General features: G+C 46.8%; 1 protein-coding gene and 1 pseudogene across 1 annotated transcript; both read left to right on the top strand.

Moving 5' to 3' along the window:
* The first annotated feature begins 17,786 nt into the window (after positions 1–17,786).
* On the top strand, positions 17,787–114,234 carry LOC113178543 (E3 ubiquitin-protein ligase RNF213-like; annotated as a pseudogene).
* On the top strand, positions 46,748–54,305 carry LOC144251293 (E3 ubiquitin-protein ligase RNF213-like). Its single transcript, XM_077794326.1, has 7 exons — positions 46,748–47,094; positions 48,554–49,105; positions 49,919–50,084; positions 51,064–51,281; positions 52,228–52,368; positions 52,478–52,642; positions 53,634–54,305. Exons 4-7 carry the CDS (start codon positions 51,219–51,221, stop codon positions 53,952–53,954), a joined length of 690 nt encoding a protein of 229 aa, XP_077650452.1. The 5' UTR covers positions 46,748–47,094; positions 48,554–49,105; positions 49,919–50,084; positions 51,064–51,218; the 3' UTR covers positions 53,955–54,305.
* Positions 114,235–119,867: the final 5,633 nt, after the last annotated feature.

The following is a 119,867-nucleotide window of genomic DNA, read 5'->3' on the forward strand; positions in this document are numbered from 1 at the left end:
TTTTTTTTTTTTTTTTTTGAGACACGGTTTCACTAGAATGTGACACCATAGGACCTTTCCTTACTTAGAGCTTTGCTAAATTGCTGAGGCTGTCCTGGAACTTGCAATCCTCCTGCCTCAGCCTCCCAAGTTGCTGGTATAACAGGAATGGGCCACTGCACCTGCTTTGGATCACCACCTTTTTTTAGGGCAAGGCTGTAGGTGAAGCCACCTGAAGCCATTGACCATGTCCTCCAGCTCCCATCCTCCTCCTGCTGTACACTCACCTCTGCTCCAGCCCTGCAAAAGAAACTGTTCCTTCCATGATCCATGTAGGTCTGCCTTCTCCATCTTGTTTTCTAATTCTATTAGGCCATACATTACAGTTCACCTCACGCACATGTATATATCTTGTACATGTTTTGTCACTAAATTGGGAATTCAGAGTTACATTATAGGCAGGATGGTGACCCCCATTTTTCTTTCTAAGGCTAGACTTAAATTAGTTGATTGATAGTAGAGGTTAAACCTAGAAACGCTTTATCTGAGCCATATCCACAGCACTTTTTATTTTTTATTTTGAGACAGGATCTCACTAGGCCTGGCCTGGAACTTTTGACTTTCTGCTTCAGCCTCCTATGTTGCTGGAGGAATGGGCCACTGCCTGTGTCACATGTCTGTACTCTCACTGGTGTTCTGAAGTTAGATGGACGGAGTCCTGGTTTCCTTTAGGCCCTGGGCCTCTGGCTGCTACCTCCTCTGTCGTCTTGGTCACTGTCCAAGGTGCTGGGCGCCGCTTTGGAGTCCTCCCAAAGGTTCTCTTGGTCCCCCGTGGAGGGAAGCTGCTTTGGTGAACCCGTGCCCTACGGAAATCAGGGCCCCCTCCGTGACCCGTACTGATGCACAGCGGCAGGAGATACTTCCGGGGAAGGAGCAGTGATCTGGAAGGGCGCCAGGTCCCAGGAGAGCTTTGCACTAGGAAGAAGGAGGAGGGGCGGTGCCTCAGGTGGAGTGGCCAGTGGACAAAAGAGCAGGGGCGGGGCAGCACATCTCCCTGTGCTGCAGGTGCACCAGGTCCTGCTGGGCAGGATGCAGAGATACCCCAGTGCGGATTTTAAGGGCTCCAGGTGTCCCTGTGGCGAGGATTCCCTCCCTGGGTACCGGCTCCTACTGGGTAGGGTTCAGGGATGGATATGAGTTTCCTGGGTACGAGGGACCTCCAGAGACCTCCAAAGACCCTGATGCAGGGTGCAGGTGCGGGCTCACAAGGCATAAGTCTCCATGGTCAGGTTGGGGCGACGCCCAGCTGGCTCTTCCTGCTGGTTCCAAGTTCTGGTTTCTCCTCAGGATGTGGTCCCGCACCACACCCCCCCCTGGGCGGCGGGGCTGCAGGCCTTTCTTGAGTCCCCAGCGATGTCCCTGAAGGGCAGGCCTTCCACCCCTGACCTGCCCCAGCCCTGAGTGTGCAGCAGCCTCTCCAGCAGTGCTGCAGGGATGAAAAGGCTTCTGAGAGAGCGCTTAGAGCAGCAGGCAGCCAGAAGGCCAATCTGGGGCCTGTGGCCCCGCCCCAGCATCCTTCTGCTTCACCTGTAACAACTATAGTAACTTTTAGGAGAAAGGCGCAGTGTCCACCCCCCACCCCTCCACTCTCCAGCCAATTTCCAGGGCAGGGTGGCCTCTTTGAGCAGTGCAGACCGGACCACAGGTCAGCCTTTCTTGTCCCGCCTGCTTTTCCTTGGTGGTGGCTAGGGGTGGGCAGAGCCTTGAGTTTTGCCCCTGGCCAGTGACTGGCAAAAGGACTGGTGAGAAAGAAAGGAAGCTGAGCAGGGAAGTGTTGAGTATCTAGGGGCTCACTCTGCCTTTTGACCCTTGGTGCAGACTTAAAACAAGAGAGTGCTTTGGGGCTGGGGATGTGGCTCAAGCTATGGTAGCTCGCTTGCCTAGCATGCGTGCGGCCCGGGTTCGATCCTCAGCACCACATACAAAACAAAGATGTTGTGTCTAAGAAAAAAATATTAAAAAAAATTCTCTCTCTCTTCCTTTCTCACTCTCTCTTAAAAAAAAAAAAAAGTGCTTTGTAGAGGTGTAGGCTAGTGGAGCACTCCATTGGACAACCTCAGATGGTGACCAGCCAAGACACACTGCTCCAAAATGTGACCTGACAGATAGACATGCCCCCCCCCCATACACTTAGGCATATCTGTGACTGGTTATTCTTCGAAACCTGGATACCAGTAGTAGCTCTGACAGCTGTCCTTCTGTAAAAGAAATTGCCTCCAGTGAAGGAAATCTGAATTATTTAAGAGGGCTGCTCCCAGACAGCTTCAATTACCTGGGAAACTGCATAATGACACCATCTCCATTCATCTCATGCTTCTACCCTGGCCCTCTTTTTTTAAAATTGCATATTATAACCTTTTCTCTATTTTATTACTATTATTATTACTATTATTATTATTATTATTATTATTATTATTATTATTTTTGTGTGGTGCTGGGGATTGAACCCAGGGCCTTGTGCATGTGAGGCAAGCACTCTACCAACTGAGCTATATCCCCAGCCATCTGGCACTTTTTTAACCATGTCCACCCCCAGTAGTCCCCAAGCTCTGTCCTTTCCTGTAGCTCTGGTGTTGTGTAAAGGCCAACTGACCTTTCTTTAACTCATATTTTGTGTGTAGGTATGTAATCAAATGTGCATAATTATCTTCCTGTTAATCTGTCTGATGTTGATTTAATTCATAGCTCAGCTAAAGAACCTAGAAGGGTGGAGGGAAGCCGTGTTTTGCTCCTCTACAGTGGAAAGGAGCCTGGGGGAGCAGAGAGGGAATCATTGAAGGTGTTTGAGTGAGGAACTTCCTTCCAGACCTTGGTGGTATTTGATTCAAGGGAGTGTATGGAAGGGAGGGGGCATGATGGGAACTGAGGCTGGGCTGTAGCAGGTGAACTTTGGGAGAGGGGCAGGGGCTGCAGCAGAAGAAGTCTGCATGCAGCTGGTAGGTACCCCCAGCTGGTGAGGTGCCATAGCTGCAGCCACTGCTTCTGCAGCTTTTTAATGCAGGACCAGCAGAAGCGGGTGATGGATAGGTGGGTGTGCCTTGGGATTCACCAGTTAGGCCAGAGTTAAGGCCTGCCATCTTGACCTTGGCTTGGACTGACCTTGACCCTTTCCCTAGTTGGATGCCACCTGGTTAAGGATAAGAGTGGGCCTCCATAGATGGTAGTGTCCCCCAGTTATTGGGAACCCTGACCCCAGCCTGTTAGCCCTGGGCCCCAGCCTGTTAACAGGAGGCACTGCTCAGCCAGAGGTGACCATGGCCACTAGCACCTCTCTAATGCTGTAAGCTGTCCCTGTAAGACTCACCTAACTCTCATCTGTGCTTAGGGCTACCTGTGGGGCAGCTGTCTTCTCCCCTCTCTCAGGGAGCAGGTGAGATACTAAGGTCCCCGGGCAGGAAGTGGCACCTGGCTCCAGGCTTGCTTTCCAAGCAGCTCTGCAGGCTGCCTGGGGGTCACCTGTGTTAGACCAAGGTTCTTCCCTGGCTGCAGGTCCATCTGAGTCTCCTGCCCACCTCCCCCAAGTTCTCAGTGGTTGTAGAAGCTGGCCTGGCTTGTGGTTTGAGCTGCAGTCTTAGCCTCCCTGGGTGATTGCAGAGACAGAGGGGGAGCTTCTGGATGGAGTGGGATCCAGGGTAGAGTGGAACTTGGGATGGAGCAGTGGCCTTGAGCAGCCACAGGAGACACACTGCTGCTAGATTTCCATTGGCCAATGAACTTCCTGGCTACAGCAATCTCACTTTCTCAGAAAACGAAACTGAAATAGGACTGTGGTCACATGACAGGAGGCACAGTTGTAGCTGCTGCCTTGGGAACTCTTGCTTCTCCTTTCAGACCTGCAGGGGAAGGGACACTGGGCTGGAGGATCCCCCAGCCAGAGACACGTGTCCTGCAAGGTGGCACTCAAGTTCTGCAGCCAGTGTGGAAAGAGGCTGCCTCCTGCAACCCAAGGACCAGGCAAGTCCCAAGGGGCACTGGAGTCAAGTGGGGCATGGGAGCATCTGTGCCTTCCAGGCAGATGCGAGCAGGGCCAGCTTGCAGCCTCAGGGAGGCCTAACCCTCCCCCCACAGAACTCTTCCCAGGGGGCACTTTCCTCAAGCAGTTTTGTGAGTTCTTTGCTGGAGTCACTTGTCCTGCTTCAAGTTTCCAGTCTCTTTTCTTTGAGAGAACTGAGTTTAGTCCCCCTTGGGGATGAGAATTCTCTGGCTGAGCTGAAAGGCTCCTGAGGATATCTAGGGAGGAGTCTGAGGCTGCTGGAGGGGGAGGGCTCTGTAGGTTTGCAATGCCCTGGGAGGGGTCCCAGCAGCCTGCCCAGGCTGTCAGTGGAGGGACAGGAGGGGACCAGCTGTCAGATGGGCCTTCCCTGCTGATGGCCGGAATAGAGCAAGTGCCTCCCCTGCTCCTGTCCTGCTGCCCTAAAGCCCATGGGGCACAGAGCTCCCAGAGGGCAGCACTGCTTTCCCTCAGCCCCAAGGATGCCCTGAGCATCTGGGACTTGTGGATCCTTGGGATGGGGCAGTAGCCATGAGCAGCCATAGGGCCTGTAGATTGTTTGTGAAGATGGAGTTGTGGAATGGTGGAGCCACCTGCCAGGGCTCCCCACCCCTGGGTACCAGGAAGAACATCTGCCAGCTGGTGCCTTGGGAGGGGAGGGTTTGCAGTCTCAGGGGTTTAAAAAAGCCAGGCTGCTAAGCTGTGATGTGCCCAGCATTGTGCTAAACACAACATTATCATAAATCCCTGTCCTTCAGATGCTGAGAGTGAAGCACAGAGAGGTTAAGTAACTTGCCCACAGCTTCACAGCTAGCAACAAGAGACAGGATTTTGAACCCTCTGGAACCTAAGTGCAGGTTGAACTGTGGTTGAGGTCTTGCTGGTCTTGTTTGAGGGGAGAAAAGGGGTACTGGTCTGAGTGATGAGCAGTGCCAGACTGTTTTCACAGGCTTGCTGTGGGGCCAGCATTAAAATTAATTATGGGACAAGACAGGGTGGTCCCTGACAGAGGCCATGAAGGGCAGGTGGGGCAAACACAGCACCCTGAGGGAAGTGGTGACCCAGGGTTCATCCTGCTGCAGGGCCTCCCTGAAAGGCCACTGCCCTCTGCCCCTCTTTTCATTTTTGGTGAGGGGCTGGGATGGGCCCAGAACCACTTGCCAGCAGAATCTGAATAAAGGGGAATCTGGCTGAGAACAAGGATATGTGGCATTTTTACCAAAAGCTGCTGATTCTTCCCATCCTGGGGACAGGAATCAGAGGAGAAGCAACAAAGGGCAAATCTCTAGCCTTGGCCCTGAGCCTGAACATGGGATGTTTACACTTCAAAGGGGAGTAGTTGGATTCCTAGGGGTAGTTATTTACAATCCAAAAGGCAAAAGGTAGGGGTATGTTAATCAGGTTTCTTGGAGATGGCTGACTGGAAAAAAAGGGGCAGAAACTCTCCCTTTCTAGGCACTACTTCTCATGGCAGTGTTTTTATAGTTTATTTTATATCCAGGCCTGGGTTTGTCATCCATTACACTACCAGGGGCTGCCTTCCAGGGGGTGCCCATCCCTGCAGGTAGGGAGAGAGGGCAGAGTGGCCTGGCACTTCACCTAAGCCAGAGCCTGGCAGGGGTGCCAGCCCTGGCTTCCTCATGCCTGGTGGTGACTCTGTTTACTGGAATAGAAACTGAAACAGGAACTGGGGGCTTGGCTCCTCAACTGCAGAAGGCCACTCCTCTCAGCCACTTGGAGGTTCTTCAGGTGGTTCCATTTGCTGCAGAACCAGGGTAGGAATCCCAGGAATTCAGGAGCCAGCCAGGCTGTGGGATGCTCTGCCAGGAACCCAGGCCTGGAGGTCCTGTGGATGAAGGCATGGGGGGAGACCTAGACCTATGGTCTCTACAGAGGCGGGGGTGGGGTGGGGGATGGGCTTTGAGAGAGGTGGGCCACCCTTTCCTGCCCCAGGTCCCCAGGGATCCAGGCAGGGACTCCTGCCCAGAATGCTGGGAGCTTCCTGGAGGAGGCACCAAGGTCCATGCAGCTGTTTCTTTTTTATTCTGTGTTTTACTGGAGGATGTGTGTTTCTACAATGGAGGAAATAAGTTCAGAGTTGCCAGAACATCAGGGCTCCTGGGAGGCTGTGAGTGTGCAGCTTGGAGCCTGGATGGTGGGGCACTCCCTGCAGGAGGAGCAGCCTTGCCTCTGGGGCCCAGGGTGGGTGGGGTTCATCGGAGCCCCTGGCATGGGTGGGTGAGACCCCATCAAACAAGGGGTGAAGACCAGATAATAAGGTCTCACCCCCATGAGGTCTCCCAGGGGGTTCCAGTGGAAACCCAGCCCAGGATGTCCAGGAAGCCCAGAGCAGATGTCCACTGGGTGGGGAAGAGGCCTGGGCAGTGGTATCTGGTCCCTGAGTTTTGCTCCCCTCTGCCCCCAGTGCCTACCACACAATGGGCTGACTAAACCTGCTGTACTTGTGTTTCCTTTTCAACTGTAACAGAATTATTATAACATACATTTGGCATTTGATATCTCTCTCTCTCTCTCTCTCTCTCTCTCTCTCTCTCTCTCTCATTTATTTATTGGTATTGGGGGTTGAATTCAGGGCTACTCAAACACTGAGCCACATCCCCAGCCCTATTTTGTATTTTATTTAGAGACAGAGTCTCGCTGAGTTGCTTAGTGCCTTACCCTTGTGGAGGCTGGCTTTGAACTCGGGATCCTCCTGCTTCAGCGCCTCCCAACACCTGCCTCTAGGATTATAGGTGTGTGCCACTATGCCAGGCTGTTTTGGATCTTTTAAAGTGAAGCATTTCAGGGGCTGGTGGAGCAGAGCACTTGTCTAGTGTCAGTGAGCTGGTTTGAGCTTCCACACATTTTTTTTTTTTTCTGGTCCTGGGGATTGAACCCAGGGTCCTTAACCACTGAACCACATCCCGAGCCCTTTTTATATTTTATTTTGAGACAGGACCTCATTAAGTTGCTGAGACTGGCTTTGAACCTGTGATCCTCCTGTTTCATCTCCTCTCCCACCCTCTCCCTCCCCATCTTGTTCATAGTCCAGTGGTGAAGCCAGAGCCTGGCAGGGGTGCCAGCCCTGGCTTCCTCATGCCTGGAAGGAAGGCATGTATTAGACAGGCAGTCAGTATAGATAGGTAAATTGAGTCAGGTCAGATCTAGGAGGCTAATTTGAGTGAGTCCAGGAAGTTGAAGACTTTCCCCTGAAGGATTGAAATGTTAATTCCTTCAGCCCTTCCTCCACCCATATGAATAACCTTCCCCTTCTCTAAATCTATTGCTAAGGTAACCTGTCCCAGGAGCTGCCCCTCTCTATAGGGAGCTATAAGGTTGTTAATTAATGTGTCCTGGGCTATTCCCTCCTGCCCTTCCCCCTTCTGCTATTTCTCACCTTTTGGCCATCCCACCTAGCATTCCTGGGCCCAGTCACACACACAGGAAGGAGAGAGATAAAAGGAAGAGAGAAGAACAAAGAAAGCCTAGGGCAGATTTTAAAAAGCAGAAAGCCTCACTTCTTGGGATTCCAGGATACCAGCTATAGCCCCCTTCTTCCTCTTGGGAGAAGTCTATGTTACTCCTTTCTAAATAAACTCTGCCTTGCATGCTTCCCTCAGTGTGCTTCTTTAATGTTCAAACTTCAACATGTAGGGGAGCAGAACTCATAACCAGCGGTACCAGTGGGGTGGTCAGAAGTGGCTCTGTGGTTCCAGTTATGATCTCCAACAGCAGGGAAGCCAGGCGTCTTTTGGAAATCAGATGGCCACTTGTATTTGTTTTTATTGGACTGCCTGTTGAGATTTATAGTCCTTGGGGCTGTTTGTTTTGGAGAACACAGGAAGCCAGGGCTGTACAGCAAAAAAGGGCATGGGAGGCCAGGAACCATGGAACAAGAAAGACTAAGGCACCAAAAGGAGTTTTGTGGGGTGGTGGGGGAGATGCTTCCAGGGGAGGTTCCCAGGTCTGTGAAAGGGTGAGGGCCAGGAAGTCACTGTGCTTGAGGCTAGAACAATACCTATATAGGTCACTAGAGGTAGGAGGGCTTAGACCAACTAAATTGTTACTACCATTAGCTGATTGTCCAAACAGAGTTTAGGGGCCAGGTCTCTTCAGCCAGGTGAGAAGACCCCCCCATGGGATGGGGAGTGGGAAGAGGAAGGGAAAGGGAAGGGAAAGCTGCTGGCCCAACAAGGGCCTGGCTTAGGGGTTTGGGTGTGCCTAGGGCTCTGGCTCCTTTCTCTGGTCCTGGCAGCCCTGCCCTTCTGTATATGGCAGCTTTGTCCTCAGGCTGGAGGCAGAACTCTAGGCCAGGGTCCAACATCCAGCCTGCCATCATGGACCCCCCAGGAGGGAGTGTGTGTGTCCAACTCCAGTAGGAGCCCTGGAGCCCTCCCTGAGTCTGTCCCTGGGGCCAGGGGTGATGTCAGGTTCTGAGTAGATTAGGTTTCCTAGAGCTGCCTGTCCAGCTGGCATAGAAGGAGGGAGGCCCATCAGAATCCTGGGTTTGTTGTTAAATGTCATCTGTGCAAAGGGAAGTGGTCTGGGAGTAGAGAGTGTGGCAGAAAGTTTTCCAACTTTTTGGCGATGTGTTGTGTGGGCAGTTAGAGGCCTTGGTATAGGGTCTGAGCTCTCCACAGGGACTTGGTATAGGGTCTGAGTCCTGCAAGTGGTCTTGGTATAGGGTCTAAGTCCTGCAAGTGGTCTTGGTATAGGGTCTTGTTATGTTCGAATTCGGGACCCCCAAAATACCACCAGAGACCAAGATCGATATAAACAGCAAAGAGGTGTTTATTGTGAGCTAGCTCAGTCCTCCGCGTGCACACAACAACTGGTGACGCTGAGAGGCCCCAAGCCCAGGGTTTGCAGCAGTTTTATATACTCTTTGGGGAAGGCAGGAACTTCACATACATCATAGCATCTCTTAGCAAATCATCACACACCGCCGGAAAATCATAAAACAACTCTAAACATGATTAGCACATTCACTGGTGGGAACAAGTTGGGTAGGAGTGATTGGTTACTACAGGAGGGGGATTTGTTTGAACTGATTGATTTAAGCCACAAGGGTATTCGTGCTGAACTACATGGTTTCCCAACATGTTATCAACCACCATAAACTACTGGGAGGGTCATCTGGCATCCCAGGTATTTCCCTATCTCATGCTGATTGGTGGCTGCTTTGGAGTTGCTATGGGTCCCCACCTAGTCTGACTTGAGTCAGGGACACCTGGCACAGCAGATCTCTTCTGTTATTTGAAGATAAACAACTTAGCAGGGTGGGAATGTACCTAGGAGTGCTCTGTGGGTCTTTCCAAGAACAAAGTTCATGCCCCTTCTTTGGACAGGCTTTGCTCTGAGGTAGAGGCTGGTTTTTCAGTCTGAGTCCTTCATGTGGTCTTGGTATAGAGTCTGAGTCCTGCACATGGGCCTCCTTCAGCGCATGGGCCTACTTCAGCGCATGTGCCTGAGGGTCTTCTTCCTCCAGCACTCTGGGCCCCAGGTCTGCATGGCCCCTGCCTTGCAGGGAGGAGATGCAGTGGTAAAAGAGCAAGGAGAGGGAAGAGAGAAGGGGCTAGAGAAGGGAACACCTGGAGCCTGGCAGGCCTGGGCCTTGGCAGTCAGCTCAGAAAACATTCCAGGCAGAAAACCAGGCTTGAAATGGCATGGTGTCATCAAGACCCAGATTTGACAATAGAGATTCTTTGAAGGATGAAGTTCAGACTCAGGTGTGCAGTCTTCAGTGGCTTTGTACACACTGTGTAGATGACATACCTGGTGACACAAGGTTCTCTGTAGACCAGAGAGTAGATGGATGGGGTAGTACTAGGCTAAGGGAGGCAGGCCTCTGCTGGGAGGTGCCTGGACTGGGGCTTCCTGCCCCCGAGGAAGGAGAAGGATTTTTCTGGTCTGGAATCAAAGGGCAGATTCTGTTTTAGAGCTGCAGAGTTTGGGGTGCTGTGGACATTGCCCCTGCCGTGCCCCTTTCTTTTCTTTTTCTCTTTTCCTACACCACCCCTTTCTCTTTCTTTCTTCCTTGGTATTAGTGATTGAACTCAGAGGTGCTCTATTATTGAGCTACATCCCCATTTTGAGACAGGACCTCCCTAAGTTGCTGGCCTCACACTTGGAATCCTCCTATCTCAGCCTCTCCAGTTGCTGGAATTACAGGCACATGCACCTGGCAGCCCAGCCTCTTTCTGTCTGATTTACTGTTCCTTTGCAGCTGGGGCTGAGTCCCTGGTCATATCCTTCCTGGCTGGTAGCAGAAATCACAGTAGGGCCTTGAGGGAGGTCAGATCTGATCTCTGCAGGGTTTGTCCCAGTGTGGCCTTCTGGTGCTCTCTGCTTTTCCCTGACCTGACCTCTCCTTCATCTGCCTGTATAGATTCTCAGAACAATAACTCCTAGATATATAAAGAACTCATGACTCAACAACAAAAAGACAGTCTAACTTAATTCTGGACAAAAGGTTTGACTGAAACAGCCTGCCTTCCCCTTCATACTGGGGATTGGACCTAGGGCCTCCCACATAATACACCAACACTTCCTCTGAGCAGCAATCCAGCCTTTCTTATTTTATTTTGAGACTGTCTCACTAAGTCATCTAGGCTGGCCTTGAACTTGTGATCCTCTGGCTTCAGCCTCCAGAACAGCTGCAATTACAGTTGTGCACCACCACGCCTGGGTTGCCTAAGCTTTTCTCCAAAGAAAATATACAAGTGGCCAACAAGCCTGTGAAAGGCATCAGCACACATTGGTGGTTCAGTGCAATGCAAAACCTCTTGACACACCACCTAACACACACTAGGATGGCTGTGATAAGAAGTGTCAAATCACAGGGGTCGGTGAGGAGGTGGAGAAGTTGGAACTGTGGTGTCATGCTGGAGGGAATGTGACGTCCTACAGCCACTCTGTAAAGCAGTGTGGCAGCTTATCAGAAAGTTAAATTCAGAATGGCCATATGACCCAGCAGTTCCATTAAGTATGTATCCAAGAGAAATGAGAACGGGTGTTTGAACAAATGCTTATCTATACATCAGAGCAGCAGAGCCATAGCACTCCAGCGGCACAGCAACCCAGGTGTTCCTCAGTGGATGAACAATGAACTACTTAGGCTGTGTACACTCCGTGGAATATCAGTCAGCCACTATAAAGAAGGAAGTGTACATGTCCAAACTTCAACGAGGATGCACCTCAGACACACAGTGCTAAGAGAAGGAACCTGAGGTACAAGGCACACACTGTGCAATGTCTGTTATAGGAAATGTTAGAACAAGCTCATCCAGAGAGAGAGAGATCAGTAGCTCAGAGTTGGGGGTGACTGTGAGGTAGAGACAGGGTTGCATTTGGGGTGACGAAGTGGGAGCCTAGTATAGGTGATGACTGATGACATTGTAAGTGGCCTAAAGGCCTCTGAGTTGTTAACTTTCAAATGTTTGTTTGGGGCAGAGGTGTGGCTCCGGGTGGAGCACTTTCCAGTATGTGTGAGTCCCTGGGTTCCAGCCCCAATACCTCAAAACACCAGCAGAACTACCCCCAAAATGTCCATTTTTATATGATTTTCACACTGTGTGTGGTATTGTCACAGGAGATTTATTTAAAATACATGCCTAAAGGTGCAGAAGCCACACCTGAAAAAAACTGGGAGTAAAGTGCACAGGTGAGCACCACAAGTGTCTCTGGGCAGTGGCTTCCCAGTCCCACAGTTATCCTGCATCATGCTTCACCTGAGCTGGTGTCACTGTTGAGAGAAGGTCTCTGAGCTCAGACCTGAAATTCCCAGAGGGTGGGCGGGGCCTGGGGGGTGGCCTGAACCTCAGAAGCCAGGATGGAGCCACAAGCCATTCATCAGCCTTCCCCAGCAGATCTGATCCTGTCCTTCTACCTGTGGTCCACAGGGCCATGGGGGAGGTGACCAGCCTCCTCCTGGCCCTTTCTTCAGTGGCCACTGGATGCTGGCTTGTGAGTTCCTGCTTGCTGGCTCTGTGTCCTTCCAGAGGCTCACACATTTGTGCTTCTGGCAGTGAGGGAAGAGACCAAGCAGGGGCCTGAGCTGGTGGGGTAGGAGGCTCCAAGTGGCCCTAGGCCTACAGTGGCTTTCCTTCCTCAGATTTTGCTGGCATGATTTGACAGACAATGCCTGAGGCTGCCTGGTGGAGGCACACCTGGCCTCTGGAGGCTCTGGAGGCTGTGCCTGGCTGAGCCTTGGGTGCCTGGGCTGACCTGTTCCCTTTGGTGCCTCTGCAGCTGCATTTGTTGGAAATATAGTCCCAGGTGTTCAGGTGGAGGCCCAGGGGACCAGGACCTGATTTGCCCACCTGGGGGACACTTCTGCCTTGCCCACCTGCACCTTCCTGCCTGTTGACCTCAGATACCTTGGGCTCTGGATTTCTGGTTTCCCTGCTCCATGAGGTTTAACTGAATGGGCCTAGATGAGGTGGGGTTCCAGGGTTTGTGGGTGACTCTGAAGGAGTCATGTCCCTACAGGGAGTGGCCTCAGGACCTTCTGTAGATGCCATAGAGGACATACCTGGTGAGCAGGCAGCTTCCCAGTGCCTTCCCAGCAAGAGAAGAATGGAGGGGGCTGCTCTGTGCGAGTCTTGGACACCTTCATGGCAGACAATGAGCAGGTAGTCTGTGTTTCTGGCTGCAGAGCCTCCTGCCAGCCCTGGCCAGCCAGTCACCCTCATACCTCCACTGAGAGGGCAGAGCTGGGAGCAAAGCCATTTGTGAGGTGTCTGCACCCACTCAGGTTTTGGTCTTTGTGGCAGGTCATTTTGGGGGTGCCATCTTTTTGTTCTGTGCTGCACATCCTGCCTGCCCACCCTGACTCCCAGCTGTTATTTCTTGTAAAAGTCCATCCTTTTACATCCACTGGCCACACCAGGGCTCTTCTCACAAGGCAGGTGCTGTCCAAGCTGGGCCTGTGCCCATCAGCAGGCTGTGCTTGAAATACCAGTGGTGTGGCAGGAAGCTTGCTCCTTGGGGTTCAGATCCTGAACATTGGTTCAGGTGTGTTCAATTCCAGAGCATTGGTTGGGTGTGTTCCAGGTTCACTATAACATGTGAAGAGAAGCTCGCTTGTGTTATGAAGGTGCTGTGCAAATGAGGAAAGCAGGGCTGCTTCACCCCTTCACGGGGATGCTGTGACTCCCAAAGAGCTGTGGCTGTTTCTAAGTACCATGGTCACACACTGTTTCACACGAATTAAATGAGCAGCTGCTGCACATGGGTTGGGCAGGGCCCTGGTGAGTTTGGAGGCCCGGTATGGACCTTCCTTCCAAATCACCCTTCAAAGACAGTTCCAGCCACTGCAGTGCTTTCCATTAGCGATTCAGATTATACTTGTATTGGAAATCAGCAACCTACTGCTGCCCAGGTATGGCCAAAGGAGTCTGGGTCCACAGGGGTGCTGTTACTTGCTATCACCCCTGACCTGGCAGTTGTCTTCCAGGAACTGTTTGGGGTCCTCTGAGGGTCTTCCCTGGGCCACCCCTGCAATTCCTGTGGTCTTCACGCTGCTGTGTCATGGAGGGTATAGCCAGGCCCTCCTTGGGGCACCTGCAAGCCGCACCCCAGCATGCCTGCCCTCTTAAGGGCCTCTGCTGAGTGCCTCCTTGTGACCACTCCCCTCCTAGAGGGCAGCTGGCAGTTATTTTAAGATCAAGGCAGAATGTTTTGCTCTGAGGGGCCTGGAGGGTCAGGACAGGCCACAGTGGGGTCCTCTGTGCCATGCAGTGACCTGCAAGTATCCACAAGAGGCTGGCATCCATTTTATCTGACAGTTGGGACATTGGTTATCTGGACTTTGTTTTCATTTCTGTAAAGAGAAAACAACCTAATCTGAGGTTTGATTATTTGAACTATTAGAAATCTTTTGGTTGCAAATTACCAAAAATGCAACTCAAACTGGTTAACTGAAATTTATTGCTCATATGACCAATAAATCCTGAGGCTGTAGACGAGGCTCAATCTAGGCAACTGGATGGTAGCTGTGAAGTCCAGGTGTGGCTCTGCCTGCCTGCACTGCCTCTTTACCTTTCTGGCCAGTATCTCTAGTACTCCAGACCATCCTACCCCTTGGTCAAATAATGGTGTCCACAGTTCCCTGCCCCACTGCTTCATCCAGGGGACAAAGGATGCTCCTTCAGAACAAAGGGAAAGCTTTCCCCTCAAACCTTGGCTCTGACTGGCTCTCCAGTCTGGCCCTCAACCTGCTGTGGCCCTGAGGTGGAAATCAGTGGTTGAAGGAGCCCACAGGGCTGACCCCGGGGCTGGAGCAGAGCTGATTCCACTTGCTTTGCAGGGTGCAGGGTGAGAACAGGGAGGTGTAGGGACCTTTCCCAGGGAAAGGGAGGAGGTGGGGCACTGACCACATGGGTCCCACACCCACCCTGTGCCTGGCGCTGTCAGCAGGTGGCCCTAAAGTGCCTCTGTGCATATTGACACAGCCCCAGTCCCCTGCTAAGCCAGACAGCTTTCCACGGCTCTTGAGATGCTTTGTCCCTCTGGGTCATCCTCATGGTGACCCTGTGATGTAGGGACATCTGTCCCATGTAACAGATGGGGAAACTAAGGCACCTGATGTAAGCCACCAGGGTCACCTGGCCATCGTGGTGTTTGGTGAGGCTGGATGTGACTGTGCTGCAGTCTGTGGGCTGGAGGCAGCTGCAGGTCTAGGGCAGTGGGATGCTCTCCAGGGCTCAGCGCAGCACAGTGGCCATGGCATCTACAAGAAGGTTGGTGCGGCACCCTGTCCCTTGGCTCCCTGACCAACCCCCTTGCCAGCTGGCCCATCTTCACATAGTGGCTAGATCCTCTTATTGTTTTTTAAAATTATTTATTTATTTATTTATTTATTTATTTATTTATTTATTTATAGCAGAGATTGAAGCCAGAGATGCTTTTACCTCTAAGCCACATCCCCAGGCCTTTTTATATTTCATACATATATGAAATATAAAAATATATATTTTATATTTTTATATAAATATAAAAATATATATATTTCCTTGTAGATGAACACAATACCTTTATTTTATTTATATATGTGGTGCTGAGGATCGAACTCAGTGCCTCATTCATATGAGGCAAGCATTCTACCACTGAGCTATAAACCCAGCCCTGCATTTTATTTTGAGAGAGGTCCTCACTAAGTTGCTGAGGGCCTCATCAAGTTGTTAAAGCTGGCCTTGAACTGGCAATCCTCCTGCCTCTGCCTCCTGTGTCACTGGGATTATTGGTGTGTGCCACCACCCCTGGCTCCCATTGCTTCTTAAAGCCATGGCTCCTGTTAGTGGAAGCCTATCCCTAAACACTACCTGTCATATTGTCTGCACAAACAAGGAAGCTGATCTGGAAAGGTGCATCAGGGGGATGTCCCTGCAAAGAGGCCCTCCCACAGCAAAGCTCTGGTAGCCATGTTGCTGGAAGGATGTGCCAAGCAGCTGCCAGGGACGAGGCCTCACCGTCCTCATTGAAGCCCACCCCTGGCTCCTTACAGCCCTTACCTGCTACAGGGATGAGCCAGCTGGCCCTGGGGGATTGGGGAACACAAAGCACCCACCTGTCAGCTTCTTTCCCTTGGGCCTCCATAGGCAGCTTCACTGCCCACCTGCCCTTGGCATTCATGTCCCACTGCCTACTTTCATGAGGACTCACCTTCGCTGTCTGTGTTGCTGCCTGTCACTATCCCTAATGCTGCACCCCCTTGTTGATGTTGAAGTCTCTCCATTCCTTGTGTGGACCACGCCTTGAGACTTGGCCTCTCTACGCTTCTATATAGGCCTTGGCCTCCTGCCCATGGCCTGCTCTGTCACCTCAGCCTTGATGTTCCACCTGTCCTAAGGCAGAGGCCTATAGCAGGTGTTTGCTGAGGAGGCGGAGTGACATTCTCAAGCCCACCTGTCCTCACTCACCCTGGCTTCTGGCTCCCATGTGCCTGTGTCGTGTTGTGTCCCACCCAGAGGTGCCCTGGTCCAGTTGTTCTGCACTCAGTGCTTCCCCCAGGTACTGCTGCAGTCACTGCCTGTGTCCAGGCCCTACTTACCTCCAGATCTGCTGCTTGCACTGGGTGAGGATGGTAAGCAGGCCTGAGCTTCAGGGGGTCTTCCTGTGCTGGACATTGGCTTCTATTCTAGGTGAGCAGGAGGCCTAGGGAGGAAGGGCTGGTCTTTGTGCACAAAGACCTATGAGTCCTTGCCATGGAGATCAGGCTGGGTTAGGGCTTCTGCATCTTCCAAACTCATCCTGTGCTGCCACCTTCTCCAGGAAGCCTCTGAGTCAGGGTGGCCTATGACCTCCCACCATGCTCTCCTGGCTGGATTTGTCCTTGGCCTGTTGCATAATGCATCTTAACCTGCCTCCATCATGCTGCCAGAGTCATAGGACAGGACCCTGTTGTGCCCTTATGCCCTCGTGGTCCTTGTGCCTCACAGAGGCCCAGGTCACTCAGTGGCTCAGTGTGGAGGCAGCACCACTTGGGTTAAGCGCTGACATTTCAGGGACTCTGGGAAGGGCTGAGGGTGTGTGTCCCTCCTCAAGCCTGTGCTGGTCAGCATCTTCTTGGAACCATCAGGATGCTGATGGAGACCATTAAGGTTAGGGACCCCAGATCTGTCTAGTCAGTCTCAGAGGCTTCCAAGTCACCCTGAGGTGTCAGAGAGAGGATCACCAGTTGCTACACTATCTCATGCTCACGACTGCGCCTGGGCTGGCAGCATGGGCCTCCAGGTAGGCTGTGAAAGTGAGGACCCTGGGGCCCATCCAGACTGCGGAGTCACTGCACATGTTAACAACATCTTGGATGATTTGGTTGCCCTTGGGAGATGAAAAAGTTTCTTAAATCTCCTTTCTCATGTGAGACCCTGGGTCTCATCCTCAGGACCATGAAGAGAAAAAAATCTCTTAAGCCCTGTCTTTCTATTTCACACAGTGGACACTGACTCCCAGTCAGGCTAGGAGCCCTCTGTGTGCCTGGGGGGCTGTTGTGGGCATCTGGACAGTTCTGCAGGAAGGTCAGCTAGGATTCTTGGGGAAGCTGCAGACTGACACAGAAGGAGGCCGCACATTCCAGACACAGACGCACTCACGTTCTTCCCTTTTCCTGATGTCTTAACCCCAGGAGCGGGGGCCCTGGGGCAAGTACAGGTCCACTCCCAGCTGTTCTGGGTGGCAGGGCCTCGCCACATACATCCAGGGCTTGGGATTTATGAACCAGTTGCCTTCAGTGGCCCATCAGCACTTCCTCTAGAGCATCATAGCCCTTGGGGCCAGGGTCCCAGCAGCCTGCTACTCACAGGCAGTGTTCCTGGTTCCCAAGGCTAGATATCATGTGCTGGATGTCGGCTTTCATTCTGGGTAAGCAGGAGGCTCTCTGTTCCTCAGTACTCTGCAGTCTCCTCCTCTCCTTTATTCTGGTTTTCCTGCTTGTGACACATACGATGAAGATATTCACATGGATAGCCCGTGAATGTTGTAGTGTTCTAGAGTGATCTCGCAGTGACATCCTCAGCCACTGCCTGCGAGGCTCTCTGCCTGGCCTCTTGTTCCTTGGTCCCCCACCCCCGACCCTGGGTTTTTTAATTAAGTTCTATCCCTGATAAAGAAGTTGCAGGGATGATAGATAAGTGGTTCAGCAGAGCTCAGCTTGCTGTACTAGAGAAATTGGGGTGGGGAAATGGGAGGGAAACATGGGACAGGTTGTAGTAAACCTAAGAAGTAAGATTGGGATGTCTCTCCTGTTTAGAGCAAAAGGAAGAAAAGGAGGAAGAATCAGGACACTACTGCTTCCTCAGAACAGGGTTCCTTGGCTCCATCATCTTCCATTCCCCAGAGTCCAAATTCACCTTCACACCCCTGGTCCCAGGATGCAGCCCTGGCCCAAAGCCAAGCCCCACACACTGGTCCAGCTGGCCAGTGCAGGGGTGCAGCCATAGGAGATATGTCTCAGAACAGGCCAGCACCCCAGGACCACAGGGAAGAAATGGATCTCCATACCTCCACGCCCTCTGGGGACAGGGGCCTCTCCCAGAAGGTGTTTGGGCTGCCCACCTCTACCTGCGAAGCCCACTGTAAGGCTGAAGATGCTGCCCAGGGGCTCCCGCTGCCTGAGTCCAAAGGGGACTCTGAGCCTCAGAAAGAAGCACAGAGGGCCAGGCAGCACATGGAGGTCCCAGCTTCTGGGGTAAGTATTGGGGAATGGTGGCGGGAGTACAGGATGGGCCCTAGCACCTTTGGTGTGCCATGTGGATGAGACAATGCTTCCTGTCTAGGAGGGGAGCTGGGACTTGCTCCCTGGGGGTGGGGGGGCAGGAAGGGACTGTTGACCTCACACTCAAGTTTAAGGCCAATGCTGATCTTAAGCCCTTGGGACAGAGCAGCCTTTCATTTGTCTCTGTGGCTCAGGGAGTCTGGGGTCTTTATTTCCTCCAGGGAGTTGATGCTACAGCTGAGCCAGATAATCCAGTTAACAGGGCTGGGAAAGAAATGAAAGATAAGGTTCAGTCAACAAATGAGCTGCTGGCAAGTCCCCCTGCTTCCAAAGAACACTGCCAGGTACAGGTTTCCCACCAGGGTAGGCCTGGGGGACACTGTTGGCCTTCCTGGCCATCCCTGCTGCAACCTGTCACCAGCCCATCTTCAGTCTGGTTATGTGGCACATGTTTGTGGAGAGCTAGGGACAGTGCAAAGGAGACCAAGCCTTCCTTCAGGGAGCTCACTTGCTGGAGGGGGGAAAACTGAGGCCAAACCAGGAACCAAGAAGTGAGCTGGGAAAAAATAGAGTGTGGGGGGTACCAGGAGGATCCCCAGGAGTATGCTGGTTGGTGCCACGGGGGAAGGTGGCCCCTCAGCCAGGGAGGCTGGGTGAGGCTTCAAGGGAGGTGCTGGGGGAGCAGAGGCTAGAAGGAGTGAGGGGTGAGCTTTGGAGTCCCTGGGGACACATTCAGATGAAAGGATTGGCATGCCAAGGCCCGAGGGTGTCTTGTGCTGGCCTGCTCTCAGTGGAAGGAACTAGTGTGCTCAGGAGTGAGAGAGGGAGGAGGGCCCAGGCAAGGTTAGGGAAGGGTCCTGAGAGGCCATGGGAGTGGACTGGAAGGACTGGACAGTCCACCTGGGATGCTGTGAGATGCATGGCTGAGGGGCAGTCTTTCAGGCTGGGGCTTGGTTGCTCGTTTCAGGAGGGTGAGACCAAGGACGGGTTGGCTGCTCCTGGAGAAAAACCAGGTGAAAACAACCCAGAGCCCAAAGACCCAAGGAAGCCAGAAGGGAGTGACAAAAATTGCACAGCTGCTGTGACAAAGGAGAAGGAACAGAAGAATCAGAAAGCCAGTGCAAAGGCCGTCCCCGTGAGGTACCAGGCCACCCCGCCCAGGGCCAGGGCACAGGGAGGCCATCCGTGCGTGTTGAGGGCCCCTGTGATGAGTTCAGTCCAGAGGCTGCAGAGGAGGCAGGCTGGCCAGGCCGGGAACTCACACCCTCCTCTCCACTTCTTGGCCGCTTGTGATGGGCAGCAGCCAGGGGTGAAAATGACCAGTAGATAAAGAGGAGGTAGGTTGTCCAGGAGCAGTTGGTGACCACAGTGTTTCCTTCCCTCTTCCAGCTGGCTGAAGCCCAAGGAGGGGATCACTGTGCACTTCCACGCCATCATCCCCAAGTATGTCACCTTCGACCCCAAGCTCCACATGGTGTTCATCAGGGGAGGAGAAGAGCTCGGACAGCCCAAGTGGAGTGATGCTTGCAAGATGTACTACATTGCGTGAGTCCCGGGTCCCCCAAGCACCTCCAATGTGTGTTAGAGGTGATCAATGAGTCCCTGAGGTGGCCCTGCTTCCTGGGTGAGTGTGTGTTTGATACTCCCAGCATGCATTTCTTAGTATCGTTTTGCCATGGCTCTTTTTTCTGTCCTAACTGGAAACAAAGCCCTGCCCTGTTCTAGACATGCTGTCTTGGTCAGTGTTCGTTATAGCTTTAGGTCTGTGTTCTTGGTATTTGAGACCTAAATCTTCTGAGATAATACTTCCAGATAACTGGCCACTAGCCAGTGTATTTTGATTTGCAGGGACTTACATGAGTATGGATCCCTCATCGAGGGCAGCGTTGTCATTCCCAGGCAGAGCCTGGATAGAGCCATTCCTTACAAGTACGTCCTTCACCGTGGCTTTAGCCGCAGCTCTGTGGAGTACGAGTACATCTACGAGCAGCCACAGAAGGCAGGCGAGCACGTGAACCGCTGCCTGTGTGTCAAGTCCTCCCTCCTGTGCTCCAGAGGTAAAGGGCCTCTCCTGTGGCACCTATGTCTTAGCCTGGGTGCTGCTCTGCGGAGCAGACTGCCTGGTCTGCATGGTTCCTCTGCTGTGCGCTGCCCCTGCTGTGGTTATGCAAGAAAGAAAGTGGGAAGGAGAGAGGACAAAGCCAGAGGAAGGGCTGGGACTGTGGGCAGAGTGGGTCCCGGGCAGATTCTGGGACAAAGCACGGAACAGGGAGTTGTTGGCTAGCCCTTCCTGGAGGCGGCCAGGTAGTGACCGGAAGCAGAACAATGTGTTGCACTGAGCCATATCCCCAGGCCTTTTTATTTTTTATTTTAAGATGGGATCTCCCTAAGTAACTTAGGGCCTCCTAAGTTGCTAAGACTGGCCTCGAACTTGCAGTCTTCCTGCTTCTGCCTCTGGAGTCCATAGGATTACAGGCAGGCATCATTGTGCCCATCATTGTGTCTCTGTCCATCTTATAAGTTTTCAGTCTTTTTTTTTTCTTTTCTTTCTTTCTTTCTTTCTTTCTTTCTTTCTTTCTTTCTTTCTTTCTTTCTTTCTTTCTTTCCTTCTTTCTCTCTCTCTCTCTCTCTCTCTCTCTCTCTCTCTCTCTCTCTCTCTCTCTCTTTCTTTCTTTCTTTCTTTCTTTCTTTCTTCTTTTTTTCTTTTTATTTTTTCTGACAGTGCTGGGGATGGAACCCCGGGCCTGTGCATGCTAGGCAAGTGCTCTACCCTGAGCTAGATCCCCAGCTCTTTTATTCATTTTTAAATTTTAAATCAGGTTTTGCTAAGTTGCCCAGGATACCCTCAAATTTTGATTCTCCCGCTTCAGCCACCTAAATTGCCTGGAGTACAGTCATGCACCATGGTGCTTGGCTAACCACTTTTGTTTTCTAATTATTTTACAGTTAACATCACTGGGTTTTCTAGGTCTATAATTGTGTCTCTTGCAGGTGGATCTCAGAGCAGACTTGAATTCAGCCCTTTCCCTGCAGTGGGCACCTGCTAGTGGCTCTGTGTCTGCTGGGTAATCTGCACCATCCTCTTTGGGGTGGGGGTTGCTGTTCCCAGTATGTACCCTGAAGTCATTTATCAGAACAGGACTCAGTTGCTAGTAAGAGATGTAGTTTTAGTATAAATTTTTTTAGTGTAATTTTTAAAATTTATCTATGACAGAAGAATGCATTACAATTCTTATTACATATATAGAGAGCACAATTTTTCATAACTCTGGCTATATACATAGTATATTCACAGCAATTCGTGTCTTCATACATGTACTTTGGATAGTAATGATCACCACATTCCACCATCATTAATTACCCCATGCCCCCTTCTTTTGTTATAAATGTTTAACCTGCATATGGTCATGTTTAAAGCTTTTACTAGGCTTGCTGAACTGCATTGCTAAGCAGAGACTTGGTTTTAAGCTCATCACTGTGGGTTTTCTAGGATTTCTGTCTCTAGAGGTATGGCCATGGTAGCTGATGGAGTGAGTTCTGATCACCTCAGTTTTTCAGAGTCCTCTTGTTTTCCTTCCTTCCTTTTATCCTCTGACTATGCTCCCCTAATTCTGTTTATTTTTTAGACAGGGCCTCCCTAAGTTGCTGAAACTGACCTCTAACTTGTGATTCTCCTGCTGGAGACTCCTAAGGCACTGGCATTACAGACATGTGCCACTGTGCCTGCTCCTCCCCTGTGTTTCTGTCTTCCTAGGTGGTATCTTGGGTTGGTGAGTTTTGAGATCTTAAATGTGACTTTTTTCTTGCTGTCACCCTTAGACTGGCATCAATATGATGACATAATTTGCATGAAGCCTCCTGGGACCTTCCAGAAATTTCAGAACCTCTTCACTAATAAGATGAAGAAGGAGCTGGTGAAGGAGAAGAAATTAGCAGCTGCAATCATGCTGGGCCGCATCTTTAGCAACCTCCAGACCTGGAACCTCGTCAACCTGCAGAACTTCTTCACCCAGTTCCGGCAGTTTTATTATGTTGTCCAAGAGCCTATGATTTACGAAGGGAAAGCACAGCCCTGGTACAGCCTGGGCCTCGGAGAGGAAGAGGTATCAGACTTCCCCCGGTTACCAGCAGCTCTGGTGTGGGTGGGCAGGGTCCCCTGACCTACTACAGGTAATGAGACCCTGTGACTGACTGGGGCAGCTGCAGAGGGGGCAGGAGGACCTTTCCATCCCTTCTTTTCCTGCTCCACCTCTTGGGAATCCCTCGCCCCCACATCCCTCCTCCTGATTGCACCTCTGAGCCTCACTCCCAGCACTGATCTTGAGTTCTTTCAAGGCCTAGGCAGAGTTGAAAGAAAGGGTGGAGCCCATCATTGCCCCTTCAGCCACACTGTGGCTTGGAGACAGAGATGGCACTGTCTCTGAGTTCGACATTGAGCTCTCAAGAGCATCCAGGGGTCTCCCAGACCCACCTCACTGTAGGGTTTGGGACTGATCATGTGCTTCTGCTGTCCCAGAACCTCAGTGTACATGGGAGTTGGGGAGGCGAGGGAAGTGGGGCCCTCCCCAGAACTCCCCTGCCTCAGGGCCTTGATCCCCTGCCCAAGGGTTCTCCAGCCTCCAGGGCATGCACTCCATGGCTGTGCCTCTTCTTTCCCCTGCATCAGGTGAAGGAACACCTATGGGAGTGTTTGAAAAAGCAGATTGAACCGTTTCTGGAAGGAAAGACTGGGGATGCCCTGCCTGAAGGCTGGCCTGTGAGGAGCAGACTGAGGATGGGCCTGGTCCTCCTTTTCCTGGTGGAAAATGCCAGACTCTGCTTGTCGGATGGTGACTTGACCTTACTATGCTCCATCCTCTACCCTAGCACCTGTTCTCCAGATGTTCTACACAGTGAACTCCACCACATCCTGGGCACATCTGAGAGGTATCCTAGTTGTTCCTTTTTTTTTCTTGGTTAGAGGTTTCATAGCCATTTATCATGATTTTTATCTGGTTATAGAGATAAGTGCTTGTTAGAAAAGTCTGAGCACACACCGGGGAAAAATAAAACCACAGTCATGTCACCACTTGCTCTTGTCACTTTCGTGGCATGTGTGTCATTGCTAGTTTTATTAAATTCTGTGTTCTCCTGAATACCCTGGCTTCAAAAAGCTTCAAAGGGCCAGGAACCATGGCAGCACTATCATCCCAGCTACTTGGGAGGCTGTGGCAGGAGGGTTGCTTGAGCCCAAGAGCTTACGGCCAGCCTGGGCAACTTAGTGGAACTCCATCTGGAAAAAATAAATGAGTAATACAAAATACATGACAGAGTGTTCCTGGGGGCCCCTCCTCTGCCCACTCAGCACGCCTTAGCACTGGGGCCCAGGCCTACCTGCAGGTGTCACCTAGGAAAGCTGCAGAACCCACAGGGATGCTGTCCCTGCTGCTCCACCTGTGCTGGTAGCTCTGGAAGCACACTGCCCCTGCTGGGTTAGCCATGGCCTTTTATGTGGTTGAGGAGACCTCTTCTGAGCTGCTGTGCTCAGAGGATCAGGGTCTCTTCCGCTTCTGTTTGGATTGAGCTTTGGTAACATCAGGTGGCCTTTTCTGAGCTCTTAGCACCTGTGGGTTTCCTAAGTTTTAAAGACCCAGGTAGTTGCTGTGCCCTCTGTGAAAGGGTGACAGTGGTTAGGATATCTACACACAGCTGTGCGAGGGTGTGAGAGAAGGAAGAAGCATCTATTTTTGTACCTGTGGGACACATACCACGTGTTGTTCCTTTTAAAAAGTGGCTTTGTAGCTGGGCACAGTGGCACATGCCTGTAATCCCTCAGACTCAGGAAGTTGAGACAGGAGGATCACAAGTTCAAGGATAGTGTCAGCAACTTAGAGAGGCCATGTCTCAAAATAAAAAAGGTTGGGGATATAGCTTAGTGGTAGAGTGTCCCTGGGTTCAATCGCAGTTTTTTTTTTTTTTTTTTTTAAGTTTGCTTTGTGTTTAGGTCTATCATCGCCAGACTACCTGGTTCAAATCCTAGGCCCTGTGAGAATTTCTTGGCTGGAAACTGAGGGCCCCAATTCCTCAGCTGTGTGGTGTGGGTGGATATGACCCCAGTGGGAGTCTGTTGGGATTTGTGATGTCTTGGTGTACTGAGATCAATCCCAGTGCAGTGCCAGGTCACTTTTTCCTCTTGTCTCCCTGTGTTTCTCAGTCTGAGACTCGGTCTAGGTGTGCCACACCTTGGAATAATGATTCTGCTGAATGCAAGTAGCTTTCCTTTCTCTCCTGGGACATCAGACCACAGAGCAGGTCGGACACAGCCAACCACAGCTCACATTAGGTTTTGGTTCCCTTCCAGATGGCAAGAGTACTTGGTCAACCTGTGCCAAAGGTACATAAATGCAAGAGTTGTCAACTGGCTGGGCATCCTCCCTGTCCTGCACTACTGTATGCAGCTGGTTCCTCCAAGAAAGGACTTTGTGAGCCAGCCTGAGGACATCTGGGCTGGCCTCAAGGGAATCTCCTTGTTGCAGTTTCAGGAAAAATGGCTAAATAAGTAAGTTGTAAAGCTGTATTTATATAAGCGCATCTTAGAATAATGATTCTTTAGCACTTTGCCACTGAGCTACATCCCCAGTCCTTTCTTAAATTTTCAATTTTTGAGACAGGTCTTGCTAAGTTGCCTGGCCTGGCCTGAACTTGTGATCCTCCTGTCTCTGTATCAACTGGGATCACAGGAATGGCCACTGCGCTGGGCAGTCTTTCTCATATAACTGTATTAATGTATGTTTACTCATTTGTGTGACAGACACTTAGCACCTCTGTGTGTCCCAGGACAGAACCCCCAGTACTGCAAACCTTAGTTCATGGCCTCTTACCTTGCCTTTTGGCTGGAGTTGAGGGTGGTGAGTGTATTTTTGGTAAAGCTTAGAACAAGATCCTCCTTTTGCTGGCCTTAAGGCTCAGGCCAGAGAACTGCCTGGGAGAAGCAAAGGACTTCCACAGTCTGCTCTCTGATTGTGAGAGTGGTGCGCTGCCCTGTTGGTGGGAGGCTCAGGCCTCCTGGAGTGTGGAAGTCTTGGTGGGCAAGAGTACAGAGACAATGACCATGGTTTCACTGGGCCCTGCAGTGTGTACAAGACAGTGGCCATCCAGTGGGGAGAGGAACCAGTTGCTATGGATGCTCAGATTCTGGCTTCTGCCAGGGGTACTGTGGCCCTGTTGTCAAAGGATGGAAAGTTCCATGAACTGAGTCTCACTAAAGCTACAGCAAAGCCCTGGCTCCTCTTCCTCATAACTCCTGACCTGAGAAGAAGCTGCTGTACAGGGAGGAATTAAGGGGTGAAACACATAGACGGACCAGGTGGGGGAATTCAGGGAGGGTGTTTGGAACAACCATGAGGGGGCCGGGATTATGACTCAGCTGTAGAGCACTCGCCTAGCACATGTGAGACCCTGGGTTTGATCCTCAGTATCACATAAAAATAAGTAAATAAAATAAAGGTATTGGGTCTAACTACAACTAAAAAATAAATATATAAATATTTTTTAAAAAGAACAACTGTGAGGAGTATTGAAGAGGACCTTCAGAAAAAGTGGACAATCTGTCACAAACAGATGGGGAATTTCAGAAGATTAGTGGAAACCATAGGTATTAAGAAAATAGCTGAGTGGGAAGGCCACAGACAACACCTGGAGTGGGGATGGAGACTCTTCTTGATGGCTCAGCAGCAGCCTGGAGACAGCAGGGGGAAGGGGCCGAGAACCGGAGGACTGGGCAATAGAAATGTCATGCTCACACAGAGAAGTTGCAGATGGGAAAAGAAAAGAACAGAGCTTCTGAGGTCTGTGGGGGAAAACCAGGTGAGGAAAGAGGAGAAAGAGGCCAGAGGAAAGAGGGAGGATCGTTCTTGATTTTCCCAGGACAGAGAGCACCATCTCACAAAGCCTGCAGTCTCCAGGCAGAACAGGGGCAGGCCATTCACATCTGGCACAGTCAAGGCTGCAGGGCACCAAAGAAAGACTTTCTCCAAGGCAGCTGGGGAAAAGAATCACTGAATCCAGGGGACTATGGAAGGGTGCATGGAGGAGGGAGAGGTGGCATTGGTACAGGGTACTCAGCCTTGGCATGGAGGCAGGCTCAGTCACATGCTGCAGTGTAGACCTGTGCTGAGGACATTGAGCTAAAACACCAAAGCAGACCTCAGAAGGACAATTACCATGTGATTCCACTCCTGAGGTCCCTAGCATCTTCATACTCAGAGAAAGAGTAGTGTGGCTTGCCAGGGGCTGGGGGAGGGGAGTTAGTCTTTAATGAGGATAGAGTTTCAGTTTTGCAAGATGAAAAAAGTTCTGGAGTTTGGTTGTGTGACAATGTGATGTCATTCACACATTATATATACTGGAGAATGGCTGAAATGGTAAAATTCAGGTTGAGCGTACTATCATTAAAAAAAAATAACTTTTAAGCCAAGTAAGCCAGGTGTGGTGGCACAGAACTGAAGTTCCAGAGACTCGGGAAACCAAGTCAAGTGGATCACAAGTTCAAGGCCAGCCTGAGCAACTTTAAATCTCAAAATAAGATTTAAGAAAGGGCCTTGGATGTGGCTCAGTTGTTCAGTGCACCTAGGTTCACTCCCCATTATAAAAAGAATCATAATAGCAATAATTAACTTTTAAAAACCACTATCTAAAGTAATTCTAGGCATGATTTCCTGAAGTTAGCACTGTTGTATTTTGGGGACCAGGCCATTCTGTGTGGTGGAGGCCATCCTGTGTACTGTAGGATGTCGAGCAGTGTGCCTGGCCCCCACCTGGAAGGTGCTGCTGGTCTTGCCCCCTCCCCAGTTCTTAGAGGCATCTGTGTTTCCTGGTATTGCCAGGGCCCCCTGGTTGGTAGTGGGAGCTTGAACACCCCTGCCCAAACTGAGAACTGTGCTTGAGCAGGAGAAAGTGGACTCAGAGATGCAAAACTCCAAGCTAAATAAATGATAAATTGGAATACTAAGCAATATGTAAAAGCCAGAACAGGGCTGGGGCAGGGGCTGGGGCTGGGGATTAGTGACAGAGCACTTATCTAGCTTGGCTGGGGTCGTGGGTCCCATCTTCAACACCATAATAAATGAAAGAGTCAGAGCAGGATTCACAGAGGAATGGAGAACAAAGGTTTAAAGTACAACTAACCCCCAGTGTGGAGAGTCAAATCCAATCCCACACCAAGAGCCCAAGAGGAGGAGCAGGCAGATCCATACCTCTGTGGAGCAAATGGCAGGATAATAAATATAGTATGGACATTGGGGAGAAAGCTGTAGACCAGCCAAACCCAGGTGGCCCCCAGGGCCTTCAGTGCCCTGCATGGCAGGCCACATGCCTTTTTCAGGTGTGCCTGTGAGCACATGCAACAAGACAGGCTGCATTCTGAGCTGGACCACTCTCAGTACCTTGAAGGTGCTGCAGTCCAAGGTTCCTAACCACACAGCTGGCTCTCTGGAAAATCCTTACACGCCTGGATGTGTTAACGGCATGCTGCTTCTAAATAACCTCATCTTGGAGTGAGAAAAGGTTCTTCAGAGAAGACATGGAAAGCACAACCTACACAAGAAAAATTGTAGGGGGCTGGCTGCATTTGGTGGCAGAGGCCTGCCTAGCATGGGCAAGGCTCTGTGTTGCCTCCTCAACACCACACAAAAAAATTTATAAATCCAATTTAAGGGAAGAGTATAAAACTTAAAATAAATCTGAGTTAAACATGAAAGCAGCTTTGTACTCATTTACACACACCAATAACTGCCATGTGTGGAATGCCCTGTCCCCTTGCCCTCCCTGTCCACTGGGAGCCAGGTGCCGTCTTAGGGATGAAGGCAGTGAGCTCAATTGTTCTCATCTCTTCTCTATTTTTGGAACCTTTTGAAATGAAAGCTAAATGGAAATTATTTTTATTTATTTGTTTGTTTATTTATTTATTGGTGTCAAGGATTGAAAATCAAGGGTGCTCAACCACTGAGCCACATCCCTAACTCCTTTTTAATTACTTTTTGAGACAAGCCTCACTAAGTTGCTGAGTGTAGCCTTGAACTTGTGATCCTCCTGCCTCAGCCTCCTGAGTTGCTGGGATCACAGGTGTGCCACACACTTGGCTATTTTTTCAGTTTTCATTTGATTCGCTCTGTATGTCTGGTTCCACGATGTGTTGATATCATCTTTAAAATATGAGCATTCTGGACCTTCCCAGCCTTGCATTTCCTTGTCTTGAGTCTGTTCAGTGATCTCACTGTTGCCCTGGTCTCTGTCCCGGTTTCTTCATTCAGGAACCAGTTTCTTGACTTCATGGAGAGCATGAAGCAGTTGCTGTATGTGGATGAGTATCTCTTTCGATCCTGGTTCAGTTTGCTGCCTCTGGGAAGCCTGGTTCCCTATATGGAAAACTCCAGTGAATACTTGAGTCTCATGCCTGCTCGGGTCCTGGACTGTTTTCTAGGGACTTACTACAGGTTGCAATGGCTTCAGAAGATCTCAAATATCTCAGAAGATCTCTTGGAGGTTTGTGGTTGGGAATTGGGTGTCAGGTCCTTGCTTAGTAAAAGCAGGTTACAAACTGAACATTGAATGCTTGTGGGTCTTCTGGCTGAAGGGAAGGTGGGGGAAGTGCTGAAAAATAATCAGAGAATTGCTGAAATAAGAAGTCATTATTTCTTAGGGTTAAAGTTTGAATTCCCAGAGTAGATTCTGGTTTAGTAAATAGAGCACAAGACAACAGTAGCCATTTGTTATTTATGACTGTTAGAAGGTGCTGTTAACGTCACATGTTTCATACTTGCTGTCTTTCCTTTTTAAACTTTTTGAGGTAAAGAAAATGGTATAAGGACTTGGGAATCAATTTAACAAAAGAGGTGAAAGACCTCAACAATGAAAACTACAAAACACTAAAAAAAGAAATTGAAGAAGACCTTAGAAGATGGAAAGATCTCCCATGCTCCTGGATAGGCAGAATTAATATTGTCAAAATGGCCATATTACCCAAAGCAGTATACCGATTGAATGCAATTCCAATTAAAATTCCTATGTCTCTCCTCATAGAAATAGAAAAAGCAATAATGAAATTTATTTGGAAAAATAAGCAACTCAGAATAGCCAAATCAATCCTTAGTAAGAAAAGTGAAGCAGGATGCATCACAATACCAGACCTTAAACTATACTACAAAGCCATAGTAACAAAAACAGCAGGATATTGACACCAAAATAGACATGTAGACCAATGGTACAGAATACAAGACATAGAGACAAACCCACATAAATATAGTTATCTCACACTAGACAAGGCGCCAAAAACATACATTGGAGAAGAGATAGCCTCTTCAACAAATGGTCTGGGAAAACTGGAAATCCATATGCAACAAAATGAAATTAAATCCCTATCTCTCACCATGCACAAAACTCAACTCAAAGTGGATTAAGAACCTAGGAATTAGACCAGAGACCCTGCACCTAATAGAGGAAGGAGTAGGCCCAAATCTTCATCATGTCAGATTAGGCCCTGATTTCCTTAACAAGACCTCTAAAGCATAAATTATAAAATCAAGAATCAATAAATGAGATGGATTCAAATTAAAAAACTTCTCCTCAGCAAAAGAAACAATTAGTGAGGTGAACAGAGCCTACGTTTTGGGAGCAAAGTTTTGCCACATGCATTTCAGATAGAGCATGAATTTCCAGGATATGTAAAGAACTCAAAAAACTTAATACCAAAAATACAAACAACCTAATCAATAAATGAGCTGAATAGACACTTCTTAGAAGAAGATGTACAGTCGGTAATAAACAAATATATAAAAATTGTTCAACATCTCTAGTAATTAGAGAAGTGCAAATCAAAACTAAGATTTCATCTCACTCCAATCAGAATGGCAGTTATCAAGAATACAGACAACAATAAGTATTGACGACCATATGGGGGAAAATGTACACTCATACATTGGTGGTAGTGGTAGGACTGCAAATTGGTGCAACCAATCTGGAAAGCAATATGGAGATTCCTTAGAAAACTTGGAATGAAACCACCATTTGACCCAGCTATCCACCTCCTTGGTCTATACCCAAAGGATTTAAAATCAGCATACTATAGTGATGCAGCCACATCAGCGTTTATAGCAGCACAGTTCACAATAGCTAAAATGTGTAATCAACCTAAATATCCTTCAATAGATGAATAGATAAAGAAACTATGGTATATATACACAATGGAATATTATTAGGCATTAAAAAATAATAAAATTATAGCATTTGAAGGTAAATGAATGGAGTTGGAGGATATCATGCCAAGCAAAGTAAGCCAATCCCCAAAAAACAAAGGCTGAATGTTCTCGCTGAATAGCGGATGCTGATCCATAATGCTGGGGGTGGAGGAGTCACATGGGAAAAATGGAAGAACTTTGGGCAAAGGGGAGGGAGGGAAGGGGAGGAGGCATGGGGGCAGGAAAGATGGTGGAATGAGATGGACATCATTACCCTAGGTACATGTATGACTGTATATATGGTATGATGCTACATCATATACAACCAGAGAAATGAAAAGTTGTGCTGCAACTGTGTACAATGAATCAAAATACATTCTGCTGTCATATATACCTAATTAAAATAAATAAGTTAATTTTTAAAAAAGAAAATGGTATAAGGGCTAGGATGTAGCTCAGTGGCAAAGCACTTGCCTTGCATATGCGAAGCCCTGGGTTTGATCCCCAGTTTCAAAAAAGAAAAGTCAAAGAAAAGGACCCCACTCAACAAAAAGAAAAAGAAAATGGCTTAAATTTACAGCATGCATTTCACAAGTGGAAAATGAAGATTGGCTCTTGAAGGCTTGTGTGCAAGGAGAACAGGACAAGTCTCTGTGCCCTTCTCCCTTCTCGGCACAGACAGCTGTTTCCTTCTTGGACTTTTCATATTTCCCTTTCTCTTTCCTGCCTTAGCATGTCGGAAATGTTTTCAAAATGCTGATGCACCTTGTGGACACCCTTCAGGATGTTAAGTAGAGCAGCTGGTGCAACCCCCTGTGTGGGCTCATATGTGGTGTGGGCCGCCTGTGTCAAAGTGGGAGGCTGGTATACCAGCAAGTGCTCCAGTGTCCTCTGAAGTTGCCAATCCAGCCATATGGGTTTATTCATTTTCTTTGTCTTAAAGGAAAAGAGCAGGACTGTGTATGTAGCTTAGGGATTGAGCACTTGCTTAGTGTATGCAAGGCCTGGGTTCAGTACCCAGCATTACAAAAAAGAAAAGCAAATTACAGCTCTTGGATGCTGAGATTTTGCTTTGTTCCCACCCAACCTTTTGGCTTTTGTGTTTTCACATTGTTTTTTTTTTTTTCAGAAAGAGAGAGAGAGAGAGAGAGAGAGAGAGAGAGAGAGAGAGAGAATTTTTTAATATTTATTTTTCAGTTTTCGGCGGACACAACATCTTTATTTTATTTGTATGTGTTGCTGAGGATCGAATCCAGCGCAGCGTGCATGCCAGGCAATCACGCTACCGCTTGAGCCACATCCCCAGCCTTGTTTTCACATATTTTTAAATGATCATTGTCATAGAGCAGATGTATGTGTTCTGAATTTTTTTTAACAATTAGTTCTATGGTTTTTGAAAGTTGGGCCCATTTAAAACAAAAATCAAAGGTGGCCTTGCAGAATCATTTACTCCTGCACCTGTGTGTGACCTTTGCCACCTGAAGGAACAGCACGTGAAACGCAGAACAGTAATGTGCACCAGGGGCCTGGGTGTTTCTGGAGCCTCTCAGCACTGCTGCTCTCCCTTCTCGGAGCCCCTGGGGTGTCTGGACGTGGAGCGTAGCACAGGGCCCCGCTGTGTGGCAAGCCCCTGTGACTTTGCAGGGTTCTTTCTCATATCACCAAGCTGTCAGTAAATGTGAAGCCCGGTCACACCAGGTGGAAGAAATTCTATCTGCAATGCACACTCCTCTTCTAGCACTCTCCCTCCCTACCTCTCTCCTGTACCTCTCTGATTTTTTCTTAAGTTATTCATATTTTAATATTGGAAATATTCATCCCTTGCTATTTTTTGAATAAGGGAATGTATTTGCAATTATTTTAACTTGCTTTGATAGAATTTCAACAGCTGAGCTAAGACAAAAGGACTGTGTTACCTTTTTTTCTTAGTCACAGCTTTAAGACCTATTTAATGATATCCTGGAGGGGTATGCCTTACTTGCCTTACTTGTAGGTCATTTATTTTATTTTAAGTAATTAATTTATTTGTGATACTGGGGATTTAACCCATTCTACCACTAAGCACGTCCCCATCCCTTTTTATTTCTTATTTTGAGATATGGCCTTGCGAATTTGCTGATGCTGGCCTTGAACTTGGCCATCCTCCTGCCTCAGCCTCCTGAGAAGCTATGAGTACAGGCATACTTGTATATCTAAACGGAAAGGGACTGGTATTAATAATTGGTATTGTTTTCTCATTTCCCAATGACTTAACTGAGCTCTCTGGACTCCTGGTTGGTAGGATTCTTGAGAAGATCTCATTAGAGTCCTACTTGACTGTGTGCCTGAAGCTCCATCAAGCTGCCTGCAAGATCACCAAATGTCTGAGGTTTTATGAGATTCCTGCCTTGTCTGCTGAGGTCATTTGCAGAGTCATCAGACTTAGACCTCCAGTGGTGAGTGGGATTTATGGATGAAATGTCATGCCCAGGAGAGGTCCTGGATTCCATGCAGGAATTAGATTTAGAAGGGAATGTGGGAGTTCTGGGATGCCTGGATGAGACAGAGTGGTATAGTCAGTTGTCAGGTATCCTCGCCCTCATACCCAGAGGGAACCTCACTCTGATTCCTGCCACTGGAGCTCCGCTGCCCCTGGCCTTCACACTCTGTTCTCTCACCCATGTCTCAGGGAAGCGTCCCTGCAGCTGCATCAGGAGCTTTGCATTGAGTGCAGCTTTTCCATTGCGGGTCCTGAACTTCTGCTGTGGGTAGTCGAGAGTGGTGTCTCAGGGCAATTCTTTTTTTAACGTTTTTGCAAATCAAAACTGTAATGTTAGGGATGGAGATGGTCAAGTCTACATTTTCACTTTATTCTTTCAACCTTTCTTCTTTAATATACCACAGACACACTCTAAGAATGATTTTTTTTTCCCCAGTACCAGGGTTGAAACCCAGGGATGTTTAATCACTGAGCCATATCCCCAGCCATTTTTTTTTTTGTATTTCATTTAAAGACAGTGTCTTGCTAAGTTTCTTAGGGCCTTGCTAAGTTTCAGAGGCTGGCTTTGAATTTGGAATCTTCCTACCTCATCCTTCTGGGATTATAGGTGCTAAGAATGAATTTCATTGATAAGGTGTCTGCTTTCTCCCAAGTGGTACTATTTCATCTATCCCAGATTGGTGCCAGCTCCCAATAGATGGTGCTTGAGAAGTTTGTCAGTTATTCAGGGTTTACTTTTTTGCAGAAGGAAGTGTCCTCATTGTCTTTTGGGGTCCCAGATCTATGGTCACAAATACTCTACCTGTTCTGCAAAAACAAAATTTTGCTGTGCTAAAATTGACCAAAGTAAAGACATGCCTGGGCATGTGGTAGCCTCTTGTCAGGTGGTCAGCAGCTGGGTGGCTGCCATGAAGGTCAAAGCACAGTTCAGGGCCCTGCTGTTTGTTCAGCCTCAGGGCTGTTCCTGCAATTCATTTATTGACTACCTCTGTTCAATCCTGGATGACACTAGGATGTGTAAATAAATAATAATAAAGAGGAGACACAGAGACAAGGTGCAGAGGCAGGGAAGGTGGCAAAGTGGACTTTTCCCCAGCAGACACATTTATTCATACCAATAAGTCACATTAGGTCATTAGTACCATAACTACATTATTGTTTATTATTGTTTAGCATATCAGTAAGTTTGCTTATTCTGCAGTTACATTTTACAGTTGTAATATGCAATGTCAGGAGCTATGTGCAGCTCTCAAGAAAGTTCATTGTCTGATGTTACTGTAAGATGGGCAGATCCAGGAGCACCAGAGCTTGGTGAAACATTGTAGTTATCAAGCAAACAAATTCCTTTATTCCCAGGAGTTATTTGCCTAAGATTAAGGTCGAAGCTGATAAGACTGTAGCGTGGAGGACATTACCATAGCAACGAGGCATCCTATGCCTTTGCACAGAAACTTTCCCAGGCAACAAGCATGTCACAGCCATGAAGTCATCAGGGACCGCAATCCCAATCACAGAACCTCCACAAGGATGGGTCAGTGTATAGCTGGGGCCGCTTTTGGATTTGGAATGTCTGAGGCTTAGCACTAGGGAAATGCCCTGCTGGGGTGTCCAGATTGTCCTGGAAGGTATTCAGGGACATCATACAAGGGTACCCAGTTTCATTTTCCTTTGAGAAACCTCAGTGCTGTCCTGCCCTGCTCTCACGTGTGCCCTGTGCTCTGGTCACCTGCCTGGAGCCCGAGTCCCTTCTCCTGTTGTTGGTATGCCTCCCGGGCTCTTTGGGTTTCTCCACCTTGGCACTTACTGTGGCTGAGGACCATGCTCTTCCTGCTGTCTGAATGGGTCATCTCTTCCACTCTAGTTGGTTCCTTACAGCAGGAATGGCGTCTGCCATCCACCTTGTCACTTTGCCAAGATGGAGGCCCCAGGGTGGTTCTGTGAGCCTCGAGGGGGGCAGGAGTCAACAGACCCAGGTTTTATGGAGCTCTGTAAGAGCACACACTGTGCAGCCTTCAGGGCCTCTGGAGTTGCATGTGCTCCATGGCAGGTACCTCTGGAGTGCAAAGAGAGAGAGGACTCCGGAGTGTTGGGTCATCTGAAAGGGGGTAGTTCTGTGGGTGTGGTGGTAGAGGTGGGGAGGAGACAGACAGTAGCTGTCCCTGCAGAGTGCCCATGGGAAGAGAACTGGGCTGGCCTCCAGGCCAGCAGAGTGCTGCTTCACATCCCTAGAGTGGGAGCTGGGAGTTTGCATGATCTACTGGTTCAGGGTTCTCTGGAAGCTCTCTGCTCATGGGTCCATTCTTCTCACTCAATCTGGAGAAAGCACAGGGCTCTTGTGTGTACCCCCGCTGCTGGAAGCTCTTGGTGAGGCAGAGTCAGCTTGGAGACCTGTAACACCCGTCCCTTCTCCCCTCCTCTCCCATGTTGCCCCTTTCATGGGAGACTAGGGTACTGGGGAAACGACAGTGCTTGTGTCAGATGGGCTTCCAACAAGCATGGAGCTAGGAGGTGGCTCAGGTGTGGGGAGCAGCAGAGTAGAGCTGGCAAACCTTCTCTCATGTGCCCACAGGACATGGCAGAGGACCCGGGAGCCACAGCCAAGAAGGGCTTCCTGACAGTTTTCCTCCAGGGTGTCCTGGCCACCACAAGATCCTGGCTGTGCACAGTGTTAGCAAAGAGAATGTTCCAGAAGGGTTCGACTATCCTTTTCACCTACCCCGAGGAGATCCAGGTGAGCTTGGCCTGAGGTTGCAGAGCCTCTGCAGGCAACAGAGTGGGGAGTCACACAGTTGTGTCCTGTCACCAAGAACCAGACCAACAATGCCTTGGCCTGGAGGCCTGGGCTTATCCTGAACTTGCCTCGGGCCCTGGCCCCTACTCTGAGGAAGAAACATTCCCCCTGTACCTGGCAGAGAGTCAGTGGCTCTATGGTACAGTGTGATGAGGTGCAGTCATGCTGAGGCAGAGTTGCCAGGAGGACCTTCAGGCTCTGCTTCAGGTCTGAGGCTGTAAGCCAGCTGTGTGGTACTGGAAACATAAGGTCAGTATGACAGGAAGCATCTTTAGCTGGCAGCTGAGTGAAGCCATTTGATAGAGTGGACTCCTCCTCCAAAACCTAGGACATGGGGAGGATTCCACAATAGTCACCCCAGTGCTGGAGAAGACAGCTGAGAGCCGGTGGGATCCAGGAGCCTGAGTCCCTAGAGGGCTACAGGGGGAGGAGGTAGAGTGGGAGGTCCTGCCCACCCCAGGCTTGCTCTCCAGACTGGTTGCCTTTTCCCTGTCCTGGAAGTGGAAGGTTGTCCCCCTTGAGCCACAGTCTTCCAGGGAGACTCTGGAACCTGCTTGTGGTCTTCACACAGAGTTGGTGGCAAGACTCATTGTGATGTTAGGCAGGGGTACCCCAACTGCATGGACAAGGTTGGCTGCAGGCCAGAGGGTTGTTCTTTTTAATGAAGGAAAAAAATCCTCTTCCAACTGCTTTGTGAAGTTTTATACCAACAGAATGAAATCCCAGGAAAACACAATTGTATTATTAAATATTATTCCAGGATTCTAAGTAGTATAATCCCCAGGTGTTAAGCATGAGAGACAGGTAGCTGTGTAGCCACTGACAAGAAAGATTTTTTTTTTTTTTGGTACCAGGGATTGAACTCAGCGTCACTCAACCCCTGAGCCATATCCCCAGCCCTATTTTGTGTTTTATTTAGAGACAGGGTCTCATTGAGTGCTTAGCACCTAGTCATTGCTGAGGCTGGCTTTGAACTCATGATCCTTCTGTCTTAGCCTCCTCAGCTACTGAGATTACAGGCATGTGTCACTGTGCCCAGCAAGAAAGAATGATTCTAAGTGCAGTAGTTAATGATTAAAAAAATGAAATTAATTAAACATCTACTCTGAGGTGATTACTGCTGTTATTCCTGTTTTACAAGTAAAGTTACCAAGGTCTGGGGAGATGGACATGCTGTTGGTATTGTTGGAAGTCAGGAAAATGGAGATAGGGAATAAGAGGGACAAGAGCTCTGTGGTATGGAAGGAGCTAGAGATAGCACCAGGAACTCATGATTTTAGATAGTTGCCAGCTCTGTCCATCAAAAGTCCTATGGCAAAGGCACCCTGGGACCATGAGCACCTACAGAAATAATGATGCCCTGGGACCCGAGCACACCCATATCCCATCATGCCTTTTCTTTCTTTCTTTCTTTCTTTCTTTCTTTCTTTCTTTCTTTCTTTCTTTCTTTCTTTCTTTCTGTCTTTCTTTCTGTCTTTCTTTCTGTCTTTCTTTCTGTCTTTCTTTCTGTCTTTCTACTGTGGACTGGCCCAGGAGCACTTTATCACTGAGCTACACTGGTGGTGGCTGGTGGAAATAAACTTTCCCAGACCTTTTTATTTTTTATTTTGAGGCAGAGTCTTGCTAAGTTGCCCAGGATGGCCTGGAACTTGTGACCCTTCTGCCTCAGCTTCCTGAGGAGCTGTGATTTCAGGCGTGTTCTACCCCACATGGCCCAATCATGTCTTCTAACTCCCATTTCCCACCACACAATGCTGTTCCTGGAAGAAGAACCACCTCCATGAGTCAGTGTGAGATGCACAGGGGGGCCAAGAGCTCCTTGTGCTGGAACGTCAGGAAATGCTGAGGCTGCAGGCATGTGGTGATCCAGACTTCTCCTCAGATGGCCAAGAGGACTCCATGTGAAGTCTGTGGTTGACATGGTGGTCTGTCATTGCTAGCTTTTCACTTTTGACAACTGAGTTGTGGTCATGTTCATGATGGCAGAAATGGGGTTAAGAGAACATAGAAATTATCTGGGATATCTCTGCAGCATTTTTGCAAGTCTAAAGTTATTCCTATTTTTTTAAGAAAACTGTTGAAGATGCTCACATTAGCTGAATCTGGAACAATTTGATTATTATTTTTAATATTTATTTTTCAGTTGTAGTTGGACACAATACCTCAATTTTATTTGTTTATTTTTATGTGGTGGTGAGGATCAAACCCAGGGCCTTGCACATGCTAGGCGAGCACTCCACCGCTGAGCCACAACCCCAGCCCCATAAAAGGCAAAGTGATAGGAATGCATTAAAATTCATTGATAAACATACTTACAGAAAAAAAAGAGAAAAAAGGAACTTTTCTATTCTTCTATCGAAGAATGGAGTTAAGAAATGTAGAAGAAATAATTGCAATAGAAAACTGTCACTCTGTAACCAAGGTATAGTAGCTGATGCAGGCAGGTATCACTCAGGAATCCTGAGCTCGGTGGGGGTGCCAGGAAGTCACAGGATACCCAGTGTCCCATTGCAGAAGCCTTTATGGATGAGGAAAGATGACTTTCACAGTGAAGAAATCTGGCAGATAAGCCTTAACCAAGGACCGACCTCTTGGTCAGCCCTGGTGGCACCAACAGGTTTCATGGGCTGCTTGGTCAGGCTCAAGGTGTTTGGCTAGGCACCTGTGGAAAGTGCAGATGTTTGGCCACACCTGACCTACACTGAGTACATTTTTACGTGGTTAGGCTTAGCAGTGTCCCAACCAAACAATTGTAATCATGGGAAAACTGTGAGCCAACTAGGTCAAGAGACAGTCTGCAGAATGACCTGAACTTTTAAAAATTGTCAGTATCAGAGAAGATAAGGCCAGGGAACTTCTCTAGAAAAGAGACATGACCAGTAAATGCATTGTGTGTCCCAAGGTAGACCCTGGATCTAGATATCAGGTGGACATATGGAAGCATGTGGCTAGGGGCACCTGCTCCAGGCTCCTGTTCTCCTAACGCTGCCTGTCCTCAGCAGACATGGTGTGTGGATAGGATGCCTACCTGGGCTTGGAGACGTGTTAGGATGCTGCCTCCAAGTGCTTTAGCAAAGTGCTTCTTTTTTTTTTTTTTCCTGTACTGGGAATTTGACCCAGGAGCACTCAACCACTGAGCCACATCCCCAGCCCTTTTCTTTATTTTTTAATTAGAGACGATCATACTGAATTGCTTAGGGCCTCACTAAGTTGCTGAGACTGGCTTTGGATTCAAGATCCCCCTGCCGCAGCCTCCTGAGCAACTGGGACCAGAGGTGCCCCCATGCCTTATTGTTGCTGTCTTTCTGTAGGATATCTCTGTGGTGTTTACTTGTCCCTGTGGCTGTCACTTAACATGTGGGTTTTGCAGGTCTGGCGGCGGCTGGTGGAAATAAACTTTCCTGCAGAGTACGACTGGAAGGAGTCGCTGCTGGGGGACATGGAAGGGAGGCTCAAGAAGGTACCAGATATGGAGGACACCATCAACATGGTGATGAGCCCAGACTGTGGCAGCACCTGGGGCTACAAGCAGAGCACAGCATGTACAGGCCCTGGGATCCACCCAAGCTTTGCATTTCTGTTTCTGATCAGGGCTTTGCAGTTTGACCTCAGAAACATTTCAGAGTTCTAGTGTGACGTTCTTGAGAAGAGCCAGGGAATGGGATTGTGCTCTTACTGCAGCCCTAGACATACGTGTCATCAAGCCCTCCATGTATAGGTGCTCCAAGGGACCTACTGGTGGCAGGAGCCTTATTAAACACAGTGACATGGAAGAAATAAACAAACAAAAAATGCCCTTCATTTTGAATGAAGGTCTGTGACCCAGAAAAGTTGGTTTCTCCCTGAGTGTTTTATATGGATCTGATTAAATGGATGTTTTTAGGAAGACAAAAGAAAAGAAAAATGGCTCTTTTTCAAAATTTACATGTTTTTACAAGCTGCTATTCTGCCTGCTTTTTTTGCAATATGAGAAGAGACTAACTTGGTTTCATCTTTACTCTTCTAATGAGGGGCAGGGAGGACATGCTTAGTATAGGACAGGGAGGAGGGGAGTCAGAACAACCAGGCACTTACACCCCCACCTACCGCTGTGTTTGCAGGAGAGGCCCCTTTCCCAGATCTCTGCCTTCTGTAGCCCTCACTGGGATGCCGATGGCCTCAAGGACAGTGTGGCCAGGAGCTTTGAGAAGTGTGTCATCGAAGCTGTGCACTCTGCCTGCCAGGTGACCAATCTCTTCTTGGGAAACATGCTTAGGTTCACAGATACTTGCTGATATGGCCAGCTCCAGGCCTTAAGTGCCTGCCAGTTCCAAGGCCTGTGCTGACCAGGATTGGGTCCTTGGTGCCCCCTCCCTGGCTTGGGCCTCATGCTGCAATCCAGTGCTCTCTACCCACTCCTTGACATGCAACTTGGCTTCCTGCTGCAGAACCCTGTGCAAAACCATAAGCCATCGTGCAGCTGATCTGGTGGGCTGTGCCTCCAATTGCCATTGTGATCTTTCCCACTGGTTGGTTTGTGGTCTGTTAACTCTTGCTCAACAGATATACAGGAAATGACCCCAAAGGTTGACAAAACATCTATGGAAGGAAGCTTCTGAAGTTAAATAGACTCCATCCTTGTTGGGGTAGAACACTTGCCCAGCATGGCCCTGGGTTCTATTCCCAACACTGCAGAAAAAGAGGGGAAAGATTCTATTATTTCACTTAGCTTTTTTCTGCAAAGTGGGAGGAGGTTCTGCCCCGGCACATTCCCCACACAGTACCCTGAGGCTCCCAGAGTCCTTCTGTATTTCCTGCTGGACACTTCAAGCCCTGCACACTGCTGGCCAGTGGAGTCGTGAGAAGCAGAGCTCACTTTTTCTAGGGAAACAGGCTCTAGTCTTTTTACATAACTAATACTTCTAAGGCTTTCATTTGTTTTTTGCTCAGTGTTTTAGTAACATGGCAGCCACATCTCCTGTCACTCACCCTTGGAAGCCAAACTTGGGGAGAGTGGTGTGTTTCAGGTGTGAGTGCCACCAGCACAGTCTACTTGGCAACTTTCTCATCCGCTCAGAAAGAAAATGCAGCCCTTCAGCTGCAGAGTCTGCCCTCCACCATGCTGGCCCCAAGGCCTTCCCCAGCAGCACCTAATTTTCCTTCCTCCTCCACAGACTACTCAGGTGTCTCAGGAATGAAATCACACAGGCTGTGGCCTTGGGTGCCTGGCTTCGTTGAGCATGTATTCAAGGTCATTCACTCTGGAGTACCTATCAGTCATTTGTCCCTTTTCATGACTGCATGTTGCTCATCATATGGACTCAGGGGGCTTTTATGTTCCATTTGCCCTCTGGTGGACATCCGGGCTCTCCCTGACTGATGGCTGTTATCAGTCTGCTGCTGTGGACCTCCACACATGGGTTTGTATGGATGTGCTGTTCACACTCTCTGCACCTATGGTGGAATGGCTGGATCACTTGGTACCTGTGTGATTGAAGGACTATCTGGACCATTCCCACAGTGGCTGGACCATTTCCATGTCAGCTGCCAGCCTAGGAGGGACCTGACTTCTCCACACCCCCATAGCCTGTGCTCTCAGACCTGTCACTGTGCAGTTTGGGGGTGTGGAGTGGTTTCTCTGGTCACTTTGATAGATATGACCTCAGGTACCTTCTCATATGTTTTTTGGCTATTTCTGTTTTCTATGTCTTTGGACAAATGTCTACTAGAAAGAAATGGCAGTGGAGACATGGACAGATGTGAGGTGATCCCTCACAGCTGCGGTCAACAGACTTTGTGACAAGAGTGCCAAGATCACTTAAGGGGGTGAAGTTCAGTGCCTTCCTCAAATGGTTAATTGAGCTCTATGTTTTTCTTTTATTGTGGCTTATGAGAGTTCTTTGGATAATCAGGTGCAAATCTCTGGTCAGATATGTGATCTGCCAGCATTTTCTTCCATTCTCTGGATTGTTTTCACTCTTGGTGTTTTCTTTAGAAGCACAGAAGTTTTTAATTTCTTTTTCTCTCTCTCTTTTTTGTAGTAGTAGGGATTGAAACCAGGGGTGCTCTAACACTGAGCTACATCTCTACCCCTTTTTTATTTTTTTATTTTGTGAAACAGTCTCACAAAGTTGCCCTCAAACTTGCAATATTCCTGCCTCAGCTTCCTGAGTAGCTGAGATTACAGGTGTGCCCCACCACTCCTGGGAAGGTTTTTACTTTTGGAAAAATTCAATATGTCTTTTTTTTTCTCTTGTTGCTAGTAATTTTGACATCTTGTGCTAAATCCTGGGTCATGAAGATTTACCTGTGTCTTCCTCTAAAAGGTTTTTATTTTGTTTTTGGCACTGAGTGTTAACCTAGGATTATATGCTAATAAGTGCTCTATCATGGAGCAACCCCCTCTGAAAGCTCTAGAGTGTTAGCTCTTAACATTAGTTTCTTTTTCTATGTGGTATGAGGTAAGGGTCCAGGTACATTCTCTTGCATGTGGAGATCCATCTGTTCCAGACCATTTGAGGAAGGCACTGTACTTCACCCCTTGAGTGATCTTGGCACTCTTGTCAAAAAGTCTGTTGGCCGCAGCTGTGAGGGTTCACCTCACATCTGTCCATGTCTCCACTGCCATTTCTTTCCAGTAGGTCGTAAAATCAAGAAGCATGAATTCTCCTGATTTGTTCTCCTCTTTTTGTATTGTTTGCTATTCTGGATCTCTTGGGATTCCATATGAATTTTAGAATCAGTTTGTCAGTTTTTGCAAGGAAAGCAGCTGTGACTTTGACAGGGGTGGCTTTGAATCTGTAAGTCATTTTGGGGAGTGTTGACCTCTTAACAATGTCACATCTCATGGCTTCTGAACCTGGAATGTCTCCCCATTTATTTTGGTCTTTAAGTTTTTTCTTTTTTTTATTGGTTGTTCAAAACATTACAAAGCTCTTGACATATCATATTTCATACATTAGATTCAAGTGGGTCAACAGTAGTTTGCAGTTTGCAAGTGGTGAGGTCTGCATTTCTTTTATGAAATTTACTCCTAAGTACTTTATTCCTTTGCTATTGTAACAAATTATTTTTTCAGGGCTGGGGTTGTGGCACAATGGTAGAGCACCTGCCTAGCACTTGTGAGGCACTGGGTTTGATCCTCAGCACCACATAAAAATTAAATAAAATAAAGGTATTATGTCCATCTACAACTAAAAAAAAATTTAAGAGAGAGAGAGAGAGAGAGAGAGAGAGAGAGAGAGAGAGAGAGAATTGTTTTTTAATATTTATTTTTTAGTATTCGGCGGACACAACATCTTTGTTTGTATGTGGTGCTGAGGATCGAACCTGGGCCGCACGCATGCCAGGCGAGCGCGCTACCACTTGAGCCACATCTTCAGCACAAAAAATATTTTTAAAAATTGTTTTCTCAAATTTTTTTTGGATTGTTTATCACTAGCACTTGGAAACAGGGCAGCACCTCGTCTCTGTGGCCTACAGCTTTGCAGGCTCATTTCTTTTCTCTAGCGAGGTATTCGTGGGAGAGTACCTTCTTTGAAGTTTTGGCGTAGATGACCATGTTATCTGCCTGTAAGTTAGTACTTCCTTTACAATTCCAATACTTTTTTTTTTTCCTTTTCCCTACCTAATTGCCCTGGATAGCAACTCTGGCACTGTGAAAGGAGTGAAATTGGCTATCCTGGTCTTGTTCTTAGAGTTTTGCCTGATACTTCTTCTGTATCTATTACAATGGTTGTGTAACTTTTTTCTATCAGTATGCTGTATTCATGTTTTTGTGTCTGTGTATGTGGACTGGAGATGGAACCCAGGGGTGCTTTATCACTGAGCCACATTGCCAGCTCTTTTTGTTTTTCATTTTGAGACAGAGCCTCTCTAAGTTGCTGAATCTAGCCTCCAACTTGTGATCCTCCTGCCTCAGCCTTGTGAGCTGCTGGGATTACAGGCATGTGCCCCTACACCAGGCTAATTAACTGATTTTTGATGTAAAAACATGGTTTTATTCCTAGGATAAATCTCACTTCCCTATGGTCTATAACTTTTTATTCATTGCTAATTAATGTTTTCTTTTATCCTGTTAAGTGTCAAAAGTACCTGTTATTAGTTCACCCTGTGTTTTTTATTGATCACTGAAACTTTTTCATTTTTTTGCAAAAATGTGAATGCAAAGAAGAAAACTGTTTTGTTTCTTAATGAAGCATCAGAAGGAGAATTGGAGTGTCTGTGGTGTTTGAGGGCAGCTTGTGATGTAGTAGAGTTTTCCTCATCTTGTTTTTGGCATTTTTTCATGACAGGCAAGTCTAAGAGAAATACAGAAGCTGACAATGAGCTGGGAGGGTGTGTGACTTGGGGTTATAGCAGTGTGTTTGTGCATGTGTATGCATCTTCAAACCTCTGGCACCTCACATAAGGAGCCAGGCCAGGACAATGGAAATTCCCTAGGAAATATTTAGTATTTTATGTTTCTTTTCTTTTTGCAATACAGGGGATGAAACCCAGGGCCTCCAATAGGCCAAGCTACCAGGGGGTAGCCCAACCTCTCTTCTGTATTACTATTTTTTTTGAGGCACTATAAAACTAGCTTCAGTAGATTTATGAAATGCTCTTGGGTGCTAACTTGTGTCATTAAAAAACAAATCAGTAAAATCTTCTCAACTCTCTCTTTTAATTCATTTTCTTTTAGTCTCAGATCAGTGTCCTAGAGGGAGTCTCTTGCCATGATTTGCAGAAATTTGGCAGCCTTGTGTCTGCTGTGATCACCAAGTCCTGGCCCAGGAACAACAGAGAGGCTGTGGAAGGCCTGGATGAGATTCTTGAACACCTGCTCACGGGGCCAGATGTGAAGTAGCTCTTAAAGTTGTACGGTGCGTGTAGGACTGGTTGGAGTTGCTGTCCTTCCTTGGGCAAATGAACAGGCAAGGTACTTGACCTGGTCCTCAGCCTGCATGTGCTGAGGTTTGGTAAAGGCAGGATGCATGGAGGTGCCCAGGCAGGTGTTAGGCATAAAGAGCTTCTAACACTAGAACCATTGTCTGCTGAGTGCCTGCTGAATATGTGCTCCTGGGAGGACACACGTTCCTTGAAGCAACCCCTCTGAAAGTCCCCAAGCCCCTTGATTTCCAGATGAGAGAATGGAAGTGCCCAGGGCACATTGCTTAACCAGGATGTTGGAGACTCACTGTGTCCAAGACAACAAATGATTAGAAATCAGTCCAAGCCCAGCTTGCCTCCCTGTGAAGCTCATGTGTCACATTTTGAGATCAATATTGATAACTAACAAAACATGAAGTGACTCTTCAGCCATCACCTTCCCAAGTGTCATGCATTGCCCTGGAAATGATGGTGCAGGTTTATGTGTAAATTGCTAGATTCAGATCCTGTACTGGGAAAGCACTTGTGTGGTAATAAAAACCCAGGGCCAATGATTGTCTCAGCCAAACCAGCTGCTCTGTTCTACACCAGGACATAGGCAGGAGTAGTGTGTGGTCCTGAAGGTGGCTGCTGTGTGCACCGGCCATAGCAGCCTGCTGGGGAAGAGTACACTGTATTACACTCTGCATACTTGGCAGCACTCAGTTAAGGCTCCTCCTTGTCTTTTCCTGGTTCATGGCTCTGTTCCTTTTATCACTGAGCAAAGCCCCCTTGTCTGGATGTTCTTGGGTTGGTCAATTCTCCCACTGAAGGTCATCTCAGCTTCACTGTGTGTGTGTGTGTGTGTGTGTGTGTGTGTGATGCTGGAGATGAACCAGGATCTCGTGCTTGCTAGCCTAGCACACTACCACCAAGATGCACCCCAGCCCCCTGCTATCTTTGTTTTTAATGGTAAAGATAAACTTGGTCTTCTTATAATACTATACGAGCCTCATATTATTGTGAGATAAATAATCTGGCAGTTAAAATAGTCATGTTTTAAAATGTTGCCCTCTAGTTGCTCCAAAAGCTCATGTTCCAGGTTTTGATCCGCAGACAAGATAGGCAGAACATGAAGCTGCAGCATGGATCTGCCTCCTTCCTGGGTGCTGTGCAGATGCTTCCCTACACCCGTGGAGTGGCCTCTGATGTGAGCTTGTCCTGTTGCAGTTTATTTTCCTACTACTGCAGGGATTCTCAAGACAGATGTGCCGGGTTTCTGTACTTGTGACTAAAAGGCTCAGGGGTCACTCCAGTTGAACTGGGGTACACCAAATAAAACAAAAGAGACACAAATATCTTTTAGTTTGGGGTCGCAGTGACGGCTCCTCTGACTTTAAGGGTCCTCAGGAAGAGAGAGAGAGCAAGAGCACATACTGACCCCTTTTATTGAGGAGAAGCTATTCAAATGAGGCAAGGAGTCAGGTTTCAGGGGGCTGAGTCTATCTATATGATGTCTGCTGTCAGCATGTTGACTGACATCTGAGTAGGCCACATCCAAGGGCATAGTAAGAGAAGGGGACACACACAGGCACTTCCATGAAAGATTCTATCCTAAACAGGCAAGGGGTTATATTACAAAGGAACAGGTGAGCATAACTTCACCTATGCACAAGGCACAGTCCCTCAAACCCAAGAAGGATGGGGAAAGCTTTGCCACATTTCTGTGACTGAGTGCCTTAGCACCCAGCTGGGGAGTATGACTCAGTCACGTGCAAGGTTGGTCTCCCACGAGGTGAATTTCCAAGAATATCATATGTAGTTCAAGAAATACGTTCACTGTAGCATGGGCTCAGGACTTCAACCCCGAGCACTGTGGTTCTCCTGGCTGACTTTGGCCATCTCCTCCTCCCAGTCAGGAGATGCACTAGGTTAAGACCTGAACCTCACAGGTACAGGCATAGCTGAGTGAGGCATCGGCGCATCTGGAAACACCACTGACTGCTGCCAGTGCCATGTTGGCAGGGGGCTGGTGAGAGGTTCTAATGGCAAGGAGAGGGGAGGGCCGCATGCTCATTGTGCTCATTATCTTCTCAGGGACAGATGAGAAGCTCTTAGCCAACATCACAGAGGATGCCAAGAGGTTGATGGCTGGTTAATTATGCTTTCCCTGTTGCAGGGTACACATCAGCAGCTGCTGGGCCTCCTGGCATGGTTGCCTGACTCCCATGACATCTCTCCTGCTTGGGCTTCACTTCCTGAGCCTTCTCTTCAATATCCTCCTGTAACCTGGGCATTGAATTCTTCATTTCAGCTCTTATATATAGTTAATTTGAAGGCACTCCCTTTTTTCTTTTCTTTTTTGGCACTGGAGTTGAACTCAGGGACACTAGAACACTGAGCTACATCCCCAGCCCTATTTTTGTATTTTATTTAGAGACATGATCTCACTGAGTTGCTTATTATTTTTCTTTTGCTGAGGCTGGCTTTGAACTCGTGATCCTACTACCTCAGCCTTGCCAGCCACTGGGATTACAGGTGTGTACCATCGCGCCCAAAACTTTTTTTTTAAAGATTTTTTTTTAGTTGTAGATGGACATAATACCTTTATTTATTTATCTTTATGTGGTGCTGAGGATAGAACCCAGTGCCTCACATGTGCTAGGTGCATGCTCTACCACTGAGCCACAATCCCAGCCCCTCCCTTTTCTCTTGAAATATTCATTTATATACTATGTTCTTGTGGTTCATGGTTGCAGCATGTTTTCCCGTTTTTTCCCATTTCATCCAAGTTGCTTTTATCTGTTGGCTTTCTTTCTTTCTTTCTTTCTTTCTTTCTTTCTTTCTTTCTTTCTTTCTTTCTTTCCTTTTTTGCATGTTGGGGATGGACGCTAGGCTTTTTTTTTTTTTTTTTAATGGCACTGAGGATTGAACGCATGCTAGGCAAACATTCTACCACTGAGCTACACAATCCCTATTGGCTTTTTTGGATATATTTCCCACATTAAAACTTTTTCTGTTCTGATTGGAGATTTTCGTTTGTCTGTATGAAGACAGTCCCCACAGGTGGATGAACAGGCTAAGGGCTTCTGGGCTGTGACCTGTGGGGCTCTGTGGCTGCCCTTAAATTGACCTAGTCCTTGAGGGCTTCTCTTGTGAGCTGGTCATATTTGCACCCCCTGCCTGCTGCCAGATTTCTGGAGCCAAGAGGGAGAGGAGGAGAGTGAGCCCCACTTTTATTCCAGTTTTCCTGTCCTGGTGACTGTGTCATCCTCTTTGTCCTTAGATTGAATACTCCCTGTCCTCTGTAGCTGCCCAAGATAGGTGTGTGTCTAGAAGTAGCCTCCAGGCCAGGGAGCCCTGCAGTTGGTCCTTCCTGCCTCTTGACAGGGGGCGGGCAGCCCCCATCTGCCTCCATGGTGGAGGTGGACTCTCACCAACTGCTTCTTAAACAGACTTTGAACCCAATTCCAGTTCCCTCTCTGCCTCCTCCAGTCTAGGGTGACCTTAACATCTAGTGCCCTTGAGTGCCAGAAACTTGTGCTGGGCCTGACTGAGCTCACCTCTGCTGTGTCCTTAGGGTCTCTGTTCTCAGGCCCCAAGTGTCATTTGCCACTGGTGTGGCCATCTTTCTGCTTCTCAGGTTGTGTTGTTATTGGGCTTCTTTTCTACTGTCCTTGTTCCTGCTGGTTATGATGTTTTAAAAGCATTTTCTAATCTGTCACTGGAATGGAATTTGGGAGGGAGATGGATTTGTGTTTCCAACTGTTCTCTCCACAAAAGAGCTTCCAGTCTGTTCTTTATCATGAAAACTGATAAACAATCCCGTGGCAGGGTGGAGGGGAGGAGGGATGAATTCTTCTTAAGAAAAAAAAAATCTCATAAATAATATTAATTTGTGTTTTCTCAAAGAAGTTATTAGAAATACTAGGAAAGTAAAATAAGATGCTACTGTGTCTAGCAGTTTAACTTCCATGTTTCCTTGTGGTTTCCAAAGTGGATTTTGGAGAGATTGAAGCAAGACACTCAGAAGACTTGAACTGCAAAAGACTGAATGAAGCCATGAGGGTGAGACAGCCGCTGTCCTCAGCCTGCAAGCTGATGACACACTACAACCTGGACCATGAGGTCAAAAGAATGGCTACAAGGATAGACTTGCTGATGGACAGCCACATCTTCCAGATCTTCTGGGAAGAAGCTGCAGAGTCATTAAGCCATCCCCAAGGAGAGTCTGAAAGACAAACCCTTGCGCTTTTAGAGGCCTATGAGTACTTGTACTCGCCTTGTTACCAGAGGTTCATGAAACTGTATCAGGATCTGAAGTCAGGAGAGATCACCTTTGGAGAAATTAATGTCTTCTTCAAGGATTTTGTAGATAAATACAATGACCTGACTTTAGACCTCCAGATCATGTGTAAAGTAGACCCCCAGGCCCAGAGGGGCTGGATCTCAGAGCGTGTTGAACAGATCAAGGAGTACCATAGCCTGCACCAGGCAATCAGCTCAGCCAAGGTCATCTTGCAGTTCAAAAAGGATTTTGGATTGACTGGTGACTTCAGTGTTATTTACACTTTAATAAACTTTTTAAGTTATTTGCTGGGGACTCCTGGGAGGTGGGGTCCTAGCTCAGACTCCTTAGAAGCCCCAGGTTTTCTGGGAAAATCAGTGAGGCAGCCCCCTCCAAGGACTCTCATCTGGGCTGCACTAAGTCTGGAACATTCCAAGCCCTGGGTTTTTACCTTTGCTTGAGACAGTGTGACTGTTCCTTAGCTAGTGAGTTTTCTCGGGTCTATATGAGAGCCAAAAATTCAGGGTAGAAAAAACCTACCCCTTTCCAGAGGAATCTCATCTCTTTAGGTTATGAAAGCACAAAGGGAAATATTTTGTCATCTGTCCAGGTACCTCTCCTAGTTGCAGTGGGAATGCCAAATGGTACATTGCTCCTGTTGTAGCTCAGGCCTGAATCTCTTCCTGTTTCTTAGTCTCACATTTCTAAGGTGTGTGGATTTTCAGTAGAGGCAGGTATGTTAATGCTTAAAATTTAACACAGAGTGTGGAATTGTCTGTGCCTAGACTTGAACCCTTCGGTAAGTCTATGAGTAACTCCCCCAGAGAAGCTAACAACATGGACCTGGCTGGGCTGCTATGAGTAGCAGGTTTCGAAGTCTATGAAAGCTTCCTCACAGGACCTGGGAACTGGGGACAGTAGCAACTGCAACTTAGCAAGGAGGGCTGTGGAGGTCATGCTATCCTTGGTGCAAGAATGTGTCAGGCTCTGCTATAGCAGCTGCTTGTCCAGGCATACTGGAGGGCAGGTGTGGGTGGTTGCTGGAACAGCCCACAGCAAAGCTTCATCTTGCAGATTGATGATTTCAAGGCCACCCACCATGAGAGACTGAACCAGATTAGCCCACAGCTCATCCAGGCCAAGAAGCTGTTGCAGGACATCAGTGAGCCCCGCCACCAGTGCCTGGAGGAGCTGGCCCTGCAGAAGGAGCTGGTCAGCTGGCTACACGACGAGCTGAGAGGTATGGTGGGAGCTCAGCTTCAGGTGTTTGCCAAATGGGGTTCCTGACCTTAAGGATGTCCTGCCTCAATCATGTGCATGTGTTGGGTTGGGGGGGCAGTGTCTGCTTCTAGGCCCACAGTGGAGTTTGCATCAGGACAGCTTTTCAGGCTTCTGGTTAAAACTGTTTCCTTTGTTGCTCTTTCCATCTGTGGACACTGGCATCATTTTCATAAGCATCCTGACTTCTTTTTCTCCTTCAAGCTCATTCTGCCAGAGGCCTAGGCATGCTCTTGCCCACAGAGGGGTGTTGCTGCTGTAAGCTTGTGTAACCTGTATACTTCTCTTCCAGCATAGGGCTGGGCAGCCTGTGTGGTTGTATGGACTAGATAGAGGCAGGGGAGGAGAGGTAAGAAAGAAAGTTCAAGGAGGTGGAGCGGGGACAGCACTCACACACCACAGAGGCCTAGAAGGCCACCTCCTGCTGGCACTGAGGCGTCATTGGCTCCAGCTCTCATCCAGAGCTTTGCTGCTTCCACCTTGTACTCCTGAGTCTGCTTTGACTTACATTCTTTGATTAGTAATTAACCCTAGGGGAATTATCTCAGTTTTTTAAATAATTGATTGCCCAATATTATTATTATTTTCTTATTAGTTGCTCAAAACATTACAATGATCTTGACATACATTTGATTCAAAATATTTACCAATGGAACATGTTTTTGTTCAGGTGATAATGTTTGTAGATTAAAGGAAATAAGATACACACAAGCCTAGAACAGTGCCTGGGACATTGTTTGGTAAAGATTAGATTCTGTTCAGTGGTGTCATCATATGCTGCAAAAGAAAAGGTATCCTGGTGTCCTAACAGAAGGCAGGAAGTGCCACACACGCTAGGTGTTTACTTAGTGTCTATTGATGGCCTCACGAAGGATCTTGCCCCAGGTGAGAGTTGTGCAGCATCATGGAGTGGTCCTGTGCTGACTCCCTCTCTGCCCCAGGCTTCACAGAGCTCAAGGTATTTGTGGACCTGGCCTCCATCTCAGCTAGAGAAAGCGACATTGACGTGGACCGGGTGGCCTGCTTCCATGATGCTGTGCAGGGCTATGCGTCCCTGCTGTATAAGCTGGACAAGAAGGCAGGCTTCAGCAAGTTCATGGAAATTTTAAGAGAACTCTGGAAGGCTCTGCAAAATGACCCCCATCTGCCCAGTAAGCTGGTGAGTTTTGTTCCTGATTCCAAGGTGTGGAGGTCTTGCAGCTTTGGGAAGCAGCTGTGCTTTGAGGGCATATGGGCATGGAGGCGTGTAGGCAGCCATTTAAACTGATGTTTAAAGCCAGATTTTCTTCACTATGGAAATGCTTTCTTTGTCTTGGGTTGGAAGAGAACTGCAGAGCTGCTTGTCAAGAGCAGTCTCCACCCTACAGGACAAGTGTAGAAAGAGCAAGGTAGGAAGCAGCAGTTTTCTCTGAATTTAGTAACTGCTTTTATTTAGTTACTTTTTGGTATTTTTCACAATTGATGTTGATTATTTTTTTTTATCAGAAAAAAAACATTTAAGTAAATTACCTGTACCAGCGTCTGAGTAAACTTACACTCATAACTCACCCAATGAGAAGAGATGTCCAGAGGCCTGCACCAGCCTTGGGACAGTCCTGTATGTGGTTGGAGGGTGGGGAGATGGACAGAGAGAGCAGTTTGCAGTTTTTCTGTTAGAAGCTCATTTTCTGTTGCGATTTTTCCTATTCTTCTGGTCATGCTCAGGGACCATGACAAGACATTAAGAACTTAGGGCTCCTGTTCAGTCAACCATCTCTCCTCAGAGGGCCTTTGTTCTGGGAACCCAGGAGGATGGTGGCCTGCCACCAGAGAGCATGGCCTGTGGCTATCTTACCAATCAACCATAAGTGCAGGCCAAGTGCATTCTAAGTGTCAGCTAGAAATCTGGCACCAGTGCAGCCACAATGAGTGGTCAGGGTCCTGAGGAACAGGCAGGGTCCTGAGGGAACAGCCAGGGGTACCTGAGGCCTCAGGCAAGAAGTTATGCCTGGAGCCCTAGAGGAGGGTGGCTGGAGTTTGCCCAGCAAGGGCAGAGGCAGGAGGAGGACATCCAGGAAGATAGTCATTTGAACCCTGGCCCATATTCTCTGCTTTTGTTCTAACAGCGAGATTCTGCCAGGAACTTGGAGTGGCTGAAGACAGTGAAGAAAAGCCATGGGTCCATTGAGCTCTCATCCCTGTCCCTGGCCACAGCAATCAACAGCAGAGGCATCTATGAGCTCAGGGCACCCACAGGTGACCAGAAGGTGAGCCCTCCCAGATTCCAGGTGCAGTGTTGGTGGCACACACTGGCCTGCTGCAGAGTCAGCATTTTAGACACGAGAAAATGGCTTCTAATCATGTTTTGCCTCCCAGATCTCCCCAGATGCCATCCTGAGCCTGATCCTCCCTGGGGGTCACAGTGGCCTGGAGCCAGAGCGCTCCTACACTTTGGAAGAGCTGAAGGATCTTTTAAACAAGCTGATGCTGATGTCTGGCAAGAAAGACCACAAGAATATGGAAGTGGAGAGGTTTTCTGAGGTGAGCAGGTGCCCTGTTGCCTCAGGCTGGGCATGCTCACTGCCCTGCTTCCTGCAAAGGGGAAGGGGCAGGGGTTGGCTTCTGGTGGACAGAGTGGCTCCAGAGAGTGGAGCTGGTGGGTCTGCAGGGTGCACCTTGCCTGGAGCCACATCTGAGGTGGGACAGGCCCTGGAGGCCCTGGAGGCATCCTTAAGATTTGTCACCACTGGTGGTTAATCAGCTGCATTTAGCAGGAGGTGACCAAGTAGATAGTTCTGAGAAGAAGTATGAATAGCTTCATTTACTCTGTAAATTGGCAAAGTCAAACACCTCAATATTCTAATGGGCACTCTTCATCAAAACTAAAGTAACTGAGCCAGGTGTGGTGGCACATGCCTGTAATACCAGTGACTCAGGACAGAGTCAGGAAGAGTGTCAGCAACTTAGTGAGATCCTGTCACAAAATGAAAAAGGGCTGGGGACATAACTCAATGGTATAACACCCTGGGTTCAATCCCTGGTAACAACCACCCCCCCAAAAAAATAAACCAAAAAAACCCTAAAATAATTGTAGATATAGGTTGTTGGTTTTTGTAATAGTCTCTCTCTCTTTCTCTTCCCCCCTTCTCTCTCTCTCTCTCTCTCTCTCTCTCTCTCTCTCTCTCTCTCTCTCTCTCTCTCTCTCTCCTGTTATAGGTTCTTTCCTTACAGTTTATTTGCACTTCACAGTAGACAATTTTTCCTCCAGTGCAGCCATAGAGCCAGATTCTGGCACATACTAGGCAAGTGCTCTACCACTGAGACCAGCCCAGCCCACAGTCAACATTCTTATCTGCCACCTGATCTCTTCCTGAAGGTAGCTGCCCTCTTCCTAGGCTTTTCATGTTTCCCAGTGACCCTGAAGGAGGAGTGAACCCAAAACCCTTGACTTAGAACCCATGTGTGTCTAGATTAGCATGTCCCCCTGCAGTAGCTCACTGTGACATCTGCCTTATGCCCTTGTTTCCCCCAGTTATTCTGCCATGTGCAGCGGCTCATGCAAGCCTTCCTGAACCTGTACTCTGCGGGAAACATGCTGTTCCGGGCATGGACTGCCGAGGTCTCCTGCTGCCCCAGGAATGGCGTCTCCATCTGCATGGACTTCCACTTGGAGTTGTTAAGCCAGTTGACAGAGAGTGGGGACGTCACCCGGCTCCTGGAAGCCCTCTGCAGGCAGATGGAGCATGGCCAGAAACACCAGCAGTGTCAGCTTGAGTGGAGGGTGGTTGCCTCAGGGTGGCAGGTGGCATCTGCAGGCACCCCTGCACAGCTAGTAGTGCAAAAGCTTGAGTAGCAGGTGCCCCTAGGCAGTGACCCTGGGGTGGGAGGCTATGAGGCATAGAGGCAGGCACACTGCAAGGCCTTCCTCTGACCCTCCTTTGTGCCTAGGCAAACAGGGCAGGAAGGAGCTCAGCAGCAGGGCACTGCTATCCCTTCATCGCTACCTGGAACCCAGGACCTCCGCATCTGGAAACCACAGTATCAGCTAAATGCACTCCCATGGAGGATGCTGTGCATCTGAAGAGTGGGATTGAGCACCAGGATAAGCTGAGGCCACTAGGCTTTCTCTGGTTTCCATCCTCCAGCAGATCCCTCCGCCCCCAGAGACACCAGATTTTAAACAGTGGCTGCTGCAGCAGCTTCTTGGCCCTTGTATGTTGTATTTCTAATATTGTTGAGTCTTAGAATTTTTTAGTTTTTTGTCAGATTTCTTTGATGATCCACTCATCATTAAAATGTGTATTTTTTTAATCTCCATGTCTTTGAATATGTGGTTTTCTTCTTGATTTTTTTTTGTGTATTGTTTAATCTCCATGTCTTTGAATATGTGGTTTTCTTCTTGATTTTTAATTTTATTCCTTTATCATTGAAACAGGATATGTGGAATTATTTCAACTTTTCATATTTGCTAATGATTACTTTGTTGACTAAAATATTATCTATTTTGGAGAAAACTGAAAAAAGGGGATTCAGCTGTTTTGGATGAAATACTCTGTAATACCTGTTAAATCCATTTGATTTACAGTTTAACTCTGTAGTATCTTGGTTGATTTGTGTGTGGATGATCTCTCAGAGGTATATTTCAATCACTTGCTATTATTATATTGATCCCTTTATGAACCTTTATGTTGCATTGTGTTTTATGTAATCAGGTACACCAATGTTTTGGGCATAAATGTTTACTATCTTTATATTTTCTTTTTGGATTATTCCCTTTACCAAGATATGATCTGTACTTCTCCTCTAATTTTGCTTGAATCTGCTTTGTTGGGTATTAATAGGTATTCCTGCATGCTTTCAAGTTTCATTTACATGAAATGTCATTTTTTTAATTCTTTTAGCCTGTGGATATCTTTGACCATAGATATATTTCTTTCAGACAACAATAATTGGGTCTTAATTTTTTTGTCCAGTGTTATGATCTATGTTTATTATTTGGAAAAATGAGACCATTTATATTCAGTGTCATTAGAGAGGAATGTGTTACTTCTCATCTATTTTTTTTACATTTAATGTTTGCTTCTATCCTGATTGGTATATGTTCACCCCCAGTTGTAATGTAATTCATTTTTTTAAGATCTCTTGGTGGTTTATAATCTTCTTCTATGTGTAGAATTCTTCTGAGTGTTTGCTGCAATTCTGGAATAGTAATAATGGATTTCTTTCATTTATACTCATCTCAATAGATTTTTATTTTTTCTTTTATTCTGATAGTACAATTCTGATGGTTTATTCGATAGAATGATCTTGGTTGGCTGTTATTTTCTTTCAGGATTTGAAATACGTTGTCCCAAGCCCTATTGGACATTAGGGTTTCTGTCAAGAAATTGGATGTTAATCTGATTGGTATTTCTCTAAATGTGACCTGGCTTTTAAAATTTTAGTAGTTTTTAAAATTCTTTCTTTGAACTGAAATTTTGGCTTTGCAATTATGATAGGATGTGAAGAAATTTTTTTTTTTTTTCTGGTCTGGTCTATTTGAGGTTCTAAATGTTTCCAGTGTCAGGATGTTCATCTTATTCCTAAGTCTGCAGGAATTTTTCTGCCATTATGTCACTGCCATGATCCTGTATCCCTGATCCTTCTTTAATGTCTGTGAGCATTGTTTGGTCTCTTAATGTTTTCTCAGTTCTTATTAGATTTGTAGTTTCTTACTTTTTTTCTTTAATACTGTCTGAATGTTCAAGGATGTCTACCTTATCTTCAATCTTTAAAATTCTGTCCTCTACTTAATCTAATGTATTGGAAACATATCCAATTCAATTTTTGATTTAATTATCATTTCCAAGATTTCTGTGTAGTTATTTTTCAATATCTCTATCTCTTTATTGAATTTAGCATTTATTTCCTGTACTAACTTTCTTAATTTATTTAGTTTTTTTGTATCATCTGAGAATCCTATAATTTAAAAAAAAATTGTATCCAATATTTGAATATTTTTGAAGTCTGTTGTTGATGAATTACAGACCTTAAGAGGTGTCTTATTACATTATTTTTCTGTATCACTTATATTCTTATGTTGAGATTTGCATATCTGTTGAGATGGGTTTCTTTTTCAATTTTTAATTTTTTTTTTAGCTGTAGATGTACCTTCACTTTATTTTATATTGGTGCTGAGAATCAAACCCAGGACCTCACACATGCTAGGCAAGTCCTCTAATACTGAGCCACAACTCCAGCCACCTCTTTTCCACTTTTATGTGAGGGTATTCTTAGGAAACAGCCTTCTCTTGGCAAAGTGTTCTGGTATATCATATTGTTGTGAATTGTTGAATGTATTTCCCAGTGTTTTTTGTAGTATATTTAATATACTAATGTTTTGGGTTGTGATTAGTAATCAAAGCGATCATTCCAAGTTTTGTAGTATATCAGAGCTTGAGGATTCTACTTTCTCTGTAGATTTCACAGGATCTTTCTAGTAGATCGACAGTTGTGTTGCCTATATCACTGTATATACATACCACCCATGATTGATCTTCTAGATATGGCAACTCTGTGTATTCTAAGAGTGTATAAGAGTAACCTATGTTGAGGTCATTGTGTTATTTCTCTCTGCTGTTGCTGTAGGAGCATACGTCCATGAGTAAGTTGAGCCTTCTCTCTAACTTTTACTTAGGCCATGGTTGCCAGTTTGGGGTCCCCAATATTCTTTGTGTTAAATTATTGCTGAAGGTTAAGAATAGTTATGTGTGGAATTAGGTACACAATCTCTTAGCTGGATTGGGGGTATAACTCAGGGGCAGAGCATATTCCCCAACAATTTAAAGTGTCACATTTGGTACCCAGCCACTATGGAAAAGGGAAAATGAAGAACAGCAACAATAACAGGGAAGAATCTACAATATTCAAGTAAAATACTAGGTGTCAATTATGATATCTACAATACTAATAATCAGAAATTAAAACACCAACATAAGCAGCAGTGAACTAGATTTAGAATTAAACTAAACATTGAATATCAGCTACAACATCCACAGTACTAATAACTTCAAAAACATGAATGGTGGGAGCAAGAATTATATAAACTAGTTTTAAAAGATGGCAAAAATACAGTTCATTAAGAAGGAAGAAAATGAGAAAGGAAGTCAAAAGAATGGTTAAAATATTCCAAAGGTGAAACAGATAAAGTAGAAGAGAGGTAGAATAAAGTGAAGGCCATAATGAATGGAGAAAATAACAAAATTTTCAAAATGCAACAAAGTAGATTGACAGGTTGATAGAGAACAAGAGAATTTAACTATTACAGGGAGAAGCTGAGAAAATTAACAAAAAAACAAAAAAGAAAAAACACCCATAAGACAAAACAAAATAGTAAAAGGTAATAAAAAGAGAAAAATGATAACAAAATATCTTTATATATATGTAACATGAATGAATCAACATATACAACAAAAACAAAAAAATATTATTTTTTATTTGAAGATGGCACAATACCTTTATTATTTTTTAAAGTGGTGCGGAGGATTGAACCCAGTGCCTCATACATGCTAGGCAAGTGTTATACCATTAAAGTATAACCCCAGCCCCAAAACAAAAAGTTCTTAATGAAAAATGAAAGAATTGTCTCTGCTGAGGTGGTCAAAACTGTGAACAAGGAGAGATATTTACTACCTATGCCACACAATCCTTCTTTCCATTATTTTCTTCCTTACTTTCAGCAAGCTTGCTTTTGGGCAGAGTTTCCCAGGTGGAATTCACAGGTTGATGAATCTGCATGGTGCTATCTTCTACCTCACCTATCTTGTCTGGGTGGATCAGCTGAGCTCCCACTATAAGTGGGAGTGCCTTGGATAGATGAGTTCACCTTGAGACATATCATAATTTCAAGGCCCGAGTATAGATTACACTCTGAAGCCTCTGCTGTTAACCACAAGTATTTTTCCTAAAGTTTTCAGTGTGGTGAGGAGTCAACCAAGGGAGAATTTACATGGAGTGGGGGCACTACAGCCCGCCAGTCCTCTCTGGCTGTGCAGGAGAGAATTCTGTCTTTCAGTGACTGTCCTAGGCCACAGAAGAGCGTCAACTCAGATCCAGCGCTCTCACTTCACCACTCCTGCCTCCATCTCATTACACACACTCAGACTGGAGATGCTGTCTTTTGACAGCCTACTGAAGCACTGCTGTGATTGAAACCACATGGCCTAAGGTACAGCGGCTACAAGTTCTAGGTGAGGCACAGGGGAAAGTGCAAGGCCACCATAGCAGCAACAGCAGAGAAGCCAACAGCAGACAGCGCGCCCATGAAAAGCCCAGGGACAGGAACAAGAATTGCCAAGACAAAGAGGCAAGGCAGCAAGCAACAGCGCTACAGGGCCACAGTGGTGGACATGCTACAGCTGGGAGAGATCCGGGGGAAGAGCGCAGGGGCGCTCAGGGCAGCAGAAGCAGACCACGGAGGGTTGGAGCACTGACAGCCCAGGGCTTGCTCTGAGCCGGGACTCACCTCCACCCACTCACACAGGGAGCTCCCCTCATTCCATTTTTATTGAAGAATTTTTATTGCAATATGTTCTCTCATTCGTGAATTTGCTGAGAAAATCCAAGCCTATGTCAGTTGTAGCATGGTATCTACAACTGACAAATTTGTAGTCAGTAAAATGGGGAGAAATTTAGAAAAGCTTGGGAAAGCTTTATCTATAAAAAAAATGTGAACTCAGAAGCTTATGAAGTTTTATATTGAATAGTTTGAAGAACATATCAAATAAAAGTAAATGAAAATGAAAAGAAAACTTAGATGATTGGATTAGTTTTAAGATTTATGAACATTTTAGAGAAGAGTAATTTATAATGTTGGAGACAAGAGCCTTTTTTAAAGAGGTTTTTTTTCTCAGCTAAAATTCTTTGTTTCAGAAAAAGAGAACCAATATTTTGTGGCTTTGTTAGACCTCTCTTTCTGTTCTCTTAGCAAATTGTGCTAATGGCAAATATTATGTATTTGAGGACTCCCCTTGGGCCTGGGCATTGGGAAAATCCTTTCAAAGCATCTTCAAAGTGTTGAGCTGGGCACGTAGCCTGGATCCTGCCAGATATTCCTCTGCTGTGCCCTGCCAAGGTCTTGGTACAGCATAGCCTCAGGCTCCTTTTTTTCTCCTTCTTCAGCCTTTTCTCTTCAGCACTGTTTGCATGAAGTGGAACCATTTCCCACACCTGCCAAATTAAGAAAGAAACTCATCTATGAAGGGTGGAGAAGCCTGTCTGTTCATACATACTCATCTGTTCCCAGAAGTTACATTTTCATGTATTAAATAAAAAGTTTGGTGAAAAACATGAAATGTTTGGAAGTATTTTAATTTTCTTAAATTTTATACTGTGAAGACTGAGCAATGCAAAATTTAAGATTTTTTCCCCACTTCTCAGAGGTTTGGAAATTATGACTCTAAAAAAATAGAATTCTGTTATATTCTTTCTGTGCTGGTTTCCTCTTAACTATCTATAGATTTATATATCTGCATCTATATCTGCATCTGTACTTCATATGTACAATCAATAAATTGAGAAGATTAGCTTCATTTTTTGGTGTAAATTGAACAACTTTTTCTTATCTTTCTTCCTTCTTATTGAGTATAAATACTTTCAAAAATCAGATAAAATATCATGCTAATCTAGCAAACTTTTATGCACAATTCGAAACAACTTTAATTACCTGAATGGCCCCTACTATAAGAATACAAAAACATTTGTACTAGCTATGTTCCTAATATCTCAGGAACTTCTTTGGCTTATTTCCTGCTTTGTAGATATTTGTAATATAGTGTTCAGGTTAAGGAAATTTACATCTGCTCTGCTTGAAAGAGTAACCAAGACCAGCTGCTCTGTTCTACACCAGGACATACCAGGAGTAGTGTGTGGTCCTGAACGGGCCACAGCAGCCTGCTGTATTACACTCTACATACTTGGCAGCATGCAGTTAAGGCTCCTCCTTGTCTTTTCCTGGTTCATGGCTCTGTTCCTTTTATCACTGAGCAAAGTCCCCTTGTCTGGATGTTCTTGGGTTGGTCAATTCTCCCACTGAAGGTCATCTCAGCTTCACTGTGTGTGTGTGTGTGTGTGTGTGTGTGTGTGTGTGTGTGATGCTGGAGATGAACCAGGATCTCGTGCTTGCTAGCCTAGCACACTACCACCAAGATGCACCCCAGCCCCCTGCTATCTTTGTTTTTAATGGTAAAGATAAACTTGGTCTTCTTATAATACTACACGAGCCTCATATTACTGTGAGATAAATAATCTGGCAGTTAAACTAGTCATGTTTTAAAATATTGTCCTCTAGTTGCTCCAAAAGCTCATGTTCTAGGTTTTGATCCGCAGACAAGATAGGCAGAGCATGAAGCTGCAGCATGGATCTGCCTTTTTCCTGGGTGCTGTGCAGATGCTTCCCTGCACCCATGGAGTGGCCTCTGATGTGAGCTTGTCCTGTTGCAGTTTATTTTTGTACTACTGCAGGGTTTCTCAAGACAGGTGAATTTCAAAAGATATCATGTGTAGTCCAAGAACTACGTTCACTGTAACGTGGGCTCAGGCCTTCAACCCTGAGCACTGTGGTTCTTCTGGCTGATTCTGTCCATTGGAAGGGTCTCCTCGTCCCAGACAGGAGATGCACTAGGGTAAAACTTTAACCTCACAGTTACAGGCATATCTGAGAGGGGCGTCAGCACATCTGGAAACACCACTGACTGCTATAGGCACCCAGTGGGCATGGGGCTGGTGAGAGGTTCTAGCTGCAAAGAGGTGAGAGGGGCAGGGACTCACGGCTCTAAGGAGAAGCTGTTAGCCAACATCACAGAGGACGCCAAGAGGTTGATGGCTGCCGCCAGCTCTGTCTTCATGAAGGTTGCTGGTGACATCCTGGATGGGTCCATATTGGTCAGACGTTTGGAGCTGATCCTGAAGCACAAAAGTCAGTTTCTGGACCTGTGGCAGTTAGGTGAGCTGTGGCCAGGCTGGTAAGAAGACTGTGTTCGCTTGTGTGCTGACTGTCCTCCTCTATTCCACCAAGTGGAGGCCTTCTTGTCCTTCTGGTGGTGACTGTGGGGCACTCCCAGAGAGAGAAAGTGGTGCCGTGAAGTTTGTTTCCTTTGGCTGACTTTGTCATTGTTTTCCAGAGACAGAAAGTTCTTCATTCCAAGAGAAAAATTGTGATATGGAAGAGACACTGAACTGGAGGATGGATGAAGTCGTGTTTCTGAAGAGAGAGAAGAGACAGGTGGACAGCCTCCTGAGGCTGTGTGGGAAGGTGAAGCACATCATCCAAGGTATTGCTCCCGCAGTTGCGCTGGGAACCCTTGAGAGCTGTCACAGGGACGAAGCAGGCCACAAATAGTGGGGCCTTTTTTTTCAGGGAGAAGCTTTTAAAAAACATCCTTGACTCAGTTTTCAATGTGTTTGCCTGGGGAAACACCTTCCCCTTGTACATTCTTGTTTGTGTGCCTCCATACCCATCGATGTCCCTGATTTCCCAGTGTCAGTGTCCTATGCTGGCTTCCCAAGGAGGGGAGGTGTAGATCTTTCTCCAGTCTGTGCCCTGAACATGAGGCTGCTTGCTGCTCTGTCACTCCCAGTGGTATCCTGAGTTATTGGCACCTTCTTCAGGGTCAGGCCTTCACCATGGTGTGAACACAGGATTCACAGGGGAGCCGTGCAGTGGACCACGGCCACTCCACGGTTCTGGAACAAAGTTTCTGTAGCTGGTGGAATTGCATTTCTTGCCTTGATACTTCCTTTTCCCCTTTTTCATTGTGTTTATTTCAAATTCAACCCAAAACTGTACCAGCTATCTGAGTGGATGTCTCTGAAGAGTCTCCCAGGACAGAGGGCTTATTTTCCCTAGCGAGGAGGTGGCCCTCAATCTCCCCTCGTCTCACAGGTTTCCTTGGCTCTGGCCTGTGCTTGACTCCTGTTTGACAGAGAGTGGCATCTACTGCTTGCTGGCACGGGGACATAGGAGGCCAGATACAGAACTGTGCCCCTGCTGTAGGTTGATCATTGGGCCAGGGGCAAAGTTTCCTTCAGAGTGCTGCCTGAGTGCTGCATTGGGATGTCAGATGCATTCTCACTATTGATCCTCTGTATGGAGCTTGTTGTCCTTCTCTGGATGCTCTTGAGAGCTGTGTGGCCCTGGTATTCTGAGGTTAACATTAATCTGTGCCTGGCTTTGGGTCTCTTTTCCATCTCTAGGATGAGGCACTGACAGGTCTCAGCCGGATATTTAGTCTTAGAGCTCTAGAGCGTTCTCCTGAATTGGTTCACTGTGCTTTCCCTCTTGCAGGGTGCACATAAACAGCTTCTGGGCTCCTGGCATGGTTGCCTGACTCCCATGACATCTCTCCTGCTTGGGCTTCGCTTCCTGAGCCTCCTGACCTCCTCCTGCAGCCTGGACATTAACTTTTCATGTCAGCTCCCACATACACTGAATTTAAAGGCATTCCCTTTCTCCTTGAAAGATCTGCCCATTTATGTACCATGCTGTTCTCATGGCTCATGATTACAGTATGTTTTATTTCAGAGATTATTGGTATTTTTAAAGGTTTTCTTTTTCTTGCATATTTTCCAGTTTCATCCAAGTTGCTTTTTTCTGTTAGTTTGTTTTTCTTTCTTTCTTTCTTTTCTTTTCTTTTTTGTATTCTTGGGACGGAACGAAGCTTTCCTTTTCTTTTTTTTTTACGTGGTGCTGAGGATCAAACCCAGTGCCTCGCATGTGCTAAGCAAGCAGTCACCAGTGAGCTACAATCCCAGCCCAAACCTAGGCTCTGTGCTTGCCAGGTAACCACTCTGCCACTGAGCTATACCAGCCCTGTTGAGGTTTTTGGTATCTATTTCCCGCTTTAAAGCTTTTCCTATTCTAGTTGGAGATTTTTGTTTGTCTGTGTCTATGAAGGCAGTCCCTACAAATGGATTGATAGGTTGAGTGCTTCTGGGCCAAGGCCCTTGGGGTTCTGTGGTTGCCCCTAAATTGACCTGGTCCTTGAGGGCTTCTCTTGAGGGCTGATCATCTTTGCAGCCCCTACCTGCCGCCAGGTTTCTGGAGCCAAGTGGGAGAGGAGGAGGTGGAGTCTCTGCTTTACTTCTGCTTTCCTGCCTTGGTGGCTATGTCATCCTCTTGGTCCTTAGGTTGAATAATACCTGTCCTCTGGAGCTGCCCAAGACAGGTGTGTGTTCAGAAGTAGCCTCCAGGCCTAAGAACCCTGCAGGTGGTCCTTTCTGCCCCTTGCCAGTAGAGAGCAGCCCCCATCTGCCTGCATGGTAGAGGTGGACTCTCACCAACTGCTTCTTAAACAGACTTGGAACCCAATTCCAGTTCCCTCTCTGCCTTTCCCAGTCTAGGGTGCTAGGCCTGGCTGAGCTTATGTCTGCTGTGGCCTCAGGTTCTATATTCTCAGGCCCCAAGTGTCTTTTGCCACCGGTGTGGCTGTCTTTCCACTTCCCAGCTTGTGTTGCTATCAGTCTCCTTTTCTACTCTCCTCGTTCCTGCTGATTCTGATCTTTCAAAAGTAATTTCTAATCTGCCACAGGAGTGGGATTTGGGGGTGGGGGATAAATGTGTGTTTCCAGCTGTCCCCTCCATACAAGAGCTTACAGTCTATTTTTAATTATTAAAACTGATGAGCAAGCCCAAGGCAAGAAGGAGGGGAGGAGGGATGAATTCTTATTGAAACAAAAATCGCAGCAATGGTATTCACTTAAAGAAATGGTTTTCTTAAAGAAATGATTAGAAATTCTAGGAAAGTAAAATAAGATGACTAGCAGTTTAACTTCCATGTTTCCTATGGTTTCCCAAGTGGACTTTGGAGAGATTGAAGCAAGACACTAAGAAGATCTGAACCACAAAAGACTGAATGAAGCCATAAGGGTGAGCCAGCTGGCATCCTCAGCCTGCAAGCAGATGACTCACTACAACCTGGACTGTGAGGTCCAGGAAATGGCTGCAAGGATAGACTCCCTGATGGACAGCCACATCTTCCAGATCTTCTGGGAAGAAGCTGCAGAGTCATTAAGCCATCCCCAAGGAGAATCTGAAAGGCGAACCCTTGTGCTTATAGAGGCCTATGAGTTCTTGTACTCACCTTGTTACCAAAAGTTCATGAAATTGTATCAGGATCTGAAGTCAGGAGAGGTCACCATTGGAGAAATCAGTCATCTTCAAGGACTTTGTAGATAAATACAATGACCTGACTTCAGACCTTCAGATCATGTGTAAAGTAGACCCCCAGGCCCAGAGGGGCTGGATCTCAGAATGTGTTGAACAGATCAAGGAGTACCATAGCCTGCACCAGGCAATCAGCTCGGCCAAGGTCATCTTGCAAGTCAAAAACAATTTTGGATTGACCGGTGACTTCAGTGTTATTTACACTTTAATAAACTTTTTAAGTTATTTTCTGGGGACTCCCGGGAGGTAGGGGCCTACCTCAGACTCCTTGGAAGCCCCAGGGCTTCTAGGAAGGTCAGTGTGGCAGCACCCTTCAAGGACTCTCATCTAGGTTGCACTAAGTCTGGAATATTCCAAGCCCTGGGTTTTTACCTTTGCTTGAGACAGTGTGACTGTTCCTTAGCTAGTAAATTTTCTTGAGTTGATATGAAAACCCAAAATTTGGGATAGAGAAACCATCCCTTTTCTAAAGGAATCTCATCTTTTTAGGTTGTAAAAGCACAAAAGGAAATATTTCGTCAGCTGTCCAGGTACCTCTCCCTAGTTCTGGTGGAAATGCCAAATGGTACCTTGTTCCTGTTGTAACTCAGGCCTGAGTCTCTTCTTCCTATTTCTTAGCCTCAGGTTTCTAAGCCATGTGTAGCCCATTTTTCAGTAGAGACGGGTGTGATAATGCTTAGAATTTAGCACAGAGTATGGAAGTGTGCATACCTAAACTTGAACCCTTCGGTACATACGTGAGTAACTCCCCAAAACAGAGAAACCAACGACATGGACCTGGCAGGGCTATTGTGAGGAGCAGGTTTCAAAGTCCTAGTAAGCTTCCCCATAGGACCTTGGGTACCGGTGACAGTAGCTACTGCTGCCCAGCAAGGAGGGCTGTGGAGGTCATGCTATCCTTGGTGCAAGAGTGTGTCATGCTGTTGCCGTAGCAGCTGCTGGTCCAGGCATATGGGGGCGGGGCAGGCATGGGTAGTCTCTGGTGCAGCCCACAGCAGAGCTTCATCTTGCAGATTGATGACTTCGAGGCCACCCTCCTTGAGACACTGGACCAGATCAGCCCACAGCATATCTGGGCTAAGAAGCTGCTGCAGGACATCAGCGAGCCCTGCTGCCAGTGTCTGGAGGAGCTGGCCCTGCAGAAGGCCCTGGGAGGTATGGGGGGGACTTGACTTCAGTTGTTTGCCAAGTGGGGTTTCTGAGCTTGAGGTCACTCTGACTCATTCCTGTGTGTGCTTTAAGTAGGGAACAGTGTCTGCTTCCAGGCCCACAGTGCAGTCTGCATCAGGACGGCTTTTCAGGGTTCTGGTTAAAACCGTTTGCTTTGCTGCTCTCTCCATCTGTGTTCGTAAGCATCTGGATTTCCTTTGCTCCTTCTAACTCATTCTGCCAGAGGCCTAGGTAAGCTCTTGCAGGCAGGGGGGCATTGCTGCTCTAAGCTTGTAGAAAATGTGCATTTCTCTTTCAGCCTAGCGCTAGGCAGCCTGCATGGTTGTGTGGACTAGATAGAGGCAGGGGAGGAGAGGTAAGAAAGAAAGTTCAAAGAGGTGGAGCAGGGGCAGAGCCTAGAAGACCACCTCCTGCTGCCACTAAGGCTGTGCTGGCTCCAACTCTCATACAGAGCTGTGCTGCTTCCACCTTGTACTCCTGAGTGCTTTGATGTACATTCTTTGACTAGTAATTAACCCTGGGGGAATTATCTCAGTTTTTTAAATAAGTAATTGTCCACATGTTATTAACCAACTGAATCTGAATTGTTTAAGTGATGATGTTTGTGGATTAAAGGAAATAAGTTATACACAAGCCTAGAACAGTGCCTGAGACATTTTTGGTAAAGGTTAGATGTTGGTCAGTGGTGTCATCATATGCTGCAAAAGAAAAGGTGCCCTGGTGTCCTAACTGAAGGCAGGAAGTATCACACATCCTAGGTGTTTACTTAGCGTCTATTGATGGCCTCATGAAGGATCGTGCTCCAGGTGAGAGTTGTGCAGAATCCTGGAGTGGTCCTGTGCTGATCTGTTCTCTGCCCCAGGCATCACCGAGCTCCAAGTGTTTGTGGACCTGGCCTCCATCTCAGCTGGAGACAGTGACATTGACGTGGACCCGGTAGCCTGCTTCCATGATGCTGTGCAGGGCTATGCATCCCTGCTGTATAAGCTGGACAAGAAGGCAGGCTTCAGCGAGTTCATGGAACAGTTGAGGGAACTCTGGAAGGCTCTGCAAAATGACCTCCATCTGCCCTGTAAATTGGTGAGTCTTGTGCCTGGTTCCAAGGCATGGAGGTCTTGCAGCCCTGGGGAGCAGCTGTGCTTTGAGGGCACGTGGGCATGGAGGCATGTAGGCATGTAGGCAGCCATTTAAACTGATGTTTAAAACCAGCTTTTCTTCACATATGGAAATGCTTTCTTTGTCTTGGGCTGGAACAGAGCTACAGAACTGCATGTCCAGAGCAGTCTCCACCCTACAGGAAAAGTGTGGAAAGAACATGATAGGAAGTGTGCAAAAGGGTGTGCAGCAGTTTTCTCTGAATGGTAGTAATTGTCCTTTTGTTTGGTTACTTTTGAGTATTTTTCACAATTAATATTGATTTTTTATCAGAAAAAAAACTCTTAAGTAAACTACCTGTACCAGCATCTGAGTAAACGTACACTCATAACTCGCCCAACGAGAAGAGATGTCCAGAAGCCTGCATCAGCCTTGGGAAAATCCTGTGTGTGTTTGGAGGGTTGGGAGATGGACAGAGAGAGCAATTTGCAGTTTCGTTTTTCTGCTAGAAGCTGACATTCTGTTGCAATTTTTCAAGTTCTTCGGGTCATGCTCAGGGACCATGGCAGGACATTAAGATTTAAGGGCTCCTGTTCAGTCAAGCATCTCTCCTCAGAGGGCCTTTGTTCTGGGAACGTAACAGGATGGTGGCATTTCACTTGGGAGTGTGGCCTGTGGCCATCCACCCAATCATCCATAAGTGCAGGCCACGTGCACTCCAAGTGTCAGCTAGGAATCAGGCACCAGCACAGCCACACTGAGTGGCCAGGGTCCTTGGGGACCAGGCAGGGTCCTGAGGGACCGTCAGAGGCACCTGAGACAGCCTTAGGCATTGGGTGAGCAGCTACACCCAGAGTCCTGGAGGAGAGTGGCTGGAGTTTGCCCAGCAAGGGCAGAGGCAGGAAGAGGACATCCAGGAAGACAGTCATTCGAACCCTGGCCCATGTTCTCTGCTTTTATTCCAACAGCGAGATTCTGCCAGGAACTTGGAGTGGCTGAAGACAGTGAAGGAAAGCCATGGATCCATTAAGCTCTCGTCCCTGTCCCTGGCCACAGCAATCAACAGCAGAGGCATCGATGAGATCAGGGCATCCACAGGTGACCAGAAGGTGAGCTCTCCCAGATTCTAGGTGCAGTGTTGGTGGCATGCGCTGGTCTGCTGCAGAGTCAGGGTTTCAGCGACCAGAAAATGGCCTCTAAACATGTTGTGCCTCCCAGATCTCCCCAGATGCAATCCTGAGCCTGATCCTCCCTGGGGGTCACAGTGAACTGGAGCCAGAGCGCTCCTACACTTTGGAAGAGCTGAGGGATCTTTTAAACAAGCTGATGCTGATGTCTGGCAAGAAAGACCACAAGAATATGGAAGTGGAGAGGTTTTCTGAGGTGATCAGGTGCCCTGTTGCCTCAGGCTGGGCATGCTCACTGCCCTTCTGCTTGCAAAGGGGAAGGGGCAGGGGTTGGCCTCCAGTGGACAGAGTGGCTCCAGAGAGTGGAGCTTGTGGGTCTGCAGGGTGCACCTTGCCTGGAGCCACATCTGAGGTGGGACAGGCCCTGGACGTATCAGCTCCTCCTTAAGAACATCAGAAGGTTCTGTCACCAATAGTGGTTAATCAGCTGCATTTAGCAGGAGGTGACCAAATAGATAGATCTTAAAAAGAAGCACAAATGTCTTTGTTTACTCTGTAAATTGGTAAAGTCAAACACCTCAAGATTCTAATGGGCACTCTTCTTCAAAACTAAAGTAATCAAGCCAGGTGTGGTGGCACATGCCTGTAACATCAGTGACTCAGGAGGGAGTCAGGAAGATTGCAAGTTAGAGGCCAGCCTCAGCAACCTAGTGAGATTCTGTCTTAAAATAAAAAGGGCTAGGGACATAGCTCAATGGTAGAACACCCTGAGTTCAATCCCTAGTACCAAAAAAAAAAAAAAAAAAAACAAAACCAAAAACCCTGAAATAATTGTTGACACAGGTTGTTGGTTTTTTTTAAAATTCTCTCTCTCTCTCTCTCTCTATATATATATATAGATAGATAGATAGATAGATAGATAGATATAGATATAGATATAGATATCTCCTGTTATAGGTTCTTTCCTTACAGTTTATTTGCACTTCACAGTAGACATTTTTTCCTCCAGTGCAGCCATAGAGCCAGGTCCTGGCACATACTAGGCAAGTGCTCTACCACTGAGCACAGTCCAGCGCACATCAACATTCTTATCTGCCACCTGATCTCCTCCTGAAGGTAGCTGCCCTCTCCCTAGGCTTTTCGTGTTTCCCAGTGACCCTGTGGGAGGAGTGAACCCAAGCCCCTTTACTTAGAACCCGTGTGTGTCTAGATTGGCACGTCCTTCTTCACTAGCTCACTGTGATGTCTGCCTCATGCCCCTGTTTCCCGCAGTTATTCCGCCATGTGCAGTGGCTCGTGCAAGCCTTCCTGAATCTGTACTCTGTGGGAAACATGCTGTTCTGGACCTGGACTGCCAAGGTCTACTGCTGCCCCAGGAATGGCATCTCCATCTGCATGGACTTCCAATTGGAGTTGGTAAGCCAGCTGACAGAGAGTGGGGACATCACCCAGCTCCTGGAAGCCCTCTGCAGGCAGATGGAGCACTTCCTGGATGACTGGAAGGAGCTGGTGAGCAGAAAGCGCAGGGAGCACTTCTACCTCAACTTCTACACAGCCGAGCAGCTGATCCTCCTGAGCACCGAGCTCAGGAAGCAGAGTCCCAGCTAAGCTGCCCTCCTGATGCTGTCCTTCATCAAAGACAACTGCACCCCAGCTGACTTTTTAAGGGCCACTGAGGGGTTCAATGAGGCCCCCAGACACCAAGTGAGGACAGTGATGGAAAAATTACCTTCATTGCAATCCGCTGAGATCAGCCTGGTGACCAAGCTGAGGGCCATCATGGAACAGTCGCTGGAGAGCGTGAGTGTCTTTCTGCCTGGCTGCCTGGACCTGGAGGCCCTGGGCCATTGTCTGGCTCGCCTGGCTAGGATGGGCAGGTCTCCTGTGGAACGGTCACTCCCCTTGGGCCTTCAGGCTGGCCAGCCCAACCTGGTCTTATGTGGCCACTCTGAGGTGTTATTGGCTACCTTGGTCATCTACATGCAGGCCTCAGGCCAGCCCCTACCCACCATTGATGAGGTGCTACTCTGTACCCCGGGGACCACATTTGAGGAGGTGGCCCTGTTCCTGCATCGCTACCTGGCCCCGGTTTCCCAGGGGCACAAGGTCTACAGCCTGCTGTTTGCGGATCAGCTGAGCTACGAGGTGGCCTGCCAGGCAGAGGCCCTCTTCCGAAGCCTGTGCACACAGTGTCCCTGGGAGGACTACCAGCTGGTGGTGGTCTGTGATGTGGCACAGGAATGCTGCTACCTGCCCTCAGCCTTCAGTCAGCACAAAGTCCACCTCATCCCCCAGGCACCCCTCCATGCCATCCAGGACTACCTGGCACATCACTACCAGGTCCCAGCACAGACTCTGTCCGCAGCAGCTGTGTTCAGAGACCGGATGTGTGTGGGGATTGTGGCCTCCGAGAGAGCGGGAGTTGGTAATGAGAACACTGGGGTGGGCAGGCAGTCTCTCAGGGTTTCCCAATGACCCCTGCCTCTGCAGCAGTGGGCACCTCAGATGACACCCCTCTGCAGGTGGGAAAGTGAGTCTCAGGAGGGTCTGACTGCCTACAGTCAGTACTTCCTCTAGAAGGGGCCCCCTTTCCACCCAGGTTGCAGTTCCTGGGAGCCCAGCTCCTCCTTGGATGGACTTCTCTGCAGGTCACTTTTTTCTTGTGTAAACCCTTGACCTTTTCTGGGTCGCATTAGTGTGAGCAGAGGAGGCACAGCTGCTCTGGCTCCAGGAGAAGAGTGCTTCGCACCCTCCCTTCAGTCACTGACATGTGTCCTTAATAAGAGGTGGTGACTTCCATTCTGTTGATTTCATCCCATGAGCATCCCTGTGCCCTGTCAGGACAAAACCTGCCCTCCCCTCCCTGCTCGGGACATACCTCTGCTTTTACATTATTACACTTCCACTGCTGTCATCATGGAGAATGCCAGGATGCTGAGTGGGTGACAGCTGGGGACTCTGGCTTCATGGTGGAGTTGTGCTCTATTCTGTTATTCCCTTGCATCACTTTTGAATTTTACACAGAGAAATAACTGTTTTTATTATTTTTAAACTGGATTTGCCCCAGGGGTGCCCTACCACTGAGCCACATCCCCAACCTTTTTTATTTTTTATTTTGAGACATGGTCTCACTAAGTTGTTTAGGGCCTCAGTAAATTGCTGACGCTGGTCTTGAACTTGCAATCCTCTTGCCACAGCCTCCCACGTAGGTGGGATTACACGCAGGTGCCACTGCTCTTGCCTGAGACATAATTTCTAATCTCTCTGGATTCTCTTCCTCTTGATCCATAGGCTTGGGATCTCATTTCCTTATTTTAACATTACAGGGAAATCTCTCTATGTGAAGAGATTGCATGAAAAACTGAAAAAGAAGTTAAACAGTGAAAAGGTGCCTTTAAAGATTGTTCGGTTGACTGACACTCAGGTGGATGAGGGCCGCGTCCTGGGTTCCCTCCTGTCTTTCTGGGATTCTCAGTATGGGAAAACGCCTGTGATATTCCACTTTGATGTGACTGCTTCGGTAAGTTCCCATATGGCAACCAAATGGCCACATCAGAAAGTGTAATTCCAAGGGACCCACCTGCTTCTCCCTGTATGAAGAGTCTCTTCTTTCTACACCTACCTGTGGTCGATACCCTTCTCTCAAGGAACAAGACAGGAGGGTCCTGGGGGTTGGGAGAGATGGTTGGCAATTGTTTATTTTTAAACCCATGCTTCTCTGTCTTTGGGTACAGTCTGGAACTTGGGTCTTTCTTTTCAAACTCCTCATTTTACAATACCTAATGGATACAAGTGGGAAAATGTGGCTTTGGAATCCGTGCTATTTATATATCATTGAAATTACAGAAAGAAATTTAGTGCAGTCAAGGAGGTCTTCAAAGCAGGTATGTACAAGGGCATTTGCAGGTGGTCATGGTACACTTTTGATTCTGTGGCCTGTGGCTTGGGGTGACACATCTTAGTTGTTTCCCACTTTTGCCTTAGAGGAGCAGCATGTACAGTGTCAGGGGAAATGCATGCTTGGACTTAGAATTCAATGATGTCTGGAATGAGAATGCTCTTGTGTTGATTGGCAGAATCTTGGATTTGTCTGGATCTGTCAGATTGGTGCTGTGTGTCTGGGTTGAGTCCCAGCCATGCTGAGTGATGGGAGATTCCTCTGTTGACAGACACTCTCTCCTATATTCACTGCCAGTGAACACGGCAGGGACACTTCACGCATAGAAACCCATTAGATGGTGGGAGTTCTATTGTCACACACCTTTGTGCTTAGTGGAGAGATGGAGCCGCAGGATTGGAAATGGTTTCCTGGTTCATAATACAGCTGCCATAGTTGAGCTTTTGTAGTACCCTAACATGCAGATGCCAGCCTCTGTGAACAATAGACTGCAGATAGCCACATGCATTCAAGTGATTTTTTTTTTCATAAAGTCCCATCCAGGGTAGACTGCATTGAAGGTGTCTGCCAGGAAATCAAGTTTTAACTTCTACTTATGTCTCTTCTTTGCAGAATCCACATGTCCCCCAGTTCAGTTTTCTTGGTATCTTCCCCAAAGTCACCTGCAAACCTCCCAGTGAAGTGATAGCCATGGAGCTGAGCCCTGAGAGGAGCGTCATAGAGCCTGGAATGGATGAGAGAGAGTTCCAAAGTGCCACTTTCCAAAGACCTTACCAATATTTAAAACAATTCCATCAAAAAGAAAACCTAGACACATTTCACTATCAAGAAGGCTCTGTTGAAGGTACCCCAGGGAAATGGATCCAGCACCTACTCATATACTGCGGGGTCATCAACCCCTCCTGGTCAGAACTCTGGAATTTTGCTCGGTTCCTCAACTGTCAGCTCAAGGACTGTGAGGCCTCTCCATTCTGCAATCCAGGATGTACTGAAGACGCACTACAGGGCTTCAAGAACTTTGTGGTCACCTTCATGATCTTCATGGCAAGAGACTTTGCCACACCAACACTTCATACCTCTGACCAGAGCCCTGGGAAGCACACGGTCACCACGGATGGTGTCAATGAAGAAGAGCTCGCCCCCTTCACTCTCCGGAGGAGGTGGGAGTCAGAGCCTCACCCATATGTGTTCTTCAATGGTGACCACGAGACCATGACATTCATAGGCTTCCATCTTCGGCCCAATGAGAATGGCAGCGTTGATGCCATCAACCATCTCAATGGGAAGATAATCAAGAAAGATGTCATAACAGAAGAACTGTACATAAGGCTGTTGCTTCAAGGCGTGCCCTTCAATGTTGACTTTGATAACCTGCCCAAACACGAGAAAATCTTGAGACTCTGCCAGCCACTAGGAATTTCTTGGGCCCTGGACCCTGATGAAACATATGAGCTTACAACAGACAACATGCTCAAGATTCTGGCCATTGAGATGCGGTTCCGCTGTGGGATCCCAGTTATCATCATGGTAGAAACAGGCTGTGGGAAAACCAGGCTCATTAAATTCCTTAGTGATCTGCAGCGTTGTGGTGCCCAGGCTGAGACCATGAAGTTGGTCAAGGTTCATGGAGGAACAACTGCAGCCATGATCTACTCCAAAGTCTTGGAGGCTGAGAAAACTGCCTTATCCAATAAGGACCAACACCAGTTGGACACTATCTTGTTCTTTGACGAAGCCAACACAACAGAAGCCATAAGCTGTATTAAGGAAGTCTTGTGTGACCAGACCGTGGATGGCCAGCCACTGGAGGAGGGCTCAGGCTTGCACATCATAGCTGCCTGCAACCCTTACAGGAAGCACTCTCAGGAGACCATCTGCTGTTTGGAGTCAGCTGGTTTGGGGTACAGGGTCAGTGCAGAGGAGACAGCAGACAGGCTGGGCTCCATTCCCCTCAGGCAGCTGGTGTACCGTGTCCACGCCCTGCCCCCGAGCCTGATTCCTCTGGTGTGGGACTTTGGGCAACTGAATGACACTGCTGAAAAGCTCTACATCCAGCAGATTGTTCAGAGACTGGTGGACCACGTCAGGATCAACAAGAAGGAGACTTGTGTGATCACGGAAGTGCTCTCTGCCTCTCAGAGGTTCATGAGGAACACTAAAAGTGAGTGCAGTTTCGTCAGCCTCCGGGATGTGGAGCGCTGTGTGAAGGTGTTCACATGGTTTCATGGCTGCAGTGAGATGCTCTTGGTGAAGCTGAACACCTTTCTCTGTGAGACCAGTGTCAGCAAAAATAACTTCAGGAGAGACCCCGTCCTCTGGTCCCTGGTGATGGCTCTGGGGGTCTGTTACCATGCCTCCTTAAAGGAGAAGGAGTCCTACCGCAGAGCCATTTGCAGGTATTTTCCAGAATCATATGACAACAGCGGGGTCATCCTGGACGAGATCACACACGCACAGGATCTTTTCCTGAGTGGGGTGCCTCTGAGGAAAACCATAGCCAGGAACTTGGCTCTGAAGGAGAATGTCTTCATGATGATCATCTGCATTGAGCTGAAGATACCCCTCTTCCTGGTGGGAAAGCCCGGAACCTCCAAATCTCTCGCCAAGACCATAGTGGCAGATGCCATGCAGGGCCAGGCCGCATACTCCACTCTCTTTCCAAGCCTAAAGGAGGTCCACCTGGTGTCATTCCAGTGTAGCCCCCACTGCACCCCACAGGGCATCATAAACACCTTCAAGCAGTGTGCTCGCTTCCAGCAGGGGAAGGACCTGCAGCAGTACGTGTCTGTGGTGGTGTTGGATGAGGTTGGCTTGGCAGAAGATTCCCCCAAAATGCCCCTGAAGGCTCTGCACCCATTGCTGGAAGACGGGTGCATTGAAGGTGATCCTGCCCCCCACCAAAAAGTCGGCTTCATAGGTATTTCCAATTGGGCCCTCGACCCTGCCAAGATGAACCGGGGCATCTTTGTGTCCCGTGGCAGCCCCAGTGAGAAGGAGCTCATGGAGTGCCAGAGGGATCTGCTCTTCAGACAGCCTGGTGCAGGACAGGGTCCGAGGGTACTTTTCTCCTTTTGCCAAGGCCTATGAAACAGTGTGCAGCAGGCAGAACAAGGAATTCTTCGGGCTTCGCGACTACTATAGCCTCATCAAGATGGTCTTCGCCACCGCCAGAGCATCTAACAAGAAGCCTTCTCCACAGGATATTGCACATGCAGTCCTTCGGAACTTCAGTGGCAAAGATGACATCCCTGCTTTGGACATCTTCATGGCCAGTTTACCTGAGGTCAGGTACATAGGAGAGCTCAGGACCCTGGAGCTCATCAAGCAGAACATTTTCAGGGATATGAAGACGGCAGCAGTGGGGGAGCTAGAAGGAGCTGAATCCCGCTACTTGCTTGTGCTGACGAAAAACTACATGGCCCTGCAGATCCTGCAGCAGTTATTCTTCGGTGAGGACCAGCAGCCCGAGATCATCTTTGGTTCCAGTATTCCTGAGACAGTGTCGATGCAGAAATGAGCCCAGGTGGTGCTCAGCCGCACCACAGCATCTGGTGTGGCACAGTCCAGCAGGATCAGCTTGGCCTCCTCAGATACTCTGTGATACAGCTCCTGTGTCAGGTCCCTGGGGCCCTGCCTCTCCACAGCCTACAGCACCACAGAGGCACAGGCATCAGAGTGGTAGCTGATGAAGACGTCAGCAGGGCTGTACTGTGCCCAGCCAGGAACCGGATGGGAGCCTTCGACGTCAGCAAAGGCTGGCTGCTGCCCACTGCATGAGCTCCTGCACAATGCTTTTCTGCCACCGGTGCAGGGGTGGCAGAAAAGCATTGTGCAGGAGCTCATGCAGTGGGCAGAGCAGTTTGCTGACGTGAAGGCCCATCAGTTCCTGGCTGGGCACAAGTACAGCCCTGCTGACGTCTTCATCAGCTACCACTCTGATGCCTGTGCCTCTGTGGTGCTGTAGGCTGTGGAGAGGCAGGGCCCCAGGGACCTGACACAGGAGCTGTATCACAGAGTATCTGAGGAGGCCAAGCTGATCCTGCTGGACTGTGCCACACCAGATGCTGTGGTGCGGCTGAGCACCTCTACGCTGGGCTCATTTGCTGCATAGACACTGTCTCAGGAATACTGGAACAAGCAGCAGCATCACTCCTTTGCAGATTTCCTCCTGGCCCAACTTCACAATCTGGACCTGGAGCGCCACACCATTTTCACAGAGGTGACTGCCCCCATAGCGTTTCCTTTTTCTTTCACCCAAGAGCCCTTGCTCTCTGGTGCCAGAAGGTCTCAACTCCATTTAAGGCACTGTTCAGAAGGAAAACCGGTATGTCCCCTCCATGTTAGGCAAAATGAGGATAAGTCCATTTTGGTCTCTCTCACCTGTTTGTGAGCAGAGCTCTCCTCTGACAGCAGCACTAGGCACAGTGTTCACTGGGCCCACCCTGGTTATAAGTGATTGGCCTGCTTCTCATTCTTGGACAGCCTAAGAGTAATGGACGAGGTTGGTTCTCCTTAAAAGACACCGGCCTGCTGTGAGGGCTTGCTGGGTATGTGTCAGAGGCAGAGGAATCCTTGTGGCACAGGTGTTGAGTCTGAATTTGCATCTGTGCAGGAGACCAGGAAGGGACTGCTGACAGAGCTTGAAATTCAAGCTGTGAGTGCTGGGTTGTGGGGATGGGATAGGTGGAGAGACATGTGGAGGGCCTTGTGGATAGCCTTGAGCTTGGTCTTGACTGCACAGAGAGGAGCTATGAATGAAAGTGTATGTAGACATGCCCCAATGACTGGGTGATGGAAAGACAGTGGAGTAAGAGAGTGACATTGAGAGGATAGATCTGTCAGGAAGTTCTGGCATGGTGCAAACTGCAAATGGTTAGCTGGCAGCATGGGTGGGCTAATCATCAATTCCATGGAGGGTGGCAGGAGGTGGAGGACAGCCTTCCTGAGCTCACTGTAGCTTTGTGCTATCATCATGGAGACCCCAGGAAGGAACGATGGGTTTGGGAGCCAGTAGTGACATCTGTTTTGAATAGGTTTGATGTCTGCTGTGTGGTTGGATGTAGGAATAGGAAGCTTGTCAGTAAGGACAGGCCCAGAGAAGGGGACTAGATCCAGGTGGAGTGGCACATGCCTATAATCCCAGTGGCTTGGGAGGCTGAGGCAAGAGGATTGAGAGTTCAAAGCCAGCCTCAGCAACTTATGGAGGCCCTAAGTAACTTAGCAAGTCCCTGTCTCAAAATAAAAACTAAAAAGAAGGGTTGGGTTATCGCTCAGTGGGTAGACACCCTTGCATTCAATCCCTGGTACAAAAAAAATGGGGTCTGAAGAGCTGAGGTCCTATGTTCCTGGCGATGTCTGGGTTTGCACTATGGGGTGTGGTCCATGGCAGAGAATGGAGAACTATTGAGGGGAGGGAGCATTGCCAGTGGCTAACTCCTGATAGCATGAAATAAGATTACAAGAAGAAATGGCATTGTGCTGAGCCCTAAAGGATCAGGAGGCTCCCAGGTAGGGAAAAAAGCAAGAAGAGAGACATTGACATCTCAGGAGGAGATCGAAGCATCTTTTAGTCAGGGCAAGTCTTCTCTCTGACATCTGTTGACCCTGGAGGTTCTGCTTGCCTCAGCCACTCCTTGTATATAAAAACTGCTCTGGGTTGGGCTTCTTTCTGTCTGAGTGCCCACTGGCCCTGGGTTCTGACCCGGTGTTCTGTGTTCTTGCTTAAATTCAGCTGATTGCTTGTGTGCCCATGTTGCAGGTCACCACCTTCTCCAGACTGCCGACGAACTGTGACTGCGAAGCTCTAGGGGCAGAGGTGAAGGGCTTGGCCCCTAAGCCTGTGATCCTGTCACTGCAGCAGTTTGACACTGAGTACTCATTCCTCAAGGAAGTCCGGTGAGGCGCCCTGCCTGCCCATCACCCTTGGCCCCTGCCCTGGGAACGTGGTATCGCATGCCAGGGTGTGGTAACCACTTGTAAGGAACTCTGAGTACTATGGAGCCTCATTGCTCAGCCTCCTCGTATGCCCCTCTGGCCCCAGTTGTAAGACAGCTGTGTCCGTCTGTCTCCTGAGCACTGTGTGGCCCTTTTCTTCTCCAGTGGATTGCATCCTCACCTTGTGGAGAGAGACCCCACCTGGATGCTGGGTTCTGCATGGCCTGTGTTTCCCTTCACTTTGTGGAGTGTTATGATCCATGGGTTTTTTTTTTTTTTTTTTTTTTGCTTGTGCTGGGGATTGAACCCAGGGCTGCTCTACCACTGAGCCACATCCCCAGCCCTAATTTTTATTATTATTAATTCTGAGATAGGATCTGGCTGTGTTGCTGAGGCTAGCCTGGAACTGGTGACCCTCCTACCTTAGCCTCCTGAGCTGTGGCTGCCCATGTTTTAGGACAGAGGACTCACTTGGGTGATTCTCTTTTTCTTTCAGAAGCAGCTTAATGAAGACAGCCAGACGTAAAATCCTCATTGTCCAGATGGATTTTGATGATGGCGCTCACAGTGCTCAGCTCATTGCATCAGCTAAGTATGTTCTCAGCAGTTTTCTAGGAAAAATAAGAAGCCACAATCTCCCCAGGACATTTTGAAGAATTTTTTCCATGAAAACAGTGTGGAAATAAGAATAACTCTCCCTCCCAGCTCCTGACATGGACTAGAGAAGCTAGAGAGTAAAGGATGAAGGAAAAGGCCAGTAATGGCACAGAAATTGTGGAATGCAAGACCCGTCAATAATGGAATTTTTGTAGTATTTAGGAGAATATGTTAAAGCTGTGTGTGCAGTCATTTACAGTCCTTTTTTGATCATTTTGATTTTGAATCACATAATTAAAATTAAAGTTCAGTCTGGGATTTAGCTTGGTGGTACAGCACTTGCCTAGCATGTCTGAGGTCCTAGGTTTGATCCCCAGTACTGCCTAAAAAAAAAAAAAAGAAAAGAACTTATCATAAGTTTAAGGGCAGTAAGACTATATAAATAAATTAATATTTATTGAACATTTTTGTGGTGTTCATAAATCTGTAGCTTTCATAATTGCTGTGTTCTGTTACCTCATGTAATTAAGAGTGACTTCTGCCCCTTTAAAGTACTGGGAGCCTAGTACAAGTTAAGGCCTAGCCAGATCCTATAGGGAGGTGGTCTGCGGCCACTGGGTATGCAAGGGCCACCGTACCACACTGTACTTTCTCAAAATGGGAAGGCCAGTAAGCCCCAACCTCTGGCATGTGGGTGCCCTGAGACCTGCAGGGCGGGTGGGGATTCTGATCAGCCCTGAGAGGTAGGAAGTGATCCTGCCAATTGGAAGCCACCCTTCTCCTCTCATGAGAGTTGTGGTGGCCCCTGGAATTGTGTGGAATGTGGTAAAGTCCCAACAGCTCTTGGGACGAGGCAGCCATCTCACACCTTAGCTTTTGCTCCATTGCTTGCTTTGTTTTGATTTTTGTTTTCTCAATAGGTATTCTGCTATTAATGAAATCAACAAAATACAAGGAACTCAGGGCTGCATCTTCTTCTATTTCATCACAAAACTGTCCCGGATGAGGAACAGGGCATCCTACTGGGATTCCATGGAGGTAGGGCCAAAAGATGAGTGACTGTCTTTAAGTATGTCTGGGCTGCCTCTTGGGGTCCCATGCTGCATCTAGGTCAGACACCATCCCCATCTGTTTCCGGGCTTCTCTGGGCTCACTGTTCACAGCCATTGCTCTGGGACTTGCTGCTGCTGTGTCAGCATGGCTTGGTCTACCTCAGGAGTGCACAGGTCACTCTCCTGCTCCCACTCTTCATTATACAAATGACTCAGAGATCTTCCCCTTTCACACCAGCCCTAGTGCTGACTCTTTTGCATGTTCCTGGGAAAGTACTGTGTTCAAATCAGTCCATCCCTTTTTCTGTGGAAGGTCACCGGTTGGCTTATGTAAGACAGTTGGTATTTTGGAAAGAGGTAAACAAGTTTAATAATTTTATAGATGGAAAGTCAAACTGTCAGCACCTTGCAGCACTTTCTAATTATGGGACAGTAAGTATGGTAAGATGAACGTAAAGAACTGTGAACAGGATCCATGGAGACTTTGCATGACTACATAAATCAGCCTCAACACCCATGTTGATGGTGAGTGTGCTGATGTGATGTAGGGGGTCTGATGGGTTTTGGTGTGTTCAGGGATGTAGGCTTTGAGGTACCGATCATCACTCTGACAGTAGTGTGATTGAGCATCTGGACAGAAGTGTGCCCCTACTCATGACAGACAAGAAGAAAGCAGAAAGATGTGAGAAGACTTGGTGGCTTTGTTCTTCACAGGGCTGTGGCAGTCTGTGCACATTGATGACCTCCGAAGGTCCACAGTCATGGCTGCTGATGTGACTAAGCTGCAGAGTGTCACCATTAGCCAGCTGTTCATGCCAGGAGGCAGCCCAAAGTGTGAGTTGCAAGGTGGCAGACTGCAGAGGTCGGGGCGGAAAGGCAGGTGAAAGGTGCCAAGTTAGGCATCCTCCTGTGAAGCTGGAGTCAGGGCTGCCACATTTGAGTCACCTTTGAGTCTTGGCACCTGCCTGCAGCCGGAACTCAGAATGTGGCACTGAACTGCCTGGCTCATAGTCAACATAACCAGAGCCTTGGGAAGACCAAGAAGCAGCATCTAGTGTATCAGCTGGTGTGCTGTGGGTCATGTGCCAGCCCTCAGCCCAGGCTGTGGGGCACCTGACTAGTGGATGATGGATGTCCCCTTAACTGGAGCTGCCACTGAAGCTTGGGACAGGAAACCCTGGTGAGGCTCAGCCTAGGCACAGACCTGGTACTACCCACCCCCTTCCTTCTCCAAGTGGTGACTTGATTGTGTTCCCTTCATTTGCAGCGAAAGGCAACCAGGAGGAGGTGATGGAGGCAGAGACCAGCAAGTCAGGGGAGGTAGCAGAAATGGAAATGAAAAAGGAAGTTTCTGAGGAGATGGAAAGGGATACCATGGACCTGCGGGGCAGTGATGTGAGTTCTCCTCTGTTCCCCTGTTGGCTGCGGGTGGCTGATCTGGAGAAGCACAGGCAGCTGTGCCAGCATCAGGCTGAGTCTTGCCTTCTCTTTATGCTGGAAGTGTAGGGGACTTACCAGGACAAGATCTGCCTTTCCCTTCTTTATGAAGGCTCTTAGTTAGCTCTAGGAGCTGTCCCTCAACTACTGGCCAAATTCGTGATGTCAGCCATCACCTTGCCAGTGGTCCTCTGGGGGTGGGGCAGTACACTGGGATCAGCCGGGGGAGGTCAGTAGGTCAGCTTCACCATGGAGACTGGTCACTGTTGATTTGGGCAGGTGGACACCAGGCCACCTTCTCATGTGGGTAGCGTAGCTTTCACCCACCCTGGACATGGCAGCAGCAGACGATGTGCTGTCTCCCTTGGCAGGCACAGGTCCTGGACACCACCAGACTGCTGAGGAGCTGTGTGCAAAGTGCCGTGGGGATGCTCAGGGACCAGGAGAGCTGCCCGCACAACATGAGGAGAGTCACCATCCTCCTCAGCCTCTTGAACAGGGATAGTGTGTGCAGTGGTATGAGTCATGTCCCTGCTTCTCATCCTACCCCAGGAGGCCCTTCCTGAGCAGTGGGAATCAGGTGGCTGAGTATGGAGATCTGCCCTTCTAGGTTCCTGTGGCTTGGCAAATGCAGCTGTCATAGCGGGAATCTCAGGACATCTCATGAATTCTGCTCTAGAGTTGGCCTGGCCAGAGGACCTGTAGCTTCCCTCTGTGGGAGAACTGGTCAAGCAGCACAGCAGAGCCTCCAACTTGGTGCCCACAGGTGGACCAAATTATATCCTTTCTGCCTTTTCACAGCCGCGTTCTTGCGGATATCCAAGATGCGCCTCTCCTTCCTTCTAAAGAAGCAAGAAGAGAACCAGCTCTGCAGTCTGAAGGAGTGGGTGGGGCGAGAGGCTGCGAACCAGGATGCACTCCAGGAGGCCGGCACCTTCAGGTACTGCAAGCAGTGGGCAGTGTAGGGACCTACTATATCATCCCAGGGGAAGGAGCACACCAGGTGTTTCTTTCTCTACCTATGCGGGGCCAGAGCTATGTTTTTGCTCCAAGAGCCCAAAACAGACCTGGATGGTGGGCATGTGTGGGTTATTGGCCATGCAGGTGGTGGTCCGAGGGTGTTTATTGGCCACCTGGATGTTGGTCTTGGTGGATTGTTGGCCACCTGAATGGTGCTCATGGGGATGGTTGGCTTCCTTTCTCTGCTTTTGTGTCCTTAACTTTTTTCATAATAGAAAACTTTAAAAAAATTGTTCTCAGGATGTTTGCCAGCATGTCATAAACCAAAGCCAGGTTTGCCATTCAAGGTTATTAAAATTGAGATGGTTTTGTGCAGGGAAGTAACAGAAATTATCTTCCCATCCCTACAGCTTGAAGTAACAGCAAGTACAAAAATAAGACCCAGGAGTGTCATTTATTATCCATAATCATTTATTATCCTATAATACCATGACCCTTTTCTTCAGACTTGAGACAACCTTTGAGGAGCCTGTGCTATGGGGACAGGAGGGTTGCTCAGGGTCTCAGATGGAGGGTCTGAGGGTCTGAAACCACCTGTTGGCTGGATGATCTTAGGCCACTGAGGTTCTCCAGGTCCCTCCAGCTCTGCCCTTCTGACCCCCTGGCTCCAGGCCTGCTGCGCCACGTGGCCCACAGGGGGAATGTGGGCGATGGCAGAGTCCTGAGAGGCCAGGGCCCATGGGTGCTGGCTTCCTCATCACAGGAAGTTTTCTGTTTCAAGTTCTCTCTGCAGTGCTCCTTGACTTCTTTCCTAGTTACATTGTCTGAAGGAAGTTTGTGAGCCCAGAAACTGAACATGCTTTTGTCTCCCTGAATTGTCTGTCTCCCTTTCCTAGCACATGTCCAAGCCATGTCCCATCGCCCCTTTGCCACTGTTGCTCTGGCCTTGATGGGTTTGCCAGCCTCCCTTTTCACTGCCCCATGGTCTCCACAGCACCCGAGACCAGTTTCTTCCCCGTGGTCACCAGCAACACCCAGGAACAACTGGACCTGCTTGCACTGTACCCTCAATGCTCATTTCTGAGGCTGGCAGGATGTCATGACACTTCACCAGCACTGTGTGTCCAGGACTTAATGTCACATACCCTTGGGGCTAGATAGGAAGCCTCCTTGGAGTCCTTTATGCCAGGAGTCCTCTGGTTTTTAGTTCATCATGTTATGCAGCCTGTTGCCTTCATTTTTTTTTTTTTTTTGATTCTCAAGTTGTTTTAAATTTGGTCTCTTGGAGACCCTCTGCGGTGACTGTTACTCTGGAGCACTTTTCAGGGCTCTCAGCTGCTCCGGCCCAGGGCCCCTTTCACCACCTCCCCCACATCCATTGTGTGTGTTCTAGTCTGGGGTCTTAAGTCAAGGTCATTGTCCTTGCCTAATGGGATTTTTTTTCTCAGTATAATGTTTTTAAATTATCTCTAGAATCCTGTGTACTATATATCCAGAAAAAAAATTCCCTACAAAGGGCTTCACTTTTTTCCCCCAAAACAAATATTTATTAATTCTTGTCTTTTATCATGAGTAAAAAATATATCATTTTAGCATGAACGTGAGATGTAGTTAATTCAACCAATTAAGCACTGTCAGTCTAAAGTACTCAGGGTTAGTTACAGAAACACCTATAAGAAAAGCCGAATTCTAGATAAACATGTTTTCTTATTTAACTTTGTATCAAATTTAGTTTGATCTCTTCATCTTTATTTTATCTATAGCTACTTTTTTTCTTAAAATATTCATTTAATTTTTTTAGTGAAGTTGGTCTTTATTTGATTTGTTTATAGAACCTAGTAGGCTTGTTCTGAAAAAAATTATATAAAAATGCAGCAAATATTTCTTCACCTTTTCAAGGCACTAGTTACTGTTATTAGATGTAGAATGAAGTTCTATCCAATCCTGCTAACTAATCTTAAGACAATTGCATTTGTGAATCTCTTGTACTTAAAAGTGATAGAAACTTCAATTTGCAGCCCTGGCTTGTAAGCTAGATGGCTTATTGACACAGAGGAAGGAGGTGTCAAGAACAGCACTGGCTGTGATACTGAGCCACTGTCCCCTATCCCCTGTCCCACTCTGCTGCAGGCATACCCTTTGGAAGCGAGTCCAAGGCATAGTCACCCCTCTGCTGGCCAGCATGATCTCTCTCATCGACAGAGATGGCAACCTCGAGCTTCTGATCAGACCAGACTCACCAGCCTGGGCCCAGGACCTGTGGATGTTTTTTTTTAGTAACACTAAGTTGCTGAACATTCCGCTTGTGATGAATAACATAAGGTGAATGAAAATCCACACGTCACCCTCAGTAGCTCTCCTGGGCTTGAGAACGTAGGCTCTGTTTTCCAAGGAACGTTTCGCCAGCTCCTTCTACATCCTAGAGGCCATGGCATCCTGCAGGCCTTTGTTGCATATCCTCTCTCCTTATTTTCTTCTCTCAGGGCACCTGTGATAGCTCAGAAAGCCAGGTTGGACTCTGTGTGCAGTGGGGACACTGCCCTTTGGAAAGAATATGTCCTTAATCATGCTCATGCTCCATTATGCATGATCTCTCTCATCGACAGAGATGGCAACCTCGAGCTTCTGATCAGACCAGACTCACTATCCCTGTTTTGTGCGGGGCCTTCCCAAGTTTCCTGTTCAGATTGCAGGGACTTCATTTGTGGAATGTAGGCCAATAAGGTGCAGGGGAGGGACAGGCGCAGGCACTGGAGACCTGTTTCTGCCTGAGGCTTTGGGCCCCTCCTAGGCCCTGCATAGGTGGCCTGCTTCATTCTATCTGTTATCAGGGGTTATGAGGTAGCCCACCAGTTCTTGTTCAGCAGGAGTCCTGGCCATCAAAGGAGACAGCAACTGTCTATGCAGCCTTGTTTTATTTTGATGTGGTGCAGAGGATGGAACCCAGGGCCTTACACATGCCAGGCAAGCACTCTACCATGGAGCCACCTCTGGCCCACAGCAACTTCACCTCTCATTCTCCTCACCTCACTGCAGATCCAAGAGTGAGATGTCCTCCATCATGGTGCAGAACTATATGAGCCTTCCCGAGGGTGCTTGCAACAGTGTCCCCTTCAGCTGGAGAATCAGGGACTATGTGGAAGAGCTCTGGGTCCAGGCCCAGTACATCATGGATGTAAAAGGTGAGACCTGCTCAACGTGGGCCCGATGCAGCCCTGGTGAAGCAGCCTTTATCCACAAAGACACTGCCTGACCATCAGTGGGCAGACAGCAGCCAGCACCTGGTAAATTCTGGGACTTGTAGTTTTCACACTTTGCATGTGGAATAGGCTCAAGTTCATGTCCTGCCTTCATTTTGAAATTTCTGCTGAAGGAGTGAGAGTCATCAGGAGGCCAGAAGCCTGTAAGTCACACCATCAAGTGAGCCTGTGAGGTGATTTAGTAGTGTACTGAGCAGCAGGCTGGTGAACTGGAGTATGTTCCAGCAGGGACGGGGCTTGCTACCTGCTGCAAGTTGACCATTCCTGTCCTGAGGCTCAGAACCAGGAAAGGTCCCCTTTAAACTTTCTCAGCAAATGCCAGCAATGAAAGTGTGTCCCCTTCTTCCATGATAAGCCGTTCATCCATCCTGAGTCACACAAGCTAGAGAGTGTGTGCTTTGCTGTCACTTGCTGGGGGCTGAGTTTGGCCATAGTCATTCCAAAAAAGCCAGTGGCAGGGCTGTGTTTTTGGAAGTCATCTTTCATGTACACATGAACTCATCTTTTCAGCATTCACTTAGAGAACCAGTAAAAAAGTGAACTTGTTTTCCTGGGTCTGTATTCTGCTGCATATCCTAAACCAATGTGAAGCAGTCTGTTCCCTGCTGAGAGGGTGTTTCTTCACCTAGGACAATGCCCTACCCAACCCTGCTGGTCCAGCAGAGTGTGCAGCTGGGAGCCAACTCCCCATCTGCTGGAAGGCAAATCTCCTGGTTGGCATAGTCTCTGGCCCCAGCCCTGATGAGTAGCCCTCTCAGTCCTGATTCCCTAGGAACCCAGGGTTACTGGAGCCCATTACACTGAATACTCATGCAGCACAAAACTCAGACTCCCTCAGATGTTTTTTTCTTGTTGGGGCTAGCATGGCCTAAATTGAATGTTGATCCTGCCTTCCTTTCTGTGTCCCCTAGTCTATACATCCACCAGTCTCTAGTCCCATAAGGCAACTAATATCACTTTGTCTCTGAGTCACCCCCAGGGGCTGCTCTAGCCTATGGCTCTCCTTCCTGGGGAGCAAACTTCTCTCAGCTTGTGGCTTCAATTGTCTCAAGCCACTCTGGCTTCCTCCCTGCAGGACGGTCAGATAAGTTAGTAGAAATCTTCCAGCAGACTCCCCTGGGCATGTTTCTTGCCAAGCTCCCTGGAGAGCAGCATCAGGAGCTGGTTCAGTGCTACTTGAGGGACTTCTTGCTTTTCACCATGAGAGTATCCACCGGGGAGGAGTTGAAGGTAGGTATCCACTCAAGGTCATGTGTGGAAATTGCATGGTCTGGACTGGGGACAAACATGGGAACTCAGCTTTTGATAGCTAGTGCTACCATGTAGGTTCATCTGCGCTTGATGAACCCTGTCAAGTGCCAGGCATTCATTAGAACAGAATGAAGCCATGCAGAATGCTAGGCTAAGAATGTCCCCTGAGCTGCTCAGAACACAGGGCCAATCCTCATCACTCCCCAAGGCCTCCAGGAATGCACATTCTAGTAACTTGAGAAGCTTTCCAGATTCCTTGTATCACCCCTCTTGAAATTGTTGAGTTTCTCTTGACAAAATTAAGATAAATATGTAACTGACCTCTTAAGGTAAGAATAATGAGTGAAATTCAGTGGAAAGATTGATAGATTTTGGTTTTGGTGCTGGGGAGAAAACCTAGAGCCTCAGTCCCACTAGGCAAGTGCTGACTGCAGAGCCAGAGCCCAGCCCAAGATGGAAACTCAGCTGCCTGGTAGTCACACGCAGAGCAGAAAAAGAAGGTGGAGAATATAAGAGAATATACTCTAGCCAGCATGATGAAAGGTTAGCAAGGAGTTTGCAGAGAATGAGCAGAATATACTCTTATTTTTTAAATGGGTAGAAGTTATAAGCCAGCTACACAGGGTGTAATTGTGCAAGTTTCTAGAAAGCTTTGCTCACATGCTTAGCCCTACCAGTGACTCAAGAGAACATATAGAGTCTCTAGATGCCAGTTGTACCTGCTCATCTGGCAAAACTTAGTTTTCAAAAAGAAGGGAGGGCTTACAGGCTTCCTGGGCAGATGCTGAGCAGTGGTCATGGCAGGGTGATTAGAGAGCCTGCCCCCCCCCCACAGCAAGGTTTTCCTGCTTTTTGTCTGATTATGAAGAATTAGAAACAATTTGAATGTCCAATAAATGAAGAAGGGACAAATTATAGTATGTCCATTTTAAAATGGTTGTTTGCAACCATTGAAAAACAATGTTTGCACAGATAATGAGTGATAGAGGATTCTCATAATCTAATCTTGAGTGGAGAAAATCAGGAACACAGTGATCTTGAATTGAGGATGATTCTGAGGAAAGGCACAGCTAGGAAAATGGCTAGAGGCTCTACTGAAAAGCAATCGGAAGATAGGAAGTCTGGGTTGTAATTCTCTTTTTTTTGTGATTTTTGAATAGTTCTGATTTCCCACAGGAAAACATCTCTTTATAATTTAAAAGTTCATACTGAAAACCTTTCAAAACCCTAGTTTCTGCAGATGGCGCTGTGGTGCTGTGTCTGTGAGCTGCGAGCAGCCTCAGAGAGGCCCGAGGAAGGGCTCTACCTGCCTTGGGTGCACCTGGCCTATCAACATTTCAAGACCCGGCTGCACAACCTATCCAGAATCTTGACCATCCACCCACAGATTCTACAGAGCCTCACTGAAGTTGTACAGAAGCACGACATGGCTGGCAGTGAGATGGTACAGCCCCCCTCAGGAGAGATCCTTTAGGGGCCTGGGAGTCAGCATAGCCCAGAGGTGTTGGGAACACCTGGATAGTGCTTCCTCTATCCCAAGACCCAAAGGAGCAGGTTATGAGCCTGGAATGCAAGGACACACTCTGCCAGGACCTCTGGCCGAAGAGGCCCTGTGGGGTCATGTGACCACTCTCCTCTTCCCAGACACTAGATGTGTTGGCTGCAATGGCCTGTGCTGAAATGCTGATAAGAGACATCTTGAAGCCAAATCCCCAGGCCTGGCTACAACTGGTGAAGAAGCTGTCCATACCGCTGGAGCTCGTCTGCTCGGATGGGTACTTGCGAGGCAGTGGGAGCACAGCCAGAACTGTCACTGTGGAGATCAGGTGAGACCCAGAGCCCGGCTCTCCCTGGCATGCTCGGCCTGTGATCATCAGTGGACTCCAGGTCCTGGCACACCTGGAAGCAGGGTGAGCAGGTGCTCCTTCCACGGGAAGGGCTCTTTGTGCACTTACTCTGCGCTTGATGTACCCTGTCAAGTGCCAGGCATCTCGTTAGATGCTTGAGAAAGAGGATAACCACATGCAGGGAGGCCATGGTGCGCCAGAGCCACAGAAAGGCAGGTTATTCAGCTGCACCTGGAGAACCACTGTGGTGGCAAGGAGCCATTAGAATGGACCGGGGCAGGCAGGGCAAGCAGAGGGGCAGGCCTTCAGGGTGGGGAGGGTCCCAACCTGTGCTATGCTGTGAGGGTCAAGAGGAACTCACTGTGTGAAGGATTATGAGAGAGTGAGCACAGTGGCTGAGCATGCTGAGATAGCAAATTGAGACCCAAAGTCCTGCCTGCATGGAGAGCTGGGGGAGTGCTGAGGGCAGGGCTGGTGGATAATCCCTCCTGTCAGCTCGCCTTCCCGTGCTGCCTTACACCTGCCTTCTCATCCCTCCTCCTGTCTCAGAGTTCTCTGTTGGAGCTGAGTGTGTAATACCCTCTTTTGACAGAACCCAGTGGAGTCGTGTTTTCTCTATTGCACTCTTTGTGGAACACGTGCTCCTGGGGACTGAGAGCCAGATTCCTGAGCTGGGCCAGCTGGTGACCAAGTACGTCTTCTCACTAGACAAGGTGAGCACGGGCAAGTCTCTTGGTGGGATGCAGAGACATGTGTTGTTCATGAGTTTGCCCTGCCTGATTGCTATATCGTGGCATCTCACTTAGGGATAATAATGACTATGTAGAACGGGACTTTTGCAGGAAACTTGCTTGTGGATGCTTTGCAAGAGCTGAAGAGTTAGGCTCCACCCACCTCCAAGCTGACCTAGAGCAGGCCAGCATCCTAGCCCTCAGGGACAAAGTCACCACCACCCTGAGCAGGGTGAAAGTGATGCAGGAGAATGCCACTGGAGGGGGGGACTTCAAAATACATGAAATTCATTGGACCACTGGAATAGAAAACCACTGAGCCTCTGCTCCCAACACCAGATAAAGCCAATGGTAGCACAACCAGTGCCCCTCAGAGAAAGCCACCATCCTGTGGCTAGGCTGTCTGGCAACAATGGTCACTCAGCACAACCAGATTCCCACCTCTTTCACCCCATGACCTGGGCTAGGGTAACTGTTGTGTGATCTCATCCTGTGGTTGGAATGCCATTGACCTCCAGAGTGCCCACTGTCAGGGTGTCTGAGAAAGGCCATTGTAGACAGGTATGCAGCCTTTGAAATGCAGGCAGGCACATAGGAAATAGATTGGCATACCCAGACTTGACCAGAATGTCAGAGGCCTTGTGACGGTTGTGATTGCTGTGAACTTTGGTGTTCACCAACTTATTTGAGGCCTGCTTTTACTACTTTTGGATGTATAACTAGAAGGGGACTCACAGTATCAATTTATTAAATTTCTCTGTCTCTCTCTCTCTCTTTTTTATTTTGTCCTGGTGATAGAATGCAGGGGTGCTCTACCACTGAGCTACATCTCAGCCTCTTTTTAAATTTTGAGTCAGGATTTGGCTAGGTTGCTGAGACTTGCCTTGAACATGTGATCCTCCTGCCTCAGGCTTCTTGATCGCTGAGTATGTGCTACCTTGCCTGGTTCAGAGTTTTTTGTTTTGTTTTGTTTTAAAAATGAAGAATTTTAATAGAATTTAATAATGAAGAAGTTTGTTTTTAATAATGAAGAATAATGTTTTAATAATGAAGAGCTTTTTTAGAATACTTTTATTTATTCCTTTATTTTATTGTGGTGCTGAGGATAGAACCCAGAGCCTCACACATGCTAGTCTAGTGTTCTACCACTGAGCTACTACCCCAGTCCTCAGAGGGTTTAGATATTCATTGCCATAATAGCTAGTGATGCTGAGCTCCTTTTCTTGTGCTTCTCAGGTATTTATGTATCTTTGGAGAAATGTCTAAGTGCTTTATCCATTGCTGAGTTGGTTTGTTAATTAACAAATCAAATTTATCAGGATAATAAACACACATCATTTCCAAGTTTGATCAATCCTGGGAATTCAAGGATGGCTAAAAAATATCTATGAATGTCATCAGTTATATAAGCTAAAAAATAAACTCTAAATAATAATTTCAAAAGGTAAAGAGAACATTTGAAAAAATGTATGATTTAGAAAAAATATACCCTCGGCAAAGTAGCAATAGGAAACTATTCTTATTTGTATAATGCTCTTATAGAACATCAGTACTAACATTGATACCACAGGTTACCAGTGACAAGTTTTGCTTCCTTACATGGTGAAGTTTGAACATTAGAGAAACATGCAGAGGCAAGCATGTAAAGCATATTTAAAAATGGGTAACATAGACTTCTCCCAGAAGGGAGAAGGGGGCCATAGCCGGTATCCTGGTATCCCAAGAAGTGAGGGTGTTCTGCCTTTTTATATGTTCTAGGCTTCCTTTGTTCTCCTGTTCTCTTCTCTTTTATCTCTCTCCTTCCTGTGTAAGTGACTAGGCCCAGAAGATGCTTGGTGGGATGGCCAAAAGGTGAAAAGCAGATGGGCTGGAGGGGTCAAAGTGGAGTGAAGTGGGCAGAAAGGGGGCTTAATTAAAACTCCCTATAGGGAGGGACAATCCCTGGGACAGGTTACCTTAGCAACATGTTGGAGCAGGGGCAGGTTATCTTGATGAGGGTGGAGAAGTGTTCTGAAGAAATTAACATTTCAATCCTTCCATTCTCTGAATTGACCCATCAGCCTGTCTAATTCTGGCTTCAATATCACGCCTGACCACAAACTCTCAGAAACAGCCATTAAATCATTAAATTCACTATCCTGCATTGCTGAAGATGTGCATTTCTAAATGAGTGTCCTGGACACACTTTGATTTATTTTGTGGTCCTCAGGTGGAACTCTGGGCCTCATTCATGCCAGGAAAGGGCTGCACCACCCAGCTGCTTTCCAGCGCAGCTTCTTGTTTTTACTGAAGCAGACATACGCTAGACTGTTAGTACAGCACTCTTTAGAATCGTGAAAACCCAAATACACACTAAATATCCATTACTGGAAACAGGTATCTGAATTATTCATGGGAGCTGCCATACAGTGGTTAATGCCAGTGATCTGCAGCTGATCTCCCAACCAGGAACTCACAGAATTGGGCCTGCAGTGGGGCCTCCCAGGCCACAGGGTTTAAAGGGCAGAATGGCACAGGACGATGGCAAGATGTTTACACAGGCACACAAGACCTCAGAGAAGCTTAGGAATGTGGTTACCGGGGAGCGGAGGGGGGAAACTTAATTAGAAAGGGCTGCCTGTGCTGCCACAACTGGATCTATGTGTTGTTCCTTTAAAATATGATATAACTAGGGGTGGCAGTACATACCTGTAGCCCAGCTCCTCAGGTGGCTGAGGCAGGAAGATGGCTTGAGTCCAGGAGTTTGAGAGCAGCTTGGACAACACAGCAAGATCCCATCTCTAAATAAGTAAATAAATAAAACAAGATCTAAAGCCAATATTACAAAAATGCTGAGGTCTCTCAGAGCTTAATGGTGTGTAGCAATGGTCATTACATTACTATCATTTAAAGATTGAAATTCATCAAGAGAAGGGAAGGGGCAGACCTGAAAAGAAAAGGAAGGAAGAGGGAAAATTTAGACACTGGGAATTTGGTTCTTCTCTTTTAAAAGCAGCAGAGCCACAAAGAGATAAAAGGATGGGAAACTGCTAAGAATCCCTGAGGCCTTGGGCTGCCCCTCCTCAATGGGTGCCACCCCTCACCAGGCCTTTCTCCTCCAGTGTCTTCAAGGGAACCCTGACCTCAAGACCCACAGGCCCTTTGTGGCTGTGATGACCATTCTCTGTGAGTGCAAGGAGCAAGCCAGCAAGAGCCTAGCCAGGTGAGAGAGGGTCTGGGCTCCAGGCGGGAGGGATTGCTGCCCCTGGGGTGCTGGTGTCTGCCTTGGAGATTGAAATTTAAAGATTGGATTTCAGGTTTGGAGTTCAGCCATGCCTCATTTGCCTGGGAGATGCTCAAGATCCTGTGTGTCTGCCCTGTGACCATGTGTACTGCTTGCCTTGCATCAAGATCTGGCTCGTCTCCAGGCAAATGACCTGCCCCTACTGTTTAACTGTCCTGCCAGAGGAGTTCTCTATGACAGTTTCCCAAAAGCACAGGTAAAACACTTTTCTCTTTAAAAGTCTTCCTCTTTTTTCTGTCCTTTTTTCTCAAATATAATATTCAGAAATTCAATTTCTATTAACCTCCATCTGATAAAAGCCTGGCTTCAGAGAACTCTCTGAAGTGAGACTCCCTTTGGGGTATCTCAGAATTCCTCTCCCCAAGACACACATGTCCCGCAACATTTTGAGACAGCAAAATTCAGAAACTAATAAATGAAGCCCTTGAAAGAGACCCAAGAAACTTAGATACAGCTTTTCTATCCTCCTTTTCATCTGAGTGGTGTGTACAGGAGTGGACTCCAGGCCTTGTGCAGGCTAGGCAAGAAAGCCCTCTACTATCAAGCCACACACCTGCTCTTGCCCAGCCTTTGGGAGGTGCGGGAAGAGAGCTATGGTGCTGTGGGCTTCAGACCATGGTCATGCTCCATCCCTGGTGGCTTTGCCCTCTCTTTCCTCCCAGTAAAGTGTTCTGTGACAGGCTTTGCCTGGTTCAATGATGGAGGCGTTCCTGAAAGAGATGTGAGTAGAAACTGTCTGCAGTTTTGAAGACAAACTAATTAACAGAAGTAGACACTTGCATCTGTTGATGTAAAATGATTTGCTGTCTGAATCTCAAATCATTCTGCATGCAGGGATTTGGGAACACTCTGAATCCTCTGACTGGGTTTTCACTGTTTCCTCAGGGTGGCCATTGGGAAACACGCCCAGTTCCGGCAGATGTGCAACAGTTTCTTCATGGATCTGGTTTCTACCATGTGCTTCAAAGACAGTACCCCTCCTCAGAAGAGTGTGATTGATGAGCTGCTGTCTCTACTCTTTGTGCGGAAGGAGCTTTTGAGAGATGCTCCCCAACGTGAGTTACTTTTTTCCTTCAAACCTTGATTCGGTTACTCTCTGTTTTGTGCCATGATATGAGCAGTAGCACCTTTTTCTTTCTGGCTAAGGATACCGGGAACACACCAAGTCTCTCTCGCCATTTGATGATGCTGTGGATAAGACTCCTGTCATCCGCTCCGTGGTGCTGAAGCTGTTCCTGAAGTACAGGTGGGAGTGGCTCCCTGAAGGCACACTTGTCTGAGGCCTCAGTTTCTCTGGGCTGAGCTGTGCTTGGTCTTTGTGCTGCCAAATATCCTAGCTCATGATCTGGGAAAGTTTCTTCAGTGCGAGGAAACCTGGTCTCTGTTGCTTATGTTTAGACACTGAACCCTGTGGGCATGTGAGTTGGACATTGCCAGGGTCTGGTACAAGTAAGAAGACAGAGTTCTGGGAAGGACCCTTGGTGTGATGAAGCATGCAGAACCCATGCATTATGAATGGTGGTTCTGACCCTAGCTTCATGGCCACCCCAGGGTGTGATTTGCAGGTGGTAACTCAGACTGTACCTTAGCCTCTTAGCCTCAGTGTCCTCCAGTTCAAGATTCCACAGCACGCGGACTATGTGTTTTCTCAGTTAGACAGGCGGTCAGTGATGTTCAAGCATGGTGTCCTCTGGCTGATCCTGTGTGTTCATTGAGCTTCAATTCTCAGCGTGCTGGCAGAGACCCTTTGGTGGGGAGGGGTCCCAGACCTCAGAGTTTTTAAAAATAATCCTGAGACAGTAATTTGCCTATTCAACATGTCCATATTTGCAGTAACATTGCCAAAGCTTCTTTGCATGAAGGAAATTGCAACCATAGTCATGGTCATCTTCTCCACTGTGCATATGTAGTTTTTCAAATGCCAGTTTCACATATGAGCCTTACTAAATCTCAACCCCTGGGGTTTCAATTTTTTAAAAATATTTCTTATAGTTGAATGCATATCTTTATTTTGTTTGTTTATTTTTATGTGGTGCTGAAGATGGAACCCAGTGCCTCAAACCTGAGGAGAAAGTGCTCCACCACTGAGCTAAAACCTCAGCCTGAGGCTGTGATTTTTAATGTTGTGTAGAAGCAGGAAATAGATCCAAAACATTGCATACCAGGGGACAGTGGTTATCTCAAAGAATTCCACTCCTAAATGTCTCCAGATAAGAATTGGCTGCTTTTCTCAGGCCTTTCCAGTTTGCCTGAACCAGTGACCACCAGACCACAGATCTCTGGTGATGTTGATGAATGTAGGTAGGTATCTACAACAACAGGTTGTAGACTAAAAAGATGCCAACATCTCAAGATATGCTTTACTCAGCTAACCAAAGCTTTTCCAAATGACCAATGCCTGATGTCACAGAATCAAAAAATGATGCAGTGGCTGGATATGCAGCTCAGTGATAGAGCTTTTGACTAGCACACAGTGAGGCCCTTGATTCAATCCATAGCACTGGGAAAAATTCATAACAGAGTAGTCTATGGGATTGTAATATAGTTGATGATGAAAATAACTGACATGGTATCAAGTCCCATAACCAGCCTTCAGAAATGATCACTTTTAAAGTGTTGGTACAGTATTGAAAAAGAATAACCCCAAAGATATATAAGGACTATTAAAAAATTCTTCCTTTTCCAACTACATCATGTGTGAGGCCAGGTTTTCTTTATATGCTTCAATATAGCATCAGAAACAGATGTAGGAAGTCAGCTGACTTCTGTTAAACAAGGCTTCCAAGAATTATAGGACTATAAAAAAGCCACACTTCTAAACATCATTAACACATGTGGGTTTATTCTTTTTATCTTAAATGAATTGATAAATATTCTTGAACTTTTTTAGTTTTAATTTCTAATACCATAAACATTGATAGATTTGACCCACATGAACAAAAAATTTCTTGCAGTTTTCAATAAATTTTAAGCCTGTAAAAGAGCCCCAAACCAAAATGTTTGAGAACAGCTGAACTGCAATATGGAATTCCATATTCCTCCAAGAGTGTGCAAACATTTTTAATAAAAAGCTGTTAAAGCTATATATCTGCATATGTATGTATTATACCTTTATACTCTCACAGAGAAAGAGTTGGATAATAGATTGATTAATAGATGCGCTTTTGTGTAGGGTGATCCTGACATCACCAGGAATAATATTTCTCTTTTCACAGCTTCCAAGCAGTGAAAGATTACATCCAAGCCTATTTGTCCCTGTTAGAGAAGAAAGTGCTCATCACTGAAGATAAGACCGAACTCTATATGCTCTTCATCAACTGCCTAGAAGTAAGCCGGCTGCCTCTTTGTTGCTTTTCTTCTGCAAACCATCTAAACCATATGGTTTAGGCAGTGGCAGAGTTTCCGAAAACTGTCAGAATGCAGCTTTATTCAGTACAATTAACAGATGCTTCTTTTCCGTGTGGAAAAATAAAGATGTTTCAAAGACATTGCTCTGCTCTTAGATGTCACACACACAGTCAGAAGCCACTTGGTCATGTTTCCTTCACTGCATGTGTGATGGTGGTCTCGTGAGATCCTTACCTAGTATCTGAAGCTGTCTGATGTTTACACAACATTGAAAGTCCCTAAGGATGCATTCTTGCAGGTGTCCCTGTTGTTAAGCAGTGTGTGACTACATTGTCAGTCACATGCGTGCAGGTGCAAAGCGAAGACACCACAGCCTGGAGGATTACACCTCAGGGTTAGCAATGGTCATCCCCAGCTGGCGAGATCATGAATCCTTTTTAATGTCTTCATATTTTTATTTCCAAATTCAAGATTATACACATTTTTTTCTTATATGTTTGCTTTTTCAGTTGTTTTCTATGAACCAAAAAATTTATACTTAGATCTACAATAATGGTCTTTATTTTCCCTTGAATTCTCACTGGAAATTTTAGAAGGTTGGGGAGTTGCCTCTTACAAAGTATAATATCCTTTTCTTTCTTGTTCTCTGTTCCTTAGGATTCAATTCAGGAGAAGACCAGTGCTTACTGCACAAGGAGTGAACTCGACTGGCTGAAGGAGGAAGGCCATTTCCTACAAACCTGCTCCTCAGAGAGACAAGGCCAAGGACCTGCCACTGCTGCGTCTGTAGAGTTCCTGCAGGAGGTGGCCAGGACTCGCCTGTGTCTTGACAGAGCTTCTGACCTCCTCCTGGAGTTTCAGGAGGGATCAGGCAGGTCTTCTCTACCTTGGAGAAGTTAGCTACAGGTTCAGAAGGACAGGAACTGTCCTTATGGTCTTGCTGGCCCTTACCATGGTCCCCTCTTCTGGGTGTTTTTTACTGAGTTCCCCAGAAGCAGGCCCTCAGTCCTCAGTCACTAACCAGCTTTCTCCTTGCACTTTCAGAGCTGGCTGAGGAACAGCAGGGCTACCTGCGGCACGTCCAGCAGTTCTGCACCCAGGCAGGGAATGACTGGCACCGCGTGTACCTGGTCCGGAGGCTTTCGAGCCTGCGTGGGATGGAATTTGTGAAAAGCCTCTCCAGGGAGGGCCATCAATGCCAGTGGGTGTTTCCCAAGGGAGTCATTGCACAGCAGGTGAGACGCAGGTCCCTGGCAGAGCGGGCAAGCTATGGGCACCACTCCTCACCCTCCCAGCCCTCACGACAGGCAGGACACAGGCAGGCATCTGGTCCTTGGTCTCTGCTTCAGGGTGGGCTTAGGCCATTTGCTATAGGGCAAAGGTAGGCATGGACACATGTGTGTGCACACTTGTGTGTGTTTCTGGTTCGTTGTTCACCTGCATTTTATCTAGGCTTCACTTCAGGGAAAGTGAATGAGTATTTTTTTAAAATATTTGCTTCCAGTAAATTAAAAGGTGACCTCTTGCAGGCTGTGTCTTGTGCTCTGTGCCAGGCAGAGGTGGGTAGACTTGAAAGCCAAGTGTAATGAGTTTGGCTTTCAGGCTTCTCTGTTCCCAGTGCTCAAAATTTGAAAATTCTTACTGTCCTAGGGTTAAAAAATATGGCACTGGAGCTCCTGGCATCTTTAATATGACCAACTGGGACTCAGGGATGACATGTTTTTTGTCACCTCGCTTAGGGTGGTGCCATGTGTAGAGAAAGCAAGAAGCTCCAGGGTCAGCCTCCCTCCTCCCTGGGCTCTCCGACCCTATGGAAGACATGCTCCTGAAGACTCCCAGGACTGTCATGCCTGGACCCTACAGGGAGTCCCAGCTGAGCTACCTCCAGCCTCCAGTGGTGTCTGCTGTCTTTCTTAGCCTATGGAGATGGGCCTTGCAGAACCCCTCAACCCACTCCACCATGACTAACCCTTTTCTTTTGAGCTGCAGAAAGACCACATGGGCCAGATGGACCAATACCTGGTGCATGGGGAGAAGTACAAGGCACTTCGTGATGCAGTGGGCAAAGCCATGCTCGAGTGCAAGGCCTCCGGCCTCGAGGCTGCTCTCATGGTAGGATGGGCTCAAAGATTCTCCCTGATGTAGGTGGCCCCCCTGACCTTGGTTATGTCAAAGGATGCAGATGTGGTGGAGAGGGCCTCTGAACAGCCCCTAGAGTGACACTATATGCCAGGAGGCAGATGCCCATGGTCTCACTGGTAAGTGAAAGATGTCAGGACAATTAGCAAAATTCATAGCTGTATGGATTCACAATCCACATATATGCTTATGTGTCTATTTTGATGTTGATACAGAGATTTAGGATTCTAATCTTTTAAAAACATTTTTAGTTGTATATGGACACAATACCTTTATTTTATTTATTTATTTACTTTTTATGCAGTCCTGAGGATCAAACCCAGTGCCTCACACATGCTAGGCAAGAGCTCTAACACTGAGCTACAACCCCAGCCCCAGGATTCTAATCTTTAAATTGTTCTGGTCTTGCTTCCTTTTTGAGTCCCAGTTTATTTGGGCCTTATGCTGGAAAGAGGAAATAGAAAAACCTCTCAGGAAACATTTCCAAGACCAGTGAAGTAGTTGGAGGAGAACAGGTGCTGACTTCTGTTTCTCCATCATGGCTGCCTGGCCCTTGTGCACTGAGGATAACCTGAGCCTGTCTCATGAACTCATAGCCCCAGTCATGTGCGTGGAGGACCATGGTGCGTGGCCCAGGGAAGGTTGCTCCAGGTAGCACTATGTAGCTTCTGAGGGCTCGCTCCACGCCCCACCCGCAGGCCTGCAGGAGCCCCGGAGCTCAACAGGCCGTCTACCTGCTGCTGGCGCTGTTCCGAGAAGTGGCTGCTCTCCACTGCTCCCACAACTTGAACCTCCACCCTAAGCCAGAGGTGAGTGACACATTGGGGCTTGAGTTCAGTCTCATGATTAGGAGGAACTTTCTGAGCACAGTAGAAGTGATAAACTTTTATTTCCTATCAAGATAATAGGAATTATGACCTTCCATAATTTCCTATCTAGGATAGAGGGTGTACCCTTGTTATGTGGAAGAATTATTCGTTGTTTAACCCAAACTTACAGTCTCAGGAATATTACCTAATGTTTACCAAAACAGAGTGTTGAGATCTGCACTCAGGAATGTGGTTGCTGTGTTTCTATATGAAAATTCTCTTTCCTGATGAATTTCTCCTCCATTAGTGATCATTTAACTATATTTATCTTAATATTTGATGTGCACTCAGTATTGAAATGTGTGACTTTCAAAGAGAAAACCCTAAGTTCACACAGTATTCTTCTTTGACATGAAAAATGTCTTTCGTGCCAGCAATGCGAGGCTGTGAGCAGGTTTGTTGAGGACAGCAGGATCCTGTCTCCTCCGGGGGTCAGGCCTTTCGCAGCATCCCTCGTGGCCAACACTCTGCCCTTGCTGAGCGCAGGCTCTGGTGCCGACAGCCTTGAAGGAACAGTGACAGAAATGGCTGTTCACACTGCGGCTGTCCTTCTGTGTGGACAGAGCAAATTCTTGGTGCCCCTGAGGAATTTGGCCTTCTCCCCAGCCAGCATGGCGGTAAGCTGCATGATGATGACTTTGGTTTCACAGTGAAACTTCAGGGTTTTTCATGTTGAGACCTGGCCTGTGGCTGTGGGAACTCTCCGACTTGTCCATCTTCTAGATTCTCTGCCCTGTTGCCCCACTTGATCCTTCAGCACAGTCCTGGTAAAAACATGCCCTACCCTTTGCCATTTCACACAGAGCTGTTGTTCATCCTCTGTAAACAGCTCTTGAACAGAGAAGAAACTTTCTTACTCTGTGCCTCTTGCTGGGTTGCAGCTACAACCCACAGGCTCACTCAGCAGGGCCACTTCTGCTCTTGGTCTTTCAGAATGCTTTTCTTCCAACGATGCCTGAAGACCTGATGGCTCAAGCCCAGAAGTGGGAGGGTCTGGAAAGCGTCCACTGGTATAGTGAGTATCAGTGTAAGGGGAAGGATCTCACTCCTCTCAGTTTGGAAGGTTAGCCTGCAGCCATGCCAGATTGGACTTGGCTTCACAAGAGGTTGGACTTGGCTTCACAAGGTTCTGCTGAAGGCCCATATCCCCTGCCTCCTCCTGGTGGTTCGAGGGCCACAGACTTGGCTGGCTAGATGACCAAATCATTTCCCTGCATAGTCATGGGAAAAGGCCTTTTGGAATGCACTGTTGCTCGGCAGAACATGCCATTTGGAATAAGGGGGACCTGGGGACCATGTTGAGGCTCATTCAAAGGCCAGTCACAAATCAGGGGTTTTTGACCCAGAGAGAGCTTCCTGTAGTCTGGACCTGGGAGACAGCCATATATAACCTCTGACTGTATGTGAGTTATGCTGTTGCCTTGAGTAAGTAACCTTCTAAAACTAGCTTTTAAGTTGTTCTAAATCATTCTCTTGCCATAAAAGGAAAAATCCAAGAGAATAGAAAAGTATAAATACTATCCCCTGCCACTAAGTTACTCCTGGTGTGTGTCTGGAATCTAACCTCTCTCTGAAAGCTAAATGCAGACATTTTTCACTGATGACATTTGTTCACTGAGCTCCAGTTTACTTGACATGTCAAGTAAACTTAGCTGATGGCATGGCTCAAGGCTTCTGGTGAGATCATGAGGACATGGGCAACTTCCCCTTCCCACATAAGTCATTTGGTGGAGTCTCACTAGCTAACATGTGTCCTATTGTTCTTTGAACAGCTTGTCCCTAAGGTCATCCATGTTCTGTAGGAGAGGTGAGCCATGGTGTTTGGGGGAGGCTCAAAATGTGCATTTCCCATCTGGGAGGGGAGGGAGGGCCTAGGGAATGAGGGAAGCCACATTTGCCCATGGACAGTATATGTGGTTAAGTGCCCACCCTCTCCCCAGGGCTCCTTCTCCTCCCTAACACACACATGCACCAGATGCAGTCTGTGGCACACACCACCTCCTATGCAGGGTGGCTTCTGCACATGTACCAATGCTGGATGCAGTGCTAACTGTGTGTCCCCTCTATGTCCCAGTGCGGCAGGCCGATGGAGCAGAGCTTCTGTGTTGACTGTGGTGCTAAAATAGGAGGTATCAACCACAGACCTCATGCCGGCTTCCAAAGTATCAGGTATGTGGACTCAGCTTCCATCCCTTGGAACCTGAGGCTCTGGGCTGTCCATTCCAGCAGATGAATCATATGAACTATAGGATCACTAACACCACTGTTCTACATCTGGACTGTGTCATGTTGGGGATCCACATCAAGCATACCTGTAGTCATGTAGTGCTGAAGTTTTTTTGGTTTTTTTTGCTTTGTTTTATTTTTGTGGGACTGGGGATGGAACCCAGGGCCTCACACATCCTAGGCAAGAGCTCTGCCATTGAGTTGCACCCCTTCCCTGTTTTGTTTTTTTAATTTGAGAAAAGTGAAAGACAGATATAATCAGTGTTTTTTAAAAACTTTTTTAGTTGTAGATGGATAGCGTGTCTTTATTTTATTTTTTCTTTTTTTCACATATAGAGCGCAATTTTTCATATCTCTGGCTGTACACAAAGTACATATGTCTGGCTGTACATATGTCATGGCACAGTATTTGCTTGTGGCCCACAAATATCCTCCTGTAAACTATTTTTTTTAATGGTACTGGGGATTGAGCCGAAGGTTCTTAAGCACTGAGCCACAACACCAGCCCTTTTTATATTTTATTTAAAGACAGGGTCTTGCTAAGTTGCACAGAGTCTCACTAAGATGCTGAGGCTGGGTTTGAACTTGTGAACCTCCTACCTCAGCCTCCCAAGGCACTGGAATTACAGGTGTGCACCATTGTACTTGGCCTCTCATAGACTTTTTTTTTTAAAGAGAGAGAGAGAAAGAGAGAGAGAGAGAGAGAGAGAGAGAGAGAGAGAGAGAGAATGTTTTAATATTTATTTTTTAGTTTTCTGTGGACACAACATATTTATTTGTGTGTGGTGCTGAGTATTGAACCCAGCGCCGCGCGCATGACAGGCGAGCACGCTACTGCTTGAGCCACATCCCCAGTTTTCCCATAGACTTTTAAAAAATCATCTCTAGGTTTCTTATTATACTTTATGCAAATTGAATGCTATGTAAATACTCATTTATCATATTTTTAGGAAATAATAACAAGAAAAAAAAGCTACTCTTCAGGACACAGTTCTTTCTGAATATTTTTGATTCATAGTTGGTTGAATTCACAGGCGCAGAACTGCAGATACATAAGGCTAACTGTACCAGATTCAGAAACTAGATAAAAATCTGACCTTCAGCCAGGAATATTGGTGCACACCTGTAATCCCAGCTACTCAGGAGGCTGAGGCAGGAGGATTGAAAGTTTGAAGCTAGCTCAGAAAACCTTGTGAGACCCTGTCTTAAAATAAAAATAGAAAGGACTTTGGGTGTATTTCAAAAGTAGGGTACTTTCTTAGCACATGTGTAGCCCCCACTCAATTCCCAGAACTGAAAACAACAAATAAAAATAAAAATGTGATCTCATAGTCCCATGCTTCATCCTGAGATGAGTGTGGCTGTCAGAGCTCCCTTAAGATGACATGCAGGGCCTTCTACCTCACCATTTATCTGGCTTTTCTGTTACAAAGCTTAAAATAGTCTAGACTCTTATCTTCTTAAATTATCAATGTCCTTGAATCTTGAAAACTTTTTCCAGTCTGTATATCCCAGTTTTTGATTTGGGAAAATTGAGAATTACGTAGACAATCCCCATATGGATGCAAAAATGCCCCAAACTTGCTGTCATGAGGAAGGTGTTGCTCCCCATCCTGACACCCTGCACTAATGGCCACATCGTGCAGCCATTTAACATTGGGAAAGTTGCAGAGTTTGGCCATCCAGCTGGGTGGGTGTAAAGAGAGAAGGATGTGGAGGCAGGTGGTCTAGGCTTGGAATAATTGGTCCTTTTAGTGTTTTCTTCAAAGCTTGAAACCTAGCTGGGTGTGGTGATGCACACCTATCATCCCAGTAACTCGGGAGGCTGAGACAGGAGGATTGCGAGTTAAAAGCCAGCCTCAGCAAAAGCAAGGCACTGAGAAACCCTGTCTGTCTAAATAGAATACCAAATAGGGCTGGGAATGTGGCTTAATGGTCTAGTGCCCCCCAAAAAGTGGGGGCTGGGAATGTGGCTCAATGGTTGAGCCCCTGGGTTCAATCCCCATTACCATTACAAAAACCAAAAAAACAAGAAAAAAAAAAAAAAACTGGGAACCTAGTCATTAAGATGTGAGGCCCCTGGAGCTGAGGAGAAACAGACATCTCTAGTCTTCATCCTGTTTCCTCTCATCCTTTCCAGAGGCAGCACAGACAGAACCAAGACTGGCCATGTACTGGGCCACCCACAACCCAGAGATGTCGTAGTAGTGTCTGACCGAGAGCTGTCCCCAGTCGTCTTCATTCTCATCCAGCTACTCACTCATTTGGCTATGCTTTTGGGAGCCACTCAAAATCCCGAGGTATAAGATGCTACTGCTAGACTCTCTTATGTTGCTATAGGAAGAACCTGCTGTGTTTGCATCCAGTCCTTTTGTCTACAAAGTCCTAGCCACCTAGGGATTTTATCTAGTCCACAGGGTAATGCAAAAGTTATAGATCCTACTTTTCCCTCTGTGGCGTATGATGTAATGGGGGAACTACTCCTCAGATTATGGAAAATCCTCTTCATTTTTTTAATTTTTAAAATCTGTTTTAACTGACACAAAACAACTACACGTTTGTTACAGTGTGACATCTTAGCATGTGTATACAAGGTACAACGATCAGATCATAAAGTCTACTCAGAGTATACAGCTCTGTCCATGCCCACACCTGGGCATGGGGAGGTGGTGGGACCCTGTCACCTACACCCTTGTGGTGGCTGCAGGAGGTGCAGGGAAGCATTCCCTGCTGCTCTGGGATGACATCAGAGCCAGCAATCTCTGGCTGTACTCACCTCCCTCCCTTCCTCTGCTGCCTGTGTCATGCTGAGAGCACCCTGACCTCACCTAGAAACCACCTTCTCCCCAGTGCTGGTGCTTCGCTCCCTTAGCTTCTCACTGTGTCCTCTACACACTGATCTCACTACATGTCTTGTCTCGTTGCCCTCACAGGCTGTGATAAACATCATCAAGCCTCCAGTGAGTGACCCTAAAGGATTCCTGCAGCAGCACATCCGGAGAGACTTGGAGCAGTTGACAAAGACACTGGGGAAGACACTGCCGACGAGACCACCCATGTGGTCCACCTCATGCTGCGCTGCCTTCTCAAAGAGCAGCACCCACTCCCTGACTGGAGTAAGCAAGGGATGTGGGCTGGGCATAACTGCCAAGAGGCCAGGCTCCCTCAGCTCCTGGTGAATGGCATGACAGGAGTGGGAGCAAGCGCTCTGCTCTCCTTGCAGGGGCTGGAGGGGCTGCTGCGCTCCTCCACACACCACCTGCCTGGCTGGGGCTTGCATCACTGATACCTGGTGCTTGTGCATGCACCATTAACCTGTGCCCTGGGAGCACATGGCACCCCAGCAGGTGACATGTCCCACTTCTGCTTTCCAGAGATGTCACACTTATACCCTGACCTAATATGTACATGTACACAATTTGTTACATAAACAAAGGAAGCTACAAAACACTGTCTGCTGAGCTAACTCTTGTACTCTAAACAATTAAATCCAGGCCAAAAGCAAAGGTCTGTGAGGGGACTCTGTAAGTGGTTATCTGAGTGGCATTAGGAGGGATTTCAGTTTCTTCTTGCTTACTTGCAAAAATCTTTTAAAACCATCATTGTACCATTGTAGAACAATGTTATTTAAAAGCATACAGATAATAACAGTAGCAATAAAATGTCTGTTACCACCACCGGAGAATCTATTCCACTTCAGGGATGTCTTCATCAGAAACCAGCATTAGCATGTCCTTCCCATCTTAGCAACACTGATTTTGCGGAGTACCTCTTGTTCTGGTGTGGCTTCCACAGCACATGGACTCGGGAGCCCTAACCTGCTGCCAGCTCCCCAGGACCACCTTTGCCTACAGGCCTGGGGGCAGCAGTGAGGTGGCTCTGGGTAGCTGTCAGCATTGCTGTGCCCCTAGGCTTTTGAGTTCACGTCTTGTCCTTAGCCATTTGTTTAAAATACTTTCAAGGCCACAGCTGTGGGCTGGAGGGTTGTCAGAGACTAAAGTGTCTTCACAAGGCCTGGAGGCTGGTGTTGGCAGTACCTGGTGAACTTAGGAAGTTATCACCCCAAAAGGAGGACTATCTCTATTAACATTATTTAGTGTTTACTGTATAGAGAGCACTGCTTTTTGTTTGCATTTTGATTTTCTTTGTAGGACATTTAAATTTTGATGCAAAATTGTCAAAAAAAGGACATAGAAACAATTGGGAAAAACATGTCAAAGCCCTTCTTCTACCTGAACTGGAGGTAAGTGGTGAGTGGTGACCACTCTTTATCCCTCTGTCCAGGAGGGGGTCCCATTCATCTGTGAGCACTGTTGGCCCGCTGTCCTCAGGAGGGCTGTCAGAGGCCTTACCTGGAGAAACCCCTTCTTCTGCTATCCCCCTCCTGCACTAGTCTTAAGTAAGGCCAAGGATTATCAGGAATTCCCAGAGGGCAGATGGCAGCCTGCTCCACTGCTTTTTATAGCAAGATGTGAAAGTAAGAGGCAGAGACCCTCCAGGAATGCATCGACAATCTCTCTGGATTCATGACTGCTCTGCTGAGAACATCACAGAGCTGACTATCCACAGCAGGACAGGGAAGTCAGGAAGCAAAAGGGCAGTGAAATAAAGGCCCCGAGTCTCACTCTGTTTGTGGAAGCAAAAACCCTATGAACAAGGAACCCCCTAATCAGTGAAAGATGGCAAAAGCAAGCATCTGGGTTGTGCAGGCAGATTCCTAAAGAGCTACCGTGGGTCCAAGAGCTGCCTGGTTGTCTGTGACAATGTCTCACTTGCAGAATGCTGTGTCATTTCTTTGTCCAGCATCTAGATAAGACCCTGCTGACTGTGAGCACACTCATCAGCCAGGATGAGCGCATCAGCTCTAGCCCTGTGGCCAAAATCATATATGGTGACCCTGCAAGCTTCTTGCCCCAGCTGCCCCAGAGAAATGTGGCTCATTGCTCAAAGATTTGGAGCTGCAGGAAGAAGATCACAGTCGAGTACCTCCAGCACATTGTGGAGCAGAAGAACGGCAAGGAGGTGGTGCCCGTGCTCTGGCAGTTCCTGCAGAAGGTGTGTCTGCTTCATAGGCTGCCCCCTTTTCCTGGTAGACTTCCCCTGAGGACTGGGAGGCTCTGTGCCTGGGTTCAAAGTCATCATTCCTAGAGGCAGAATCCTAAGCAACCCCATCAGCACTGTGATTCTGAATGCAAGGCCTGATCACAGGAGTCTTAGGGAAGAGCTCAGAGATCTTAAGACACATCTGCTGAAGTCACAGGAGTAATATGCACATTACATAGTGCACAGTGAGGTTAGCAGTGATCTCTAAGGAAGGCCAGGAGAGACCAAATGGGTTACTCGACTGTGATACCTTGTGTTCATCCCCAGAAGCTGAGTAGGTGGTCACTAGCAAGTGCCTGCTGAACAGTCAAAAATGTACACCAAGGGGCTAGGGTTGTGGCTCAGCCATAGAGCTCTCGCCTAGACATGTGAGGCACTGGGTTCAATCCTCAGCACCACATAAAAATAGATAAATAAAATAAAGGTATTTTGTCCAACTACAATTAAAATTATTAAAAACAAAGAATGCACACCAAAACCAAACCAGAGCCCTCCCTATGCCCTGCAGGTGGGAGGCAGTGTGCTGCATGATGGGGCTACAGGGTGTGGAGTCACACCTGCCAGGCCCAGAAACCATCCCCGGCTTTCACCCACTTGAGCTCTCCTGGGCCACAGTAGAGGTTCACACCACCTCCTTCATGGACCAGTACCACAGCTGGCAGGGAGCAGAATGATTGGGGAACGTCTGGTGCTCACATTAGGAAGGACTTCATGTTAGTGTTATGATCTCTTATTAAGACATGGTTTTATTTGACTGAGGATGCTGGATCCTGGCCCTTCAGAACAAAACCCAAAATCACATCAGCTACCACTGCAGTAGGCCTTGGTCTTTCCTTTCAGCAACCTCACACCCAACCGTGGGCCCAAGAGTCAATTTTTTAAAAAATTTTTCTCAAATTACTTATTTTTATTAATTCATTAGCTGTATACATAATGGGAATCGGTGTGAAATTTCCATGTATGCATATAGCATGCATTGATCTTGTCTTTCTGTCTGGCTTGTTTCACTTAACATAATATCATCTAGTTCTATCCATTTTGCTGAAAATGACAGGAGTTCATTTTTCTTATAGCTGAATCATATTCTATTATGTATTTAAACCACATCTTCTTTATGCATTCATCTGCTGATAGCCTTCTAGGCTGATTCTGTGTCTTATTGTGAATGGTGCCACATAAACATGAGCATGCAGTACCTCTTTGATACCTGATTTCCTTTGGAGTGGTATAGTTGGATCACATGGTAGATCTTTTTTTAGTTTGATGAACCTCCATACTGTTCTCTATTATGAAGTATTAATTAAAAGTTGTACCAGAAATATATTAGATTTCCTTTTTCTCTTCATCTATGCTAGCATTTATTATTTTATTTTTGGGTTCATCTATTTTTGGGTATGGGGGACTAGTGGCAATTGAACCCAGGGCCTTTTCTTGGGCTTTCTAAGCAAGCAATGCTCTACTTCTGAGCTACAGCCCCCATTTCCTGCTTTTTTTTTTAAGACAAGGTATCCCAAAATTGCCTAGTCTAATTTAGAACTTGCTAAGGCTGGCCTTAAACTTGTGATCCTCCTGCCTAAGGCTCCCAAGTAGCTGGGATTTCACACCTATCTTATTATTTTTTTAATAAGAGTCATTCTAACTATGGTAGGATGGCATCTCATTGTAGTTTTGATTTGCATTTCCTTGATGACTATTATATTGAGCATTTTTTTCATATATTTGTTAACCACTTATATTTCTTCTTTTGAGAATTGTCTATTCAGATCATTTGCTCATGTTTAAATTGGATTACTTTGATTTAAAAAAAAATTTGAGTTATATATTCTGGGTATTTGCCTGCTGTCAGGTGAAGAGTTGGCAGCTATTTCTCCCATTCTGTTAGGTTGTCCCTTCACTCTGTTGGTTGTTTCCTTTGCTGTGCAGAAACTTTTTAGTTTGATGTGATCCAATTTGTCATTTTGCTCTTACTTCCTATGGTTTTGGGGTCCTATCCAGAAACCCATCACCTATGCCAATGTCTTGGAGTGTTTCCTTGTTTTTCTGCTGATAGCTTCAGAGGTCAAGTCTTACATCTGGGTCTTTGGTCATCTAGAGTTGACTCTTGTGCAAACTGAGAGATGGGGCCCAGCTCAGTCCTTGAGGGAGCTTTTCATTAGAGGAGAGTGGGGACTTGATCCAGTTCATCCTACATCCCTCACCACTTGGTGAAAGGATGGGATGACCCCTTTCCCATTTGCAAGCTTCAGGGTATAATCATGTAAAACAACCCACTGACCAAACTAAACTACACAGAAAGTCCCCAGCCTGCCCTAAAATCTGTACACCCCATGTTGTTTCTCAATTAAATAGAGGAAGTGTTACTGAGCTATCTTCTCTTCTCCAGGAAGCAGAACTGAGACTGGTGAAATTCTTACCTGAGATTTTGGCCCTGCAAAGGGATTTAGTAAAACAATTCCAGAATGTTCCAGAAGATGAATATTCCTGTTCCATCAGGAGTTTTATTAGCAGTCACAGTTCAGGTATGACTGCTGTCTGCTGCAACCAAGATCAGGACCATCCATGTTTGGTGGTTCAAAAGGATCATTCAGGCTGGGACATGAGGGTGGGGCTCAGTTCCTAAGGTAGAGAAAGAGGCAAAGGATGCTAAATCCCAGAGATGGCCATGAGCCACTGCTGTGGCTAGAAAGCCCTCAGCCTCTCCAGCTTCTCATACAGCCTAAAACTTGAAACTCAGACATGCTGCTGAGTGAGGGAAGGTACAGGGTCAGGTTCTTGGGAGCACGCCTTGTGGTTTGACCCTGGCCAGCGTGGTGGTGGGGATTGTTTCCGTGGGGCTCTTACCAAGTGTTTTGTTCAACAGATGGGCTGAGGCAGCTATTCCACAACAGGATCACCATCTTCCTGTCCACGTGGAATGCCCTGAGGCGATCACTGGAGACCAATGGTAAGTGTCCTCCTCTATGTGGCTCTGCCAGCACCCTGCTGTGTGTGTGGCAACGCATCCTGTTGATGGAGGTGCTGGGATACATGAACCAACCTCCAAAGTAACCCTCAGTCATCTTGAGTCTATAAATATGGGATCAGAAAGGAGTTGGGGGCACTAGAAACTTAACAGCCAGGGCCTAGATCTTTGGACATGGCTGCCCGTGGCTTCCCTTCCCTTTCCCTGCCTCCAGACAAATGCCTGGAGCAACATCCCTTTGCTTAGTAATGACCCTGTCTTTTAAAGGTGAAATCAAGTTACCTAAAGGCTACTACAACTCTGAGTTGGATCTGGACACAGATTTTAAGGTCATCCTGCCCCGGCGTCGGGGCCTGGGCCTCTGCTCAACTGCATTAGTTAGCTACTTGATTAATCTACATAATGAAATCATCTACACGATGGAGAAGTTCTCCAAGGAAAACAACAGGTACTTCGTAAACTCACCACCCTGCCACCAAGCTGGGCTGCAGACTCTAGCCAGCAACAGCTCCTGTCCCCCAGATCCTCTCTCAGCCTTCCTCAATAAAGCCCCGTGTTTGCACATGGTTTTCACTTGCTTACACTATAATGCAGAAGCAGGAGCATATGCCCCAAAGCCCTAGGCCTCACACACCTGCTCTGGACACCAAGACCTGTATCTTGTGTCCCTCAGCTATTCTGTGGATGCCTCAGAGGTCACTGACCTGCATGTTGTCAGTTACGAAGTGGAGCTGGACCTGATGCCTCTGATTCTCTCCAACTGCCAGTATCAAGTGGAGCAAGGTGGGGAGACCTCACAGGAATTTGACCTGGAGAAGATCCAGCGGCAGATCAGCAGCCACTTCCTCCAGGGCAAGCCCCGTCTGACCCTCAAGGTAGGCTGGGCCCTCTGCAAACGATTTGCTATAGTTATGAACAGCCCTTGTGAGTTTCAAGGGGAACAGACAAGTGACACCCAGGATGTTGTCTGTGTTATCTCCTCCCCACTAGTGATCTGTGGTCCCTACATTTTCTCTGGGCCGGGAGGTGTCCCCAGCTCTCTTCCACATCACCATCACTGTCTGCACCTGTCCCCCAGGGCAGCCTCAAGTGTCAGTGGACTGGGTTTCCACTACAGTTAATGGCACCACCAAGAAGACCTCACTGCTGCCACCCCTTCAGTTGCATATGCAGTCCATGCCCAGGAACCACCACACAGACCTTCCCCATTCTCTCGTCCTCTAACTGCTATGGCCTTGGCTTCACTTCAGAGCATTCAGCTGTCAGTCCAGCTGCCCAGTGCCAGTAGCACCACTTCATCTTAGTTTCCTGCCAGAATGCCCCTATGCGGGGAGCATCAGTGCAGGCACCCCTGGAAAGGGGCAGTCAGGAACCCCCACCCCCAGCCAGTCTGCAGCATGTGGACAGTTACATGGCCTCCACCATACTCCCTCATCTGGCACAGAGGCCCTGTCACCTGGCCCTAGCTCGACCTTCCAGGTGTCTCCAGCCCCTTCCTTCCTTGCTGCATCAAACCCTGTGAACTGCCTCCCGACTCCCTGAACACAGTGGCACTTCTATACTGTCCCTTACCGTGGCTGCACTCATCCTTACAGGTCCAGTCAGGTGTCATTCTCAGATGTATTTATTCCTTCATTATAGTCAGCCTGTCAGTTGTTTGAGGCTAAAGCCATTTTTAATTCATCTTGACAGTGGCTGCCTTGTGCACAGTCTCTGCTCAGTGTTGTTGGATAGATCACAAATATGCACATTCCCATTCCTGTTCCTCCAGCGTTCTTCCTCTCTTGTGGTCGGCAGATACTCTGTTCTACAGGGCAGTATCTGCAAGGTCACTGTAGCCAGGCTAGATTTCTTGTGTTACTTGTGTTACTGTGGAACAGAATCATCAGAACACAACAAAGTTACATGCCTTGCCCAGGAATATACTGTCCAGCTTGGTACTTCCACTGAGTCACTGCTGAAGAATACATCTGTCATCAGATGGATGCCTCCTCTATTTTAATTTCCAAAAACTTTTTTTTATTTCTCACTTAGGGGATACCCACGCTGGTATACAGACATGACTGGAACTTCGAACATCTCTTTGTGGACATCAAGAACAAAATGGCACAGGTGGTCATGATAAACCCTCTCTTGCAGGGTTGTTCCATCCACATACGTAAGGACAGTACAATCTAATCCTGGTGTCTGCTGTGAGCACCAGGTTTTCTGGCTCCCTGGGGAGCTTAGGGATCCCAGAGCTCAGAGAGGCAAGCAGGATGGCAGATCACCAAACTTTCTTGACGAGAACAGACCAACCCCTTGGGGGTTGTTTTCTCAATGATGATATCATGACCAGATATCAATATCCAGCAGCAGATTAGCAGCTGCTTCAGGTGCTAAAGGTTACTCATGCTCCTTAGGTTCTGCTACCGACAAGTGGAGAGGCTCTTGTGCCTCTCCGTGTCCTCATGGATCATGTGGAGGATTCAGTTAACTTGGGCTGATTTCTGTGCAAAGTCTGAAAGGCTGCGGCACTCAGCATCAGTTCAAGCACAAGCATCAGCTCTTACCATAAGTGCTGGATAGTTGGCCCTGCCTGTGTTGGCAGCTCACAGTTGGGCTCTTACCAAGTAGGAGAAGTAATAGACTGACCCAAGACTCTGTCCTGATTTTGGTTTCAGAGCCGCCTCCCCAACTCGGCCATGGGTGCCATCAGTGGAGAGCTTCGGTCCTACAGCGATGCCTGTGAAGCACTGTCTATCATAGAGGTCACTCTGGGCTTTCTAGGCACAGCTGGTGGGGATCCAAATATGCACCTAAATGTGTATGTCCAAGACATCCTGCGAATGAGCGACCAAACAACTCCGGTTTTAAAGGTAGGTCTTGTGTGCTTTTCAAGGAGAACCAGGATCACCTGGTCTTAGTTTCCTGCCAGAATGCCACCACACAGGAGCCTGGTGCAGGCATCTGTGGAAAGGGGTGGTCAGGAATCCCACCCCTCACCAGTCCACAGAATTTCAGTGCACACTGGGAACAGGAGAGGCAGGGACGCTCAGTGCTGACCACCTAGTAGAGCAGGATGCACAGGTGACTGAGGACATTGACTACCTGCTCACTGGGTGATACTCACAGTTACAAGCTGCTGCAGGAGGGGGAGACTCTCAGATGTTTCCAAGATGAGGCAGGTAGACTTGTGGATGGAACAGAGATGGCCTCATGATGAAAACAGACAACATTAGGGAGAAGTGCCCTTGGGTACCACTCAGAGTGAGCCTTCACTCCTACTTGGGACTCTCTTCCTTTTCCAGGCTTTAAGCAGATGTCAGTTAAAACATGCTGTTGCCCTCTGGCAATTCCTCTCTGCTCATAAGTCGGAACAGCTACTGCGACTGAAGAAAGTGAGTCTGCCCTGCTTCTGCCCAGACTGAGGGTGCTGCACACTGGTCCCAGGCTTTGATGTTGTACTTGTTCATCTTTTTTAGGATCCCTTTTGGGAAATCAGTTCTAGGTACAAAGCAGACCTCAGCCCAGAAATTGCTAAGCTCCTCAGCACCTTCCTGAATCACACAGACCTAGATGCTTTCCTCCTGGAGCTCCATGAGCTGATAGTGTTGAAACTAAGAAACACCCAGGCCCAGGACAGCTTCAACCCTGAATGGAGGTAGGTGTGCACACCTAGAATGTTTGGCATCTCCCTTGACATGAAGGTAGTTCCACCTTACCACAGGACACTCTGTCTACTGTTCTCCATCACCAGAGCAACTGAGAACTTATTTCTTTGGTTTTAATCTTTTGGGTACTTCTAAAAGATAACTATGAAATCACATATGCTTATTATAACAAGTAGACCTAACTATGTCAAAGAAGTATGCATTTTAGATTAGGTAGATTAAGCTACACCAATGTGTGAAATCTGAAATATCCAAAATTATGTGAATTTTACATTTGTGTCAATCTAATGGCCAAAAAATGGTGTCTTGTTTTCACACCTACTTGTGTGGCTGGGCACATTTTTAAATCTATCACCATTTGTTTATCATCCTCTGAAATAGCTCTTGGTAGCTTCTGGTTATTGGGCAAGGCAGTTGATCTGTTTTCTTTCTTTCTTTCTTTCTTTTTTTTTAGTACCAGAGATTGCACCCATGGTTACTTAGCTACTGAGCTGCATCCCCAGGTCTTTTTATTTTTAATTTGAGATAGGACCTCACCTTTGCTAAGGCTGGTATCAACTATGTGATCCTCCTACCTTAGCCTCCTGAGTTGCTGGGATTGCAGGCATATACCACCACCCTTAACCAGTTTATCCCTTTTTAAAAAATATTTTTTTAGTTGTAGATGGACACAATATGTTTATTTTATTTATTTATACGTGGTGCTGAGAATCAAACCCAGGTGAGTGCTCTCCTTTATCTCTTTTTTAATGATTTGTAAAAGCTCTTTGTATAGAATAGATTATTTCCTTTGATCTACATGTTACAATTGATAGAAGTAAGAAGTCAATTGATAGGATTTTTTCATAAAGCCTCTGTGGGGCTGGGTGCAGTGGTGCGTGTCTGTAATCTTAGGAGATCAGGAGGATTGAAGGTTCAAAGCCAGCTTCAGCAACTTAGCAAGGCCCTAAGCAACTCAGCAAGGCCCTATCTCTAAATAAAATATTGAAAAGGGGTGGAGATGTGGGCTGGGATTGTAGCTCAGTGGTGGAACACTTGCCTAGCATGTGTGGGGCAATGGGGTCGCTCCTTAGCATCACATATAAATAAACAAAATAAAGCTATTGCATTTATCTACAACTAAAAATATATTTCTTTTAAAGTGTTGGGGGTGGGAATGTGGCACAGTGGCTAAGCATCCCTGAGTTCAATCCCCATACTTCCCCTGCCTCCCCCCAAAAAGCTGCCATAGGGACATACTTCCTTATCACTTCCCAGGGTGCTAAGCCATACTGTTTTCTCCTGCTGCTTTTATAGTTCTACATTGCACATTTCTTTCATTAGTCAGTTCACTTTTATGTGTGGTATGAGGCAGGTATTTCACTTGACTGGCTTTCTGGATGGACAGTCAGGCTACATTTGCTGTTTCTGCCCTCAGGCCGTATGGCACATGCCTGTACAGTAAAGTTCCCCTTCCTAGAGAATTTGCAACCTTTGGTAAGATAAAACCATGAGAGGGAACACCTTCCTTTTTCTGAGTGGCAAAGCTTTGTTTCTGATGCAGCCAGACAGGCCCATCAGTGGAGTGCCTGAAATGGCCTAGCTGAGCATCATCGAGGAAGCTCCACCCCCCAGAAGCCTTGAGCCTAGGACTCCAGGTCCAGCTCAGGAACTGGGCAGCTGGCTGACCTGAAGCTGACCCTCAGTATTTCTGGTCTTAGCACCCCAGTCCTGGAAAGAGTGAGAGCTGATAGGCTCCTGAGTGCTCTAAACACTGTCTCTTGTGCCTGATTTTGCAGCCTGAGGGACACTCTGGTGAGTTACATGGAAACCAAAGAGAGCGAAGTTCTTCCAGAAATGGAATCCCAGTTCCCAGAAGAGATACTGCTGTCCAGCTGCGTCTCTGTATGGAAAGTGGCAGTTGCACAGAAACAGGACCAGCAAGCAAAATAGGACTCTCTACTCTGTCTCTTTATATGCTGGGGACATAGCTCCCCTCTCCTCCACTGTGCCTCAAGGGCAGCTGGAAAGACAGTGTTGGCATAGCACTGAATTCAAGGCCAGCATGCACTGTGCCAGCTGATGGATTTTTTTTTTTTACTTTTTATTGATTTTATTTTTTTTAAATACACAACAGCAGAATGTATTACAATTTTTATTACACATATAGAGCACAAATTTTCATACCTTTGTATAAAGTATGTTCACACCAATTTATGTCTATATACATGTAATTTTGTTGCATTACAATTTTATTAAACATAATCACCACAATTTTTCATATCTCTGTTTGTATATAAAGTAGGTTGACACCCAATTCATGTCTTCATACATGTACTTTGGGTAATGATGTCCATCACATTCCACCATCCTTGCTAATCCCCTTCTTCCTCCCTTCCCCTCCCTCCCCTCTGCCCTATCTAGAATTCATCTATTTGTCCCATGTTCCCCCTCTCTACCCCATTATAAGTCAGCCTCCTGATATCAGAGAAAACATTCGGCATTGTTTTTTTGGGGGGGATTAGCTAACTTCACTTAGCATTATCTTCTCCAATGCCATCCATTTACCTGCAAATGCCATGATTTTATTCTCTTATTGCTGAGTAAAATTCCATTGTGTATATATGCCACATTATTTTTATCCATTCATCCACTGAAGGGTATCTAGGTTGACTCCACAGTTTAGCTATTGTGAATTGAGTTGCTATAAACATTGATGTGGCTGTGTCCCTGTAGTATCCTTTGGGTATAGACTGAGGAGTGGGATAGCTGGATAAAATGATGATTCCATTCCCAGATTTCCAAGGAATCTCCATACTGCTTTCTATATTGGCTGCACCAATTTTCAGTTCCACCAGCAATGTATGAGTGTACCTTTTCCCCCACATCCTCACCAACACTTATTGTTATTTGTCTTCATAATAGTTGCCATTCTGACTGGAGTGAGATAATATCTTAGAGTAATTTTGATTTGCATTTCTCTGATTGCTAGAGATGATGAGCATTTTTTCATGTATTTATTGATCGATTGTATATCCTCTTCTGAGAAGTATCTGTTCAGGTCCTTGGCCCATTTGTTGATTAGGTTATTTGTTTTTTTGGTGCTTAGCTTTTTGAGTTCTTTATATATCCTAAAGAATAGTGCTGTATCTGATGTATGAGGGGTAAAAATTTGCTCCCAGGATGTAGGCTCTCTGTTCACCTCACAGATTGTTGCTTTTGCTGAGAAGAACTTTTTTTAAGTTTGATTCCATCCTATTTATTGATTCTTGGTTTTAATTCTTGTGCTATAGGAGTCTTATTAAGGAAGTTGGGCCCTAATCCCAAATGATGAAGATTAGGGCTTACTTTTTCTTCAATTAGACACAGAGTCTCTGGTTTAATTCCTAGGTCCTTGATCCACTTTGAGTTAAGTTTTTTGCATTGTGAGAGGTAGGGGTTTAATTTCATTTTGTTGCAAATGGATTTCCAGTTTTCCCAGCACCATTTGTTGAAGAGGCTATCTTTTCTCCAGTGCATGTTTTTGGTACCTTTGTCTAATATAAGATAATTGTAATTTTGGGGTTAATTTCTGTGTCCTCTATTCTGTACCATTGTTGTACCAGTCTATTTTGGTGCCAGTACCATGCTGTTTTGTTACTATTGCCCTGTAGTATAGTTTAAGGTCTGGTATAGTGATGCCACCTGCTTCACTCTTCCTGCTAAGGATTGCTTTAGCTATTCTGGGTCTCTTATTTTTCCAGATGAATTTCATGATTTATTTTTCTATTTCTATTAGGAATTCCATTGTGATTTTGTTCAGAATTGCATTAAACCTGTATAGTGCTTTTGGTAGTATGGTCATTTTGATAATATTAATTCTGCCTATCCAAGAGCAAGGTAGATCTTTCTAAGGTCTTCTTTGATTTCTCTCTTTAGGATTCTGTAGTTTTCTTTGTATAGATCTTTTACCTCTTTCGTTGATTCCCAAATATATTATTTTTTTGAGGTTATTGTGAATGGGGTAGTTTTCCTCATTTCCTTCTCAGAAGTATTGTCAGTGATATACAGAAATGCCTTTGATTTATGGATATTGATTTTATATCCTGCTACTTTGCTGAATTCATTTACTAGTTCTAAAAGTTTTCTGATGGAGTTTTTTGGGCCTTCTAGGTATAGAATCACATAATCAGTAAATAGTGCTAATTTAAGTTCTTCTTTTCCTGTACATATCCCTTTGATTTCTTTCATCTAATTGTTCTGGCCAGTGTTTCAAGAACTATGTTGAATAGAAGTGGTGAAAGAGGGCATCTCTGTCTTGTTCCAGTTTTTAGAGGGAATGCCTTCAATTTTTCTCCATTTAGAATGATGTTGTTTTGAGGCTTAGCGTAGATAGCCTTTATGATGTTGAGATATGTTCCTGTTATCCCTAGTTTTTCTAGTATGTTGAATATAAAGGAGTGCTATATTTTGTCAAATGCTTTTTCTGCATCTATAGAGATGATCACATGCTTCTTATCTTTAAGTCTATTGATGTGGTGAATTACATTTATTGATTTCCATATGTTGAGCCAACCTTTATCCCTAGGGTGAATCCACTTGATGATGGTGTACAATCTTTTTGATGTTTTTCTATTCGATTTGCCAGGATTTTATTGAGAATTTTTGTATCTATGTTCATTAGAGATATTGGTCTGAAGTTTTCATTCTTTGATGTGTCTTTGCCTGGTTTTGAGACCAGGGTGATATTGGCCTCATAGATTGAGTTTGGAATTACTGCCTCTTTTTCTCTTTCCTGGAATAAATTGAAGAGTACTTGTATTGGTTTTTCTTTAAAAATCTTGTAGAATTTGGCTGTGTATCCATCTGGTCCTGGACTTTTCTTGGTTGGTAAGCTTTTTAATGGTTTCTTCTATGTCCTAACTTGATATTGGTCTGTTTAAATTGTGCATATCTTCCTGACTCAATCTGGGCAAATTGTATGACTTAATAAATTTGTCAATGCCTTCAATGTCTTCTATCTTATTGGAGTATAAGATTTCAAAATAATTTCTAATTATCCTCTGTATTTCTGTAGTGTCTGTTGTGATATTAACTTTTTCATCACGTATACTCTTAATTTTTGTTCTCTCTTTCCTTCTCTTCATTAGAGTGGCTAAGAGTCTGTCAATTTTATTTATTTTTTCAAAGAACCAACTTTTTGTTTTGTCAATTTTTTCAATTGTTTCTTTTGTTTCAATTTCATTGATTTCAGCTCTAATTTTAATTATTTATTGCCTTCTACTGCTTTTGCTGCTGGTTTGTTCTTCTTTTTCTAGGGCTTTGAGATGAAATGTGAGGTCGTTTATTTCTTGACATTTTCTTCTTTTAAGGAATGAACTCCATGCAATGAATTTTCCTCTGAGTACTGCTTTCACAGTGTCCCAGAGATTTCTATATGTTGTGTCTATGTTCTCATTTACTTCTAGGAATTTTTTAATCTCCTCCTTGATGTCTTCTGTGACCCATTGTTCATTCAGTATCATATTGTTTAGTTTCCAGGTGATGGAGAAATTTTTATGTTTTATTTTGTCATTGATTTACAATTTCATTCCATTATGACCTGATAAAATGCATGGTAGTATCTCTACTTTTTTGTATTTGCTAAGAGTTGCTTTTTGGCATAGGATATTATCTATTTTAGAGAAGGATCCATGTGCTACTAAGAAAAAAGTGTATTTGCTTGATGCAGGTTGAAGTATTCTATATATGTCAGTTAAGTGTAAGTTATTAATTGTGTTATTATTGAGTTCTGTAGTTTCTTTATTCAACTTTTGTTTGGAAGATCTATCTAGTGGCTAGAGAGGTATGTTAAAGTCACCCAAGATTATTGTTTTGTGGTCAATTTGACTCTTGAACTTGAGAAGAGTTTGTTTGATGAACATAGTTTCACCATTGTTTGGGACATATGTATTTATGATTGTTATGTCTTATTGGTGTATGCTTCCCTTGAGCAGTTTGTAATGTCCATCTTTATCCCTTTTGATTAACCTTGGCTTGAAGTCTACTTTATTTTATATGAGTATGGAAACCCCTGCTTGCTTTCACAGTCTATGTGAGTGTTATGATTATATGGAACCTTTCAACTTTAGTCTGTGTATGTCTTTTCCTATCACATGAGTCTCCTGGAGGCAGCATATTGTTGGATCTTATTATTTTTAATCCAATTTGCTAGCCTGTCTTTTGATTGGTGAGTTTAAGCCATTAACATTTAGGGTTACTATTGAGACATGGTTTGTATTTCCAGCCATATTTGTTTATTTTTGTTATTTAACTTGAATTAGTTTTCTTCTTTGATTAGTTTTTCCTTTACTGTACTACCTCCCTCTGATGATTTTCATTACTGGTTTGCATTTCCTCTTCATGAAATGTTTTGCCAAGGATGTTTTGTAGTGCCAGTTTTCTAGCTATAAATTCTTTTATTTTTTGTTTATTGTGGAAGGTTTTTATTTCATCTTCAAATATAAAGTTTAATTTTGCTGGATACAAGATTCTTGGTTGGCATCCATTATCTTTCAGAGCTTGATATATGTTGTTCCAGGATCATCTAGCTTTTAAGGTCTGTGTTGAAAAATCTGCCATTATCTTAATTGATTTTCCCTTATATGCAATCTGATTCATTTCTCTTGTGGCTTTTAAAATTCTCTCCTTATTCTGTATGTTGGGCATTTTCATTATAATGTGCCTTGGAAAGGGTCTGTTGTGATTTTGTACATCTGGCATCCTATAGGCTTTTTGAATTTGCATTTCCAATTCATTCTTCATGTTTGGAAAGTTTTCTGATATTATTTCATTGAATAGATTGTTCATTCCTTTGGTTTGGACCTCTATGCCTTTCTGTTTCCCAATAACTCTTAAATTTTCTCTTTTTTATGCTAGCCCATATTTCTTGAATGTTCTGCTCATGGTTTCTTATCATTTTTGCTGTGTGGTCCACTTTCTTTTCAAGATTATTTATTTAATCTTCATTGTCTGATGTCCTATCTTCTAAGTGGGCTACTCTATTGGTGTTGCTTTCATTTGAGTTTTTAATTTGGTTTATTATTTCTTTAATTTCAAAGATTTTTTGTATAACCTCTATCTCCTTGTTGAAGTGATCGTTTGCTTCTTAGATTTGTTTATGTAGCTTATTGTCAAAGTGATATTTCACTGCCTGTAATTGTTCTCTTACATCGTCTTTGAGATCCCAAAACATTTTAACCATGTATATCCTGAAATCTTTCTCTGTCATTTTTTTCTGCTATAGCTACCATTTCTTCTAATGTTGTATTTTCTTGATTTGTTGGTGGTACTTTCTTCCCTTGTCTTTTCATGATGCTCATGTGTCTTCCTTTCCAACTCTGTGGATCTGGTGTGTTATTGTTTTTACTCTATAGATTTGTAGTGTTCTTATAGGGTCCCAAGATCTCTCTTTTGTGGATAAAGACAATGTTAACAGATCCCAATATCAACAATACATCACCTGCTAAATGGCTATAGGATCTGATAGCCACACCCACCACAAAATGGTGACGAAGGTTTTCCAAGATGGAGATGGTCTGTTTCCAGCGCAGCTGATGTGGGGGGAGCTGGGTAATGGCCTTGTGCTAGCAGCCATGTGACCTGTGTGGAAGTGGTGTGTAGTCTA

This window comes from Urocitellus parryii (assembly GCF_045843805.1).
Source record: "Urocitellus parryii isolate mUroPar1 chromosome 13 unlocalized genomic scaffold, mUroPar1.hap1 SUPER_13_unloc_1, whole genome shotgun sequence".
In the NCBI taxonomy this organism is placed as follows: domain Eukaryota; kingdom Metazoa; phylum Chordata; class Mammalia; order Rodentia; family Sciuridae; genus Urocitellus; species Urocitellus parryii.

Excerpts from the sequence above, each read along its gene's own strand:
- LOC144251293 (XM_077794326.1), top strand. The coding sequence starts at position 51,219 with ATGGAAATTTTAAGAGAACTCTGGAAGGCTCTGCAAAATGACCCCCAT. Across the intron at positions 51,282-52,227 it reads CCCATCTGCCCAGTAAGCTG|CGAGATTCTGCCAGGAACTT; the intron begins GTGAGTTTTGTT and ends TTGTTCTAACAG. Across the intron at positions 52,643-53,633 it reads AAGTGGAGAGGTTTTCTGAG|TTATTCTGCCATGTGCAGCG; the intron begins GTGAGCAGGTGC and ends TGTTTCCCCCAG.